At 40.1% G+C, this 103,728-nt stretch overlaps 6 protein-coding genes across 7 annotated transcripts; 2 read left to right on the top strand and 4 right to left on the bottom strand.

The window, feature by feature from the left end:
- The first annotated feature begins 500 nt into the window (after positions 1 to 500).
- Positions 501 to 17,347, top strand: coro6 (coronin 6). Its single transcript, XM_044371107.1, has 11 exons — positions 501 to 709; positions 3,784 to 3,983; positions 7,814 to 7,936; positions 12,291 to 12,420; positions 12,589 to 12,767; positions 13,365 to 13,484; positions 14,108 to 14,212; positions 14,403 to 14,548; positions 15,155 to 15,212; positions 15,494 to 15,721; positions 16,410 to 17,347. Exons 2-11 carry the CDS (start codon positions 3,786 to 3,788, stop codon positions 16,530 to 16,532), a joined length of 1,410 nt encoding a protein of 469 aa, XP_044227042.1. The 5' UTR covers positions 501 to 709; positions 3,784 to 3,785; the 3' UTR covers positions 16,533 to 17,347.
- On the bottom strand, positions 16,953 to 25,202 carry LOC122995804 (von Willebrand factor A domain-containing protein 7-like). Its single transcript, XM_044371171.1, has 15 exons — positions 24,952 to 25,202; positions 24,554 to 24,826; positions 24,359 to 24,452; positions 24,095 to 24,229; positions 23,366 to 23,552; positions 22,482 to 22,657; positions 22,245 to 22,357; positions 22,028 to 22,144; positions 21,564 to 21,767; positions 21,342 to 21,474; positions 20,507 to 20,656; positions 19,736 to 19,828; positions 19,372 to 19,646; positions 18,977 to 19,270; positions 16,953 to 18,476 (listed from the first exon to the last, which is right to left on the bottom strand). Exons 1-15 carry the CDS (start codon positions 25,132 to 25,134, stop codon positions 18,054 to 18,056), a joined length of 2,850 nt encoding a protein of 949 aa, XP_044227106.1. The 5' UTR covers positions 25,135 to 25,202; the 3' UTR covers positions 16,953 to 18,053.
- Positions 25,203 to 29,699: 4,497 nt separating this feature from the next.
- On the bottom strand, positions 29,700 to 39,026 carry LOC122995618 (von Willebrand factor A domain-containing protein 7-like). The gene is made up of 16 exons (XM_044370938.1): positions 39,016 to 39,026; positions 37,085 to 37,269; positions 36,643 to 36,915; positions 36,071 to 36,164; positions 35,814 to 35,942; positions 35,528 to 35,714; positions 34,668 to 34,843; positions 34,349 to 34,461; positions 34,150 to 34,266; positions 33,439 to 33,645; positions 33,210 to 33,342; positions 32,734 to 32,865; positions 32,403 to 32,495; positions 32,042 to 32,319; positions 31,635 to 31,928; positions 29,700 to 30,863 (listed from the first exon to the last, which is right to left on the bottom strand). Exons 2-16 carry the CDS (start codon positions 37,259 to 37,261, stop codon positions 30,381 to 30,383), a joined length of 2,886 nt encoding a protein of 961 aa, XP_044226873.1. The 5' UTR covers positions 37,262 to 37,269; positions 39,016 to 39,026; the 3' UTR covers positions 29,700 to 30,380.
- A 3,184-nt stretch (positions 39,027 to 42,210) lies between these two features.
- Positions 42,211 to 45,312, top strand: LOC122995803 (protein ABHD15). Its single transcript, XM_044371170.1, has 3 exons — positions 42,211 to 42,972; positions 43,405 to 43,634; positions 44,586 to 45,312. Exons 1-3 carry the CDS (start codon positions 42,211 to 42,213, stop codon positions 45,310 to 45,312), a joined length of 1,719 nt encoding a protein of 572 aa, XP_044227105.1.
- A 459-nt stretch (positions 45,313 to 45,771) lies between these two features.
- LOC122995030 (serine/threonine-protein kinase TAO1-like) lies at positions 45,772 to 69,682 on the bottom strand. Of its 2 annotated transcripts, none has more exons than XM_044369955.1 (21): positions 69,098 to 69,682; positions 59,641 to 59,899; positions 59,136 to 59,207; positions 57,734 to 57,835; positions 57,596 to 57,641; positions 57,379 to 57,475; positions 57,155 to 57,268; positions 56,609 to 56,700; positions 56,306 to 56,399; positions 55,288 to 55,369; positions 54,152 to 54,319; positions 53,709 to 53,915; positions 53,404 to 53,538; positions 53,042 to 53,278; positions 52,696 to 52,824; positions 52,521 to 52,604; positions 52,185 to 52,304; positions 51,835 to 52,074; positions 51,503 to 51,715; positions 50,501 to 50,683; positions 45,772 to 49,958 (listed from the first exon to the last, which is right to left on the bottom strand). In XM_044369955.1, the coding sequence occupies exons 2-21, from the start codon at positions 59,770 to 59,772 to the stop codon at positions 49,458 to 49,460; spliced, it is 3,048 nt and encodes a 1,015-aa protein (XP_044225890.1). In that variant the 5' UTR covers positions 59,773 to 59,899; positions 69,098 to 69,682; the 3' UTR covers positions 45,772 to 49,457. The 2 variants fall into 2 exon arrangements, with proteins under 2 accessions (XP_044225890.1, XP_044225891.1); XM_044369956.1 differs by lacking the exon at positions 69,098 to 69,682 and adding an exon at positions 68,547 to 68,661.
- A 2,218-nt stretch (positions 69,683 to 71,900) lies between these two features.
- Positions 71,901 to 87,224, bottom strand: smg6 (SMG6 nonsense mediated mRNA decay factor). The gene is made up of 19 exons (XM_044370123.1): positions 87,106 to 87,224; positions 82,860 to 85,311; positions 82,577 to 82,769; positions 82,343 to 82,453; positions 81,585 to 81,691; positions 81,177 to 81,255; positions 80,870 to 80,980; positions 80,229 to 80,444; positions 78,726 to 78,787; positions 78,242 to 78,387; positions 77,863 to 77,976; positions 77,500 to 77,674; positions 77,115 to 77,334; positions 76,781 to 76,960; positions 76,395 to 76,562; positions 75,462 to 75,606; positions 74,534 to 74,796; positions 74,276 to 74,357; positions 71,901 to 74,131 (listed from the first exon to the last, which is right to left on the bottom strand). Exons 1-19 carry the CDS (start codon positions 87,194 to 87,196, stop codon positions 74,001 to 74,003), a joined length of 5,046 nt encoding a protein of 1,681 aa, XP_044226058.1. The 5' UTR covers positions 87,197 to 87,224; the 3' UTR covers positions 71,901 to 74,000.
- Between the last annotated feature and the right edge of the window lie 16,504 nt (positions 87,225 to 103,728).

Genomic DNA, 103,728 nt, shown 5'->3' with positions numbered 1-103,728 from the left:
GCAAAATTTGCATTTGTAAGAAACAAAATTGTACATCTAAGCACATGAAATATGCTGTCAGCTGTAAGAAAATTGTTAAAACAAACAAACATAAATCATAGCTTTCAATCTTAACTTAAGGGTTAGAAGCTGGTGAACAAAATAAATTTAGATGTCACAAACTTTGGCAATTCAAAAGTTGTTGTTTTTAACGTGCACTTTTATTTCTATCCTGCTTTCTGCAGCATCAGATGCTCTTTTGCTCAATACAAACTCCAGCCTTGTCTTTAGGAGTTAACAAGGAGCACTTGAAGGCAGCATGAAGTCACCTGTGTACGTTTATTCATCTATTAAAGTCACAATTCCTCTGTTAGAGGCCATCAGTGGTGACCCCCGGGGACGCGCTGGCCCCCTGTCACCGGCGCGCGTCACGTTTCCCTGCACTGACAGAGCCCGTTCCAAAATAGACGGCACCCACCCATACACCCACCCACCCACACCCTCCTCTCTCCCTGCTCTGCCCCGGTACTCTCCCCCTCTCTCTTTCCTTGCCGAGGAGCGTCACGCAGTCGTCCAGTGCGTCTCCTCAGCAAGTCCGAACCGACTCCAGGAAACCCAGTCGCAGGGAATACAATACAAAAAGGAGTAAACCAAAAGAGCAGGCGGTGCAGGCTTTACAACACAATCCGAGAGAGTTGTCCAGGGAAGAGGGGTCTCCCCAAAACCTGAGGTAAGGCTGTCTTGTGGACTGTCTTTCCTAATATGTGTGTCAGTGTCTGTGCTGCAGTGGGGTGAGAGGTGCGTCAGCTTCTTTACTGCACTGCTGGAAGGGAGCGCGCCTTTGGAAAGCCTTGAAAAAAAAGAGTCTATACATTGTGATTGTGCACTTTCCCCCCCAGCGGACGGAATAAATCTTGAGTCATGCATGGCAGCTGTGGGCTACTTTTAAGGAGCACGCTGTACATTACTAACCTCCCCCCCTCCTCCTCCTCCCTCTGCTCCTCACACCTCCTGCGCCCCTGGCACCCTATGTTGCTGTGTTTATGTGTGTTTGTATAGGCTGTGCGCATTGGCTGTTTCAACTTATTCATTAACGATAATGCGCCACAGAGTGCGGTGTCTTCATGCTGGGGCTATTTAGGATCAGGCTCGGAGGGTGGGAGGAGCGGCTGGCCCGGGTGGGACAGTGCAGTTTGTCATGTCTATATTAGGAAAGTGGCAGTGTCATTCTTTCGCTCTGTCTCGACTCTCCAGAGCTGTGCCATGCGCGACAGAAGAGGGCTATCTCATTAACCTGAGGCAGAATTAAAGGAGCACGTCGGAGTTTTTTTGTTTTTTGTTTTTTATCCCCACATTTAACTTAATTTACTAGTTTTTAGATTGTTGAATAAGCTCTGCTTTGCTCTAAATCTCCCTCCCCTTATTTTTAACTAGGCAGACACTGCTGGTTTCAGCTCATGTCAGTGGTAGAAAAATCAACTTGGAAAGGTGGTGGAAGCTTGCTTGAGATATTAAATCAGTCACACTCAACATTAAGATATCTTTTTCTGAGTTTTCTGAGACTTAAAAGCAGACCACAAGCAAAGTATTTTCATGTTCAAATCAGAGGCTTAGGCATGCACAATAAATAAATATTGTTTCTTTGTCATTTTTTTGTTGATAAAGTTAGTTTTGATTCATTATTTTTGTGTATTAGGACCTTATCTCATCAGCCAGGTGGAAAAACACATTTGAAATACTATTACTCTACTATGCTGAATACTCTACTATTATTATGCTGTACTTTTGTTGGTTCAATAAGTCTCTGACACAGTACCAATAAAAAAAAACACATGTGTTGGCCCTGAAACACACCACAGTTTACAGGCCCGCCTGAAGTGGAAGCTGGAATGTAAATTTCTTGATAACACAGAGCTTCCAGGAAAGCAGCAAGTGCTTCTGTCCTCTCATCAGTCTCGTTGAGTCGTATATCTCACAGTCTTCAGCTGTGAAAGTCAGACATAAAAGCTGTGATGACAGCAGGTTTTGGGTCACTTCACTTCTTTCTCTTTTTAAAATATCCACAAAAACCCCTGATCTCCGTTGTTACTTGCTATAGTCGGATAGTTATTATGAAAAGACAGACAATTTGAGGTTGTGATCATCCACTAAACCAGAGGAGGAACTCTGCTGCATTTATCAGGCGTCTTCAGGGACTGATGCAGGCCTACTTTTCCATTTGGGTTTTTAGTTTTATGTAAGCCAGTGCAGTCTGGGAGTGTGAGTTACACTACATATTCATAGGGATTGTATCACATGCGTGTGATTGAATATAACTGCTGTGCTGTTCACATTGGCATTGTATCCGTCATATATTAGGCTCTCCTCCTGCCTTTTATCTGTTCTCTCTGTCTTAGTGTTTGTCTTTGATGTTTGGCTGTCACATAGTGTTTGGTGGGACAATCAACTATAAATATCTATGCTGATGGCAGCCACTGTTATAGAATATCTCCTGTGTTTTGGAGGATTACAGTCCCTCTGGCCTGGTGCCCGGGACAGCCACAAGACAGCAAGATGTCAGTCAACAAACAGCCTAAAAGCACATTACAGAGCTCATTACAAAAGTTCATACAATATTCAGAGAGGGGCAGAAGTTATTTAAAATGTATTGATGGATTAACAGCATGATTGAACAGAAGGCCTGTGTCAGCTGGTTGCTGTGCAATTAATTTGACGGTGTTTGTGCAGGGAGTATAATTATGAGTGAAGCCAAAAACAAAGTAAATTCAAACTGAGTAAGATAAATAGCAAAGTATTTAATTTTCAGTACAAAAAGCTTGAAAGCAGTGTTGCTTCATCTCTGTCATCTTCTACCTTGAAATCAAATGACAGCAAAAACATCAGAAAGCTGCTCATAGCAACACATAAAGTAAAGTTCAGCAAGGAAATATTATAAACACTATAGCAACATGCCTCCATGTCAACAGCAGGCTATACACCATAGAAGGCGATATGAAGCATGGAAACTGCAGACAGAGGAAAGTGCTATATTATAATAACAAGCTCTTCTGTAATCGCCGCTGTAGTCTCTGCTTCATTATTTTTTTAGTTGCTTTTTGTATAAAACTTCTTCCTCCTAATAGTGGGATAAGATCAGATCAAACACTGTTGCTTAAAGTCTTGTTCCAAGTTAAGAATCTCCAGTATGTAAATGTTTATAATTCTGCTGGTGCTTTTAGTTGTAGTCACATTTGGTTTAAAGTTCAAATATTTAGTGAACGTTAATGATGGAAATCTTTTTTTCTGTTTTTTTTTTTTTTCTGGACCATTTTATCTCTTTCAATCAAGCATTAAAGTTGCTTTACAGATGACTGACAAGCTGATGATAAGACAGAACAAATATAAACAGTAAAACTAATTTGAGACTAATGTACACAAAGTAGAAGTAAAGAAAACATTTCACTCAACCAAAAGACATGGGGGAGCTGGGGTGCTTGTCATCAAAGTCAAAGTCCAAAAGCCGCAAGAAGGGGTTTGCACACCCAAATTAATAAGATAGTTTATATTGATTTTGTTTAAAATGTCCAATACAAGCACAGGAGGAAAAAACAAGCACACAAAAAAGATAAAAATGTAACAAAAACCAATGAAATAGATTAAAATAACAAAATAACAACAAGAGTAAAGTCTCTTTCCAAATATTTTACCACTCTTGTTCCATTTCATTCTCTAAATTCTCTGTTTCTGACACTATTCTGACATCTAAACTTCTCCATCACTCTCCCTCTCCCACCTATCCTACCTATGTTCCTCTTCCTTCTTCAGCCATGAGTCGCAGCATCGTGCGGCAGAGTAAGTTTCGCCACGTCTTTGGGCAGTCGGTCAAGGCTGAGCAGGGTTACGATGACATCCGCGTTTCCAAGGTGACGTGGGACAGCTCATTCTGCGCCGTCAACCCAAAGTTCCTGGCGGTCATCGTTGAATCCAGTGGAGGAGGAGCGTTCTTGGTCCTGCCCCTCTCTAAGGTCAGTAAGGGGAAACATTTCTGGGCTGCAGAGGGTGAAAACACAACAGAGTGTCCATGAGTTCAGTGTTCATGTCAACCTATTTATCTCCTGAAGATGAGACAAAATGCTAGATTAAATGTGCATTAGACACATGTTTTTAGGTTTGTACATGCTTGGATTGTCAGTGCATGTGCTCATTGTACTTAATATGTAAGTTAATACTTGTCTATATATTCTATATATTGCTCCATGTGCTCAATGGAGAAAGAAGTTGGTGCTCCAATATGTTCCATTAAAAGTGAAATGAGCTGCATATCTGAGAAGAAAACCACATGATTTAAAAACCCGTGAACCCAAACAAAACCTCTCTTCTGCAGAAAGAATGTGGATAAGATTGTCTTGTTTGTTTTTGGGAAGTTGATAGATCTTTAGTTGGTTGGATTGTCCACCAATGAAATATTTCAGCATCTATTGGATGGATGGCCATTAAATTTGGTGCACACATTCCTGTGTCCCATTAGGATGAATTGGAGTAACTTTGGAGACAAGTAATGCTGCACCAGTGAAGCCACTTCAGTTTCAGAAGTTTGTATCTTTGTGTTTTGTTCTGGTATAATTCTAAAACAAAGTTTCCACTATTGGAAATATATGACATCCACCTAATAAAATGGTGATGAGGATGAAATAATGGAAAATCTTCAAAAAGTTGTTGATTATAGGCACAGGAGATACAATTTCAGGTCTCCATGAAGATTTACAAACATCATTCATACAAGTTTATTGTGTGTAATTTTAGTGTAAGCCACAATAAAGTGGTATCGTATCATATCGTAAGTTCATTGCTCAACATTATTGATGTGCCTCAGCCAGACATGGGTTCGGATTTCTTGACTAAGCATTAGTCTTGTTCAGAGGCTCGTCTCAGTAACTAAATGCTGTGTAATGTTTAGCTACTGTATAAGTAGCCATAGCAAGTTAGAAGATATGTGACACAATCAGCAGGCTGTAATGGGGAGGGTGAAGAAAAAGACTCCCAAAGCTTTTGGCAGGTGACTTTGTACTGAGGTCAAATCATTCCTGTGACCCCAGATATTTTAAATACACAGAAAAGAGGGTGTCTCATTCTGTGTGGGTGTTGAGGTTGGGCCTATAAGGTAACACTTTATGTCACAGGAAGACAGAACAGAAGCCAGTTTTCAAAACTGATCAGCGTCATCTCATGGTATCAGCAGTTTAAAGGTTGTTGAGGGCAGTTATTCCTTTTAAAAACAACTTATTTTCATTCAAAAGTTGACTTTTGCATGTTTTCCTTCTAACAGCTGAGGATATAATATTATCTCCAAGCTGTTATGTTGGGGAAGCTTTTGGAAGGACACCATAATTGCCGAAACAGAAATACACGGACAGGAAAAGTAACAGGTCAAGACGGATCAGACGCTTCAGTGTGGTGTTACAGTTCCTCGAGACCCGTGATGATACCAGCATCGCCTTAAAATAAATGCTGGACATCATGACGAGACAAGACTAAATTTGTGCCAATATTTTGATGTACAAGGAAATGATATTGCAATCGACTTTGATTTAAGGGTTGGCTATTCAAGTGATTCTATCTAAGTAAAATAGGTTACTGGCACACATATTTTGTGCATTTTAAAGGTTAGTTAAATAGCCTTTTATCAGACCAAGAAGATATATTAAGAGTGATCCAGAAACACATATTTAACTGCTGAAGTTGATTCAATAATACTTTTAATCACACATGTTCAAAGAATCATTCATTTTCTTGGGCAGTCTTATAATGTGACCACGTAGCTGCAGATCACATCTCAAGGTGGAGCTCTCCAAATAACTGCTGACGCCGCTGTAATCGGCCAAGTCTGCAGCAATTTAGTTGACCTGCCCTGTGAGATGCCTCCACTCAGCAGGAATCATTTGAGCCGGGCTGCAAACACCAACCGTCAATCACAGCCCGGCGTTAAGGGAACTGAGAAGTTCATTAATTTCAGTCAGAAAGATACTGTAGTTTTTAAGAAACATTATAAAATATTGGTATCTGGTGAGTTAACTGCTGAGTAAAAGCAGAATAAGACTCGCATAAAACAAGAGTGGCGTGAAATTTAGAAATTTCATGTCATCACAATGTCACACGTTCACCAGTGCCACCACAGAGATTCATCAGCATGTCAGTGGTGGATTTAGTGACTAAGACACAGAGTAATACACAGGTTTTTCGAGACACTGGTAAATGGACGTGATTATATACTGGAGTCACGGTTGAACAGACATGCTATTAATATACTCTCTCGATCCTCCATTTTCCCCCCTCTGGGTCCCCAACCGGCCACAAGAAAAACTCCCCTTTCAACGCCTCGTCGCTCAGCTATAAATACACCTCTCTTGGGGTGTGTGTTTTGTGTGTGTGTGTGTGTGAAGGGAGTGATATCTCTGAAGATGATACACATGTTCACAGGATAGGAACAGGCAAAGATGGAATAACCTGGAAGTGACGTCATGAGGGATTTTATCTTGCATCTTTGTAAATTGTCTAGTTTTATCCTCGGAGTCCACCATAAAGTAGCAGGTCTCTGCTCAGTTTTTAGAAAGGCTTTTGGTTGAACCTTGAAGGTTTTGACATCCAGGCCAAAAATGTGGACATTGGTTGTCATTTTTCACAAAGTCAGGCAACACCGGCTGATGTGTCATTACAAGGCCCTAAACTATGAGGAAATTTCTCTGCTTTGATGTGAGCAGACTATCAATCCTACCAGAACATGCAGAACATTCATATTTGTGTCTCTGTTATTGAGCTAAAAATTAAACATTTTTCTCATGTGGTTGCAGTACCCTAGTAAGCACTGATTTGGTGATTTGCATCTAGGTTCAAATTTGGCTAAACTTGTTTGAAAAGTAAACATTTTAACCATCTTCACTGCTTATAACGGTAGTTTCCAAGGTTTGTAATCCAAATGGTCTATATTAGCAGCTTTTCCAGGGCCATAGACCCTGGGGGACTCTAAAAGCCCCAGTTTCACTTTGTCTAAATTGGCTTTTGATCATTTGAACTTTACTTGTCCTGTGTCAGTCTGTCAGTTTGCCGGTTGGTCCACCACTTTGGTCAGGACTGAAATATCTCAACAGCTATTTGAAGGATTACCCCCTCCCCGAAGGATGAAGCCTACAGACTCAGGAGGGTGAGAGGTGGGCGTTAACAGGAGCCTAATAGCAATTTTTGCCCCATAGCCTGTTAACAAGTCAATCCGACCATTGTTGTGGCATTTCAATGACTCTGTTTCAGCAAGTAGTTTGGACCAACAATCTCATCATACCAAAAGATCTTCATCAGTAGATGGAGTTTACCTAGTTTTTATAGAATTGAAGATGTTCAAATTTCCATCTTTTCTGAATTCTTTAAGGACTTCTCATCGACGATGGCTGAAAAGTTGAGTTTGAAAGTTCATCCTTAAGCTTGGAAATAGTTGACGGAACAATCACACCACATGATCCATGTGTAGGAGTAGCAAAGGAGTTCCTGCTCAAAAATTGGAAATTCGAACATCTAGAATTCAAAGAAAGCTCCATCTGCTGATGAAGATAATGTGTTTTGATAGAAAGCAGGGGAACAGATACTTAATTGACTTTACTATCTCCAATGTCAAGAATGAACTGTCAGTCTCACCTAGTCAAAAATCAGAAAACATTTCAATTTTAGTCTGGTTTTAACTCAGACCTGCAAATCACCACATCAGTGCTTACTTGCTGTTTAATTCTTCTTCATGAAATGGTAAGTTCATGTATGCGCACAGTTCTAACACAGTCCTGTTCGTCACTGCTGCCACTGTGTGCTGCAGACAGGTCGTGTGGATAAGAACTACCCGCTGGTGATTGGACACTCCGGACCCGTCCTCGATATTGACTGGTGCCCTCATGACGACAACATCCTGGCCAGCGGCTCGGAGGACTGCACCGCAATGGTAATGACAGTGTGTGCATGCGCGTATCTTTGTGTGTGTGTGTGTGTGTGTAGAAAAACAAAAATTGAGTGGGAGAGAGAGGATTTCAAATGCATGTGGAGGAGTTTGTTGTTCGGTGACTCAGGTAACAGTCATAGAGGTCGTCTCAGCTTGAATTCATTTTGTCTGCCCGCTAAATGAACAATAAGAGAAGTGAGTCAGTGAAGGCATCACTGTGTCTACCTGTCTGCCTGTCTGTCTGTCCACCCACCTGTTCCACCTCGTCTCCTCATCTTTATCTCTTCATCAGCCTGTTCGTGTTCATCATATTTTGTCCTTGACAAATTGGTCAGAATCTGTTTCCTGTCTGCAACGAACTTCGTCATCGTAAGGCAGCAGCTAATCGTGCCTCTCCAACAAGTCATTGTGTGTGTGTGTGTGTGTGTTTCCATGAAGGTCAGGTGGAGGATAAATTAGGAATCATTTATTAGACCGTATGATTTTTTGGCACAGTGTGCTTTCACAGTATATCATCTTCCTCAGACTTGAGGTTGCTAAGGGGTTTTGTGATACTTTGCTGTGGCTACCTTAAGTGTTTTGATATGCATTAAGTGTCCCTTCATCAGACAAGAACATCTCAGACAAATCTGGAGGCTAAGCATGCAGGATATGTAAACACAGGATGTAGACAACAGTTCAACCATGGTGATAAGGTGATTATTTTTGCTCTCCCAGCTGTCAATCAACTCACACTCACAGGAACTAATCAGTGAAAATCACATCAGCTTACAAACTACATTGTGGCATCTGTGCCTCCTTATCTGCATAGCGTTAATTTAAAGTTAGGTCTGACAGTAAAGTTTAAATTTATACCTGATGGGGGGGGAGGGACAACTAAAAAAATTATGCACACATTATGCACTTGATTAAGGTTTTAATGTTAAGTTTTTGTTGAACCTGTTTTACAGAGGTGTTGATTCAACTTAATGGTTATTTTGGAAGTTGTAGTTTGTGTTACTGTTGATTTGTATTTGGTTTTTCCACTCATTGTTATAAATTAGGTGGATGAAACAGAAGAAACATCTAACAGTATAAAGGAATACAATTCAACAGCATCACAAACAACGACCTCCAAACTGACCATAAAGTTGAATTTACACCTTTAGAAAACAATGTTAACAAAAGCTGAACCTTAAACATTACAACCTCTATAAGGATATGATATTAATGCAGGGCTGTTATATTAGGCTGTGTTAGCTTTAGCTATGTGTACTCTAATAAACTGGCAACTAAATGGAGTCATCATTGAGGTTTGGAGTGAGGAAAGAAAACAAAAGCTCTAGTAGCTTTTTCAGGCCTGTTTGTGATACACTGCAGGTATGTGGCTCTGCAGCTCATGACTAAGTTCAGTCAGCAGGGGTCACTGTGAGGCCAGGACCGCAGGAGAGGGAAACCTCAGTTATAGGAAACTTGACACATACCGTACATTTGTGTCAGAATGTATTACAACATTATTCATGCAAAAAAAGTCCTTTAATTCTGTTTTTATGCATTTTTGAACTTCAGAATATGATCAATTATAATATATGTTTGAATTTGCACATCTTGTCTGTGATTGGAAACTATTAATTTCACTTCATGAAGTGTTTCACAGTTGAAAGAGAAATCCTGGCTAGAAAATGCCCATGACAGTGATTAGTTACAAAATGAACACACACTCTCCGCTTGAAATGAGAACCATATTTAATGTCTGTGATGTAACTGAGAGCTGCTCCACTGACACAAATCAGGGCACAACTGTGACTGTAACTCCAAGGGTAATTTTTTGGTGATGGAGACACATTTTCTTCTTTAGAATTGGTAATACAACGAGGAAATCAGGTGTATTTGGTGAAAAATATCAGATTTTAGTTACTCATTCATCTCATGTTCCAGTTACTGTCATCAATATGCAACAGGAAATCTAGAAAAATATATTCTGTTGTCTTTGTTCACAAAGATATACAGTATGCTCCTTACTTCACATCACTCTGTTTTGTCTGTGAGCATAAATGTGCAGTATGCCGAGTATGTCAGCATGTGTCAATGATTACATTTTTTGTTTGTATTATGAAAACATGTCTGTTGACTCAACATTGTATCTGTGCATCAGCACAGTTGTCACTGAGGACAGATTTGCTCACACTTGTTCAGAACGACATTGCAGGAATCTTTGTGCGATTGAATGGTTGAATTGTTGCTTCTCCTTTGGCAACAGCTGCTGGGATACTGTTTGAGTGTGCTGAGCTTGCCTTTGTGTGTGTGTGTGTGCGTGTGTTTGTGTGTGTGTGTGTGTGTACAAGATATTCCTCATGTTGTGGGGACGTAAATCGGTTTACACAGTCATGTTGTTGGCATTTTCCTCCCTTAATGGGGTCAAAAAGCAAGTCCCCTTAACGTATATCATGCATTTTAGGGTGAAGATTTGGTTTAAAGTTAAGGTAAGTTTAGGGTTATGTTAAGGTTAGTTTAGAGTTATATTAAGGTTAGGATAAGGGTTAGGCATGTGGTGGTTATGGTTAAGGTTAGGATAAGTCTCCAGGAAATGACTGTAAGTTAATATAATGTCCTCTGAAGTGATGGAAACACGACTCTGTGTGTGTGTGTGTGTGTGTGTGTGTGTGTGTGTGTGTGTGTGTGTGTGTGTGTGTGTGTGTGCACGTGCGTGCGTGTGCGTGTGTGTGTATGCTTTGTTTATGTCCAGCACACAGATGGACAGCCACAGCTGTCCAGTCTTGGCAGTGTTGCCAGTGTGAAGCTACAGAAAGGACATAACTGTGATGTCATTCTCTTCAGTTCACAGAGACGGATCATTGTGTCATCTGAAAAGGCTCATTAGAGAGTGTTTATGTGTTTGTGTGTGTGTGTGTGTGTGTGTGTGTGTGTCTAGCATATGTGGATCAACTTATCACCTGCTGTGTGCTGTAACTGAAAAGGCCACACTTCAACACACTGCTAAAGAAACGTATTGTCTGTATGACATTAATGACAGATGTGTGTTCCTGTTTGTGTTGTTTCAGCACCATCCTGAGTACTTCACGAGGAATTCATAAAAGCACAACGTAGTGCAGAATGTTCATTCAACCTGTTCAGGCCCGTTCATGTCATGACACGTCAGTATAGGTTTTATATGAAGGTACTGTTGCATGCGTACCCTGTGGTCAGGGTCATCGGACACTGAAGTCATGTTTCAGTTTGCATTCCACAATCAGTCTTTTTAAAGGGAGATTCTAGCATTTCTCAGACTCAATATCATTAAATAAGACTTTTTAAACCAAAATATAAAAGTAAAAATAGGGGACCATCAGAATGTTTTCCTGGAAATGTGGGAAAGGCTTTGAAATAAAAAGTTAACAGAAATAGAGACAACCGACTAGTTAAATGAATAAAATATTGTTAAAAACATGTTAAATAATTAGGAAAGATTACTGTTGTTTTCTTAGTGGCCCATCAGAAATTGCTTCAGCAGCTAGATTGTGCAGGAGAAATTTGGACTCCTGTCGTCAGTATTTCTAAAGTCGTGGATGCTTTGCCTGTGGCCTCTCACCCAGTGCATGCTGGGAAAGGCTCCAGTGTCCCAAAAACCTAAACTGGATAAAAAATGAATGGACTGATGGATGAAAATCTGTTTAAACATTAAAAATGTAAACATGCCATTGTATATTTGGCATTAACTTAGATTTTGTAATAACTGATAAGTGATCTTTATTTAGAGCATTATTTGGACATTTTCAGTAAGCAGTCTATTGGATTTGCGCACAGATGCGGACACTTGTGGGTGGGTGTCATCAGTTGTCACCTTGGCTATAAGGCAACATAAACGTATCATTGTAACAACAGTCACTGACAGTTAATATATGAATCTATTAAAATGACTGAGCTGCACAGTAAATCTGAGGCAGCGTGTCAAGTTTAATGGAGAATTCAAACACCTGCAGTTCTTTCGTCTGTGATGTGTGAGTGAGATTTGTGCCGAGGTATAAAGACAGCAGGTTGAAATACTGTGCTCTGATACATCAATGATGACATATGCACACAGCACCTGCGGGGTCATCTTGATATACTGTGAGATTGCAAACTTTTGAGATGTGACTTTTACACATCTCACGTGAAACTGGTTACGTCAAATGAAATGAAGTTGTAATTTAATTTATAATTTTCCTTTCAGGCACAAACAATTTGACAGATCTTTTAGATGCTTACAAAACAAAACAATATTACATTCCTATTCGCCACCAAGAGGAAAATGGGTTGAACTTCAAGTACCAATTTTAGTATTTGCTCTTGTGTGCATCAGACATACACATGGGCTGCACTGATTTTCCTCCATCTGCAGGTGTGGCAGATCCCAGATCACTCACTGACCCGACCCCTCTCCGACCCCATCGTTGTCTTGGAGGGACACTCCAAACGTGTCGGCATTGTCACCTGGCATCCCACCGCACGCAACATACTACTCACTGCGGGTAGGACACACACACACACACACACACACACACACACACACACACACACATACTAGTTTCCTTGACATTCTTACGATCTTTGACGAGCGTGAATAAAAGAACCAGGAAGAACCTCCTTTCCTTTGATTACACAACATTTCAATTGTCAATCTTCTGCTCTGACCCCAGGCAGTGATAACTTGATAATCATCTGGAACGTGGGGACAGGCGAGCCCCTCATCTCCATGGATGACCACCCAGACCTCATCTACAGCATCAGCTGGAACCGAAACGGCAGCTTGTTTTGCACCACCTGTAAAGACCGACGTCTGCGTGTCTGCGACCCCCGCAAGAGGGAGGTGGTTGCGGTGAGTGAGTAGAAAAATAAGACATATGCCTTCCAGTATAATGTATTCTTATACAATAGCACCACTATTTGAGCTCTTTTAACATCAATTTAGAAATATACTATAATACCAGAATTAAAACAGCAAGAATGATACATAAAAAACAGAAGACACAAGTTGATATTATACACTATAAGATTAACTTTTCAGCTTCTCTGTAGCATCAACTTAAACAAATCAGTAATATCACAGGAATGCCACAGTGCCTGAAGCACATTTTGTCCCAGTATGTTTTCCCATCGAGATATAACACAATAATGTACTATTAGATGGTGATATGTTTGATTTTTTTAACAAGAAGTTTAGTTCAATAGAATCACAGGAATTCAGGACACAGTGAGACATAAAACACATCAAAAAACTGCAAAGCTTATTTTCTTAGTAAAACTGAACAAAGAAATCTATTCATCTGAGATGAAATGATTGATTAAACAGCTAAAATGGCCAAAAAAAAAGTAGAAAAGGGAACGAAAAAATAAATAGAGGACACAAATGACAGTTTTTTTTAAACCTTTAGCTCTGGTAATAATGTCTGTCTGTCTGTCTGCTGACCAACAGGAACGTCTGGCTCCACATGAGGGGATCCGTCCAATGAGAGCCATCTTCACCAGAGATGGAAACATCTTCACCACAGGATTCACCAGGATGAGCCAGAGAGAGCTCGGGCTCTGGGACCCGGTAAACCAACAATTACATTTCATGGTTACACTTTTTACATTCCAGCAGATATTACATTAAAACAAAAGGGGATGTTTGGAACATAAAGGAAGAGAAATTTCAGTGTTATAATCCGGTAATTACCAACTTTGAATTTTAAGAATTTTACTGTGATTTTAAAGGTATTTAGCTTATCGTAATATTTTGAAAACATGAATCTATATTACCTCATTTTTATCAGGTTATTACCCCATTAATGTCACCAAATAACCATTTTTAATCAAAATATTATGCTGATATAACCTTATTGTCAGCAGGTTGCTGTATTGTTCTTACAAAATGTTACTTTGTTAAATAGTTCTGCCTCATTGTTATCTTTAGATGTGTTTCCCCATTATTACCATTTTGTTTTTGTCACAAATAATTCTCTCTAATATTAAATTAGACACACCTATTGTTAATACCAAGCTATTGACTATATTACCTCTTTATTATCAGAATATTATCCCACTTTTACCTCGTTATTACCTAGCTGGAATACTACTCATGTCACATGCTGTTCATATCGAAGGGTGCAGAAATATACATGCACTTAAATGCGTGTACACAACCAAATGTCAACTTTATCTGCTTTATCTCCACAGACAAATTTCGAGGAGCCTATTGCACTGTTGGAGTTGGACACAAGTAATGGTGTGTTGTTACCATATTACGATGCAGACGCAAACATGGTCTACCTCTGTGGAAAGGTACAGATTCGTTGCTTTATTGAGAAAATTCTCATGTTTGTAAATATTTGCTCTGTAAGTGTAAATGTACTATAAAATATACAAAAATGTGTTTATATTGATTGGATTTCCAGCCTTAATAATAACAAATTCACTATTGTTTGTGTTAGATTTTACACTGTATATGTGTTTTCTGTGTTTGTGTGTGTAGGGGGACAGCAGTATCCGTTACTTTGAGATCACAGAGGAGCAGCCGTACGTCCACTACCTCAGCACCTTTAGCAGTAAGGAGCCCCAGAGAGGGATGGGCTTCATGCCTAAGAGAGGTGTGGACGTCACCAAGTGTGAGATCGCCAGGTAAGATACTGACTGTACTGTAACTCACCAAAGATCACAGCTTTATAGTGTTTTTCATGAAATGAGATTGTATTTATTTGATATAGATGCCTGTGGTTTTCAGATGAACTTCTTTTTGGTTCTTTATGTCCTCGGGAAGGAATTCTTCACAGGAGATATGATCTATTAATTGTCTATAAAGCATTACTCCACTGTACATATTTGACTTGTAGTTTTATCCTGCTTAAGAGTTTCACTATTAAATGCCTTAAGCTCTTTCTCTAATCATTTCTCAACCTATATGGGATGTTGTGGAGTGTACAGTGAGAAATGACTTCAAAATAATGAAAAAAAAAATTTTTTTTGGAGAAATATCGAACACCCATATTCATATAACTTATGTGTTTTATCACTTCATGTCAAGCTGAGAGCTGTTCTGAGGAAAAAAAAAAACATTTTTTTCCCACCACTTTATACTCTGAGCTCTTCCCAAACAAAATAAAAACTCATTCACTCACTCACTCAAATACACAGATTTGTAACAGCTGTACAGAAAAGCACAACTAATGGGTTTCCTTTCCCCCCCCCCCTTTCTTCTCTGTTTCATCATCTCACCTGTCGTCTTAGGTTATACAAGCTGCATGACAAGAAGTGTGAGCCCATCACAATGACAGTGCCCAGAAAAGTAAGCCCAACCTCCTTTACAAGCTTTTGACTTTTAAACGATTTCCATTACCGCTTCATTAGTAATCTGCTGTATTATTTATTTTCCTCCAAATGTTTTGTTTTGTTTGGTCCTTTCATCTTCTCTTCCACTCATCCTCTTGAGAAGACAGAATGACAGACAAAAAGACTTTTGATATTTAGATTTTAAACCTGCAAAAGCAACTGCTGTATAGTACATCCCAAAATGAAAGACAAAACCATATTGGTCTCTTTTTCCCCTCGCCAAAATCTCTTGCACAGTCGGACCTCTTCCAGGACGACCTGTACCCAGACACAGCAGGGCCTGATCCTGCTATGGAGCCTGAAGAGTGGCTGGAGGGCCGCGACGAAGACCCAATTCTGGTGTCCATGAGGGATGGCTACGTGCCACCGAAGAGCCGAGAGTTTAAAGTGACTAAGAAGAACATCCTGGACTCCAGACCCACCACTCGACGCAGCATGTCCACTGTTGACAGCAACAGCCTGCCGGTAAGTTGTTTATCTTATCTGTTGTTACATGCTCACATATTGTGTGTATCCTGCATCTGAACTGTTGGGTACCTTTAGAATAAACCAAGGGAGCCTCAAAATATGTTCATTTACATTTTTATTTTTATACATTTTATATTATTACATTTTTCACCACATTAAGCAAGAGTAGAGAGCAAGAAATAAGAACTAATCTCTAAAATCACCATATACTAACAAGACCTTTACAGAATTTGGAGCTGCCTAATTAAGGGGTGAAGTTTTGGAACGAATGATTTAAATAAATATTACTTTTCTTTTCTGATCTGCTTTCACACTGTGGGCTACAAAAGCTGGGCTGTGTTGCATCAGTGCGTAAACACACTGCTGCATTTGTAGCTTTATGTTTCACATTTTTAATTAAAAAGAAAGCTTTACAGCCCGTATCCTGAATGCACTGTTACTTCAAACAACATCTGACGCTTTGTTTACCACATTTCATTTATCTCTCTTCTATATGTACCTGCCCACAACTTTTTGTTTCCAAAGCTCCCCTCTTTTTTTTTTTTTTAGTTTTTTCTAGTTACTCACCGTCTTTGACCTATTTTTCCTCTTTCTCTTTTTCTTTATCCTTAATTTTCCCCTCCCTGTCGCTGTCTTGTTTTCCTTTCTTCTTCTGTTTCCTTCTCTCCACCCTTTTCCTGTCCAGCCTCAGTTGCTTGAGAGGTTGTTGGAGGAGATTCACAATCTGAAGGCTACAGTTTTGTCTCAGGAGAAGAGAATCTGTGACTTGGAGAATAAGCTTTCCCAGTACACTAATGGCACTGCTTGATGAGCTGAAGAACTGGTCTGAATTTCAGGATAATTGTTACTATTGAAAAACATTTCCCTTGCATAGACAAGGAACCAAATATTCTAACAGTGTTGCCTCTTTAAAGGTACCATTGTGTAAGAATATGAATGTGGAGAATGTAAATGCAAACTGACGGTTTAACAAATTTGAGCAAATTACATCTGTATCTTGTGTAATCATTTTGTGGTTGATTGTACATAATCCACATTCCAGTCTTAACATGACGTACCTTTAATGCTGTGGCAAAACATTCAAATATATTCACACCTTTACAGTAATTTGTAAAGAATGAGAAGAGTGCAAAAGTGGAATGAAGGGGGCTGTAGGTTTGTCAGACATGTGCAAGTTGGGTTAAAGGTCCGAAGAAAGTCAACACTGTTATCACTTTTTTAATATTACTGTGAGAAAAGGACAAGTATTTAAAAAAAATAGCAAAATCAAATGCCAGAAAACAGACCTTCTGTCTGAAATGCCAAAATCCTGCTTTCTAGATGTTTTGGTAAATAATAAATTATATAACCTTCAACCAAAGACACACATATCACCATTAAAGATCCACAAAAACACACATTTCAACACATGTAATTGACTTGCCCTCCGTATCAGATCACTGACCAGTTTATTTAAGTAAGTCTCTCTGAAAACTTTTCAAAATGTAAATAGTGATAAAGGAAACAGGAGAAAAAAATGTTGAACTTGTAGCAAAATGTGAAAAGCCAAACGTTTTGTGTTCTGTAAAGGATTATACATTAGACACACTATGACAACAATAAAAAGTGTTTTTTAAAAATGTCTGCCTCTTCCATCTGTTGTTATGTTACTGTTTACAGATCATTTCCTGATGAGAAATGAACATCTGCCATCTAGAGGTGCTGGACCCTTCACAACCCATTTTTTGTTTTTTTGTTTTTTTGAGGAGGATTTTTCTGTTCAGTTTTAGGTTGGTTCATAAACAGCAAAAAAATACATTAACCGGATAGAAGACAGCAATTAATCAGACACCCTCATTCAGAGGATAAAATACTTTTAACGGCAGTATTAAGCCCTATAATGGTGAAGCACCAAGTGATTTGTGCACATAGCCAGAAAATCAGTTTGAGGTTTAAAGCTGCATCAGTTGATTTTGGCCACTAGGGGGCAGAAAAACTCGAAAAAAGCTGACACAAAGCCTTTTACATATTAACACCTTGTAAAGTTAATGGCTAACAAATTAGTAAACAATTGACCACTTGCACTTAATTTATAATAAATTATTATATTAGATGCTAGATGCTTTACTTAATTTCTTTACCAACTAGTACTGTATCTAAGTTTGCGTTGCTGGGCAGGTAACATACAATGTATTTATCAGAACTTGTTTCCTAAAAAGAGCTGGTTGCTCCTCCTGGTTGTGTTGATAAGAGCAGTGAGACTACACTACAGGTAACCCTCTTCACACTACACATAGTCGATTGATTCAATGTTCATGAAGAAAATTTAGATTAATGCAGCTTTAACTATTTACAACTTTGATATGGAGTCACTGGATGCCCAGTTCAGTACATGAAGCCCTAGTACCACCATGCTCAGGCAAAGAAGGGGCGAGTGACTGACTTTGGTGGACATAGAGACAGCAGCTGTTGAACCTTCCCGTGGAGTGTAGACACAAGAGCCTACATTTCCCACTCGATCCACAACCAGCAGCTCCACATCAGCCGAACAGCAAGACGCCCTGTAGGACACCAGGGTTATGTTCTCATTGCCAGCATCCAGGCTGGTGTTCAGGGATCCATTACCCTGTCTGAGGCTGACACGGTCCACACCCGTCCCTTCAGCCCCATCAGTCACCCGGACAGAGAGCTCCCACATCGATAAGCTACAGTTGTTAGAGCAGTTGGACTGCAGGCTGAGCAGCTGACACACTGGCTCAGTGAAATCAGTCACCTATGAAGAGAAGAAAAAGTCAGTGAGTTATCCCACAAACATTTAGTTATTTATAGGGATAGATGTTGAGACAAATCTTTGTTTTATGGGTCTGTAATTTTTGAGTAATTCCATAATTGTTTCCAAGATGTTTCCTGAATTTCGTAGTAAATAGAGGGGAAATAGAGGCAGTATTCAATTGGTACACTAACAATTAATTAATTGCAATTAACTACTAACATAAACCAAAGAGTTTTTGCATTTCCTCTCTGCATCAGTCTGTCACTATAAAATAGAGGAAAGGAAAAATCTGAAAAAAGCATTTCTACATATAAGGAGAATAAAGTTCCTGGTAACAAATGATTAATAAATGAATATTTACATGGGAAGGAGCTTTTCTATCAGTGAAGGGATTTCCATTTTCGCCATAATTAGTACCAGATTACATAATTCATGAATAATGAAATAAAGCGTAAGCAAAGATTTCTTTAAAACTTGATTTTTTTCAGTGGGGGTGTTACCGTGTTGACGACGGAGAATCGCAGCACGACATAGTTTGTGTCTTCGCCCCCAGGAGCCTCTGCCTCAATGGTCAAGGTGAAGTCAGTACCAGATGGGGTGTTCAGAGGTGCTGAGAGGGTCACTGTACTATTAACGCTGTTCCCAGTTTCCAGGAATAAACTGGCTGGAGAAGTTGAGTCGAAAAGTCGGTTGTTGGTGGCTCGGATGGTAACATTTCCCCCAATTCCCATGGTCATCACAGAGAAGGGCACAGAGAAAGGTGTTCCTGGTACTAAGATGCTATTCGAGTCAGCCTAAACACAGAGGGAATCTGTTACAAAGTGAACATTTACCTAGACTTTTGGCTTTTGATGTGATGCGTCTGAAACACTGATGGTCTGAGATGGGTACTCACAGTAATAGTCAGATTGGAGGCCCTAAAGTTGATGGGTGACTGCCTTTGGAAGACAATCGTTGAAGCTCCGGGGGTATCACTGCTATCCTGTCCCTTCACCCGCACCACAAATTCCACTGATGGTATCCTGTCAACCCGAACTAAGAAGTTTCCGTTTGCTTGTGGCTCCACAACTCCTTTCACCTCCCCTGACCCCGATGATTCAACCAGAGCGACTTCTGTCACCGTGGCGGAGTCGCTCCCCGTTAAAGACACCAACAGGCTACCATTAACACCTTTAAAGAAAAGGAAAATTCATCAAGTATGTTTGACTTGATGATGTTACGTCAGCATATCATCGCATTCATGTTACAGTTTCTCCTACCAGCTCTGGGACGTGTGTCAAGAACATCAAATCCTGTGAACGGGCCCTGCGATGCCTCCACAAAGTCAAACAGGAAGTCAATAGGACTCTGACCTGCAAATTAATGAAACCAAATCAAAAAGGCTTAATAAACAAGACATGCTTCATTGCTCTCCCTACTCACCACTACTCTACCCTTCTTGTCGCCTCTTTTTTACACTATCTGAACATTGCATAAGTGATGAACAGGAGTGCGTGCAGTGACTCAGTCACAGTTTTTTCACATAAAAGGTCAAATGGAATGGGTTACTTTGGGAGTACAAAGATTATTTTGTTTTCATTCATCAACAACTTGTCCTGTGATAGTAATGTGGTCAAATTTTTGCAGGAGCTGTGCCGTAGTTAAATAGTTTGTTTTTATCTTTGTCAAAAAGACCAGGTGTTCGAGTATTACCACTCATTTAACATGGAATATGGTCAGGAGCATCATATTTCTGCCTTCAGAAAGAATGATGAAGGAAGACCTGAGGGATTAAACTGAACAATAAGAGCTACAGTGGAGCAGAAGTTAAACCTGATGTGGGTATTTGCTGAGACTGCATGTCAAACCACACAAGACAAAATTATCAACCACACATGTGACCCTCCCACACACAAGGAACAGACTGGAACCAAAAGTAATGTTTTGACAGTGTTCGCTCCAAGGTAAGTGGTGGTAAGTACGGGTGAAATGCCTCTAACAAAGTATTCATTGTGTGATAAAATTAAATCAAATAGACATGGAGGTCTCACCTATGACCTTCAGAGTGTAGGGATTGGTTGACACCATTCTCATTTCCCACTGTCCCACTTGTGTATTTAGCTGCAGAGTCTGGAAGTTTCCCACTGATTGAGATGCAGAGATCAATGATCCTGTTGTGTCGGTGCTTTGCTGAGACTCACCTATAAGAATAAAACGATAATAAACACACTTGCCTCAAACTTGACGAAAATCAGGTGTGCTACATTTAGCATTTTTTAACATCACATTACTTGGAAACGTATACAAGTGCAAGCAAATATTTGAATGAATAATGGGTAAACCTCTTTATCATCACCAGACATCTTTTCCCATAAACCCTTTCTGTTGCACTTGTAGCAAACAACTGTTCTCTCCTTGCTCTGTCCTCTATTGTGAAATTGGTGGTGCTAACCGATCAATAACGCAGTTAATTCAGGGGAACGTATTTGTGCAACCCACTCGTGTCTCATGACTGACTACAAACCATGCTGCACCTCTTTTGTTGAGCAGTTTATACTCCTAATATGATAGTTTCTTCCATTTTCGACACCAGTGCTCTTGTTCACTTAGTGGTCAGCGATGTCAAGATAATTTGCAGTTTGCAAAGTTTAACTCAATGTGAAAGAACAGTAAAGATTTAATTTGCATCTGCAAGCAAATCTAAAACTTTATGGTCCAAAATTTAGCAACAGAGCAAATTCCACCTGCAGAGAGTGTAAGATGTGTTGTAGGAGAAAGTAAAGCCTGCCAGTGTAAAAGTTACTGATGACAGTAATTATATTGTAATGACTCAAAATTATCATAATGAGAAAAGGAGAAAATATTTAATTTAGAGAGTAGTATCACCTGTAGGGCTGATGAGAGTGAAAGTGAAAGACCATCCAGTGATGTAAACTGTAAGTTTTGTTACTGTTTCATCAACCACAAAAGAGAAATTATCTGCCTTTCCTGGGCTCCTGGCTGCCTGCAGAAGGGTCACCTAAGAGAGTAAATTAAAGAGATGACACAGTTGAAATCTTTAGATTGACAAAACTATCTAGTAATCCAGTGAGATCTATGTGATATTACCAGAGAGGAGCTGGAGGACTCTGTTATGATGCTGGTGGCAGCAGGGAGCTCACTCTTTGTGACTTCAATAGCTTGACCTCCTGAAGCCTGAGCCAGGTCCCTGTACAGCTGCACATCTGACGCTGCTATCTTACTGTGTTGCTGCTTGTGATCTCTCTGCCTCCGACGATTGAGCACTGTTGAGCCAGTAATCATGAAGTTCACCTGTAAAGAAAAAAGGGAGAATGAAAACGTAGTCATCAGAAAGGCCTATAGCAACCATTAATGTGAGTAAAAAGTACAAAAGTATATGTTACCAGTCAAAAGTCTGGACACATTTTCCCATTCACTTGAATGAGAAAGTGTGTCCAAACTTTTGACTGGTAATGTATATATTTAAAGAAGTCACAGTACTGTCATGGTGTGTATCCTTTGACACTGACCATATATTCTTTTACACACTGACACTAATACTAGATACCCACCACTGTTTGTGTCCGCTCTATGAGTGCAATCACTGTGCTTTTCAGGTGTTTGTCTTTAGCAGGTGCATCCGTGAAGACGAAGATATCAGAGCTTGTAGGAGCAGCAGTTAAAGCCAGCTATATGAAGAAAACATATTCAGAATAGTTTTAGTTAAAAAAAAAAAAAAAAAACTTTTTCAGGACAGATTTTGAAGTAGTCAAACACACATCACAGCACCTGAAGCCCTGAAAGACTCAGTTCCTCCTCATCTCCTCCACCAGTTGCTGTCAGTGAATTAAGAGCATCCTTGAAGACTTGTGGGTCTGTAGTCCTTATCAATGGCCCGAATCCTGAAGATTATTTGGAGAAAGTAGAAAAAAAAGCATTTGTACTCTCCATCTTCACCCAGAAGATTTTTTATTTTTAATGCACAATACAAGCATATTTTCACAAGCAAAGTCCTGAAGTTCCTACCTGGATCATTGAAAGGTACCAGAATGTAAACTGAGGGCTCGTTCTCTGTTCCCACCTGACTGTTGATGATCGAAGAAGCGACGTTTCTCACCGTCTCAATATCATCACTCATGCTTTTTGTGGTGTCAATCACAAAACAAAGAGCTTTACTGGATCCTTTGGAGATTCCCAGCATCCTGAGTGATGGAGACAGACGGATAAAGGAATTAACAAACTTTGAACTACAGGAGCTAAGTTCAAACTTAGCCTAGTTATAACCAAAGTGTTTGCTAAGTGGAGATTTACGCATTACTAAATTAAAACTGCGGTTGCACCACAAAAAACTCGTTCTTCTGTAGAGACAAGTTGACTAAACTAGCTAAATATATATATAAAGTAGTTGAAACTAGCTTCACCTCCAGCAGCTACAACAGTAACATGCTGCTCTAACACTGATGCTTCAGTATTAATAATCCAATGATGTCATATATGATAATATATCAGTCAAACCACTATTTTACTGCAATACTTTAACTACATTTTGATGCTGATACTTATGTACTTTTACTTAAGTAGGATTTTTCATGCAGGACTTTTACTTGTAATGGTGTTATGTGGTATGTGGATATAAATAAAACATAACATAAACATAAAACATACATAAAAACATATATAAAAGTCATACCTACATTCACAAAGGATTGTAAGCAAAGTTTATTTTATCTTTTGGCCCCTAAAACTGTTATTTTTGGAAGTTATGTTACAGCTTGTGATCCTCTTATACATCCATGTGACGCTACAGTGACTTCCCGTTTACATATTTGGTTGCTTCTTATTGGACAGCACTATTTACGAACAGCTGTTGCGACTTAACAGAACTGAAAAATGCAGAATGGGTTTCATACTGGAGGAATGGTCTGTCACCGGCAGCCCCTCGAATGTCCTCAAGTAGCTCACTACTCGCAGCGATCGCCATATTTGCTGCTTCAGTGTGGAGATGTCCATGGCTGGAGCTAAACGTGTCTTTGTTGATCCCACCTTCAGGATCGATGGTACTTGTTTGATCAATTGCTCCTCCATGGCTGCATTTTCCTTTTCAACGAATGGCATGAAAGAAACAAATAAATACACAAGTCTGTTTTTTTTTTTAAATAATATCATACTTTTCTGAACTGTATTCTTTCTGCTTTCTTTGTAGGGACCGTTGTGTGCATGCTATTTTTAATTTCAGATGCTGTGTAGCAATTAGAGAAAGTCTCATGAGAGGTTAGAGGACATTTCTGATAACCACGATGAAGTGTCTGTTTGGTGTGACAGATGGCGGCAGTGTACACAGTTGACTCAGTGTAATAGCTGAACTCAAAACCAAAACAACCACCACTAAAGGCAAGGTCAAGGATCATCCCCTATGCCTCTGAGCGCAGGGAGTGGAAGATATGCTGTCCCAACAACAGCACAAATAAACAGAAAACAAATCTTTCACCATTAGAGATAAAGAACCATGAAGGTGACTACTGTGTTGGGTTTATCTCCTGCACTTAACTGTATGTTGGATCACATCTTATAATTTGGAAAGTATGACATCATTGCTGTGGCAGTCATTTTTTAAAATATGAATGAAAGGACTCATTTACCTTTTGGTTTGGTTGCGAATAGAGGCACAATAGAAAAATACCCAGAGGTCAGTATCTTGTCTTGAATGATATCCTCTAAAATGTTGTTCCTACAGTCGTCTCCAACACAGTTGCGGCAGGTCGCCCTGCTTTCATCTGTGGAAATTCACAAGACATTTTAATTATGTTGTCTTCTGTCTTCCAATCACACCCAATCTACATTCCTCAACCCTGGTGGTATCTGTTTGTCACATCAACAAATGTTACATAATACAATCTCTTTACCTGCTATGTTACCAATGCTGGTGTCTGATCTGATTAGATTGGTGTTTGGGAACTTGTTCCCCAGTTCCACCCAGTTACTGTGACTGTAGAAGTCCTTCAAGTTGACAAAAGAACATTAATAATCCATATAAGTTTCTTTGAATCCTTTTTAAAAAATGTTTTTAAAAATTTGATCAGTAAAATAAGCACATATACCTGTAAAGGATGTAAAATCTCTCCCAGCTTCTGCCTCGCCGCCTCAAAATTTTCTTGCTTGTTGCTGGCCTTGACAGCCTGTATTCCCTCTGTGATGATTTTCCGTCCTTGAACAAACATTTCTTCATCAAAGTGGAAGCTTGCATTGAGAGCATGACGGATGTCCACCCGGACATTTCTCAGTATGATGAATGTAATGGCTTTGTGGAAACTCTTAGATGATTGTTGTGCTCCACAGGCAACAGCAACACCCTTAACAGTGAAAGGTTGTGCCTACACACACACACAAACACAAACACATACACACAAACACACACACACACAGAGTCAAATCATAACATTGTTGAAAGAGATGTATTATTTTCTGATACAATATCATGGTGGAAGTGAATTCTTACAGGAAAAGTGAAGTCTGTCCCCTCAGCCTGGGCTAGAGCGCGGCACACCTGCACAGTGGCATTGAGAATCGCTCTCTCTGTGATCTCCAGGTGATTCAGAGAATTTCCAGGCAGTAAACCAAAACCCTGAACTCCAGTGTGCAGGAGCAGGAGACATAAAACAGCCAAACCTCCAGACATCATTCCTCGAACTGTCTCAGATAGACTGAGGAAGAGAACATTTATTCAACCTCATCACCTGGTACAGGCTATATCAGTGTCATTGGTCTTTTATGTTCTCCACCAAAGGTAAATGTTTCTAAAGTCAACAAAATTCATACGGGTGTGTTAATGATGGCAGCTCAGCAGGCAATTGAGTTTTTAAAATTATATTAGTTTTTCTTCTTTGTAGCAGAGAGATTTAGCATTTAAATGGACTTTAAATGACGTTTACAAGCTTTCACTCCATAATTTGGATCACAAAATGACAAAATGACAGCATCTATTAATACTGTATAATACCAGCTGTGTCATTGCCCTCAAACTCTTAAAACAAAAAGCATTAATTTGATGCAGTGAAGCACCTTTATTCCAATGATACAGGTGCAGATTACATAAATCATCCCCATACAGCTGAAGCTCTCGATCTTCTCTCTATTATGCTCATAATAACTGATTTTTATTGAGTTTCCGGGTTTAATTCACATTCAAATCTGAAATTAAAGCATGAGCACACTGAAAATAGTCACTGTCATTTATTTCTTCTTTAAGATTTAAAATTCAACTCAACTCTTTGAATATATTGTGTATGACAACTGATTGAAATTGTTACATCTTACATCCATAGAGCCAGAAAACACAAAAATTAAGAAATGTATAACTCAAATAAAACATATTAAAGCAGCTTTTAGACCATAAAATATGTTTGTTTGTTTTTCCTGCTGTATGTAGTAAAAGTCTGATTTAACATCTATTTTTCAGGCATTCCCATTAATCATGAGTATAAAGAGTACTGTACCTTAGGTCAACGCTGTCCTTCACACTTAATCGTTATTGTGGCAACACAAGCTATAGTGCTACAGCGCGTGGTCAGGGTGGCGTCAAGACTTGTTCAACCTGTTGCTTTGGTATGATTCTGCAAATAAGAAACATTCCTGTCAGTAGCCTGTTTATGCCTATCTGGTAAAGTGATGGCACAAAATCTTTGGAAAACTAGTAAATAGTAAATAGTAAATAGTAATTATGGTGTCTTATTGCTGCATCTTCACAGTTCTTCTCATAATATTATTTACTGTTATTCTTCTTATTATTATCATTATTATTATTATTAATACTAGTTATGTCTTTTTTCCAGTTAGGTTTGTCTCTGCTGAGTACACAGATGTACTCTGCATTTTCTGTGTGGGAGTGACTGGTACAAAACCTTCTGGTTTTGGCATGTGTTTTAGATACCGCACATTCTTCTTAATGAAAACAATATGACTGGCAAGAGCTGAGAGTAAAACAAAAATACACACTGTGCAGATCCAAACTGGGTAGATAAAAATAATTTGTTGCTGCTTTAATGTTAATATTATATAATAATATGCAAGCCACAGAGTTCTGTGTTGTGTCTGTTATCAATCATGATGAGTGAACACAGCTGCATGACAGGGATCATTAACATAATAATACTGATACTGATACTACTATTACTACTACTACTAATAACAATAATAATAATTATTATTATTGTGAGTTAGCACTTATCAAACCCACAGATTACAAAGTGCTTTACAAAATGAAAAAGCAAAAAACAAACACAAATAAACACAAACAGACAAATTTTTTCAAAACTGAATAAAATTTAAATTTAAATTTTAAATATTTAAGACTGATTATTCAAAAGCCTGTAGAAAGAAATGTGTTTTCAGAAGCGATTTAAAAGAGGATATCAGGCAAGTTGTACCAAAGTTGAAAGGCGTCCCAACAACAAAAGCTCTGTCACCTTTAGTCTTACACTGAGACATGGGAACTACCAACAACTTCCTGTCTGAGGACCTCAGACTATGTTCAGGTTGGTAATTCAGAAATATAATCTGGAGCGAGGCCATGAAGTGCTTTAAAACTCATAATCTTAAAATCGATTCTGTAATAAACTGGTAACCAATGTAGAGACATTAAGAGGGGAGTAATATGGCCAGTTTTCTTGGTTTTTGTTTGTAGTCTGGTGGCTGCATTCTGTACAATTTGGAGTCTATGAATTATTTTCTGATTTATGGCAGCGAGGAGACCATTACAGTAATATAAACATGAAGAAATGAAAGCATGTATGATGGATTCTGTGTCTGTGAAGCTCAGATATGAATGGATTTTAGTTGCTTTAGTTGCAATGTTGCTTAGTTGATAAAAGCAAGATTGGACAATCTTACTTACATGCATTTAAAATTAAGGATGGAATTCAATAAGACACCTAAAGGTTTTTGACAGAAGACTTAGTAAAGTATCAGATGAAGTCTGCTTCATTTTCATTTCTTTGTAACCACAGGTGTCTGACTGTAGCTGGTATTTGTGACACATACATGACTAACAAGCTTCACAATAACTGCGACGGTTGGTGAAAGTGCAGATAACAATACTTTCTTTCTACAACCACTCAACTGTCTCAACATGAAACTTAGTTTTAAAGAATGGACAAAAGCAAATGCCTTAAAACATGTTGAGCTGGATTTGTGAGGGAAACTAAAGTTCATCTTTTAGTCACATGCATTTGGTTACTTCTCAGTACATTATCCAACATTTTAATGACACGTCGTTGTGTTGTTTTATAAAATGTAGAGGCATTTATTATAAGCCTGCACCCATTATTCTAAAGAGGCAGTTCACCAACAACATATGACTCTGGAAGAAGCTTTCCGCAGTTTGAAAAAATAAAAACCCTGATAGCTTTAAATTTAGGGAGTTCAAATCAATCTGATGCACAAACAAAGAGCTCAAAAAGGTGCATCAGTCCTGAAAACAGCCTCTGTTGCAAACAAGCTCTGAAAATCATGGCAGCATGCCAAAATGTTGCTGTAACTCAACAGTCACAGACAATGACAAATACTTCTGAATAGTTTCTTGACATGATGACACCACCACATCAGCATTGAACTGAGGAAGTTTTACTGTAAATAATGTCTCAGATACAGTAAGTGACACAACACCTAAGTGTTGTGTCACTTACTGTGCCTAAGTGTAAGATGCAGACGTGGAGAGAGATGAAAGCGTCCCATGCTGTGTACCCAACCATACTTACCTGCAGTGTCACAGGTGAGAGACAGCGATAACACACACACACACCTGCTCCTCCTCTGCCAGCATCACGTTGCAGTGGTCACACTCTCACTGAGATACAGTACACTACATCTGACTGTCAAATCTCTGATGAACGTGATGTACCTGATATGGTAAACCGGAAGGCTGAGGGCACGGCTTGAGTCCCTTTCGCTTTTTAATTTAGTTTTCTTACTAATGTCACTGATAACTCTGTGTGATCATTCAGCAATAACAGTTACTCTTAGATTATATTATCTTTAAAATCATATAATGTAATGTACAAGAGAGAAACCTAAATACACAACTGAAAGTGGTGAATTCACACCAGACAGGATATCGGCTGTGGAAATTCCCTTTATATGATAAGGAAAAATACTTTTATACAGAAAAGCAGAATAACATGATGTGAAGAACACAAACTGTTGTCACCACTGTTGTCCTCTATGTAAGGGCAAAAATGAACCACTGTTTATTACTAACAGTCATTGGAACAGGATTAACAAGTTTATTTAAGAAGCTGAATCTATAATTGGTTTCAGAAACAGTTAGAAACAGTTTTAGAGGAAACAACCAGGAGGAGAGTTCAGTTTGATGGTGATTTTAATAGTTTAAAAAGAAGTTCAAGATGCTCCACAGAAAGATTTAGAGGGTCTTTGGAGCCCACAGCTGTGAAACGTTTGAATCGCATGTGATAAGAGTGTTCTTGACATAATTTGTAAGGTTTCATTTTATTTCTGATTTTATTGTCCTGTTGTTAGGTGCATCACTTATGGCCATTCTTTATTTATTAATTGTTTGATTGTACTAAATGATTGTACTGTTTAATTCAAGCAGCCTCCTGAGCTACACTAAAGTTTGTGTGGTGGTGTTACTACTGTTGTGGCAGTATGTCTTTCATATGTTGTCTGCTGTGACCTGTCTGACGAGTATTTTTTGTTATTTGTTACATGCATCGGTGACAAAACCATTTCCCCTTAACCAAAACTGTATGCACCATTTAGTCGCACTTTTTCCTTTTTTGCCCCTTCACAGTTATTCTCACATTACAAACGTCAGTCAGGGGTCGGGGGGTCATGTGATTGTGTGGAAAGGCAAATGCACTACACCTGCTTGACCTGATGAGCTTGAAACACCACATGAAAGTGGTGGAATACAACTCGTACTTGTGTTTTGGATTCTTTATAGTGACGTACTGAAGTATCTCAGTGACTTCTTTATGAGTTATGGACGTTCATTCTTCCTCCACTAGACAGAGCTCTAATGATCATTTTTGTGTTCTGCTGCTGTCCTGTGGATCAGCCTATTGAAAGACATTAAATAAATAGGAGAAGCAAGTAATTTTAAGTCATGTGTCACCTGTTGCTGTAGATTTTCAGTCAATGCAATACTATACAGACAGGTTTATTTAATGGTATTTATTTATCACATATTGTGTATATCTGATTTAATTGTTACCTCTTGGTTACACTGCTAAGCTGCCATAGACCTTTTACCCCAAAAGGACCACAATGGACATCACTTTTTTAGCATTTATTGTCATCCTTAATGTTTTTATAGAAATCATGTGTGAAAAAGCAAGCATTAAATATATATATATATGATTTAAAATGATCAAATACATTTGATTAGTGAAATTCAATTAATAATAAATCAACAATGCCATTCCACATTTTAATATCAGAAGTACACAAAATATAAATGAATAATAATTGATTGAAGTTAAATTAAGATGCTCACATGGCCTATGTCTCAATCACAACATTTGGATTAAGCTTTTAATGAAGGTCTTATGATTGCATCAAGCACCCTGTTATACATACAGTATAATATACTGTATGTAGTTAATGTTACATATTATTAAAATAATACTATAATATAAGGAAGAATAGGAAGACCTCACAGTATCAGACAGTGTAATTCAGCAGCACAACAAACTAGAGCCTCCAAAATGACCATAAAATTGAATCAACACCTCTCTAAAAAGGTTTTAATGAAAACTGGTCATTATAAACTTCATAGGATTTATTGGTGGGCTGTTGTATTAGACTGCATGAGTTTTAGCTACAGCTGAGTGTAAAGAGTGTGTAGTTGATTTTCAGAAGCCAAAAGAACATTTTAAAATGAAACTCTTCCCTACACCAACACGTGAACACTCAGTGCATCTCCATTTCAGGTGGTAAACTGAGCCCTAGAATCACAATGCTAAGGCAAAAAAGAAAAGGCTGAAAAGCTCTGGTAGATGAAGAAGTAACAGCTGTCGTAGACTGTGGTGTCGTGGTAGTTGTATTGGTGATGGTTGTATTGGTGATGGCTGTAGTTTGAGGACTATTGGTGGTTGTTTCCCGTACAGAGTAGGAACAGGAGCCTACATTACCCACGCGATCCACAACCAGCAGCTCCACATCAGGCGAGCAGCAAGAAGCCCGGTAGGACACCAGTGTTCCGTTCTCGCTGCCAGCAGCCAGGCTGGTGTTCAGGGCTCCATTGCCCTGTCTGAGGCTGACACGGTCCACACCTGTCCCTTCAGCCCCATCAGTCACCTGAACGGAGAGCTCCCACATCGATGAGCTACAGTTGTTAGAGCAGTTGGACTGCAGGCTGAGCAGCTGACACACTGGCTCAGTGAAATCAGTCACCTATGAGGAGAAGAAAAAGTCAGCAAGTTTTTCCATCATTGAGTGACCAATAAACATTGATGAAGGGATTTAAAGGGGACTTATCATGCACATTTCTAGGTTCATATTTATATTCTTGTGCTCTACTGAAATATTTGCATGATTTACAGTTCAAAATCTTTATACTTAAATCAGCCCCTCAGTTCAGCCTCTGCCTGAAACAGACCGTATTAGCTCCTGTCTCTTTAAGGACCCCCTCCCGATGAGCCCACTCTGTTCTGACTGGTTAGCCTCCAGAAGCTGCGTCTCAGCAGACCTCCAGCGGTTTAACAGTAATAGCAGGATTTCACTTCTGTTTCTCTTCTTTACTTGAAATGGAAACTTTTCAAATACATTCATACATGTTTGAGCCCGAATCTGATCCGAAATATGCGAGTGGACAACATAAACAACCTTGAGAAACCATGAGCAACAAAGGCTACAGAATGAAAGGTTGTTTGTGGGCATGCCTGAACAATCTGACATAATCAGGAGGAGGAAGTAGAGGTAACATTGCAAACAAAGTGTTCAGAGCAGGCTGAAGTCCTAGCTTTTGACTTGCAGAGAGCATCTTTACATACATTTGCCTCAAGTTTTGGACCTTTGACCATGTTTAACGTCCAACATTGTAATAGTATAAAAATAAGAGAAAATCACAAAAAGCACGATATGTCCCCTTTAAAGAGCTAGAAACATTATTCATTGCCTTAACATTTATTCAAATGTCATTTTCTTTCTCAACTAGAGAGTTACCGTTTCAAGTACAGTGAAACGCAACACAATGTAGTTGGTGTCTGTGCCCCCAGGAGCCTCGGCCTCAATGGTCAGGGTGACGTCAGTACCAGATGCGGTGTTGAGAGGCGCTGTGAGGTTCACTGTACTGTTAGCACTGCCTCCAGTTTCCAGGATTAAACTGGATGGGAAAGATGAGGCAAAACCTTGGTCATTGTTAGCCTGAATGTTGAAGTTTCCTCCTGCACCGCTGGTCATCACAGAGAAGGGCACTGACAGTGGTGTTCCTGGTACTAAGACGTTGTTTGAATCATCCTAAATACAGAGGAAAACAGAAAACAGTCAGCATTAGCTGTATAATTAAAAGACTTTGGCAGTGAATCTTAAAAAGCATATCATAGGTTTTTAGATTCATGTGTTTTACTTACAGCAGTAACAGTCAGAGTAGAGGCTCTGATGCTGGTGGGTGACTGTCTTTGGAACAACACTGAGGATGCTTTGGAGGAACCATTGCTGTTTTGCCCCTTTATGAGCACCACAAACTCCTGTGATGGTATCCTGTCAAAATGAACTAAGAAGTCTCTACCACCCTGAGCCTCCACGCTGCCGTTAACCTCTCCTGACCCCAAAGATTCAACCAGAGTGACCTCTGTCACTGTGGCGGAGTCGCTCCCAGTTACCGTCACCATCAGGCTACCATTAACACCTTCAGAAAAAGAGAAAATCCACTGAAGTATGTCTAAATTGACCATGTTACTTCAGAATATCATATAATTTGTTGTCCTTTACCAGCTCTGGGGCGATTGTCTATAACATCAAAACCTCCGAACGGGCCCTGAGATACCTCCAAAAAGTCAAACAGGAAGTCAATGCCACTCTGACCTGCAAATAAAAGGTTGAAGGAGAGAAATCAACGAAAGACGCCACATACACAAAGGAGCTTACAAACATAGAATTAGTAAAAACCATCATCCCACCAATTAGTATTACAAAAGTATTTGCAAAACTGCAAATCCAACACTATTCCTTTTGCAGAAAGTAGTTCCAATGAAAACTGTTGAAAGCAAAGTCCGTGAAAAGACATACAGCTGTTTTTTTCAGATAATCATTGAGTTCTCACCTACGACCTTCAGAGTGTAGGGATTTGTTGACGCCATTCTTATTTCCCACAGTCCTGCTTGTGTTTTTAGCTGCAGAGTCTGGAAGTTTCCCACTGATTGAGATGCAGTGATTGAGGATCCTGTCATGTTACCTAAAAATAAAGCCAAGAAATGAAGCACACTGGTCAAAAGGCCAAGAGTTAAACAAACTTATAGCAATTAATTTTAAAGACCACTAGTTGTAGTAGTAGCTGCATTGTTGTCTACCACTGTGTAATACTAATACCAATGGGGCTAAAATTGGAATTTTTCAAATCTTACACAAAGTGGCTTTAAAATACTTTTACCTGTACATCTGGCCTTACGCCAATACGTAAAACTAACATATTATTTTTCTAAACATTACTGTGTTTTGTATTTCTAAATTATTGCTTATTAACTGCAATCATAATACAAATACTGCCTTTAAAAGATTGCACCTGCAAAGAAGTGTTACCTGAGGGACTGACGAGAGTAAAGGTGACAGCTGTCCCAGTGATGTAAATTGTGAGGTTTCTTATTGTCTCATCAACTGTAAAAGTGAAATTTTCTGCTTTTCCTGGGTTCCTGGCTGCCTGCAGAAGGGTCACCTACGAGATAACATGAAACTGGTGACACAGCTGATTTTTTATTTATTTAAAAAAATAAATCATTAGTAATGGCCAGTGAGAGAATTTTATTAATACCAGAGAGGAGCTGGAGGACTCAGTTATGATGCTGGTGACCTCAGGGAGCTCACTCTTTGTGACTTCAATAGCCTGACCTCCTGAAGCCTGAGCTAGGTCTCTGTACAATTGCACATCTGATGCCACCATTCGAGTGAGTTTTTGTTGTTGGTCGTTATCAATCTGTCTTCGACGACGAAACAATATGGAAGTTATCATGAAATTAACCTGAAAAGAAAAGAGGTGAATGATGATTTGAGCCATAACGGATACACAGAGAGGATTTGAGTTATAAGGTATCATTATCTAATATTTCCATAACATTAGGTACAAATATTCACTGTACCCATAGGAAGAATCCTATTGGCTTTGGTGACCCTATCACTTTTCCTCCAGCGCCACCAGCATGTTAAAGTTTACTTCCATCTACTTGATGGATTAGCAGGGAATTTTATACAGACTTTCAGGGTCCCCAGAGGATGAATCCTACTGACTTTGGAGATTCCTTGACTCTTCCTCCAGCGCCACCATAAGGTTCAGATTTGTGGTTGTGAGTGAAATTTCTCAACAACTATTGAATGTATTACCATTAAAGTTGCTACACGTGCTCATGTTCCCATCAAGTACCTCATAGAGCTTCTAGCATGTCTTTAGTCTTATTACATTAGGTTTTTACATTATGAGTTTGTATTTTCTTTTCTTTTTTTTGACAGATTTACATTGGCTACTCACCACCGTCTTTTTCTGCTCTATGAGTGCCAACACTGTACTTCTCAGATGTGTGTCTTTAGCAGGTGCGTCCGTGAAGACGAAGATCTCAGAATTAGGTGGAGAACCAGTTAAAGCCAGCTGTATGAGGCAAATAGGACAGCAATGATACAGTAGTTTTTGCAGGACAGATTTTGAAGTAGTCACACATACATCACAGCACCTGAAGTCCTGAAAGACTCATTTCCTCCAGATCTCCTCCACCAGTTGCTGTCAGTGAATTAATAGCATTCTTGAAGAGTTGTGGGTCTGTAGTCCTCATCAGTGGCCCAAAATCTGGGGTTCAGGAGGAGACAGGAGAAAGAAATGTGTTACTTCTCATATTGTGTCTATGTTATGTCAGTACTTTATAATGTACAGCTACTGTTATTGTCATACTATGGCGCTGACTTATAGGTACAATATTCCAACAAGTATACAGAAAATGATAGGAAAAAGATAGACGGGAATGTAAAGTCGTGTCTGGGGCATTAAGATCCTACCTGGATCATTGAAAGGTACCAGTATGTAAACAGAGGGCTCATCCTCTGTTCCCACTTTGCTGTTGATTATAGAGGAAGTGACGTCCCTCACTGCCGCAATGTCATCACTCATGCTTCCTGTTGTGTCGATCGCGAAACAAAGAGCTTTACTGGATCCTCTGGAGAGTCCCATCATCCTGAGTGATGGAGACAGACGGATAAAGGAATTAACAAACTTTGAACTACAGGAGCTAAGTTCAAACTTAGCCTAGTTATAACTTAAGTGTTTGCTAAGTGGAGATTTACGCATTACTAAATTAAAACCACAGTTGCACCACAAAAAACTCAAAAAACTCACAAAAAAGAGACAATTGACTAAACTAGCTAAATATATATAAAGTAGTTGAAACTAGCTCCACCTCCAGCAGCTACAACAGTAATATGCTGCTTACACACTGATGCTTCAGTATTAATAATCTAATGATGTCATATATAATAATATATCAGTCAGAGGGACCAAACCACTACTTTTACTGCAATACTTAAACTACATTTTGATGCTAATACTCATGTTCTTTTACTTAAGTAGGATTTTTCATGCAGGAATTTTACTTGTAATAGAGTATTTTTACTCCTTTTTTAACATTTCTCTGGGTATGTGGATATAAATAAAACAGTCATACCTACATTGACAAAGGATTGAATGTAAAATTTATTTTATCTTTTGGCCCCTAAAACTTTTGGAAGTTATGTCACAGCTTCCCAAGATTCCCATCATCCTCAGGGAGGACGACAGAAGAATGCAGACAAATAGTTGGGGAAAAAAACATTGAGCATCATTTTACAGTACATAAATGAAATGTGCAGAATGGGTTTCATACTGGAGGAATGGTCTGTCACCAGCAGCTCCTCGAATGTCCTCAAGTAGCTGACTGGTTGCAGCTATCGCCATATTTGCTGCTTTAGTGTGGAGATGTCCATGGTCTGAATTTACATTGTCTTTGTTGATCCCACCAGTAGGCTCTGTCTTTCTTGTTCGATCAAATTTACCTCCATGGCTGCATTTTCCTGTTCAGCATTAGAAACAGAACGAAAACAAAATGTTTTGAAAATCGGAAGTCATTGCTGTGACAGTCGTTTTGAAATGTGAATAAAAGAAGCAATTACCTTTCTGTTTGCTTGAGAACAGAATACTAAAATATCCTGACGTAAGTATATTTTCCCGCAGGATATCCTCCAAAATGTTGTTCCTGCAGTCGTCTCCATCACAGTTGCGACAGGTCTCTCTGATTTCATCTGTACGAAAATAAACCAAATTAAACCAAACCAAGCAAATTGTTAATGTTTTGTTCTATGAAACTATCTCTTTAATCACATCATATGCATTCCTCAGCTCACATACTGACATTATATGATCTCTTTACCTGCTATGTTACCAATGCTGGTGCCTGATCGGATCAGATTGGAGTTTGGGAGTTTGTTCTCCAGTTCCACCCAGTTACTGTGACTGTAGAAATCCTTCAGATTAATGAAAGGAAGACAAGATAAATATTTACAGCATTAATATGTTAATAACAGCAGCTAACTTACATTTTTTACTACACTCTTCGTGCAGCTCTGTACATCAACAGGCAGCTTTGCAAGTCAATTTGCTGCCAAAACGATTTTTCTGTTGGATTGACAGGATGGATTAACTGTGCAAAGACACCAGTTATATTCACTCCTCTATTTCTTACACCTCAAAGTTGTTTCCTTTCATAGGCTGTTGTAAAATTAAATGTACAGTACTGTACGTGCAATTTTGAAATACATTTTCAAACTGTCTTATGGAAGTACACTGTTGTGCTGGTTGTTGCACTTGAATTGTAAAGCATGTTTTTTCAAAGCCATGAAAAAAGCATGCTTGTTCAACATGAAACTGTTGTATGAAGAGTTCTCAAGTGTTACATTTGTACCAGAAACTGTTTAAAAAAACAAAAGCAATAACAGAAAATACCTGTAAAGGGTGTAGGATTTCTCCTAGTTTTTCTCTCGCCGCCTCGAAGTTCTCTTGCTGGTTGCTGGCTTTTATAGCTGATAATCCTGATGTGATTATGTCCCTTCCTCCTGCAAAAGCCTCATCATCAAAGTGATAGGATATATCGAAGGCATGCCTTAAGTCTACTCGTTTATTCATTTTTTGGATCGACCTGATGGATTGCTGGAAACTCCTGGATGATTTTGATGCTTCACAGGCAACAGCAACAGATTCAGCTGTAAAAGGCTGCGGCTACACACACACACACACACACACACACACACACACACACACACACACACACACACACACACACACACACACACACACACACACACACACACAGTTTTATTATAGTTTCAAATCAGATTTATTAATGATAGATGTACTGGTCATTTCGAAAGTTGAATTTAAATCTTACAGGAAAAGTGAAGTCTTTGCCCTCAGCCTTGGCCAGATCACGGCACACCTGCACGGTGGTATTTAAAATCGCTCTCTCTGTGATCACCTGATGAGTCAGAGATTTTCCACGAATTTCAAACCCAAGAGCTCCAGTCTGCAGAAGCAGGAGACACAATGCAGCCAGCCAAGACATCATAGCACAACCTGTCGATAGAGCATGGGAGAATGATGAAAATCAGAGCTAGTTTTACGGGTTTAAAACTAGATGGCCTAACATGTCATTAAGGTCAGTCCTTACCCAGGTAGTGTCAGGTAGCACTAAAAAAATGGGTGACCATGAAATTCAGTTTTGATCTTAACATGGTGTGAAGTAAGCACAGGCTCCAATTACAATTATTGAGGTGGATGGGCTGTCATTAGTTATTAGTTAGTTACAAGTATTTTGTCATTGGACATGTCATCGAAATTTTCACCTGATTTTGTCACTAAAGGTCAAGTTAGGGATCAACAAAGTGATTACAATTCATCCTGAGGGGGACATAAATGTGTGTGCCAGATTTCATGGCAATCAACAGTTGTTGAGATTTTTCAAAACCACAGAAGTCAACCTCAAAGGGGGGCCAAAAGTCAAGGAATCTCCAAAATCAGGATTAATCCTCTGGGCACCATCGATATCTGTACAAGATTTCATCTTCATCCGTCAGATAGTTGTTGAGATATTTCAGTCTGTACTAAAGTGGCGATCAGACCAACTGACGCAACGACATTGCCATTCATAGAGAAATGCCGTTAGCATGGTTAAAAATGATCCATCCTTTTCTTTTAGTTTGACTAATCATTACAATTGAACAAATATCAGTAAACAAACGTCTTGATTTCCTCTGTATTGTGGCAACACTTGATTTATGATGTTTCATAATGGAGTCATTGTTGTGCTGAACTTGTTGGACCTGTTCTCTCAATGTGATAACACTGAGATATGAATGAGAGCGTTATGTACATTATGATTCATTTCATTTCTGGGATTTTTTGGGGACAGAAAAACCAGCATGCTTCTGCATAAAGCAAGACAGAAAACAAAGCACAGAGCTGATAACAGGTTATTGAATCTCAGAGGCAGCAAAACTTTCACATAGTAATAATTGTAATCATTGTAAATGTTTTGGAAGTTCACAGATGTTTGTGAGGTATGCTGTATCCAAAATACTTCACAGCTTCTGAGAAGGGAAACATACTGTATATTCTTACCTTCTGCCTAAACAATAGTTTTTGTGCATGTGGCTGCCACACAACCCTAAAAAGAGATCTACCCAGCAACTCAAAAGAAGTCTGTATTACACAGAATGGCCTGTAACAGAGTCTGTTTCCAGTAAAATATTATATTATTGGATTATTATTACTGATGTACACACTATTGTATAAACTGATCATATGCTTTGGATGAAAAAAAAAACTAATAATCAAAGCAACTGGTAATTATTGCAGTCAAATAAATGTAGTGGAGTAAAAAGTACAATCTCCCTACAATTTCCCTCTGAAATAAAGAGTGGAGTGGTAATATAATCTAGAAGAACTACAAAAAGTATAGTACTTGAGTAAATAGTCAAATGCCAACTCTGTTTTGTGACTGTTAAATACACATACATACACAAGATGTGCGTAAAGCGCCATGTGAACCTAAATGGTAGACCTTTATTATACCAGTGTAACTATTCAATACTTACATTCACCAAATTTGTAAAACTAGGAAAGCAAAACAAACAAAAAACCCCACAAAAAGTGAATGAATTGTTTTGTTACTAAATAATATAAATAGTTTTCTAAATGATTTGAACTTCATAACTTCATAAAATCATAACTTATATATTAAAAAAGTAAAAATCAGACCATGTCAAATCTTATTTTATATAGATAATCATTAATCACCAGTTATGAAAACACTTTACTTACAGGTCTCAATGTCGTCCTGTCCACTATATTTTTACTTTGGCAACTTCATTTATAAAGATCCATGATCAGGGCGGAGTCACGACCATCCTGGTACCTGTTTGACTTGTTGCCTATGTGTGACAACATCCTCGTTATGATTTGGTTGTGTGGAAATGTTAAATGTTTAAAACAAAGAGTTTGAAATAACTTTGTTTTTCGTTTGTTTTTCTTCACTTTCTTCCACAAAAATATAAAGTTACATTTAGTGTTACATTTATCTTATTCATAATTCATGATATCCATTAGTTTATGATCTGAAGATAACAGGTTTATTTATTGACTTTCACTTTTGTTTCCTGCAATCTCCACTTACGGTAAAAAGGTGCGGTGTAATTATTTGTGAACTCAACCTAATTTCATATCTGACATAATAAAACTGGTTGTGTGAGAAATTATCACACACACACAAACATGCCCACTCTGGCCTCCTGTAGAACTATCCACTTTTCACCTGAGAAATAAGTTTAATTATTTGTTTCATTTATTTGTGTGTGTGTGTGTGTGTGTGTTCATGGCCTTAAAGACGTCATTTTCCAATTTTCATTCTAACATTTTGTGTAACAAACTTGACATTTTATATGTTGATTAGAGAAAACATATTTTAATGACTTATTTAATTATTTATCAATTTATGATCCTTTATATTAATTGTCTAAATATTTATCTATAACTATATATAATTATGTTTTACCATCATGGTCAAGAAATAAAAATGTTTGATGAGAAAATAATTATCAAAAGATATTTTCCACACACTTTTTTTTTTTTTAAATAAAAAAGATGGGGGTTGTGTGGGGAGAGATGATTCATTTAAGCGATAGTGGTTATTGAAATGTCTTGGATCCATTGCATACTTCTTGCTAAAAAATATGCTTGTATAGACAGATAGGGGCTGAGGGGTGAAACAGAAACACCCGCAGGCAGGAATTAGATTAGATGAAATACTGCTGACAGATTGGTACTGCACATGGTTAAAGAGGAACTGCTCTTTTAAGTTGACTGAACAAATAAACAAACAAAACACTCTACTGGATACTTTAATGTTAATTTCTCATAATCACAGGCTGTGTGAGAAACTTTAAGTATTTGGCAGAATGAGCTACAGACTAACAACTGGAGTAACATGTTGTAAGTTGTGTGACTGCTACTCTGTTAAGAGTCAGCAGCCATACTAGCAGCTCTGTGAGACTGTACTTACCCACAAGAGCGCTTGGAACTCTGCAAACCTCCGCATACTAACATGCTCAGATACTAACATGCTGATTTTAGCAGGTATAATGTTCACCATGTGTTGTGTACAACAGAGCATTGTGGGGAAATATATCTCCGGTGTCAAACGATATAGAGAAATGAAATGAAATAATGAATGAGTAATGAACTGCGATGGCTACTTTTTTAAGAGGCAGGTGAACATGCAGCTGCTCTCTGTATCCATTGAGCACCCCCACAGTGAAGGAAAAGTCAAGGATCACCGAAATCATTAGGATGCATCATCTGGCCACTATGAATATCTGTAGATTTCAATCCACCCGACAGTTGTTGTGATATTTCAGTCAGAGTGGCTATAAGTCAAAGGTCACACACAGGGATGGAAACTTCAAGATAAGATAGTTTATGTCCCCCCTCCACTCAGAAATGTGTGTGTTGCTTCTTGTTACTTGACTCTGATGTTTGAGCTTCACTGTGCAGAATGATATATGTGCAGAGTTTGACACTAGAAGGCTGTTTTCGCATTCATCTGCCGAAAGTGGAAAGTTTATCTGTGTTCACTTTAGACTTTACAGCGTGTACCTACAAGAATGATTTGTGACATCTCAACTAGTTTGGAGCAAATCATGGTCCGGTATGCTACTTACACAAGTGTGATGTGGAAACTTGAAGTCTCCAGTGTACTAACACTGAGAATGGACTTTACAGTGAAGTAGGGGACATCTTGTGTTCAGCAGTCAAACTTTTAAAATGTTTGAATATTAATAGATTTTGGATTTTTTAATGAGGGAGAATCAGTAGATGTGAAGATTTGTTTTAACAAGTTAATTGAACATTCTTGTGGAAAAACTATATCAGACACTAATGATTAGTCTGTGCAGAGTATTTTTGCGGGTCATAACACATCTGGAAGGATCTTTAATGGTAAATCTTGACCATTAATGTTTGAGAACAGTTAAAATCTGATGTTATATTGGGCGATAATAATTTTTAACCTTGGATTGGCAATTGTTTGTATAAGTGTTGTGAGAAAGAGGTAATGAAGCAGATATTTTACAGCTAAATGCGCGCTGTATGGGAGAAAAACATTGTGAAGTGGGGGCCCATTGAATGTATCAAGTGCCCTTTATATTTTTTCGCCCCTGCCCCTGAGATAGCCTGAGTCCACCACTGACAATAATACTATGACAGTATGTGTTTAACCTCAAACTTCACTGGAAATTAAATTACTATAAAAACTATATATTTTGTTTTTCTTCATATCTGGCAAAACAAACTATACTTATACTGATGTGTATTTGTGATGCATTAATATATAGCCAATATATTGGTCAGTCTCTTTAGTGTATAAAATGGGATGCTGCTGGTAAAACATGGCCCTGCTCTGATGCATGTGACTGTATAATTCATCTGTCATTATTTTATTCCCCCCATTTGAAAAGCTTCCCTGAATGTGTCTCCTTATAACTATCTTGAAACGAGGGTCAGAATTTATTATTAGTTTAGTTTAGAGCTAGAATATAAATGTCAAATGAACTTTTACAAGGACAGCAAGTCTTTCATTTCACTGCTATATAAACAATTAAAAAAATATTCACTGATAAACTGGGGAAACATGTTAACATTAATGGGACAGATTTATGTGGCTTGTGTTTGTTCAGTTTCTATCTGAGCTTAAGCTTGCAGTAAATGATTTATGGAGGGAGGAGAAAGGGGAGGAGGAGCTGCAGTGGGGGGGACACAACAATCTCTCTTAAATCTTAAAGCTCTTAAATCTTCTTGGATTTATTAACAAACTGGAAGAAAAAAAGATGACTTTTCAGCATAGCAGTCAACTTATCTAGCTAGATTTTTACAACAAGGCAGGAGTTTTTAAATTATGGGGGTCTGAGGTTACAAACGTCCCTGAGAAGACTTTGGATTTTATGTGAAACTACAATCTCAATCATGTATTCACCAGTGGCACTCTTTGTATGGGATTGCTTGTTCTGTTTGCTCCCGTCACTGTTACTTTTGCTGCTGTCTCTGGCTCTCCGCTGGCCCAGAGTGCGCTGTTGGACGAAGTTGGCTGTCAGGGCTGCAGGCTGGAGACTCTGGGTCATTATCTGCCTGATCCTGGAGCTGCCACTAGACAGAAATACAAGAACATGGACCGAGGAGGCCGGATCACCAGGGACAGATATTTTATCTGGATCAGGCCAGACGTCAGATGGACCCAGGCTGATTTGCAAACCCACTGCTCTGGCCAAATATCTGCTGCGGCACTGTGGCTCTCTGGCCAGGCCAAGACTGGCCACCTGGCCCAGAGGCGACCCCCACCTCCAGACTCTGTCCAGCCTGCTGTGTGGACAACATGGAGACACGTTGCAGTTCTCTAGAGACCATCTGTTACTGAGGGATGGAGGAAATATAGCTCTGGACTGGGCTGTGGGGACAAGACTGGGTGAGGCGGTCGGGAGGAAGAGGTGGGAGGGGAGGAAGGAGCATCAGTCAGGAGGAAAAGCTCTGGGGTGCTTCACCTCAACACCTCCTGTCCTCATCCTCATCCCGCAGTCTTGGGGAGGGATGACACCTCACCTGAAAGCGCTGTGCCATTTAGCCATGCGTCAAGGCTTCTATGTGGTGGTGTTTCACCCTCGAGGCACAGCGGGGTGCCCGATGACCACAGCACGCCTGACTGAGTTTGGAGACCCAGCTGATCTTGAGCAGGTACAGAAAGATTTTTTTTTATTGTGGTTTGCACCAAATGGCACATTCTTATTTTTATCATCTTATGTTTTCTTTGTAAATAATGATTTCATGAGACTGTCGACTACGCAATTAATGAATGGACAGAAAATGAGCCATTCTAATAGTGGATACATTGTTTTAAGGCATTTGCCAAGCAAAAAAGAATAAAAATATTATATGTGTATATTTATATATTAAAATATGAAAATATAATACATATAATGTTTCCAGCTTCACAAAGGTGATGATTTGCCTGTTTTCTCTATTTTATGTCATTGAATTCAAGAAGGTTTTGGACTGTCTCATCAATCTCATCAAATCTCACCTTGGACTCTGGGAAATTTTCTGTAAATGTATATTTTGTTGATTCAATGTTTTTACCTGACACTGATGATAAGTTTCATGTTTCAGGCGGTTGCTTATGTCCACAGCTGCCACCCGTCCTCTGCGCTGGTCACAGTGAGCGAGGGTTCAGGTTCAGGGATTCTTCTTTCCTACTTGGGAGAGTGTGGATCAAGTTCATACCTGACAGCGGCTGCAGCCATCTCACCTGTACTCCTGGGCCAGCTGTGGTTTGAAACAGCTATGCCTCCTATTTATCGCTCGGCGGTGCTGTTTCACCGGAAACTACAGTTAAGTAGGTGAGGGAAATCACAGCAAGATGAAAATGTATTAATAATTGGGTGAATTAGAGTAATGTGGGACACTTCCAAATATGGGACACATAAGCTCAGATGCATCTATCTCTTTTTCTATCAAATATTTGTGATTAGGACTGCTGTCAAATTAAACCTGGAGTATCATGTAATTGAAATCACATGACTCCACATATGTGATGCCATAAAGTGGGACAGGGCAGTCTTCCAACAGGAAGTACTTGCTGTAAAGTCCATTTCAAAGGATTTTGACTAAACTTCAATGTTAAGGATATAAATCAATGTTAAAGTCATAAATGGAGCAATGTTGGCAATTGTTATCATATTGTGTTTATATATTCATGTCTCAAAATATGCTATCATATGGTGAAAAAATGTTTTGTCAATTTTTCATCATCCCACTAATGTGGGACAGTCATATGTGTTGTTAAACTGGTGAAATATGCATTTAAGTACATTAAATGACTAATGCCAATAGTTATTCAGGGGAATTAGTCTTTTAATGCTTGATTTTAACTTATTTTTAGGCAGGTTACAAGGTATATTATTACTAATATTAATACATAAAATAATACATTACTATATTATCTGTAACAGCAAAAACATTGTAATTACTGAAATGACCAAATATGGGCATACACTTTGGCCTCGAGTGTTGCTGACCACTTTGGCACAACACAAGGAACACTTATATTTACCATTTCTTCTCCTAGTGTGATGTTTGCGTTCTTTTTTCTGATATGATTAGAAAACACCTTGAGGTATTGGGTGCAGATATAATGTATTGGCTTCATAAAATATATAACTTAAGTGCCAATTGCAGAAATCGTCCCACATTACTCTAATTCATGCTAGTTACAGTACAGATATGGATGCCATATGGACATAATCATAACAACTTATTTTGTTTTGTTCATCACTTGTTGCCATCATAAGATATGGCAGTTCCTTCAGAGCAGTGCTGGATGTGGATCGAGCCCTCAGCTGTTCCTCCCTCAGAGACTTTGAGGAAACTCTTTTCTGCTCTTCAGCCCAGCATCAGCAGAGAGCCCCGAGACCTCCAATAAGCTCTCTAAACTCTGGGCTGAGCTCAGGATCCTCTTCCTCACGGGGCCTGGCACCCTCAGTGGCCTGGGGACTGGGCGAGAGAGCTTCCCCTGCCAAGGACTGGGACAGCTACTGGGAGAGGAATGAACCACTCAGAGATGCAGATGAGGTGGCGGTGCCTGTGCTCTGCATTTGCAGCTGTGATGACCCTCTCCTCCCACCTGTGTCCACCGTGCCCCTTCCGCTTTTCCAGAGCAACCCTTATTTCCTTCTGGTGTTGACAGACAGAGGAGGGCACTGTGGGTTCAATCTGGAGGGCCATGAAGAGAGCGACGGAAGGAGGACTGGGAATGAGGAGGTAGAGGAAGGTAACTGGAGTCACATCGCAGTTCTGGAGTACTTCAGGGTAATGGCTGATTTCCTGAAAGGGGAAGAGAAGGATGGTCCTGCAGGAGAATACAGTCACACCGGGCAGAGGAACAGGACCAGCAACATGGCTCCACCTCGCAGAAGGAGAACCACCATGATGAGGAGACAAAGATCTCATGCGCCTGAACAGAGCAGTGTGGAAGTAGAGGAAGGGAACTTCACCTGGAAGAGGTCATATACACGCTAAGGAGAAAGAAAGGGTCGAGAAATCTGGAGAGAGAGATTTTATCAACTTTGGAGTTTTACTTATTATTCTCAAGAAGTTTTCAGGTGGTCCTTCAAAGAACTGGAAAAGGAAATCAGCAGAAAATGGACAGTGAGCAGCTGTTTGTCTTTACCAAATTGGTGAAGACAAATAACAAATATATAGTCTCAGAACATTTTTAGAAAAGGAATTTGACAGCAACAATTTAAGGCAATGTAGCTGCTAGCTGCAGCTGTAAGGAAATCCCCTGTGTACTGAGTCTACAAAGAGAGGGTATGCAAATTAAACATGCAGTTTGAAGTCAAATACACATTTTTTTCTTTACTGCTGTATCATAATACCTCAGGCATTTCTGACAAACAGTTTAAAGATTTCAAATATTTAGGATGAAGTTAAGGGTTTCTGTAATGCTTCTCACACACAAATCACCATGGGACGAAGAAATATTAAAATTACTTTATTACAGATGATTCTTTATCCAGTAGCCCTCTTCCAACAAAAAATAGTAATTACAAACAAAATATTACATTTATCCCCTAAACTTTGTTTCTGAATTTCTTTTATACATTTTAAATCACTTTGTCATCTGTAAGGAATAGCTTTTCTCTTCTGCTTTGCAACATTCAGCTTTTTGCACAATCTATACAATTTAATACAGTTTAATACAGGTCTCTGGACCAGGGAGAATAAAACAGCAAGATCCACCAAATGACAGGAGAGATAAAAGGAATACTGATAAACAGACTGTACAGAGACGTAACCCTGCCTCCCGCTTTCTGTCAGCCAATGGCAGCCATCCCTCAGCACGCTGAGGGTGATCACAGTAGACTCTTTAATCTGGTCAATCACTTGTGCAATCAGTGCAAATGATCCAGTTCAGTGACCAAGGTCTAAAGCTAGACTCTGCCCCGACTGCCTCGCAAAAACACCTGGGGTTTCTAGTAAACACAAGAGAAGGACTAAAAATCTGCCACTTGTTTGGCCCTCTGCAGACATCATTTGGAAAATAAAATTACCCTTTCTGGCATTAGAGGAAATAAAACAATAGAGAATTGGAAAAAAGGTTGATAAAAGATGTTGGATACAATGGCATACTGACTGAGGAGAGAAGTGGGACCACCACATTCTGTTTGTTTTTTCCTGTTTTCAGGAATGAGCCAAGAAAAACAATTTATTGTAATTGTAAGTTCTGACTGCTGGGTGGCGAGATTTTAAAAAAAGGCAAATACTTAAGTGCAGAGTGAAAATGCTTTGTGTGTAACCAGAACAAAAGAGGGTTCACCCCACAAAACCTCTAAGTTTTGCAGCTCAAATAACAGATACATTTTCATTGTCTTGTGCAACAATTTTGAGACAATTTCAGGTTGTAGAGTACACTAAATATCATTTATGCAGCCAAATATTTTAGAATTCAGCAGTTTTTTCTGATTTTCTACATCTTTAAAGAGACAATTCTTTCTTTTTCTATGTTATTATAACCTTGACTTTAGGCCCGTAAGTCTTCTAAAAACCATGAAAAACCTAAATGCTCAGACTGAATCTTCTATAATGGGTATCGTAATGTCAGTAAAATATAGCCAATGCTACAGCAAGGCTAAACCTATCTAGATTTCAAATTATGTGCAAAATCATCCTCATTCAGCATTAAAACAAAATGTTGCCATTTGCTCGAGGCAATCTGACCTAGAGTTGTGTTATCATTCACAACAGAATATCTGTAACAAGTTTCAGAACTCGCAGTTGCAAGTTAAGACAGTGAACAGCCAGCGCCGGTAAATCAAACGTTCATTGGAACGCCGCTGGTCTAAAACCACGTCACTGTGTTCGCATCACAAGAAGTTAATTTGTCTTCACTTTGTCAATTAGATTTCCATATTTTCTAATTCAAAATATACAATATTAACAGGGTTCCTGTACATTCCACCTCTGAAGAATCATAATGCATAAACTCTGCATTTCACCATAAGACTTCCACCTCTATCTCTATAATCCTTTTTTTTTTTTTAATAAATTTATATAATAATACATATATCGGTATATATATTTTTCTTTTCTTTCACTTGGTTGAAGAGCTCTTCCCAAATAGATCGGGGGAGGAGGTTGAGACCACACCAAGGCTCAGGAGGGGAGGAAACGGCGGTGGAGGGAAGCGGGGAGATCGGTGGTCAGAACACGACACTGGGGTTCACGAGGGGTGAGACAGAGCGGGGTGTCAGACCGGGGAAGGTTGCAGGGGCATGGCAGCGGAGATCACAGCATCACCACCCATCCACCCACCGAGACATTCAGCAGTCACCAACCAGCAGAGGGCTCGTGAAGCTCCTCCTCACGCTGCGTGTTCATTCACTTTGATTCTAGACACTTTAAAAAGATCTTTTTTTTTTTTTTTTTTTTTTTTTTTTTGAAATCACAAACAACACACAGGGACGATTTTAGGCAACTGTGATGGTTAAAGTTGCCCAAAAAGTTGCCCCCCCGACACAAATACTAAGTTTTTTGAACTTACATTTGCCTGCTGCTGTTGCTCATTTACAGCCAGCTCAGTTAACAACTGATAAGAGCGCTATTTTTCAAAAATTCAGATTTTTTTTTTTTTTTTTTTTTTTTTTACACTTTTATGTCCCACTTTCACAAAATTTACCCTGGTACATGCATTCATCAGCAAAGTGTGTAAAGGGACATACTGTTTGACTAGGAATTTAAATCAAGAAAAAGTATTGTACGTATGTGTGTGTGTGTGTGCGTAAATGTGTCTGATTAACATTTTCAGTGGGGATCACAACACCCCCTGGTGAAGCACTACTTGAGTCTTCTTGAGGTAGGCCAACAGGCATGATTGATACGTCAGAGAAAGTTTTCTACTGCATAGTGCGTCGCTTTCACCGACACATTGCCAGATTAGACCAATAAATTACGGCAAACAAGTGAAGACTGAACACCAGTTCTGAAACTATTCAAGTAGAGGTTAGTGCTGCTGAAAACCCATCCCTGTCACGAGGGGCTGTGGACCGCTCAGGCTGTAGTATCCCTCAGTCTGGTCGTCCAACGGGGCAGGTGTGAGTGACGGAGGAGGCCTGTGGAAACCCAAGAGCCGAGCCAATGAGGATGAGCATGCACGAGAAATGACTGCTTTTCTCCTCCGATCCAGCAACACGTGAATAAACTGACTGTCTCTGGCACAATCTCTTTAAATACATAACAATATGTTGGCATAAACAACGACGAATCGGACTCTGCACCTTTACATTTTGGCATCTTTGCGGCATCGCTCACAGTACATAATAACTCTTACACTTGTCAGAGATACCCACTGGTACTCACTTACAACAACCTTTGCACATTCTCTTTTAATATTCCCTCTAGACCTGTTCAACGTGTTCTAAAACTGTCCATCATTCAATCAGTCTTAAGTCAGAGCCCTACATTACCTCCCGCCTTCTGATTTTCCTGTGACTGCACAAAAAGAAATAATCTCTTTAAACTTTCTATCAATAAGTTGTTTGTCTGTGCTTAAATCTTAAGCTGTGAATGGTTTGCAGGGATTTTATCATTTGCACGAGGACAAAATTCCAAATGTTATTTTAAAAAACTGCCTGCTGAATGTGAAATATTATTGTGCAACCACGATATCAGAGCAATCAGATTTGCCCAAAATCCTTATGGAAAGCATACTGCAAACAACTGCAAATAAACAATACTACTCTGGATCTATGGCAACAGAGACTAAAATGGCAAAAATAAACACATAAAATACCTCTTTAGGCTACAGTAAAAATGACACTATTGCACTGTGGCATACTGTATATGGCGCTCAGCCATCTTGGATTAACGTCGGGGCTTTTGGGTTTCCACAGACTCCTGCTAGCAGTACACTGATGTGAGAGAGCAGTGGTGATGGGAGAGGAACTGGGCTGAGTGAGACCCAGCCTCAGTACTGTGCAGTGTGTTTCAGATGTACTGTGGGAAATAACAACAAGTCTATGTAAAGCATGTGTGGTGCATGCATGGTGTGTGTCTGTCAACAGTGTGACCTCGGTGCACAAGAATTTAATGTTAAGACAAATATTGTGTTGCTTGTTTGTGTGTGTGTGTGTGTGTGTGTGTATGTATGTGTGTATGTGTGTTTTCTAGGTGTACGACAGGTGGGATCCGTTGGAGATTTGAGAGGTGATGCTGGCGCTCCTGCTCATGCCCTGTTCATTCCTCCCCCCTGATGACGTCCTCCTCATAGCCTGCGGGCTGTTCCTCACCCCTCCTGCGCCTCCCCCGCTCCCCCTCTGACCCCCTCCTCCGGGGTGGTGGAGGCTCCAGGGCGGCGGGCCCCCAGCCAGCATGGGGTGACCCCAGGGCTGCTGTGAGCTGGAGCCCCCCTGGTGGTGATGACTATGGTGGCCTCCTCCTCCGCCTCCTCCGGGCCAATGGCCTCCTCCCTGAGCCCCCTGGCCTCCGCCACCTCCTCCCCCCCAGCCTCCCTGGGAATCGGGAGCCAGGTTGGTGAGCACCATGTTGCTGAAGCCCAGCCGCATGGACTCCGAGTCAAAAGCCTCAATCTCTCGGGCCTGGCGCTCCAGCAGGGAGCGGATTCGCTCCAAGCGCTCGTTCTGCAGGGCGAGCATTTCCTCCTCAATCTGGGGAGATAAAGACAGTGGACAAGTGCAAAATAAATGATAAATGATAAATGTGCACACAACAATTTGTCTGTTTGAAAAAACAGCTGGTTCTTCAGTTCTAGGTTGAAAAAAAATAAAATAAAAAACTGACCCAGATTTTTTATATTCCTGAGAAAGATAATGAATCATGTTTTTCTCCGAAATAATAAAAAGTATAATAAATAGAAAAACTACATAGATTTAGAAAAAAACAAAACAAATATTTGTAACAAAGACATTTACAACTTACGTACTGAGATATTATGTGCAAATGATCTTAAAACACACGTAGAAACAAGGTCCATTCAAGGGGAAAAGACTAAGAAAACTAAGGACGGGCTGAATCATCTTTAGCTTAAAGACACAGTACATGATTGTCAACACATGGTAGTCCCATGACAAAAATTCAAAAGCACAGCACAGCTTTGGTGTTTACTATCAATCCCATATTTACTGACAGGACTTGTAATACACATCCTGACAACAGACAACACTCGGCAAAACTCCAGGGACTTTCTTACTTTCTGCTCCAGCAGAGCCCTCCGCAGTGAGACCCTCTGCTCCAGCTCCCTCCTCTCCTTGTCGTGCTGAGCGTCTGTTTGCATCTTGATCTTGCTCTGGTAGGCGTTGAGCAGCTCCAGCTCCTGCTGCAGCTGCATCCTCAGAACTTGACACTCCCCCTCTTGAGCCTCGTCTAACCGCAGCTGAGGGCAGGTGAGTCAAAGAGAGACATAAAGAGAGAAAGATACAAAGTCTGTCTGTCAAAGCACCGTGATGTTTGTTTTTGCCCGGATGACGTTAATACCTAATAATTAATTTTCATTCCTCATAATGCTGGACTCAATAATGCTGCATCTGAATTAGAACACAATACATGTACTAATATTTGCCTTGAAAGTATTCATGCGTCACGTTTTTCACAAATAGAGAAACAAATACAAAAAATGTTCCATTACAACAGAAAACAATAAGTGTAACAGCCCTTCCACGAATCAAGGATTTTTAATGACGTCTGAGGACTTCATTTGTTAAATTCAAGAACTTTAAATGTCAAGACAGGAAAAATATTTACCGTACACACTGATCAAAATGTGTCTGTAGTAAGTATTGAGTACTGGAAGTGTACAAAAAAAATGGGTTGCATTCTTGGTGTTGTTCACATGTTCTTAAATGAGACATTTCCTGATTTATATAATAATTTTGCTAATTTTAAAACTGTATTTTATTATGAAGTTCTTTTACGGCTGCTGGAGACAAAGACACATAAACATTGCTCCATTTGAGAAGTTTGACTTCTTTTGTTAAAGTTTATATAAGGTTTTTCAGGAAAATATTTTTAAATTCCTTAATTTGAGGTAATGAAAATGTATTGTTTTGGTATCGATACTGATACTCAGGTGTGATTTTTCCACCAGTATTACACATTTTCAAATGATTCCCTGTGACGAAACTAAATATGGACATTTTCATATCAATGTTTCATATACTCCCAGACTCCTTAGACCTTCTCTTCAGGTACTCACAGCCTGTGTGGAGAGCATTTCATTGATGGAGTGGTCGTACTGCTCAGCCAGGATGGCCAGCTTCCTGGTCTGCTCCTCCTTCAGCCTCTTGAGCACAGCCTTGTGATCAGACTTGGGCGTGGTCTCCAGCAGGTGGTTCCTGAGGGCCTTGTACTGCCTGGTCTGAGTTTTACAAGTCTCCTGGAACTGCTTCTTAATCTGAAGCTCCTTAGACTGAAGAAGACAGAAGATGTTGAGCGAAGGAGCTTAACCGCTGGAAGTGTCGTCATCGTTTTAAAGCAAAGTTTAAAATTACAGAAATACAACAATTAACTCTCCATGAGTTTATATACCTTGAGGCTCTTGGGCTGCTGTCGGACCTCCATGACATGCTTGCGCCTCAGCTCCCGCTCCCTCCTCTTATTGTATTCCAGCTGGTTGGTGAGCTCTGTCTGGTGTTGGGTTCGTATCAGCTCTGCCCGCGCCTTCTGGATGGTCCCCAGGTGCCGGAACTCCAGCTCCTGCATCGACTCGTGATGCCTGAGTAGCATGGCGTGCTCCAGGTCCTTCTGTGTCTGCCGTTTGTTCAGCTCCTGAAAAAAAAAGAAGGGAAAAGGCAGGTGAGAGTGGTGAAATGAATAAAAATTTAATGAAAAAGTCAGAGTGGGTGGTGGTAGCTGGTACTCCTTATGTGTGTGAGTACCTCTCTGGCCAGATCCTGCTCGACATTGTGTCTGGCAATGAGGATCCTGCGTTTGAACCGCCGACACTCTAGTTCCAGGTACTGCCTCTGTCTCCTCAGTAGGTTGGCCTCCTCCTCCGCCTGGTAATGGACATCATGTTGCATTATGATAATTTACTGTATACCTCACACAGAATCCTCAAGATGACTTGGGAGATTAAGTTTACGGACACCGATCTCAGAAGCTAAGCGGGGTCAGGCCTGGTTAGGGTTAGGGAATGCATAAATTCGTTGCCGTGTTTATATAAAATCATCACTTGGTCTTGCATGTGTAGATATTATCTGAGAAATCCTGACCTGATAGTGCTGGATGTTCTCTTTCTGCTTGGACAGCCACTCCTGCTTCTCTTTCTTTGGAGTTGACTGGTTCTCGCTCAGCTCCTGCCACACAGTTGTAAACACTGTTTGGACACGGTTTTTGTTGAAAACAAACAATGATGGACAGAATCATCAGTAGGTCATGGTGTGTTACCTCTTTGAGCTGCTCCTTGCGCAGTTTATACTCCCGCTTCTGTGACTCGAGGAAGCTGCTGAGCTCCTTCTTCTGCTGCACCTGAATGTGCTGCTGGAACTTCTTCTCATCGTTGGTAAACGTCTTCAGCTACACCAAAAGAAGAAATTGATTAAGAGACATAAAAAAAAGCACTTGCCTCGGTTGTAGAAACACACTTTAAAACAGGAATAATTGAATATAACCTGTGATCAGATGAGGTATTTAATATAATATGAATGAAAATTAAACGCGCTTTTGTCACTTTATTTTTCCCTTGACTTAATATTTTGTGTACATGTTTTTCTTTATTCGTGCATCAACGTACGTCTTTTTCCAGGGCCGCCTGGTGTTTTTTCAGCAGCTTCTCCATCTCTTGGGTAAAGTTGTTCCTCTGACTCTCCAGCTCTTTGTCCAGCCTCAGCCTGTGCTCATCCATCTCCCCTTTCAGCTTGTTCTCCAGGGCCATCAGGTGCTTCTGATGTTGCCGCCTCATGCGTTTGTATCCTGACATTTGCTCCCGCAGCTCCGAGTCCTGCTCATGTTCCTGCATCTCTCGGGTCACCTGCGAGACGAGGCGAGACGAAGGAGGGAATCAGCTCAGTCCATTCAGATTCGGATTAAAATACAGGAATTTGACTACTTAAGTAAGATGAAAAACATAGAGGGGTAAAGCGAGTGTGTTCTCACGAGTGACGCTGTGCGTATGGTGGCAAAGTGCTCTCTGTTGCGGTAGTGCTTCCTCGGGACCTGAGCTGGCGTTTCCTGGGGCTCAGAGGGTTGACTGCTGGCTGCCTGCTCCCCAGAGAAACTCTCCTCTTCTTCCTGGAGACATGAGGCAGCAGTATTAACACATTATTTTCTTACACTATTTAACAGTATACTTACAGAAAGGAAGCATTGGGAGGATTTGGGATAGAGTGAGAATGATTTATAGGATTTAATTAATCTGAAAAAAACAATAAAAGAATTCAGATCTGTGTCACTTAACCCACCGGTTTGAGGTGTATGACAGAGCTGTTGGACATGACCGTGTGGTCTCCCTCCATCAGGTCCAGCTCGCTGCGGCTGTCCTGGGCAGCTTCGTTCAGACTGTTGACAGAGCTGCTCTGGGAGCTGGCGCTGATAGACATGCTGGGGATGGACTGATTACTGCCAACGCTGTTCACCGTTCCTGTCCGACCTGCGCCCGGCTCCAGCTCCTGGAGAAAGAGCGGAAAGACGACAGAGGCGAGAGCGAGGGAGAGAGAGAGAAGCCAGAGAGAAAACACGAGAAAGACCAAGAGACACAGACAGACATGCATGCAAATTGATGCATGCTTGGTTATTTTCCCTGGTGGCAAGTGTATTTCTGTGCTCAAAAAAACAACAACAACACACAAATCTTATTCTAACACTGTCGCTTTAGCTTTAATTTAACATACAAACATCCACACACCTCGTCTCCGTCCTGGGCTTCCGCTGTTGGTCCGTTGTGGGCCTCCTGGAGGAGAATCTTCTTCATCTTGCGGTACTGCAGGTTGTCCAGCTCTCGCACCGCATCCTTGGTCCTCTGAATAAGATCCATCAGCACGGAGTCTGGACGTTCACGCTGCAAAAACGCATGCTGGAGGGGAGGGTGACAGGAAAGAGGATGGAACATCATCAAAAGAGAAGCAAGGGGAATGACCATGAGTTTTCATCCTTTAAAAAAAAAAAAAAAAAAAAAAAGGGAAATTCCCATTTTTGTCAGCCTGGCTCTTATTCTCATGTTTCTGTTGTGACTATTGGAAATTATTTGATCACCACATCCGTTAAAGAGACTCTCGGCATATGGAATGCAGCAAAAATGACTTTGACTGGGGAAGAGGGCACAAGCTTCATTCACTTTTTTTTTTAATTTGACAGATATCATCTCAAATGATTATCTTTGACCAGAGCAGACCAAAGTAAACATTGAAAAGCTCAAGTTACATTCAACACAGTCAGTTTTCACCACAGGTTTTCCCATGTTTTAGTGTCATTCTCCGTGCAGATTGCTGGAAAGTTGGGCCAGAACCCCACAACAACACAAGGAGAAGCAGTTACAAAGAAAACAGTAACAGTTTCAACTGTGTTTAAGAACAGGTACTTGACATTTATAAAAAAAAAGTGACTGTGTGCAGCGCTGCCATACCCCAAGGACAACTTCCATTAGCAACAGTGAGTCCATTAGTGGGCTAAGTGACAGCTGCTCAGTTACTTAACAATAGATGCAGAATTCACATCTCTACAGTAATTATGTCTGTGTTCTATCTATAAAACAGAGCTCTGTGTGTGTCCCTGTAGATGTTCTGCTTGTATGTGTGTGTGTGAGTGTGTGTGAGAGTGTGTATAAATCCGGAAGAAGAGGATTAGTGAATCAAAATAGAAGCTTATAGGGACAGAACAGAGCGCAAACATCAGAGAGAGATTTATTACCAGAGGGTTTTTCAATCTCCATCTTAACACACTGACCCTGCTCCCTGTTTCTGTACAGCAGTGTACAATATGTGTGTGTGTGTGTGTGTGTGTGTGTGTGTGTGTGTGTGTGTGTGTGTGTGTGTGTGTACTTACACCCAGCATGTCGTCAGAGTGCGGTCTGTCCTGGGGGATTTTCTGAAGGCAAGAATCGATAAAGTTTCTAAAGTAATCCGTCCTGGAACGAAGATGAGACGATAAAGGGTCACACGGACGGCCTTTAGCAAATGTCGACATCGTTTTAATTTCAATTTCATCGTCTTAGGTACATAATGTGTTATCGTTAACTCCTTAAAAATTCCTCTGAGGTTCACTAAATTTTCAAAAACATTAATGCGGTCTTAAATGTCTTGTCCTTGGTGACCAAAGTGCTGCTTGTTTTCATTCCTCTCATCTAATCGTATACTTTTCAGGTAGAATGCCAGGTCGGATATGCAATATGCATAATGGAGCCTGGAATACCAAAAAGAGTTTCTTTATTACATAGTAATGGTTTGCCCAGTCTGTGCATAGTGCTTTGAAGATTTCCTCAGACTTCAGACAAGTGTCCACTTTCAGACCTTCTGCTTTGGTCCATACAGGGTACATCTGTACTCATATCTTGACGTTCTTTTGCCTTAAAGCCCTTTGGTCACACTGTGTGGTGGCGTCTCGGACATCACAAACCAGCATATTTACCATCATTAGAAATCAAGTGTAGCAGTATCGCACTTGTGGCTGGTGCGTTTTCTGAAGTTTTATAGTGGGTTTAAAACTGTACAAGCTTCCAGAATAAAGTCCAATGTCATCTTTGCTTTTCATCTCTCGCTGCTGAGACAACTTGCAGATAGTTGCTATACGAATGATGAATTCAAATATCTGTTTTGATGACCATTTATATATGTCAATTAGGGCTGTGCGATATGATGATATATATTGTGTGATGAGAGACAAATGTCTATGGGGGGGGGGCTATATTGGGATAGGTATCGTTATCAGGATATGAAATGACCTATATCAGGATATGAGATTTTGGTCATATCGCACAGCTCTAATGTCAATAAAAGGTCAACAAGACAAAATACCTGTGAGTGTGTTTGTGTGTGTGCGTGTGTGTGTGTGTGTGGCACCTCACCATTCACTGGATTGCAGTGTGGGGCTCTCATTCTGCGCTATGTGGTATAAGGCACTCATTGCATTCATGTTAAACAAGGGAGGCTTCCTCTCCGCTGCAACAGAGATGACAACAGTTAATATTTTTAAAGTTAGTATATTTAAAAACACGTCAATCTATTTGGCAGTGTTAACAAATCCTGGTGGGGTGGGGATATACTTTGGGAACATCTGGATCACAGATTGTACCTTTGATCTATTTCTATTTCTACTGCAGTTATGTTTAAAATGATGATGCAATACACACACATGTACTGTCACTTACCTAATTCTATACAGGTGATCCCTAAGGACCAGACATCTACCTTTCCATCATACTGGCCCTCATCCATAGCCAGAATCACCTCTGGGGCCATCCTGTATGGAGGAATAAGATCAAGTTGAGGTGGGAAATAGAGAAAGATAAACGAGGAGATGGTTTAAAGTCAGTTTTAAAACACACAAATAATACAACAAATAACTGAGACTGTCACAGCCCCGTCTTTAAAGATAAATAAAGGAAAACAGTAACTTTCTTTTACTATAAATCTAAAACAAAGGCACTGTAGGATGATGTCTCTATCCTCAACAAATCACTGCAGCGATGTCAGCAGGCAGCTTTTCAGTTGTGTGTGTGTGTGAATATGCAAAAGGATTAAAATACTTTTTACAGTCAAATCTATTTCATGGATCAATGTTTCTTTAAGAAGACACTCAATTAGAGACCATTCATAACGTTAACATTTTTGGCCAAGCTGAACATATAACACATGTGCAAAAAAAAAACCAAAAAAAAAACTTTTCAGGTCATTGAGAGAAGATTTTCACTCACCAATATGGCGTTCCCACAAAGGAGTTGGCAGGCGAGGCGATGGAGGCGGAGCCAAAGTCTGCCAGTTTGACCTGCCCGGGCTCAGTCAGCAGGATGTTACCTGCCTTCACATCCCTGAGAGACAGAAAAAAAAAAAAAAGTGTATGAGTGAGAGAGCGGAGGGATCTACTGTTAAGAGAAGCTTCTTGAAACAATATAGGTCTAGTGAATACAAATTTACTCACCTGTGGATCATATTGTGGGAATGAAGGTATGCCAGCCCCTGCAAAGCACCATGTGTAATGGCAGCAATCTCTACTTCTTGTAGAGGTTTTTTATGAACTGATGGAGAGAAAAAAAACAAAACAAAACAGTTTGAACACACATCACCAGTCTTACATAAACATCTCATCTCTTGCGGAGAAGAAATCTGACACAAAACGACGTTTAACAATCGCTCACCTTCTAGCAGATCAGAGGCTGAGCCAAGACAGTACTCCATCACCAGCTACAGGTAGAAACAAAAAACAAAGTATATAATATAGTGTACGTCTCCATACAGTATAAAGGTAATTCTGTGCGTGTAAACATGTGACTTACCCATGCTGTGTGCTCACGGAGGTAACAACCTTTGTACTCTATACTGTTGGGGTGCCGGATCCTCTGGAGAAACTTCACTTCCTTTATAATATCCTGCCATTTCTGTTGGGGAAAGAAGAGACTTGGCTTTGAGTTCCTCTCTGTGTTAGAGGTGAGCGCAGAAGATTGTCTTTCAATGTAAACAGGGGTAAGGTGGTTCTCTTCACAGATTATGTGTAATCTGATTATAGCTAATCTGAAATCATGAGCACACCGAACTGTATCGGAAGACGAGAGTTTAAGTGAGCACACGGGAGTGACCTTGTCGAGATGGTGAGTTGTGTGTTTTGTATTACTAGAAGGAAGCTAAAAGTGTAACAGCTTAGCAGTCTAGGAGCAGGAGGTCAATCTCAGTCAGAACTGTAACGATACCCAACAATAACACCGTAGTCCGACAGCTCTTTAATTGGCCTTAAACAACCTGAAATTACCTGAAGACACACGGATTCTGGATGATGGATTCACTTGCAGCAAAGTAGTTTGCTCACTGATACAGGATTACTTCAATGAATTCAGCTTGCTCTTTGTTTTTCCTGGCTTTCATGTTTGGGTTTTCACTATTTGTGAATATTTATCAATGATTTCAGCATTCATGATTTGTAGCAAATATTTTTTTTTTATATGATACAAGTTGTAACAAAGTGTAGAAAATTCACGGTTTGATACATAATCAAATAAAAGGATAAAGAATTTCTTTATATTTTAAAAATGACACTTTTAATTGAAGAATTTTCACGCTACAAATTCCAATATCTAGATAAATTACGTTATAGCTGATGATGAAAAAAGATCATGTGAGCATTTCATACATAAGAAAAAAAAGGTTTCTTCAGTTTTACCACAGTCTGTTGCTGAGTAAACACTTGTTGATCCTCCACACATGTATTAAGACATAAAAATACTGTGCTTGCAACAATAATGTGTCTGATGTGTTTTTTTTCTACATATAATTACCACTTCATAATCCTTAAAATGGCATCTACTCCTTCTCCCTCATTAAAAATCCACAATCTGTGAATATGCAAATAATTTTAAAAAAGTTTAACTGCTGGATACAAGATGTCTCACTAGAAGGTTCATTCTCAGTGTTTGTGCACTAGAGGCTTCAAGTTTCCATATCACACTTGTGCAAGTTGCATACTGGACCAGGACTGGCTTCCACACTAGTTGTGATGTCACAAATCATTGCTTGTAGGCCCGCCTCTTCAACTCAGATTTTCAATGAGTGCAGAGAAATTTTCCTCTTTCATCATAGGAATGTGAAAACAGCCTTCTAGTGTCAAACTACACTTCTACAGTGTAGAAATGTTCAAGTTTGCAAACTATTACATAAATATAATCAATCTCATTTCTGCTACCTCACCTCATTAGACTGTTTCCCACTGTAGGACATCTTTTTAATTGCCACGACCTCATTCGTGCGCACATCCCGTGCCTGGGAAACACAGAATACATCGTCAGTACACAATAACACAGAAACATACAGTACATTTATTTCTTTGTATATTTTCTCACGTTGAGGATGTGGTTTTTTTTCAAGACCTTTTGTACTTTTTGAACCACACTGTGTGCAATGTTCATGAACAAAAGCGAGATCAGAAAGCTATGAGTGAGTCATATTGCTCTGCTGTACCTTGCTGCTATTAAACCCCACTATGGACTGGTAAAAATAACTTTGCACAAATCATTTCTGCTCTTTATTTAGGATCAAACAGCTTAACTTTTTTTAACTGTGGGACAAACTCTGGGACGTTTACTCAGTTGCTAACATTAACTAGCAAGTAAACAGCCTTGAGTTATTAGTGATCAACTCCCTGATTAACATCTAAGAATTCTTAGAAGTCTGTATGAAGATATAGTTGCCGTACAAAGTAGACGGCGCCAAAGCTGCCATGTCCAATCTCTCGAAGGTCAGAGAAAAGCTTCTCTGGGTCTTCTTTGAAGAAAAGCTCAGCCACCTCCGGATCCTTCAGGCTCCCTGCCCTTACGGAGGAGGGCATCCTGGTTGATGTAGTCCCTTATCACCCACGCAAAGGGGATGGGACTATCTGGGTGCTGAGCTACGCCAAAGCAGCTGAAGATTCATCTGCAGTAATGGATGGGCCTAAGGAACCAGCACATGGGCACCTAGATGGACAGACGGGAGGGGTTGAGGTGAAGGAGAGACAAGGAGAAACAGACGGGAGTGTTAGCAAGGACAAGATAAAACACCACAATCCTGCACAGTGTGAAGAAAAGTCTACTTGCTCAGCTGATGTGATTTTGAAGATACCAGAGAGAAAAATTGGTGTCCAAACTTTGAAGGGAGAGGAACTTGCAACACAAATCCACAAGGAAAACTTGATGGACTCAGTAACGTTTCATTGAAATCTCTTTTCATCCAGTCCAACCCCCGACTGCCCCCCCCCAAGTGCTAGACCCTATAGAATATAATCTGCTAATTGCAAAGTCATCACAAGTGAACCAGTTCAGCAATTATTGCAGATCTGTAAGCTACTAGAATGACTGGGCAATGCAATTATACCAGCTCAAGGATTGATTTCATGTCCATGGTTACGAGGTGGCCTAATGTAATGAGGGGTGAGCTCTAACGGACGATCAATTAGAGGGCCTCAGGTCAACCTTTAGTGTGTACTCTAAACTGGATTCATCAATTTTATTTCTAGTTAATGCATGTGGCATGCATGTAATATTAGTTTATGTATGTGTGCACATGCAAAGTTTGCTGAAAGTATGTGTGTGCAATGCATGTTGTGTATTACACTGCAAATTCTACTATACGCAATTGTGATAATTTCATCACTGGTGCAAGTTCACATGAATTAAAATGAGTGTTTCTAACTTATAAAAGCCTTTCATTGGGTTATATTATAGAAACACTGAAAAAAAAAAAGTCACTTACACAAATGGGGATCATATTAAGTTTCATACAAATTAGCAGCATTTGTCAACATTTTATTTCCTGTGTGGTATAGATGACACTGCTCTGATGTTTATCATGTGCCATTTGTTGTCACTGTGTGTCATTTGTGTTATGTTGAAAGAGTTTTGTTATGTTTTTACTGCATCATCATTGGGACTTTTACTGCTGGATGTCTATAAATGATTTGCAGTTACATACTTCAGCTTTCAGACGCATCACGTTCTTTGTGAATATACACTTTTAACTGCACGATGCATCTCTGCCTAGGATGAAGACCGGGTTCACCGAGCATAACGAACTCATCTGTCTCATGCGAAATTGTGGCTTGATGTCAAACATGCTAATTGTGTTATGTCATAGACAGATTATATACACATTCACACCTGGAAGCTGCCAGTATGACCACATCCTGCAAAAAGAAATGTTGCAATATTAACAAACATATATATTTTAAGTAAACACGTATATCACTATACTGCAAATTTGTACAAAATTAGACCAAATACTTCTAGTGAAGAAAAACTCTTAACACATGTAAATAAAAAAACTTCTCATTTTGTTAGTTTTTGAATAACATTTTGTTTTAAATTATTAATTTAAACAGCAACATCTTGCATTGTTTTAATAGCCCTACAGCCCGGAGATCAAACCAGTGACCACATACCACATACTTGTCTAACCTTGAGGCTACTCTGACCTTGAAAACCTATTCCAGCGCCTAACAGCAGCTACACCTAAGAAACACCTCTCATCTAGTTAGGAAGGCAATATGCAGTCTTAAAAAACTACTTCACCTTTTTCAACCTGATCTCCACATCTTGTCTTCAGCCCAACAACCCCCTCCATACCCCGACACAACATGTGTATCATTGCAGATACACACACTGGGTGAACTCATTGCCTCCTTTCAGTTTATCTTCGGGTTGGCAGCACCGCGGCGCTAACCTAGCCAACTGCTGTAGTTATCAGTGCAGCCTGGCAGCCCGCTGTACCAAAACCACACTGCTGGCTGAATGTCACAAGGTTTGTCCTGCTGAAAGCTGTCCAGCTGACTGAGGAAAAAAAAAAAAAAAACACAACACAAGAGCGGAGTTCTTATACCAAAACACACAGCCCTCAAGGACAACAAATACCTTAGTGGAGAGAAGCTAAAAACTGCTGCTGGGAGCAAACTTTAGTAACACTAACAGAGGTCTAGTCTTTTTATGTTGAATTCTAGTGAACAGAGAGTCCTTCAACATTTTGTCTGACTGCTGGCAGCATTATCAGATTATAACACAGATTGTTTATTATTATTATACATAATTTCACTTTCATATAGGGCTCAAAGAAGCCCTGTAAATCTAAGTTTTACCACAAAAAAAGTGCATAAAACATTGTGGATAATCAGGTGTAAGGAGTTGGTGATGTGCACAGTGACTTCAGGCAAGTACTATCTTATTCTTTAAGATGTGCCATTCAGTCTGACTTAATGTAGGAAATGCATTCATTTTCTAGCAAGACAATGAGCTGAACTATATATATATTATGAATATGCCAGACTTGTTGGAAGTTAAAGGAGACCTGGCTTGCATGGCTTTCCATCTATAATGACCAGACTTCACGTCCGCTGAATATCTTTTATAGCATCTGAAAAAAGTGTGAAACTAGGCAAATGTACTGTATGCAAAATCCCACATAATGTCATGAAACTGATGTTAAAAGCGGTGAACAGTGTTCAGGTGTTATGCAACACATGAGACCAAATTCTCATGTGTTTCGTGACAACCTGACTCTCGACACACAAAGTGCCAGTTTTACTGTTTTACCAAACTAAACCACAGGGATGGTGGATGTGAATCATACAATATTTTTAAAAGACATTATGAATTCAAGCTATAAGGTGAATGGAGAACACAGAGACTGTGTGTGTGTGTGTGTGTTTGAGAGAAATCTTTTATCATAAATGTTGAGATTATGGTAACTTCTGTGTAAAAGACAGAAAAGCTTTGAAGCTGAGTAAAAAAAAAATAAAATCACTGCTGTACTCTAAATGATTGCCCAGCGAAGACAATACAGGCTGTCTCGACCCGCAAAAGTCAGCATGCGAGCAGCAACAACAAAACAATCTTATCAACACTCTGATATCAATGCTTTCTGTACCACAAAAACTTTTCTCCACCTAACATGTGATTGCACTTCCTCATGAATACTTTTCTTGATTCAGCACACACCGATTTCAATCTGCGACCGTGAAATGGATCACAAGCTAGGTCGCTAACAAGCGTACTATCAGATAGTATTTTACTGGCTATTTACTGCAGGCGACATTAGGAGAGCCGTGAGCAGCGTCACCGTGTTGTCAAATCAAAATGTGACACATTAGTACAATTACACTGATCAGATGAAACGTTGGTCGAGACGACTGCCAGCCTCCGTGTAGCTGTAGTATAATTAATTCCTCTTAATTAAAGCTGTATTCAATGAAAAAAAATGTTATTCCTTGTCTCAAAGGCTTTTGCAAATTGCTGTTAGGAAATGACCTCATTTCCCTTTAACAGTTACTGGACTATTTTCTAATAGTTTGTTCTGATAATTAAGTTTTTCTGATGCGAAGATGTTGGTAGATGTTACTGTGAGGTTGTGGATTTTTCTTCTGGTGTGGTAAAATTAAATTTTAAATAATTTTATGTTCCTTCCCTGTAAACGGGCTTTGGCAGTGCCAGTCAACAACTGCGTGTCTGAAATCACAATTATTTAAAGGCTGTAAGTGGTTCTCAAACTTCACACCCTCCCATATGTGTATTAATTGTACTTTATCAATATTACAGGGATAACTAGTAACACAGGGAGCCAAATAAACTGTTTTAATTCAAATAACATTGTCAAAAACATGAACAGCATGTTTCTTTTAAATAATATCAGTACTTCCCACAGAATTAGATTCTATCTGAGGTGGTAGCTGACCGGAAGGGGGGGGGTATATATCATCATTTGTATGTCAACTTAGCCTTTTTAAATGGAAATACGTATAATGAATCTTCACCTATTTGTGTGGATTCTTTTGACACTGTTCTACTGTGCTGTTGATGACAAATGATGATATATAAAAAGGTGGTAAATTAGGGGCACAGATGCAGATTTACAGATACAAATCACTCTGCATTTATTTGTGCATTGTGTTTTACGAGTTACGTAACTTGACATTTGTTTATGAATACTAATGAGACTGTTTTAAACCCATAGAAAAGAAACTAATTCTTTGTGACTTGCCAGTTTTTGAGAGGAGTTTGCTGTGATGTTATCTTGACATGAGAGAATGGAAGCGTCATTATTTTATTAGGCTATAAGAGAATTAAACTAGACTAGACTTGGACTGTGTGTATGTTTCTAATGGAGTAGACAATATGTAGGAAGAAAACAAATAAATACAATTGGGTATTTATCTCTCTCTCTCTCTCTCACACACACACGCACCAAATGAAACACAGCACTGAACACAAAGTCACAAGACTGAATCTGGAGGAGATGGACTGGTCGGCAAGACGTGCGCACACACTCGTTATCACAGGGAACAGTGTGTTCAAGAAATGCACCAAAAGTTGTTTTTGCTTTAGTGCTCGAGAAAATGGATTCTCTCTTGATGTATTATGTGAATTGATTTCCTCCGCGCTATAAAATCACCAAGAAGCCTAATGAAGAGGCAACCAATATACAAAGGCTGAGTAGCAAGGGTTGTCACAGAGAGAAGGAGAGAGAGAGAGAGAGAGAGAGAAATGGAGATAATAAATAATCAAATACTTTATTGATCCTCCTGGTGAAATTCTCTTAGCTGCACAGGGTCAGCAACACAAGAGCAACCCTGCTGTCTGGCTGTTGGTCAAAATGCAGAGAAAAGAATATAGCCTATCAGATACGCAAGATATACGAGAGAAGTTCAGGAAGTGCTGATAAAAACCTTAAAATGCAGCCTGAGACATCCATCCATCCACCAAAAGTTCCTTTACATTTTTGGCTTTTTAAAAACTCATAACAACCACATGACACAGTTTCAATTACTATAATCTAGGATTGGTAAATTAATCGAATTTTATTTTCAGTTACGACTTTGGCCTCTCACGATTATGAAAACAAGATAATTGAGATAAAAAAAAATTATTGTGCCGCATTCTGTTTCGCAATGATTTGTTATAAATCCAGCGCATCGTGTGTCGGAGCAGCCGGACAGCGCAGTGACAGACAGACAGGCAGAGCGGAGTCTTCCTCACAGCGCCAATGTGTCTGAATCTAACAGTCAAATGTTCAGCGGTGGAAACTGACTTATTTAGACATCTACAGGTTACTTTGTCTTAGTTTCAGTCAGACTTTGGTTTCTATTATTTTAGATACGAAGACGCTTCGGTGCTTGTAATGATCTCGTGCTTAATTGTAAAAAGCTGATTAGAAAAGAATTAGATTGGTTACATGGCAGAGAAATCGGTGTTCTGCAGGCAGTGAAATCCACCTGTGGGAACCAGGTTTCTCTAATCCCATACTCCGATTACTCTGATTACAGAAAGCAGGTTTATTGTTCACATGACAGTTAAGAAATCAGCTTTCTAGAGAAAACCGACTGTAACCTTGTTACTCAAGTGCATGTAAACACACTGCAGAATAACATAAGTCAGTGATATCTGTCAAACCTTTTGTTTGTATGTAAGTATGAATGATCATTTTAGTATTGATCACTCTCCACACAACATGCATCTTAACAATCACTACAATAACAATATGATTTCAATTATTTTGTACTATTTTATTTTTATATAGTTTAGTTTTCAGTTGGTAGTAGTAGCGCACCACAACATAGTTGATTTTATTTATTTTGATCTGTGATTATATATATATATATATATATATATATATATATATATATATTAAATGTATTAATCTCCTTTTTTTACATTTATTTTCTATTTGTTTTTCAGTTGAATTATATTTAAAAGTTCAAGTAAATCGACTGTTAAAAAGACAGGTATTTTAAATACATGATGTTTCCAAAGTCAATGCGTAATCGCATTAAATAATTATGAATATATCTCAATATTGACCAAAATAATAGTGATTATGATTTTTGCAATAATCGAGCAGCCCTACTATCATCAGTTATCAACGCTGGTTAGCTACAGTCAACGTTGATAATGGTTCTGATACAACAGTAACACTGGGTTAAATGCAATCCTGAGATGTATAAGAAAGGTTATCATTCCTCCACAAGTAGTCACTATCAACAGATTGTCAGATTAAATATTTTAGAGCTTCTGCACATCAATGGTATGCCCACATACTGTAGGAGTTTTTTGTTATTTTGGCTGATTATACCTCTTCTCATGTATAATATGTACTTGATTGACATCTCCATGACTGTCCTAGTTCTGTTGTACTGTTAGGGCTGTCCAACTTACTCCATTATGAATCTTTCAGATGCACAGAGACAAACTCAGTAAAGCTTCAAGTCAATTTGAAAAGTTGAATCTCACAAACCAAAATAACTGAAACCACCTGTGTGGGTGGACAGGGCCATTAAAACATTATTTTCCTGGACTGTGGGAACTCAAGACTTTGTGGTCATTTTGATTTGCTTTATTTCTCTCTTTCCTTACAAGAAGAACATCTTCACAAGAGGATAATCTCCACTTACAGTGTGTAGTTGCACCCTCATGCTACCTTAAACATAGAAGAATTACTCAGCATCGGGTTTGTGCTTAAAACTTCCACTGTACTCAGTTTAGGTATTAGATTCAATATTTTGAGAGAAAAGGTGAATTTGGTGCTTCATTTTTAAAAACTACCGCAACATCACAGCTGTTCAGAAACAATGTTCATTTCATGACCTACATGTGTGCTGTTGCTCAAATGGTTCATATGCTACATTTATATCACCCAATATGGAGGGTGGGGTGTCCGTGATCCTGCTTCCCAGACTGATTACAGACTGTGGCTTTCACTGAGTGGAGGAAGTGAAAGCTCTCCAGCTTCCCAACATCAAAAACAACACCATCCCGATTTGCGGTGCTACAGAAGTGATGGCGACAGAGGAGAGGAATAGAGTGACCGGACACTAAGAGGATTTGACCTGTCCCATTTGTCTCAAAGAGCTCCGTTTTCACTCTTCCTGTCGGGAAAAATCTCACAACAAACCAAGTTTCCTCTGAAAAAGAGACACTTGGGTAAAGAAAAGGGCATAGAGGCATCCGAACATCCAAGTTTACAAAGTCATCCCAGTGGATACAGTTTGTCATGTCAAATGGAAGCACTACTGGATGCTAAGAGGAACTTGGACTTGAGACAGAATCATTTAGACTGTATAAAACTGGAAATCATCTCCAAATTCATGTACAATTTGAGACTGAACCTAATGAAGATCAAATGACTGAAGTGTTATTGTGCAAATTGTGTTTGTACTGTGTGTGTCCTCTGCCCATCACCTGAGGAAGAACTGTGGATGAGCCCATCCTCCCCTTTAAGCTTCTTGCTCTTAGTCTGACTCATCAAATATGCTATTGGTTTCCAACTGTTCAGCAGACAGCCTCAATCAAGGACCCTGAGTAGATTCTTTGGAACTCCTTTTGAGGAACAAGACTTATACTACAAATTCAATAAATAATAAAATAAACCTATTTTTGAATTGATGCCACTGCCAGTGAAAACCAGAGGACCACTGCCAGATAGAAAGTTTGAGATTCAATATAAAATTTTAAAAAAATCACTGTAGGATTAAAATCAGTGCTCTTAAATAGGTTCATACTATGACATAAGTACTTTAAAAAATGTATGGTGGCAGCACTGTAGTGGACCATATACATATAATGAAACCAATCTTGTTCTGCAGTGACTGACTGTCTCTGACTTGGACTTTAACAAGCAGGGCAGGCTTTGCTCCAGTCTCTAATCCATTTTTCCTGGGAGACACTTAAAGCCATTATGCAGTGTGCCCATATTCAGTACCCCCGATATAACTGACACAAAAGAAAACATGACTTTACCGAGGCCTCTCCTGCATCGAGATGTTCACAAGCAATAACAGCTGCGTACCTCTCATCATCAGCTAGCAGCAAGTCCTTGAAAGTAAAGGGGGGGAGCTGTTCCAGTCTGTGAATGCACTGTTGTTCTGACGAAGCACGTCAGAGACATAAGTGAACAAATGACAGGTGTGCAGATCAGTATAGGTTTACCAAGAACAGAGGAGAGCAGGCACAGGTAGCCAAGCAGAAATCTGTAATAACAACAGCAAGGGGACAAGTTGTACCTGTCTCTCAGATCCAGCCCATAGGCTGCATTTATATCATGGACAGTCTGTTCATCACGGTCTACAGACACCAACAAAATAGGTGGACTGCTCATACTGCAGAGCTTATTTGTCAAAGAGAGCCTGTATATATGGCACATAAAACACAGAGCATGTGTAGGTGTTTGGGTATATCAAGCCTTACACATTAAATCTGACAGATCACTCCAACAGACACGTTTTGAATTGTAATCTTGGTGTCACAACACTGACGTTACGCGTGATTTAACCTTATTGAGAATGTTATGTTAAATCCTTGTGTACCTGATCCACTGTCACGCACAAGTCAAGCGGCGGAGTCACAGATAAGCCAAGCAGAAGAGTGGCTTGCTGAGTGATAGCCAGTGTTACGCAATATCAACACAGAAAACTGAGGAATGCGACTCACGTCAGTGCACAAAAACAGCCATCAGCGGGCGATGGATGCAGGCACACTGAAAAAGCAATGATTTGTCGGTCTCTCCTGGCTGATGCTGCTTGTAAACACAACGCCAGGACTCGTACGTGCGACACTAACAGATAGCGGCTTGACCGATGTCACCTACCGTAACACAGCGAGCTGTTCAGACAGTATGTGACTCATGGTTTGTCCCCGGCAGATAAGCAAACTTCCAAAACAGACACCTCCAAAGCCGAGTTTCACTTGACGTTACAGCCACAGTGGACAAAAACAAAAATGAGGGAGTGGCACTGCTTGCAACGATAGTTGCATAAAGCGGATTAGCAAGCTAACGTAGCTGGCTAACCCCTCTTTAGGTGCGTTAACGTTAAAGCAGGCTGTTCGCATTATTCACAACAAACCAACTCACAATTGTGCTCGATAGCCTTGCGTCCAGGGCATCGATATTATTTGCTGATGTGTTACATTATCAATCAGAACAAAAACACCATTGTGTCCAATAAGGCAGACTAAAATCTGTCGATGCGATAGACCATACAAGTTGTCACAGCAACTTTTGGTTAGCTAACGTTAGCGAATAGCAGCCTGTCTAGCTGGCTAGCTCGCAAGCTAACCAATGTTGCAACCGAGCTCCACTGCAGAAGAAATCTACCCATCGTTAGTTAGCAGAAAGCTAAAAGTTAGCGACATACTCACCTGGTTAATATAAATCCACACGGGTTGAGGAGTGGGTATAAGCGGCTGATTAATCCAGTCACCCTGAACACGGCGGAGAAAAGTGTCTGACGCCAAATCACAGACGAGGCAGTCCGGGGGAAATCAAAGTGTGAATTCGCTAGCTAATAAGTTAGCAATGCTAATACGCTCATCTAACAACTGTACAATCGCCCGAACCCAATACAGACGGTCACGCCGAGTCTGGCTAAATTTTAGCGTTGTTTTGCATTTATCCGACCTGGCTCCAGGAGTAATTTATGTCAAGGCAAGCTGACCTGGCTAACGACTGTCAGGCGTTAACTGTCACAACGAGCTGCCTGCTAACGTCAGGCAGCGGCGAGCAAAGTTTCTCTCCTCGACAGGCAGGCAGTTCCCTAAAAATGGCGGCGAGGAGAATCACCTCCCTTCCACCGTGAGAATCAGGGAGCAGATAAAAAACACAGCCGGAGCTGGACGGTCAGCGGTAATAACTGAGGCTAGAGTACATATGTGGCAGCTTTGGAGAGTCTTGTTGGTTGCTGTCTAGCTGCAGCCTACAGGGTAAATGTTGCCCCCTCCCTTATCTCAGTGTTTGGTGCTGCTGCAAGCACAGGTGTGTGGTCTGGATGGAGAAAGCTTTGCATGCACAACATCAGTCTATTATAGAGCAGGTGAATATTCATAACAAAGTATTGGACATTCCTCTCCCTCTTGTCCCTTTCCTGTGTGTGTTTGACCTTATACACTTTTTGAGTCACTGAGCTCCTAACCTGATTATCAGTTTCAGTCCTAATCTGGCCTCTACTATAAATAGCCCGTCGTTAATTTACAGTGTTAAAAAACACTGTTTTCTATATCCCAGAATTATAGCAGATCTTCTCAGGGTGTCATGAAAGGGGGTCAAAGTACAACATTTGAGCTAGGACCACACTGTGCAGCTCATCAGCCCCTGTTATGTGGAGAGCAGAGGGTTTTTGTTTTGTTTGGGTTTTTTTTTTTTTTTTTTTTACATCAAAACGAGTAAACTAGTAAACAAAAAGCACTCTTGACTATACAATACAGGTTGGAAGTTGACAATTTGTGCACATGCAGTATGCTGTGCCACATATGTTTCCATGTCTGACACTGTCACCTTTTAATCATCTTATGTTTACATAAGCATAAAAAGACTGAATGCTGCCTGACAAGCATCAGTCAGAAATATACATTTCTTTGAGATGTTCCAGTTATTACATGACAAACAACTTGATATCAATAAGAATCAGATCCAGGTTTTTTTTTTTTTTTTGCCAAATAGGTTTGCACATATAAGGTTTTTGCCTTGGTGTTGTGGTGCATAACAGTCAAAATATACACAAAATTAAGTAATCCTACATAATATAAAAAGGAAATGTTGTAAAAATGTATGTAAAATATGAAATGAGAATGAAATGAAATGTACAAAATATTTACCAGGAATGTACAAATAGTGTAAACAATATATGCAGTGTGCAATTAATAATAATAACACTACAAGCCATGTCAGAGCAAACGTGACACCACATTACAGAGGAGGATTACAACTGTAGCTATAATCTGCATTGAGGAAATATAGGATGTAATGCGATGTGTGCATGGCAGCAGAGAGGTTAAAGATGGGCATTCCACAACAGGCTGCAGGCCGAGGGACCAATCAGCTTGCAGGACGGGGCTCGGAGGGCTTTGATTGGTTGCTCGGCAGCCCTGTTGTCATGATGATGGGAGTCAGGTCCTGCCTGTGTGGTCTGTATCCAGGCACAGAAAGTATACCGAAGCAAATGATATGGATGGATAGGATGTAGAACTTTCTGTCCCTGACACACACACACACACACACACACACACACACACACACACACACATACACACACACGTGCATGTATAATGTAAATAAATGATTCCCCCTGAGTATCTCCATAGATATTAGGGTTTATTCAAAGACTGAGCATATGTGTAATGATATGTGAATTTGTGCAACTCAAGCTTTCTGAAGATGTACATTCACAGATAGCTGCTTGATGTACAAGAGTGAGTTTTATCATGTAATAGTGATTATTTGGAAGTCTCCAAGCATTTATCTTATGCCATTGGAACTGAGAGTTCTCTATTTAAACCAGCGGTTTAAAAGTTAAACATATATCAGTCTTAAAGGAACCAGAGCAATTTAGTCTTTTGAGGCATACAGATGATGATCATGGTCTTTAAACTCATTTTAAATTTTCAGTTATGTCCCCATGCTCATTACAGTATGGTTGACCTGTAAATTTCCTCATGGTTGTCTATTTCATCATTCTCCCTTCCCATATTCCCTGTGCTACCTCCCAGCTTACTGAGAACTCAAATCTGGCTCCTCAGTTCCTTCGCTTTCACCTGTCATCTTCAGTTACCACATGAGGGCACATATGCAAAGGTTTTTGTATGTCAGTGATTCAGATACAGCTTTCTGTAGATGATGTTTAGTGTGCTTATTGTAATAATTTTATCTGGATTTAATAATAGGCTCTATTACATTTGATTTTGTCAACATTTGCATGTAAATCTTAGTGCTCAGCAATCATTTCCCACTAGTATTTCAACTCTCTTACAAAATTTCTGTTATAATCCAATCTTTAATTTAGTGATGTACACAAAAACATAAGATGATGAACCTTCACATATCCAGTTTGACATGTCACAGTTGTAACACCTGCGCTTTTTCTGCTAAAAGACTGCATAAGTCTGCAGTGACAAAGGCCACTTCTTACAATATCACATTCTTCATTTGCACATCAATGAGGTAAAACGATGCCTTCAAAACATTTTTAATGATGGACAATGAAAAAGTCATTTGTATAAAGTTGATTATGTATTCACTACATTTGCCCTGACATTAAAACACTGCAGCAGCGCCACATAACACAGTAGATTGCACTGAACGCTACAGAAGCACCAACACAGGCTGAAAAATGAAACAAAAACTCAATAATAAACCTGTCTGACGGTTTACACAAATACAGAAACATCAACTGCTGGTGAGAGTCGTACAAGCTGAAAAGGTACAGAACAAATAGAAAGTAGAGTAGCAACATCTACATACAGTATTCTTTTAAATCCCTATGATCAAACTGTGAATGATGAATGTGACTTAACAGATGACTATATTGAGCAGCCAGCTGTTTCAGGTGCACACAGAAACATACACTTCTGACATGACTCAGAATTTCCTGAAACTACCACAAAGCAATGTAGAACAAGCAAACACACACACAAATACCATCTGTGTTAAATGTTTGTTGACAATGTGTCTGTGAGGTGTTGCTCGAACTCAATGGTAATTTTACAGGCTGTAATTTGTGAAGTTATATTACATACATTTTATTTCAAAGAAAGAAATGTGAATATGTGACTGTGAATATGTGGGGAAAAAAAGACAAATTCAAACTCTTGAGAAGAAAACAGGTATTAGTGATTTAAAAAAAATAAAATAAAAAGGTAAACTGCTGCGGTGGTATGAACTGAAAAGCACAAAAAGACTGATATGCAAGTGTAAAGATGAATAGAAAATTAAGTGAATTATTCACCAGCAGAAATTGATAAAGTATCTGCAAAGTCACTATGAAGAACTAAACCTTCTCCTAACAAAGTGGCTGTCCAAAGGCAGACCTGAGTCAAACAGTATCTGCAAAATTTTGTTTAAAATGGCAGCTGGGTGGAATTTCTCCTATAAGACAACAATCCCATGAAAGTTAGTCATTGTAAAATAATTTCCTGAAACTGAAAACTCTCCACAAACTGACTGAGTCATCCTGGTATATTGGCATTTGTTGTTACACTACTCAAAAACAACAACAACAAAAAAATTGCTGGTATATTTGCACCCAGATCTGATTCAAACTCAAAATTTAACGTGGGATGTCTTCAGTAAATTATGGTTCATCTTGTTATTGGGAAAACCTGGCAGATACTTGGAATTAGAGTCTACAATATATATGAGAAATGGCCTTCAGGATGGAAAGAAAACCTTTTATGCATGAGCTCAAAAACAAATACAAACAAAATAATAGAAAAAAAAAATCCAATGTTTTAGAGATGTTGATTTTTTTAAAAATCAGTTTCTTACAATATCCAAACTTAATGCTTGCATCAAGCTGGAGGAACAACCCAAGTTAGCAAACAGGTATCAAGCACTTCCTGGGTTTTCAGGAAATACAATACCTGCATATGATTGACTGGAGGCACTGATGTTGCATGAGGGCTCTTGGTATCCCTCGCTACAGTCAGCCACTACTGACACAGATCCTCCAGCTGTGCTTCTCTCCGCCTACCGTTCTCTCAGCTCTGCTGTAGAGGCCACAGCAGTCTGTAACTGGGACTGGGCCCTCAGAGAAGTGTGGAAGTGCCAGTTGTGGCATTCATTACAGCTGTCTTTAATCAATTAGATGACCATAAACACTCTTCCTCTCTCTGGCTCATTCTATCATCAGCCTCAAATTTTAATACTGCTTGCAGAGTGCACTCACTAACTAGGCGCAGAGGCTCAAGGCTGGACCAGACAATTCAAATCAAATCACTCCATTTTTACTCACTCCATCCATCCTTCGTCCCTTCCAGTCCAGCCTTCCTGAGACTTATCAAGTCTCCCTGTCTCTTTCTGGGGAAGCTCACTGATCTTAACACACACATTCACACACACACTCCATCACAAGAGGGGGGAAAAAAGCTCACTAAAACCACTCTGCTCTCACCACTTTTGCTCATATTTCATAAGAAGTGGTTTTTCGCTTTATCATTTCCTCTCCCCTGTTTTCTCCTCCTCCTCTTCCTCTGCATAAGTGTGTCTTCTCTCCTGGCTGAGTGGCAAGCAGGCTTCAGCAGTTGGGTTCCTTTGATTTCAGCTTAGCCTGGTTCAGCCCACTTTGGCCCAGCTGAGGAAAGCAGGGATGTCTCGGACTGGGACGTTGCGTGTCAAAGCTTTGACACGTAGGTTACGGTCATCTGTAAGGAGTACCACCTCTCTTTGCAGCCTCACTGTCCCATCTGTGTGTGTGTGTGAGGGAAGGGAAGCCAAAGAGGAGTTAGAGATAAACTCAGAAGACTTCATTCACACCAAATTATGAAAATAAAAGTGTTTGTATGTAAGGTACAAAATATGGAGAGTGACAGAGAATTCATGTTACATACTTCTCTGATCAGGCATGAAGTCTTTTGCCTTGTCTTTGCAGTAGTGGAGACAGCAGGACAGGATCACATCGTCATTATTACCCTGAGAAAGAACAAAAATTAAGTCACTGAAAACAGTGCAAACATTTATTTAAAGTAATAATGTCGTTTTAAACTTCAGTTAATCACCGCTTCCCAGCAAGAGAAACACTTTCACTGCACAGTCTGAAACCAAATTACCCAAAGCTAATGAAATAAAAGAAAATGAAACAAACTCACCTGTTGTCCAGACGTGTCTTCACTGCGGAAGGCAATAGACTCCAGCTGATTTCCTCTGCTTGTAAGGGCTCTGAGGCACGGTTCCCTGGATTCAAACCCTTTCTCTAGGAAAACCACTGCCAACCGGGCCTTCTCCTGCACGGCCCGCACATGGGCTGCACTAACATTGTAGTTGCTGCGACTACCTGTGCTGCGGCCTCCTGACCCCAGTCCTCCACCAAAGTTGTCCTGGCCTTTAGCCAAGCCATCTAACTCTGTAATCACTGAGAGAGAGAACTTACATTACACCACAGATTTTCTATTTTTGCACCAAATGCAAGGCACACAGGCTACTATCATTTTAAACACTCCACAACACCCTAACCCACTAACTAGAGACTGTGATTGACTGTCATTTTTTTTGCTCGATTTGTGAAAATCTAGTTATTACAAAGGTAATTTTTTAGTCAAAAATGAACACAGATAGCTATATGAGCTGTTTCTTCCTTGTTCAGTCTGTCCCTATCTGCTGGTTAGCTAATGCTAGCTCGCTAATAGTCTGAAGTTATCAGGCTGGTGTCTTGTCAAAACACAAACAGCAGTAGCAGATGAATTGGTGCACTGACTTTTTGTGCAAAACTGATTATTAAAGTGGATGTCCGTGCTCTACTTATTTGAAATATCTGGTACTGACAGTCCAATCAGCCTTGCAAATGGTGTAGGTCTTTTATTATTCTTGATCAAATGTCACATGCATATGCAAATCCTAAAAAATCTGATGTTTCAATTATGTTTTCCTTCATTTTGCAGAGAGAGGAATTGATTCAAAGTCAATTATCCTAAAGTTTGAAAACAAGAACCAAGATTTATATTTCTGGCCATATCTAATTCTAATCATTTTTTCTAATTCTTTATTCCTTATTTTATATCTAATGTCTTTCACTCTTACCGATGAGTGGCACAACTATTATGTATGTTCCACATTGGAGGAGCTTCTTCAGTCCGCCCAAATGATCAATGAATCCGTTGGTATCTGGAACCAAAAAGAGCGGCCTCACTTCCAGCTCCAACTGTCCGCCTGTCTGCAGCACCGCCTGGAACACACACACACACACACACACATTAAATTCAATGTGAAATGCAATTCTACCATGACATGGTATGACTGTGGCCTGCCCTATTTAATTGATACTTATGTACTATGAAAAGAGATGACTGGCTGCTCTATATAATCAAACATAGATCAAAAATGTGTAGGGTGCTCTTGGAAAACAGGGAAAAAAAACTGGGTGCTTCAAAGAAGAAAGCAGTCCAGGAGCTCCAAATATAAGAAAATGTTTCGACCACTGTAGGTCTTCCAGTTTTTAAAGCCCTGACGAAGACCTACAATGGTAGAAACCTGTTCATTTAATGACTTAACTACAATAAAGACTTTTTAATACTTCCCTCCTCACTGTTACATTTTCTTATATTTGAATGCCTGGACTGCTTTTCTTATTTGAAGCACGCATGTCCAGAAAGAAAACAAATTCTTTCTGAATTACCTGAAATATTTTTGCCATTAACACAATGCAGGACCTGAACATTTCAACACTAGCCCATAGAGGTTTTCCTAAATATTTTTTATGGAAAGTACAATTTTATATAATAACCCAGTGTTATTATGCATTATGAAATAAATCTATGAAATCCTTTCAGTAACAATTAATTGACAAGTAAAACAGGTGATTTTGAGTGCAACTAATTCATTTTTCATCATTAATTATTGATCCTTTTTGATTATTCACTCACCTAAAAATTATGAGACATACAGTGTATTACAATTGAACAATTATCATTTGTCTCAATATTAATATTTATTGTACTTATATGCCTGTTTTACCTGTATCTTATCCCTGCGTTTCTGCTGTTGTGCCAGTTTGTTGGCGAGGGCGTGGCGTCGCGCCTTCAGCTGTCTGATATCATTCTCACTGTCTCCTGCCTCCTCGACATCCTCCTCTCCTTCGGATGTGGAGAGTGATGACTCTGCCTCGACGATGACATCATCAGCCTGCAAAACAGACACAGACAAAGATAAGACACATTATCAAAATATCGGCCTCCTCTTTTTTCCGACAGCCTCTGCTGAGCTGCAATGAACATATATTAGTTTTTACATAATTTTGATCAAATTTAGAGAGAAAGTAGTGCAAGGAGATATGAAAAGAAAAGAAGGAACTGAGTGGAGAGGGAAGGTTATTAGGAGGAAAGTACAAGGTAGACCGTCACCTCTTTCTCTGTTAGAGAATCCTGCCTGCTCCTTGTATCCATTGAGTGGTTAGATGGAGGAGAAGTTGCCACGGAGATGTATTTGCCTCCTTTGAACGCCAGCAGAGGCTCTTCCTGTCCACACAAAGCCTCCAGAAAGTACTTCAGCACTGTCACTCTCTTACAGTCTGCTGCTATTGCCTGAGGAAAGAGGTATATGTGCATGAGACCAAGAAGAGAACCATTAGGAGTAGACGTAGTGTGCTGTATAATTCGGCAGTGACAGAAGAGTAATCAGTAATTCTAAAGGACAACAAGCATGTACCAGGGCTGTAGAGTTTTACTTTCCGCTCACCATGTCAGTGTGTTTGTCAATGTAACAGGGCTCCTGGGGTGCAGCAAGCAGTGGCACAAAGCCAGCCAGCAGCCTGTCCTCCTTCAACTGCAGTACAGTCAACTCCTCGTCTCCCTCGACTTCATCACTGTCGACTTTGTACAGCGGCACCTCCCCATGGTCCACACGTGCCAGGACGTTACACAGGTCAGCCAGGCACTGCCAAACGTCAGGGCTGCAACTTGATACAGACATTAAGTCACAAGTGATGGTGAGGAATAAGTATTTTAAAGAGATACTGTCTGAAGAGAGTTTGTGTATGTAGTTTGAGTAAAAGCACCAGTAGACACCATGAGCAGAACCATCAGATAGTAATTAAAAGCAGGTAAGAAGTCAAAGTACTCACTCTATATTGCAGGGTGGTGGGTTCCACTGGTCTGGGTGTCCCAACATCCAGTCAGACCAGACCTTGATGCTTGGGAGTAGTTCTCTAAGGTCCAATGGGAAGGCAGAGACCTTCACCATACCCTCCAGCTCCTCCCCTTTACCCTCCTCCTCTCCGTCCGCCATGGATACTGGTTCTGAGAGAAGGAGAAAAGAGTTTTTAAACTTCAACACTTGATTGTAATAAATGTCCATTCAATGTGCTTATCAAACCAAAGGAACTGAAACTTCTGTAAGTGGAAAACAACTTAAGAAAATGCTTCTGATACATGTATCCATTTGTGTGTTAACCTCACTGTGTGTGTGTGTTTGTGTGTGTATATACCTGCAGGAATATCTCTGAGCAACTCTGTGCAGCGCTGCACCAATAGCGCAAACATGCCGAGACCCAGAGCAGTGCTTTGCTCTTGTAAAACGGACCGCACTTCTTCTTCTTCACCTGACACACAGAGACAAGAATCAGAAACTGAACTTCCACAACATTCTTTGTATCAATATTACCAATGACCTGTGTGAACTTCAAACAAGCAAACAAATTAACACATTTTTCTTTTAATAAAAAGTTATACAACATATTTTCATGTTCATCGCCTCCATAAAAACAAAATAAGGTGTTTACCAGTCATGCATTTGCATTAATTTAGCAGATTTGAAGCAGGATTAGTCATTTGATTATGATAATAATGGTGTGTGTGCAGCATTACCTCTGCACTGGGCATTGTGTATGGTGAACATGTTGATGGTGATGATCTGCAGCATGTGTGTGCTGCCCAGAAGAGAAGGACCATGCTGGAGCAGCGTCCTGAACTCCTGCAGAACACGGCTTGCCACTCCAGGGAAGGATTCCATGCTGCACAGTAAAGACACACATATTCATAAAAAAAGACAAACAGACACAAAAACACATTATTTTTCAGATTATATTAAATTCACTTCACTCATTCATTCATTCAAACTCATTAAGTCCTTTTTTAAAAAAATAATCAATTGTTTTTTATTTCCAAAGGAAAAAGCAGAGCAATAATCATTGCATGCTGACACAATATAACAAAATATAATAAAATAAAACTAACCCCACTATGACCCGAGGTATGACGATAGTTCATGATAGTTCAACATTGCATGAAGGACTTTAAGGACTCATTCTGTCGTTAAAGTAAGAGCTAGAATACATGAGACATCACTCACCCCACTTTAGTGAAGAGCTTTCCATGTGCATGCAGGAAACTCAGAATGAACCTCTTATTTAGCTGGAGAAAAGGGAGAAGGCCGAGAGACAAAAGAAAAGGGTTACTAATCTTTGGGCAACAATTTTATTTAGCTACAAACCCTAAAGCACACGTCTTCATCCAGTGACGTCACCACTTAAATGCACCTGGGATTTTGAATGGTGGAACAATAGGGGTGGCAGGAAATGGACTGAAAGGCTAAAGAATATGGCCAAGTAGATTCACATACAGATGGCACAAAATAACCACTTCCATCAGGAGACAATGATAACTAGTGAACAAGAGGCAAAGCACACTGGATAAAGATTTAGATTTGTTAAAAAGTAGAGAAATTAAAATGGAAATAGCACAAAGCTACTTCCGGTATTTTTCGGGATATTTAAACCCACTATTAGTTTAATTACTGGGACAACTACACAACACTATAGACTCTGTACAGTCTTTCCTTTTGTGTGTGGATGAAACCCTTTTGCAATGTGGTTTGAACTTGAAGGGCAGTACATCTGGCTTGACTATACCCCATTTACTGAAGACTGACACAGCTTAGCCTTTTTGGAAAAGTCTAGCCACAGGTACTGTAAGGCATTGGTTCTCAAAGTGGGATCTGGGAACCCCCAGGGGTCCTTGATGGGGTTCTATGGGGTCACCAGCAAAAAGGGGAACAATTTATTTTCACTATAATTGCATCCATAATTAACACAATGACAAAAATGTATGACTATTTTGGTCATGGGTTTCATACACTTTCTGTAATAAAAAACATCTAAAAGCAAAAATCTTATCAGATGGGTGACCCTGGGGAAAAAAAACCCCCAAAAAAACACCTGAGCACTTCCCATTGGCGGGGCACTAGCCTAATACACTAAGGGGGGGATACAAGAGGAGATACTGGATAAGATATATCTCCCAGCTGGACTGGAAATGCCTCAACGTCACATATCAGGGGCTGACAGAAGTTGCCCAGGAGAGCTCATCTATTCCATCTTGTTCTCTCAAATGCCACTGTGACAATTTACAGACTAAGCAGCAAGGAAATGGATGAGTGGATGTCCAATTACTGCATATATTTGCCTAAGAAAAAAGCCTGCATGGTCTAATAAAAAGATGGTGAATCATTGCAAGCAAAACAGGAACAAACCAAAACGGGGACAGCCAAACAACAAATGAAGCAGAGTAAAGAGGGGGGTCAAAAACATATTTTAAAATAGGAACTGAAATGAAAACAAAACATTTGTAAACAGATATGAAGGCCTGGGAAATAGTGAATGAGTAAAAATGAAACAGTAGCAAAGGGAATAAATGAGAGGGGAAATTAAATTATAAAAGAGTGTGGGGGACAGTTAAAATATGCACACCCAGAGTGCACAGACAGTGTCTTTGACTGCATATATGTAAAGGTATAATGCATGGGACTGAATGTGTGTGTCTGTGTATGAGAGAGAGAGAAAGAAAGGGATCTTACATCACTAGCACTGAGACTGCTCAGCTCTCCATCCTGTTCAGAATCTCTGCTGGACTCACTACCTCCTCTCTGTGAGGATGGGGTTGCTGCTTGTCCGCTGGGGCGAATCCAAATCTCCATACGTGCTCCCTCCTCCCCTCTTCCTCGTCCCCTTACTGCTGGACCCCTGGAGCCTCCTTCACACTCCTGTCTCCTCCGTCGCTCCAGCTGCTCTGTCTGCAAAAACAAAGTCAAGGTAAGTAAACAAGAGGCACTTGTGCTGCCTAATGTCTCAGCGTAATCACCAGATTCTAGTAAACTTCACCAATTCTGCTAAGTTGTGGTAATTTATCAAGCAAATGATTGCTTTAACACACAATGTCATTATATTTGTCTTTATACAATACATATCAATATTTATATGAACTCTTCATGCAACCTTACTGTGTACACAGTTCTGTTGTCAGTATTCTTTTGAGATTATATCTGTCAAAACACTTCTGTTCCAACCAATAGTTCATGTCCCTTAACACCATTTTCATTCATTTCATTTATTTTCAAAGAATGTGTCCAAGCCAAGGCTGTGTAACATCAGATGTTTTTGTTCTAAGCGAGAATGTCAATCGTCTGGCACAAGTTAACGACCACAGTGTGTGTCTGACCTTGCGCTTAGCTTCCTCAAACAGACTCATCAGGCTTTCCTTTGCAGTCAGGATGGGGTTAGAGGCTGCCAAGCTGCGCATGTAATAATACACAGCATCCAACTTCCGCTTCTGTAGGTGAGAGAAGCGGAAAGACAGTAAGAGTAAGGAATTATCTCAAAAAGGACGCACAGAGAACCAAAATATAGTTGTATTTTCTTCATTAATCTGAAGGACATGCTAGGACAATACAGTTAGTCAGATTTTTTCAGCTAAATATCCAACTTTGCACTTTCCACCATCCCTATTTAGACAACATATCACTTACAGTATAGACTGCCAGCAAAGCCAACTGGTTATATGGTCGTCCATTTTTGGGGGCAATCTGCTGGGCTTTCAGGTACCAGCTGAGAAATAAAAAGGAAACATGCCATGAGATACAATCAAAGAAACTTTGTGGAATTTTTAATTTTCAGCTTATTATTTAACTTGTATGATTTGGATTTACTTGATCATATACAGCTAGGAGGGAACTTTCTCTATTATTAAAACAGGTTTAAAAATTGTCCAATAGTGAAAAAGCTAGTCCTGACTCCTGGTCACTCATTCAGATTGTGATACTGGTAGCCTCCTGACTCAGAGAAAATCTAAAGTTTTATACCAGTACACATCCTGTGCTCTTCAATGTGTGTAAGAAATTTCATAGTACATAGAGAACGCTGAAATAACAGCCTACCTGCGGGCCTTGCCGTAGTTGGCAGAGTCACTGGCTTGTTCCCGGTAACGTGCTATATCTCCTTGACAAATCATACAGCGCTGAGCACTGATAAGTGCATACTTTACCTGAGAAACACAAAAACACAAAAAAAAACTTTAAAAATTCACTACATACAAAATTCAGATAGGACATAATTGTAGACACAATTACAAATATAAATTCATGACTATGACAACTATTACTTTTTTTTACATATTACTTTGAATAAGACCAGGAGTTTACAGCCATGCTAGTATCTCTGTGAGGCTGTAAACAGGCACCGCAGTGCTTTGAACTAAATGCTGATGTCAACATTCTTTCATGCTCACAATGACAATGCTAACATGCTGATGTTTAGTAGGTAGAATGTTTACCATGTTCACCATCTTAGTTTAGCGTGTTAGCATGCTAACATTTTCCAATTAAACCGAGGCTGATGGGAATATCATTAGTTTTGCAGGTATAAACTTCAATATATGTTTTCTATGACACACCCTCAACAAACCTTGAACAAAGCCATATGTAACAACAGACTTTTCACTTGAGTTCTGTTAAGTGCCTCCCAATTCAAGATCTTTTTATTAAGATATATTATTGGACAAGTTTTTGAACACATGGTAAGTGCATTTACACACACACACACACACACACACACACACACACACACACACACACACACACACACACACACACACACACACACACACACACACAGACTGAAAGGAGCAAGGTCGTACCGTTTTGCGTAATGGCCGAGCCCTGATAGCCATGCCATCCATGTAATCTTCTAGCTTAAACTGGTATACTGTTTGCAGCTTCTGAAGCAGCGCATCAAAGAATAGTGCTCCCTGTAAAACACAGACAATAATCACAATGGAGAAGTGAAGTTTTAGTGATGAAACAAATTTAACAGAATTTATCTATGCTTGGTGAAACCGTGCCCCTGTCCAAATTTCTCACACATTTGTTACCTCATCAAGCAGCGTGAGCAGCATGTTCCTGATATGAGGGGTGTTGTCAAAGGTGGGGTCTTTGAGTAGCTGCCTGAAGCGTTCTATGACTTGGTAAAAGACATGCTTCCACAAAGCCTGATCCACGTTCTGAGAGTCTGACAGTTCAATGTCTGTCAGGATGACCTGCTCATATAGCCCCAAAAGGTCAGCTCTAAAAAAAAAAAGACAATTCTTATCAGACTTTTTCAATATCTACTTTTTCTCTTCCCACTGTCACACATCTCTTTCTCCAAATCCTCACCTGAGCTGGGCCATGCGATCCAGTCCATCTGCACTCACTCTGTCCCTGGACAGCAGGTTACTGAGCTGGAGCTCTTGTGCATCTGCAGCCCTCAGCAGCCTCCCCAGCTCCCCTCTTGCTTGTTGCTCCACTTCTTCAAATGGCAAACCACCTCCTGCACCTGGCTGGGAATAACCTGCGCCCCTATAACTACCACAGAACTGACCCACAGCAGGGCCTGGGTACACACCATTAGGTGGAGCCATTTGGTAGGGCCCCATGTGATAAGGATATGTATAGCGCTGGCTGGTGGTGGTGCTGGGATTATGTGGGTTGCTGGTGGCCATTGGATAGCAGTAGGGGTTGTCAGAGTTTTGGAACTTGTAGTAGGCCATGGCAGCAGCCTGCTGGGATCGGAAATGCTCACCTTGTGGGACTGGAGGACTGCCTGATACCTCGTCGTCAGTGTCCAGAAAGTGAAGTTGTCCATATCCAGCGCCTGACTGAAGATATATAGGCTGTTGGAGAGATGAATGCTGGGAGGACTGGGTGCGGGTAAGAGCAGGTTTCTGGTCAGGGTTATTTGGATCCCAAAGTCGTCTCACTCCTCCTCCCCTGCCTCCTCTACTCCTGCAAGCTGCTCCTCCCCTAATTCCACCAAAAAGCCTTTGCCCAACCTCAGGTGAATTAGAGATGTCGGTGCGGGCTGGAAGCACCAGGATACCCCCACCTCTGCCACGAGGAACCAAGCCTTGTTTGCGATGTTGTGCATCTCCACTATGCGACGAGGGAACTGCCTGTTTCTCAAGAGAAACCCTTAGGATTCCACGACCTCCACCTTTGTTTCCCTTTGGTCTGTTTCTTTCTTCCCTCCGCCTCTCTGCACTCAGCTCTTCCTCCCCACCTCCCCTTCTCCTCCTTCTGTCCTCTACTACGTCACTCATCTCACTTCCTTCCAGTGATTCGGTAGATGATTCCCCGTTGGTTGTCCAGCTCTGTAAATGACTCCTTCGTCCCTCTCCGCTATTAGCCATCCCCTCTTTGTTATTGTGCCTGGACTCCAAGCGTAACCATTTGGAGCCCTCTGCATTCTTCCCTAGTCCAGGACCGTCCAGGCTGGTCACACTGCTGGCTGAGCTACTGCTGTAAGTTCGATTCCGTGAGCGTCGAATATCTGATTTGGAATAGCGCTTTGAGGTTGGTGTTGTGATGTTTGCATTGGATTTGTTTCTATCACTTCTTTCTACAGCTCTGTCTACATTTCTTTCTGTCTTAGCATCTTTCTCAACATCTCTGGACCGGTTGTTGTTGTTGTTGTCCCCTCTTCTGCTTTCTCTTTCTCTGCGATTCTCTCTTCCTTTGCTTTGGTGTGTCTCTCCTGTCTTACCTGGTTTGTTATCTCTATCGGCCTCTAATGATCTTTTGTCTCTTTCCTTCTCAGCTTTTCCCCGGTCACTCTTTCCTCCACCACTTACTTCATCATCTCCTCTTCTGGAGTCCTGATTCCTCTCTTTTTCCCTCTCCCCTCCTCTTCTCCTGCGATTTCCCTTTTCCCTTTTCCTCTCCACCTTTTCTTCCTCCTCTTTTGTTCCACCCCCTTGGCCTCTCCTCCCCTTATCAGTTTTTTCCCCACTCCTGCAACTTGCCTCTTCATCATCTTGGCCTTCAGCTCCCACTTTGCCCTTTTCTTTGACACTGAGTCTTTCTACTTTGCTAGTAAGTTTCTCCACTGTAGCATCCAAGGGTAATGGAGGTTTTTCCACATCTCTGCTTCCTTGCTTTCTGTTTGTCTCACTGGATTTAGCCAATTTTACATTTTCCTGAATACCTTTTACATCTTTGTCTTTCCCTCCCTGTTTTTGTATACATGTTTTTTGTTTTCTCTCCCTTTCCTCTGTACTACACTGAGATTCTGGATCAATTTTCTGGTCATGCTTTCTCGGGGGAGGCTTATCCTGCTCTCTTCCAACTCCACAGTCCTTTCCCTGGATGCTCCTCCGGCTCCCAGGTTGATAAAATTCTCTGTCTGGTTTGCGGGCTTTCTTTGTTGGCTTAGCAGCTCCAGAAGGTTCCTGATGTTCTCTGTCATTTTCAACAAAGTCCTTATCCTGATTTACTTCTGTTTTAGCGTGTGGGTGGGTGTCCTTTCTACAGTTCTGAGTATTACTACCATCACCTCTCATTCTGTTTTCATCCTTTTTGTTGGTACTCATCCCACCATCTGTGCACCCATGTCTCTCCAAAACTGTATCAGAGACACTCTTATTGTCATCTTTTGATTTTGATGTTTGATCAGGGACATGTGAATCAGAGGCCAGGGGAACACAGCCTTCACTTTGACCAGTCTCTCCCTCCTCACTTTCACGGTGACGCCGTCCATGCCCAGGCACCGGATGGTAGCGCTGCAGATCGGGATGCTTTCCTTCACGTCTCTTGTGTTGCTTCTGTGTGTGAGGCTCCTGATGCTCTTCCGCTGAAAGAACAAACACACAAAGAAAAAAAGACGTTGTGATGCTTATAGAGACATCCAGTCAACAAAACGATAAAAATGGAGCATGTGAATTGAAGGATAAGGTTGGCATATTCTGAATTTCTCCTTGTCAACAAATCCAATGACAAGTAAGATCAAGCAATGTCTTAGATCATCTCTCTGTACTACCCAGCTTCCTTACCATGTCTGTGGCACTCAACCCTAAGCCCATTAATTTTTAGTTAAGAGGTAAATCTTTAAAATGGGTCACAAATACATAGTGTACATATCTAAAAAGGGCTCAGCCATTTCCTGTTCTCTGTAATTTCTAGCAACATTACTCTAATAGGAGTAAATTGCATATTTGTTGATGTTTTCAGTTGTAATTAAGTAGGCTATTTGGTGCTTGTGGGTATGCATGGCAGCAGAATGGGGTATGTTGGATAAAAAATACAAAAAAAAAATTTAAAAAAATAAATTACAGTTCCTATGTACAACGGTGTGTCTCACTGATGTGTTTTTCATAAGCTTTGAACAATAAGAGAGGGCTATGTCACAGAGGAATAACATACAACACACTTTGGCTACACAGGCAATACTTTATGTTAGTGGGATATAGAGCTGCAATGATTAGTCACTTAACTGATCAACAAAAAAATAAAAGTTGGCAACAATTTTGCTCATCAATTATGTCATTTCTTTCTTTCCAGCCTCTCAAGTGAATGTATTATAATATGAGTGAATATTTCCTGGTTTCTTTATTCTTCACCGATGATAAACTGAATATCTTTGGATTGTTGACTGTTGGTCTAGACAAAACCAGACATTTGAGGACGTCACCTTTAGCTTTTGGAAACAGTGATGGCCATATTTCCTCATTTTCAGGTTTTCGCACATTTAACTAACCAAATGACTAATCAAAAAAATCATCGACAGATTAACCGATTATGAAAACTATCGTTAGGTTCGTCCCTCGTAGGATAAGTTCAATTTTACTGTTCTTGATTGAAACCAAGTCACTCGAGATGTCAGCGTTTCTACATGTTCTGAATCAGAGGCTAGGTGGGAGACAGACGTGCACACATTCACGCGCTGGCTACATTTGCGCTACCCGTTTTAAAAAACTATTAATTACCAATAAAAAAGTTGCCTGTTGACAGCGTCTTTCAAAGCGAAACTACGGTATCTTAAGTACAGCACATGTCAGCGAGCACTCCGTGGGTGGAGTTGTTCAAAATGTAGGCTTTCAATGTTACACTGCAGCTGCAAATAACCTGCAATACTTCGCATAAGAGAGAAACGCACACCACTGTTTGGACTAATGATACTTTGATAAAGAGGGTTCAAATAACTCTTGAGTTTTCTTCGGCGCTGCACGTATTTGTAACGTTTATGGTTAACTGACTGTTAGTTGACGTTAGCAAGTGCTCTGACGTTTAGCGACAAGAGTTGAGCTCACTGCTTAACGTTACATCCACATATAAACGACAAATTCCTCCTACTAATGTGTTTAAAATACTCAAAGTAAGTAAAAGAAAAACTACGAGGGATTTAAAAAACTGGATTAAATTGTGGCAACGGTCGCAGAGAAATTATCTGGAGTCGTTTGTTTGAAGGGGGCGTTTAAAACGGACCGCGCGGGACCAGAGAACGCACAGCTAGCTAACAACAATAGCTTGTTGCAAACTTAGCAACTCCGCAGGCTACTTTGAGATAACTTGACATATTTCTTCGCTTGAATTTATCGACTTTTTCACAATTGTATTACTTCCAAATATCTGTCTGGCTTCCTCTCACCTTTCTGACAGTCAGTAATATTGACTGAATTCGACGCTTCAGCTCGGAGTTCCGCAGCTGAGATTCGCACTCTGTCCAGTTCGTTCGCCATCTTTGTTTTCACTAACACAAACACAACAAGTATGGTGGCCCAGCTGGATCAAACATATTCACCAAATGACGTTGAAGCAAAGGCAGCCGGGTAATGTAGTACGGTCCCGTTCAAATTTAGATTATTTAAATTCAGATTATTTACTCTATTAAAAAAGATAGCGATACCACATATTAGAAATATTCCGTTACATGTAAAGGTGAATTCAAGATTTTACCTAAAATACGTTCACAATTTTTCAAGTCTGTCTTAAAACAACAGTCAGGTGCCCAAATGAACGTTGACACGTTTTTCTTGTTGTAATCATTCCTCCTTATCATACTGCCCATTAAGAGATCCATTCATAATGCACTTTCAATTTAAATAATGGGGGACAATATCCACAAGATTCCTTTTGTGCAAAATACGTTTTTAAAAGTTTATTTAAGGCTGTAATGAAGCTTCAGTCGTCTAAATTAGTCAAATCAAGTCAATATCTTTCAAAGTTACTGTTTTTTGGTGCCACATTCCCTCTTTTTGTTACAATCCTTCCACTGTAGCTGAACAGGAAAACACTGTCCATTGAGACACAATGTTCATTTGGGCACTTGACTATTATTTTAAGAAAGGTTTGAAAATTTGCGAATCTATCCTTTAAGTAAAGTAGTTTACACAAGCATTATCAGTAAAATGTACTTTCAGTAGGCATATTAAAATTAAAAGTACTCAGTGTGCAACAGAATGACCCCTGATATATTAGTATAGAATATATTACAGTATTTTTATGACTAATGCATAAACATGTAGAAATCATTTTGATTTTAGTATTGTAGGTGGTCAAGGTGGAATTTCAATAACATACTTTTGGGTAGCTAACAGTGTTATAATCTGATCATATGTTTTGTTTTTAAAATATTGATATGCAAAGCTGGCAGACAAATGTAGTGGAGTGAATAGTAGGCCTATAATATTCTCATCTGAAATGTATTAGATTAGAAGTAGCATAAAGTGAAAATACTCAAGTAAAGTAGCCTACAAATACCTCAAAATTGTACTTAAGTACAGTACTTGAGTAGATGTGCTTAGTTACACTCCGCCACTGACCATATGAGCTTCTTGCTTAAAGTTTCCCAATCTTTCACTAGGCTAAATTGTTTTTACTGTGGCACCCTTATTCCCATTTCTATTAAGATCATGGTAACTTGTAAAAAAAAAAAATGGTTCAAATGCTCTTCAGTTCTATCATTTTTCTCCACATTTTTCTGCCACAGTTGAACAAATTTTATGTCATTCCAAAACATATAGTTATGTAATTCTTACGTAGGCCTTGACCTAAATATGAGGCCTGGGGGAAGGGGGCTTAAAGGTCTCCACATTATATAAAGACACAGACAGATATCCTACATATATACAGGCTGTGCTCAGTTTCACACAATATCCACTAGATGTCAGGATTGATCATTTATTCTCATTTTTAGCTCAACTGTCCTCTTGTCCAACTCTTATTAAGATTGGGACACCGACAAACTTTCTCCCATCTACTTATATTTTCCATCACAGTCATTTATACTAATATTGTGCAACAACTTCCTCTTATCCTTTCCCCTCTGCCTTCTAGTCATGACTGTCATGTAAACTGACAAATTGCATGAGGAGGTGTGGAGTGGAAAAACTGCAGAAACAAATGACACAAACGCACACAGAAGAACTGGGTGGTGTGAGTGTGTGTGTGCGTGCATGCATTCGCATATGGAGGGGGGGGGGTACAAGGAGAGTTCATGCAGACATCATCTGTGTGGCTGATGCTAGAGTAAACAGCTTCATTTCCCTAGCAACACCAAATTAAAGGGCCAGAGTCTCTTGTCCTTCCTATAAATCTCCCACACATGATTCTTCTTCCAAAGCCAAACCTCCTCTTTTTCCTTCAACATGTTGCTAAATTATTCATCCAAGGTGCTTGGCTCACTTCTTTGGCATAGTAATCAGGAACGTCCACACATACTTATGTGTGTGTGTAGATTACTTCTCATAGTATTATAAGTCACTTTCATTTCATTTAGCTACTACAGTATGCCCCCAAAGCATAAGTGAAGCAGACAGGCGATAGAGAGAAGAATTGGGCTAATTACACAATTTTATGGAATTAATTAATTAATTAATTAATTACTTAATTAATTAATTATTTTTTTGGTTAATTTCAAAGTGCTTAATTTGCACATGATTTGTTTTTACTTTCATGGTATGTTGTTGTCAATTACTGTGTCTTATTAATTTGTTTTATTTTTTATGTAAAGCACATAGAAAGGCCCTACACAATGTTAAATTAAGATGATGTTGATGATGATGTTTATTGTAATTTATCATTATCATTTTCATTGTCTTATTCCTATCATGAACTCCTTCTCTGTGTTTCATTTTGTCAGTACAATTATTTCGATGTGGCACAAACAATGAGCCACACTGAGCATGCAGAATGCTGTTTTGATGAAGTGCAAGCAGTTGTCTCTTGATGAAGCTGTGGCACACCAGGGGTTGTAGAATGTTTCGTGTCTGCAGTGGAGGGGGGGGTGGAGGGGCTGCCGGAAGTGGTGGGCGTGTGTCTCCCCGTGTGTGTGTGTGTGTGTGTGTGCGTGCTTGTGTGCCTCCATGCGTTCCTGTGTGTGTGTGTGTGTGCAGAGTTCTGATTGTCAGTGCTGCACCACAGTGCAGGTGGAGCAATGCAGGATGATAAGAGACACAGAAGGACAGAGAGGGGGAGGCTAGGAGGCAGTGAGGGAGGGAAAGAGGGAGACAGAGAGAAAGAGGAAGCCAGAAAGAGAGGTGAGGAGGCATGATGCAGGAGGAGAGGAGAGAACAGGAGGAGAGACTGTGAATACAGATGAGAAAAGCGGGGGAAGCAGGGAGTTTTTGCAGGTGAATTTCTAACACCAGGGGGTTTCTCCATCCCAATCACATCTCGATCTCTTCTGCCTCCATCTCATTTTCTCTCTCTCCTTTTGTCTTCCTGTCTATCTCACTCTGTCTCTCCCCACTGGGACACTGTGAGGTGGGAGGATATGACTTTTAGAGATGACTGGAGTGGAGGAGGAGGAGGAGGAGGAGGAGGAGGAGAACAGATGGGGGAATACAGTCAGCAGAGAAAGGTGGAGACAAGTGTGGGACATTGAGGTAGAGGATGGAGCAGAATGAAAATTATGGGGTGGAAGAAAATGGGTAACAAATAAAAGAGAAGGGAAATGTCAGGGAGATGAAAGTGAGACGGCTGAAATGGGATCCACATCTCGATTAGTGTGAGACAGAAATGAAAGAAGGCGTGTGTGAAGGAGAGACAGACAGAAAGACACAGAGAGAAAGAGAGACTGAGGCCAGAGGCTTGTTGTGACGCATATTTGCTGGCACTAGATGTTTGGAGTATATCCATTTCAACTGGTTTTAATGTATAATTCACAAAAAGAGATAGAGAGAGTGACAGGGGAGGAATGAGCAAAAAGACAAATATGAGATAGAGTACACGGAGTGATGTGTCAACGCAGAGGAGCCAAAAAGAAAATAGAGAATATTAAAGAAAGACGTCCAAGGCAGAATGTAACACAGATTGTACCAGACCGCATTTCATCCCATTCAATGAAACTTTTATTAAAGACATTAATCAAAGACCAAAACTATATTTCATACATGCACAAACAACACCAACTCTTAACCCCTTACTGTACAGTTTCCCCCCTTTTCCTCATATAGCTTCAGGCTTGTTAAAGGACGCATTCACAATTTTTGAAGTCTGTCTTAAAACAATAGTCAGGTGCCCAAATGAACACTGAAACAGGTTTTACTCTCTGTAATCATGTTACATGATTACCTGTTCATACTGATCATTAGAGGATCCTCTCCAAATGTGTTTCAAATGTAAGAAATAGGGGACAAAATCCTTTGTTTTAAGCAAAAATGTATTTAAAGGTTTATCTGAAGATATGAGGCTTCCTGTCAGCTGCAGTGGAAGGATCGTAACAGGAAGAAGGAATTTGGCACTAAAAAGACTGTAACTGTGAAAGATATTGACTTGATTTGACTAATTTGGATGACTGAAGCATCATATTAGCTTAAAATAAACAAAGCCCTTCTTCATTTCCCCAAAATTCAACCTGTTATAAAGTTCTGTGCTATAACGTTCTGTGAATTTGAACAAGCTTTGGCTGCAGCCGAAACTTCAGTGTTAGGAGTAGCCTCCAGTACTTTGGTGCCACTACTTGGAATCATATTGACAGATCTACCAGGGAAAAAACTGATCTACAAGCACATTTAAACAGAAATCTGGACACTACAGTAGCAGACTTGAACAAGAGACTTTCATATATTTTTAATGTTGGTTTTTTATATATGTACCCAGGACTACTGAGCAGTATTGATACAAGTGCATTATCCTTGTGAAATACAGTAAATGGAAATTGATTGCACAGCATGAGTTTGTAATGTCCACCAGCAGGTCAATGAGTTTAAAGGAGTTACCTGCACATTTCCGCCTGATTTTGAGTCATACACTTTCAAGGGAATTCCTGTTTCATTTTAATTAGGCATGTATGTGCAGTATAGTTGATATCTTGACATAGTGTGACACATACACGTAGACATACACATACAGTATATATGTATATATGCATTCCTTGTGATCCACACTGAAAATCCCACCGATCCCCGTGTTGAACTCATGCAAATAGATGTACTCACTCACTCCCTCTCGCATTGAAAACAACCCCCCCACCCCCCACCCCAACACATGCACAAATGGCTGCCCACGCTTGCACACACACACACACACACACACACCTACAGCTGGCATTGCACATTAATTACATTCAGCATATGACTTTGGCATAATGTTGTGAAGTTTTGTGTGAGTCACTGTCAGAGATGGCATATGACTTTGCAAAAGGACAGCCCATCCAAGCACGCTTTGCCACAGATGTTTGGCAAATGTAATGAAATCACGGGAATAATCTTGTCATGCCATCTCAAGTAAGTCAATTTTGCTGGAGCCATTTAATTGGCTTCGGTGGCCGAGGAACACATGTCACTGAGAAAGTACATGCTCCGATATACACACACATGTTTCTCCCTCCCTCTGCCTCATACAACATTACTGTACACAAACATATTCAAAGTTTCTGAGTAGATACAGGTTCGCAATATCTCTCTGTTCAGGCGTGTGTGTGTGTGTGTGTGTGTGGGTGGACATGGAGTTGCTGCTGTGTGTGAGCGTGGGTTTGGGATCTCACACTTCTTGTAGGCAAGAAGAGCGTAGAGACAGTGGAGGGAACGACGTGGGGGTGAGAGGGGTTTCACTAATAAACACCCACTCTTTCCAAACCTCCATTTCACTCTGACACACACCCCCACCACCACCACCACCACACACACACACACACACACACACACACACACACACACACACACACACACTCACTCTCCTCCTCCTCTCCAGCTTTCTTTTGACAGAATCCTCATTACGGGCACGTTTGGCAGCACAGAGTCTTCCTCCTCCTCCTCTCCCTCTCTGTCTCTATCCCTCCGCTCTTCTCTCCCTCTCTATCTTTTTTCATTTGCTCATTCTCTCTTGCCCTGCTCATTGCATTCGAGTCAGCTTGGCAATCAAAGGGAGAGAAAACACAAATGAGAGCGGAGGGGGGTTGGTGGTGGTGGGGGGGGGGGGGGGGGCTCACTGGGATTTCAGTATGAGTCAGAATGGGAGAAGGGGAGGTGGGAAGGCAAGGTAGGCGGTTGTGAGGAGAGAGAAGAGTGTATGAGAGGGATGAGTTTTTTTTTTTCTTTCTCTCTTATCTGACTGCATTCTCAGTTTGGAATACAGATGAGGAGATAGAAAGAGAGCCAACAACTGGGCATGACAGACAGATAAGAGATTTGAATGGAAATAATCTGCATCTTGATTCATGATCAAGCCTGGAGATAGAAGCAAGTTGAATGTTGAATATGAGTTGAAGTCGGACCGCCTGTGGGTTGATCACTCGCTGTCAAAACAAGAGGCAAAGGTTAACATTTACAAACCGAATACATAATCCAGAAAAATGAAAATGTTGTAAAAGAGCATGATACTGTGGCACTGCATGTTTGCTGGCACATGTGTGTTTGTATCACTATGGGGTCACTAATGAAAAGGAGTGTAAGATTAAGGAGGGAGTAAGCGAGAAGCTATTTCATTCACACTATTTCAATCATTCATCTCCCCCCCGCTTACATATTCATGTTGGGTGTGTGAAGAAATTGGATTGTGTATGCTTGTGTACACACACTTGCACAGCGCTTAACCACACGCGCAGACTCACATAGAGAGCCATCAGACGTCAGCACATTTATATTGCTGTTTGGTTGCAGTCAGTGGAGATTCTACAGTTTTGAGGCCCAAGGCTGAAATTCACACTCCTCCTCCTGCTCTTCTGCGATCATTTCTGAGGCAACTTTACCCTAAAAGGAGAAGAAGAAAAGAGCAAAAGTCCAGGCCAAAATGTAATGAGACAGTGAATAAAATTGAACGTTGTACTTGCTTCTGTGGGTGTATTGTTGTCCTGATTTCTTACCGTGCTGCAAGGATGGGTTTTTCTTTCTGTTAAGTGATAAGCAAACATCCCAGTAGGCTGCCTCTAGTGGGATATGAATGTATATTTTAAAGTTAGGTTGGAGTGGGCAACAGTCAGTACATCTACAGTATTCCTATTTCATCATTCTTCAAACATCAATATGTGCAAAGAATCAAAGCGCTGCTTGGAAAAAGCAAAGTAAGGGAACCTTGAGTGCAGAATATTTTAGCACATATATGTTCTCCTTTCAGTCTCTCCACAGGTAAAGGTTAAAGGCCATTGAGAGTGACCTTAATAACCTTGTTATATTAAATGAAAAGGTGAAGAAGACAGGGTGATGGTGATGGAGGAGGAGGAGGAGGAAGAGAGCAAGCTCAACCAGCATGTCATCTCTACAGAGGACACACACTATCAGAAGTTCATTCAAATTCACAAACTGAGACTATGCTGATTGGATTTTAGGGCGCATCTTTCCTTTAAGAGTTCTGGTTTGTGTTTACAACTCAAAATGAATTACATTAGATAAGTGTAATGAAGAGGGCATTAATTTTAAAATGTTTCAAATTACACTTCAGCGTGAAAGAAGATTAAACACACACTGGAACAATATTATGAATAAATCATATTTTACATTTGTTGCTGTAGGCCTGTAGATTCCTCTGTGACTTTTGGCCACACAGTAACATCAAAGAAAAGTAATGACAGAAAGGCAGTTGTTTCCCACCAGATTACAGTAGCAACCGTTAAAAATAACATTGATATGATTTGGACTTAACTTTAAATTGAGAGTTTTAATTATTTTGAGACTTTCTTTTAAAATCTTTTCTTTTAAAATCCACAGTTAGGAGTAAAGAAACCATCTTCAATTCATCCAGTAGTTCCTGGATAAAGGAAGCGGAGGTGGAGGTGGAGGTGGAGGTGGGTTGTGCAGGAAATAGACATTAATCAACACCTGGCCTGTCCTCCAGTGTTTGGTGAGATTTCTCTTTCACTCAACTTTCACTCTAGTGTGGCGTGTACTTCCTCAACTCCAGCGATCTATTATATCTTTAAAAAAAACAAACAGGCATTTTAGCCCCGTCTAATTAACAGGAATCTCTCCACTACACACACCTACGTATGTCTGACACACTTCTTTACGCACGAGGGTCTCCCCCAAATCTCCCTAAAGGTACAACAGTGTCGGGATGGATTTACGCACGACTGCTGTCACACCTCTCATGAGGTTTCTAGACATATGTGGAATCTGTATATTTAGAAAATCTTTAAATTCTGAAATTACATCAACATGAAAAAAGTCAGTGCGCTGCGCCAAACATTTTCAGTCATTCTAAGCAGGCAGCTGCAGTGATTCGTGGTCTAGTCGACACATCACGATTTTCTCATCACACTTAGTAAACACTTTTTTTTGACATACTGGACCAGGTGTGTTTAAATGGTTGTTGTCATTTATTTTAGTCTCATGTCCTCCAATAACTAGGCTGGATCGAGAGAGAAAACGGATTGATTGATTTCAAACACACAGAACATTCTGATATTTGTTATCCACTTGAACTGAACACAATACTGTCACCGCAGCAACAACTACATCCCCAGACAAAAGCTATCACAGCATGTATAGCGAGTATTATTGGCCAAAAATCCCCCAATGAATACCTGAAATGAACCCCTTGCGAAATTTTAACAACATATAGTGATGTAATAAATAGACTGTTTTGGGAATATTGGGAGACAGAAATACGATTTAACTCACTAATGAGTACCTCGGAGAGTCTAAATGTCTCTACATTACAGGAATGTTCTCGTCAGAGTTTTTAATATTTGTCATTATCTCGGCGTAAAGGGCGCATACACAACAAACATGCTATTTCCATCCTCCTTTTTAAACAAATGCACAGTGATTCAGGTTATTTTTCCTCCCCTTTATAAATAGCTGCACTCCGTTCAATGACGTGGGATACGCACGTACATGTGTAGGTGAATCTTTGAATGAGCTCCCCCCACCACCATCCACCCCCCCACCCCCCACCCCCCACTTAGCCCCCCCTCCTTCCCTGTCCTCCTCCCTCCTCCGTTCCCTCTACTAGTTACTACGGGATCTCTATAAAAAGCCTACGGTTGATGGGAGAGCCCGGTCTGTATGGGAAGCGACTTTGGAGAAGAGGGACAGCAGCGGCGTCTGTGCGAAGACAGCATGGCACAGATTTGACAGTTTCCATGTTGATGAAGACTGCGAGTTTAGAGATAGGACAGACATATTTCTACAGCAAGGAGCCTCAACCACGGTCACACAGGGAACTTTAACTGAGGTAAGTTAAATTCCTGTTTCTACATACTAGATTTTGTGTTGGTTTATCCAAATTCTGGGGGAACAATATTTATGAAATAGTCACCTCTGACATGGGTTAGGTGCAACCTAGAGAGAAAATGTAGTGGACGGGCCATCCCCTCAAGAAGCCCTGTTGTCTGCTTTAACTGACACTATTCTCATCTTCACTCTCCGGTTAGAAGTTGCTGCAGTGTGACTCATTTTCTCTCCCATGTGGGCAGCATTCAGCCTGCAGCCTGATAAAAAAAAAACATATCTTAGAATATATAACCTGTGGAGAAAAATCGCCTTAGAAATGTGTCTTTTCTATCAGAGTCTGGCTCACTCTGTTCCAATTACGCAAACATATATTTATACAAATATATTCCACCGTATATGTTGGTTATTAATGTTCACCTGTCATGCAGGTTGTGATTGGTTCAGAATCAAGCAGGTAGACACTGTTTTGGTTGCCCACCAGACAGCGTTGGATCCTCTGTCGGCTGTCCGGTGGTGTCCACCTGAGATGTGCAAATGTCACTGTGAAATGTATACTGACACGTACACGGGCAGAGAGGCGCGCGCACTCCCCTCTGTGTGTGTGTGTGTGTGTGTGTGTGCGTGTGTGCGTGTGTGTGTGTGTGTGTGTAGGCTTCAGTATGGTCGTATGCGTGCGGGGGAGTGAGGGGAGTGTGAAGGTGTGGGGAGTGTTCCTCACCAGCCCCTCTACATTCTCGGGAGCGCGTGGCACCGGGAGGTTTCCGGCGATTGTGATGACATTATAGCCATCACTTTCTTCCGGTGTAGCGGCACACTCCCCCCCCCCCCCCCCCCCCCCCCCCCCTCTCCCACTCTCCCTCCCCTTCATGCACTTCCGGTCGTCGTTTCCTTTAACTTTTTTTTCAGTTAGTTCTGTGACGTCGTCGGCCAGTGAAGTCAGCCCTGCGTCATTCTTGCGCACTTTGCAGATGATACGCAGTCACCTACTATAACCCTTTTAAAGGCATCGCGCGCATGCACGCCCGAACGCGCACACTGCAGTGTGATCCTCTAGTGTGCGGGGGTGTGAATGCGCAATGTGAGATGCTCGTGCACGGACAACACGAGGGAGGAGTGGGTGGAGCGAGTCAATGAAACCCCCTCGTTCATTCACAACTCGTTATTGTTGCCTCTGTGCACGACTTTGAATGTAATTATGTGTCAGTAAAGCAAAGTCATTTGATATATTGTAATATTATAATAGTTGATGTAGTGATGAGAATAGATTCAACTCCTGTTACGAAAGAATATTGTGTTTGATACCTTAACTATCAGAATTTAAACAACATTGTACATATACTGCCAGCCTAATACTTTAATCTCGAAGAGCAGGGAACTTAAAGGTGTTGCCAGGGGTGTCGTATAAGACAAGAGTGAAGATCCACCAAAGTCCAGGTTCAATTTCAGGGGACACTTTTTTGTGATTCCGTGCGTATTTCACTGGAGGATCCGCATGCTCGTCAAGTCAACCCACACGGTCGAAGCGGTTTCTCCCCGGCGCCATGGAAACCGAGCCGGACCAAGCCACTGCCCACTGCGCTCTGATAAGCCAGGCGGCAGAATGGGACCTGCGCTTATTGGTTTGCTCGATTCGTGACGTCACATGCCCGTACCCTCGGGCATGTGACTCGTTGAGCACTGAGATGCGTGACTGTACTCGTCATCCGACCGACATCTATTCCATAATGAGAGCAGAGACTGCAGAGCCCGCTCTAGACATGGTTAAGTTGTAGAAACTAGGGCGGCACAACAGGCACAATTACATTTTATAGATCTAATACATCGTGGTGAGATTAAACACACCGTAGTACTTTACAACTCTTTGTGCACTTTAAGATTTGGGGCGTTTTGCTCTTTGAAATGTGCTATAAAAAGTGAGATTTTTCCTGTCAGCGTCTCGACTGTTGTCCCGTTCAGCACCGCGGACAGCGCCGAGCCAGAGCGCAGCTGTGTCGCTGTCCCGACGCCTTAGTGCTGAAACAGAGATAAATAGGAAACCTGTTGCAGAGACATCCTCATTAACAAGACACGTTTTGCTTTATATGCAAACAAAAGAAAAGAAACACTTAAACAAGATATTTGCTTATCACAAAAAAGTATGTGAAGTGACAGGGAAGAAAATTAAGTCATGGGCATTGTAAAGGAAATATCCTTCAAAAAAAGTGAAAACTAATGGCTTTCTATTATAATTTCTCTTGCTAGACATATTTGATTTGCTGTTTTCCTTGTTGTCATTGATGTCTTTATATAAAATGCTGTCCATATATAATCTTCATAGAGGACTTGTCTGTTTGACCAGTGTTTTCTTTAGTATACTGCACTATGATTACAAGCCTTGATCTGTCCCCAGTGGACCACTAAGTAGAGATAAGTCTCATAATCAGGTACATCTCCGAGATAAAGGGCTGCAAACTTCACTGCCACAGCATCGTAAGAGTGTTGAGGGTGCTTTCTAGGAATATTAGAGAGAAAGTTATTTCAAATTTTCAAGTTTTATTAAATTAGTAAGTTCATGGTCAGTGTAATCAGCAATAAGATATGATAACCAATGCAATAATCACCCAAACATTCAATATATCCCAAACCAGATAGAAGGCCTTAATAAAAAAAGACAATAGTGTACACTACTGTGGGCCATTCCTAAGACGGATGTGATAAGTATTCTCCTCTGGGACAGGATACTGACCCTCTGAAATGTTTTATTAGATCAAAACAGTCAAACACAGTTTACAAGATCCCTCTCCCCTCTCTTGTTGTCCCTCTGCCTCACTCTATCTCTCACACATGTGCACTCACATAAACACTAACTAGGTCAGACACGAAGGAAAAACAGTGGGTGCATGATGCCCAGTGTCAGTCTTGCCAACTGTTTTTGTTTTAAATAAATTTGCATTAATTTGAACTAGTTCATAGGACAAAATATGAGCTGCATGATTCAGAATCATTGTAGATATTTTATTAGTTTTATTACAATTTTGGACAGCTTACAGGTTTTACTTTGATTGACTGAGTGACTGATTGGCTAATCAGTAGAATGTTTTGAAAGTGAATTGACTGACTGATTGGTTGATTAATTGATTGCTTTAACGGGTTCAATTTAACCATTCAGGTGTGTTTTGTTTATCAATTAACAGTAAAAAAAACAAAAAAACAAAACTTCAAACCAAAAGTCAAAGTGGAGTAAATCAGTTAGCCATTTCATAACTAATCATAACCAATCATAACAAAAAACTAATCTGGTCTCTGTGGGACACTACATCAATCAATGTTTCTTCTTTCTTTAAAACAAAGTATAGTATTTTTGAACAGATAGTCAAACATGTCCACATCAGTGTAAATAAGAGTGTCATCTGCAAAAAGAGATATTTTGCAGTTGTTGACACCCTTGTGTTATTAATATACTGTTTCTCAGTCCTGGTCATTACCACAGTCCTGCTTTTTTTGTCCTACCAGCAACATAATTACATTCCCAAGTCCTCATAGGACTAAATCAGTCCCTGAGTAGAATATTATAGCTTCAAAATAGCACAGCACTGACAACTGAATACTTTGTAATATTTGAGAGGTTAACAAAAAACCCTCCACCTTTATGTATTTGATTTGCATTTTACCCCAGTTTAGAGCAAAGCAGTAAGAGATAATTTTGAATAATCTCAGCTTCACATCTAAGACCTACATGACCTAATGAGCAATGTGTTATTTATTGTTATCAGTTGCAAAAGTCACAAATAATGATGCAGACATGGTGTTACAACTACACTCAAAGCCCTAATTGATGCTTCAAAGTAGTCAGGAATTTCAGCATCTTGTAGTCAGTGTAGTCCTCCCGTGATCACAGTTATTCAGGTCACTGGGATCCCTCCTGGTCAACAAGGACTGTATTGATCAGCATCCACCTCTTGGGAATTGTGTCAGGTTTGATTCCAGTAACGTTACACCTCTCCTCTCCTCTTTTTGCTCATGCAGGTTTCCACAAGGGGAGTGTTTGTCCTTCTTGTCATCTCTTCCCCATCCATCTACCTTGGCCAGAGCATCAGCACCTTGGCTTTAGACTGCTTACTGCTTATACAGTATCACAGTACAGTAACAGTCTACAGTCATGGCTACTGAAGCCTGGCAATGCACCAAACATCTGGCTGAAGACAACATGGACATGCAGTGGCAATGTTGTAGTGATGTCAACCTTTGGCTGTTCAATACTTTTAAAATGATTGACTTCATAGCTGAAAGTGATTATACAAGTCAGAGAATTCTCTCTTTCCATCCCTCTCGGTCTGTCTCTTTCCTGCTGCTCAAAAGGAAACCTGTGTGGGCTTGCATTGGGGGAGTCCTACACTGTGTAACTGCGTAATATCTACGCTCAAACCAATGAGACCTTGCAGTTTCCAGTTACCATGCCGACTCCAGCTCCTCCTCCACCCTGCTGTCTCCATGGCGACCGTGGCTTTAGATTGTTACTCTAGCAACAGCACCATGGTAACAGTCTACAGCCATGGTCGTTAGGGGCAGATGTCATCAGGAGACAAAAAGGGAAGAAAAAAGTTAAGTTGTAGCAAATAATTTAAGTTTGCATTTGATTCATCTGTTGGAATTCTCTTCTCATTTCTGGAGTAGCAGATTTGTCAGTATGACTTCTTCACAGCTGTAAATATATGTAAAATGAATGTAATTTTGGAAATATAGTGTATCATTTACTTATTATTGCAATTCTATATAATATCACAATATTACACAAGGCAATTTGTCCGATACACCAAACAAAGTTTAACAATGAAGTATGTAATGACACATATGGAGACATGCAGATTTCCACTTTTACTTTATTAGGTATAATGTGTTTCTTTACAGTTTGAGTACAGTGATGAATGCAAAGAACACATGCTGAACAGATGAGTCAGCCAGCTCCAGCACCTGTTCTGCTCTCTGTTTATCAGACAAGAGCAACCTCACTTCAAAGCAGCGCAGCCAGGAATTCCCAGTAGGCAGCTCTGTAACCGGCAGGCAGACACAAATCACACGCTGGGTCCTACACAGGTGGGCTGACCCACATGTATGCAGACACACTTATGCAGTATGCTCACAACAAGCACACATACACACAGAGTTGACTAGACCTTGGGCCTCAAGCACTCCTCAAGCACTGCTCTATAATATCTAGAGTTATTCTGCCCTCTACAGGTCAGGATACAGTATGTCTGTGTCATCTGCATGTTACAGAGAATAACATAAAATATAACTTTTTCCATGCTGAAATGTTTTGGAGCACACCATGTGTCTGATTTAATAGAATGAAATAAAGATTAAAAAGCATTTGTCAGTGTTTTGTGGATGTAGCTGCTGTTCACTGTTCCACTGAGCTGTTGTTTTCATCGGTTTGTAATGTCTGATGTGACAGATGCTGGTCTGTTATCATAGGTCTGAGTAGAAAAGTTGGATAAAAACAAGACAAATGTTATTTGACTGGCACCAGCTTCTGGCATCACAGAAAAGCAGATTCCTTGATTGAAATTATGTTTGTCAGATGTCAAAACTCTCAGATATCTTAGACTTAAGACCAAAAAGTTTTAGTTTGTCAAAGTTAGTTAAAACTTGCTGAAAAAAATGCAGACAACTGTGTAATTGAGGGTGCATGTTGTCAGTATTAGTGTAGCGAAGCACGCACAAAGTCATTATAAACAGAAAAATATTTCATTCTCAACATAAAAAATCTATATAATACACTAAAGCTACTCTACTCAATAAGATCACTAAAAAACACAAATGAAAAGATATACACAATTACATTGCTAAAGTGGTACATTACAGTTTGTGACTGCGTATCACAACACATAGAACCTGAAGGTTTATGTATACTTTTATGAGAGAAAATGATTTTACTCTTCACTGCGTCTCTGGACATCAAATTCATTGTCTTTGTCTTCATGATCTTTTTAAATGGCTGACTGAAGAGAAGAAAAGAAAAGAACTTTAAGTTGGATGGTCAGTTGTTTATCCTCCGCCTCCCTGCACCGTAAAAGCTCATGTGCTGACAGATTAACAACAGCACATAAACTCTTACTGTTCAGGGCTGAGAAGAAAAGCTATCACATGAACACACACACACACACACATACACATACATGCGCATACAGGTATTACATCAAGTCAAACCACAAAGGGATCATCACCTTGGATTTCTGAACCCAAACGTTATCATGTTCTCAAGTTGTCAGGTCAATTTGAAAGTTGTTTAATTTTGTACTCTAGCATGAAAGTTGTTCCAAATTAACTTATATAATAATGATCATAAATACTGAACCCTTTAATATCATATAAATATTGGTACATCAGTCTCACCTGTCTCCACCATGTGAGGTGCCAATGCATGGCAAAAAAATCTGGTCTAACCCATCAGTGAGTTTTCTCATGGCCACTGCATCATTAACTATTTGACTGTTATCGTTTGTTTAATGTTAAATCCTCCAAAAAATGATCTCACTCTCTTTAGCCAGCATAGGTTTCCTCCACAAATATCATCAAAGGCTGAGATACCTCCTGATGGAATGAATGTAATGTCATTTTTTCACTCTCCAAACCTCTTAATAATTGTCTTAAACTGAACAAGATTGCGCAACAATGTTCAAATTGTTTGGATATGGGTGCCAAGGCATGCCTCTCTCTCTCTTTCTGCTGTCTGTCTTCCAGACTCTACCACAGTCCTGCCTCGCAGTCACGATGACTAATATTTACCCCAGTAGTGTCAGTTAGGTACCTATAAGGACAGCCAAACCACAGCTCTCCTTGCCAGGGCCCAGCCACGGCCTCTAAAACAGTCCAGTAAAGCGCACAAGCAGACAAAAGGCTACAGATGACATCATGCATCAAATGGCCGCTGCCCTAACTTCAAATGGCTGTGTCCTCAGTTCACCCCTGAACCTCCTCAGTCAGGAATCGACACTACCACAACCTCTTAACGCACCATCCAAATAGCTACTTTTACATGTGGTATTTTAGTGACGGTTTTAACCAGATAGACCAGCGGGTTGACATATCAGTCACAGACAGGATGTTGCAGGAGTGCAAATCTGTGATTGTCTGTTTACATGTGACAAGACCATCCAGCCATTAAATAAGCAGATGACAATACGTGTGTGTGTGTGTCCAAAATCAGTGAAAGAGGACGGTTGGAGAGAATGCTACACAACAACAACAACAACCGCAGACATGTTCTGGCTCCAGCCAAAGTCCACTTGTCCAGACAAACAAGAAAACCACAAAGTTGAAGAAAACAAGAAGTGTATGAGTGTGCAAGCATGCAATGAGAGATGACCAAATCACACCCATATGTAGGAACAAAATATGCAGATACACACCCACACACACACACACGCATACACATAAACATCCACTGCCTCTTGTTGGGGCCTAAATATCACACTAATACTGCAACAAAGACAGAATTGATTTCTTCGCCGTGTAAATTCATGTCATTAGCTGACATCAACTGACTTTCCTTCCCTTTTTCTGTTCTTTAAATAACGATTCATCTGACAACTCTAAATATACTCCCTCTTTCACACATCACTCACGCCAACCACACTGCATCTCCTACCAGCTCTCACGTGATGAGGTTACTTTCT

This window comes from Thunnus albacares, chromosome 13 (genome assembly GCF_914725855.1).
Source record: "Thunnus albacares chromosome 13, fThuAlb1.1, whole genome shotgun sequence".
NCBI lineage: Eukaryota > Metazoa > Chordata > Actinopteri > Scombriformes > Scombridae > Thunnus > Thunnus albacares.
The sequence above is the reverse complement of the archived record's forward strand: the minus strand, read 5'-3'. Positions and strand labels throughout refer to the sequence as shown.

Bases quoted from the DNA above. Each gene is read 5' to 3' on its own strand.
- coro6 (XM_044371107.1), top strand. From the start codon at position 3,786: ATGAGTCGCAGCATCGTGCGGCAGAGTAAGTTTCGCCACGTCTTTGGG. The intron at 7,937-12,290 runs GTAATGACAGTG...CTCCATCTGCAG, and splicing joins CGGAGGACTGCACCGCAATG to GTGTGGCAGATCCCAGATCA. The intron at 14,549-15,154 runs GTAAGATACTGA...CTGTCGTCTTAG, and splicing joins ACCAAGTGTGAGATCGCCAG to GTTATACAAGCTGCATGACA.
- smg6 (XM_044370123.1), bottom strand. From the start codon at position 87,196: ATGGCGAACGAACTGGACAGAGTGCGAATCTCAGCTGCGGAACTCCGA. The intron at 78,388-78,725 runs GTGAGTGATGTC...TTTACTGTGCAG, and splicing joins AAGCTCTTCACTAAAGTGGG to CATGGAATCCTTCCCTGGAG. The intron at 75,607-76,394 runs GTAAAACAGGCA...TGTGTGTTCCAG, and splicing joins AACGCAGGGATAAGATACAG to GCGGTGCTGCAGACAGGCGG.
- LOC122995804 (XM_044371171.1), bottom strand. From the start codon at position 25,134: ATGATGTCTGGAGGTTTGGCTGTTTTATGTCTCCTGCTCCTGCACACT. The intron at 24,827-24,951 runs GTAAGAATTCAC...GTGTGTGTGTAG, and splicing joins GGACAGACTTCACTTTTCCT to GCACAACCTTTCACTGTTAA. The intron at 18,477-18,976 runs GTAACACCCCCA...TTCTCTTCATAG, and splicing joins GATTCTCCGTCGTCAACACG to GTGACTGATTTCACTGAGCC.
- LOC122995803 (XM_044371170.1), top strand. From the start codon at position 42,211: ATGTATTCACCAGTGGCACTCTTTGTATGGGATTGCTTGTTCTGTTTG. The intron at 42,973-43,404 runs GTACAGAAAGAT...TTCATGTTTCAG, and splicing joins ACCCAGCTGATCTTGAGCAG to GCGGTTGCTTATGTCCACAG. The intron at 43,635-44,585 runs GTGAGGGAAATC...TGCCATCATAAG, and splicing joins CGGAAACTACAGTTAAGTAG to ATATGGCAGTTCCTTCAGAG.
- LOC122995030 (XM_044369955.1), bottom strand. From the start codon at position 59,772: ATGCCCTCCTCCGTAAGGGCAGGGAGCCTGAAGGATCCGGAGGTGGCT. The intron at 56,701-57,154 runs GTGAGTGAAAAT...TCCTCCATACAG, and splicing joins TTTGTGGGAACGCCATATTG to GATGGCCCCAGAGGTGATTC. The intron at 49,959-50,500 runs GTAAGAAAGTCC...TTATCTCCCCAG, and splicing joins GGGCTCTGCTGGAGCAGAAA to ATTGAGGAGGAAATGCTCGC.
- LOC122995618 (XM_044370938.1), bottom strand. From the start codon at position 37,261: ATGATGTCTTGGCTGGCTGCATTGTGTCTCCTGCTTCTGCAGACTGGA. The intron at 36,916-37,084 runs GTAAGATTTAAA...GTGTGTGTGTAG, and splicing joins GCAAAGACTTCACTTTTCCT to CCGCAGCCTTTTACAGCTGA. The intron at 34,267-34,348 runs GTGCTGTGATGT...TGCCTCATACAG, and splicing joins TGAGTCTTTCAGGACTTCAG to CTGGCTTTAACTGGTTCTCC.